At 40.9% G+C, this 144,179-nt stretch overlaps 1 protein-coding gene across 1 annotated transcript; it reads right to left on the bottom strand.

The window, feature by feature from the left end:
• Positions 1-35,028: 35,028 nt before the first annotated feature.
• Positions 35,029-87,985, bottom strand: LOC309547833 (organic solute transporter subunit alpha-like). The gene is made up of 8 exons (XM_082247839.1): positions 87,744-87,985; positions 72,250-72,401; positions 68,624-68,697; positions 68,004-68,162; positions 64,280-64,391; positions 61,680-61,826; positions 49,848-49,953; positions 35,029-35,409 (listed from the first exon to the last, which is right to left on the bottom strand). The coding sequence occupies exons 1-8, from the start codon at positions 87,841-87,843 to the stop codon at positions 35,225-35,227; spliced, it is 1,035 nt and encodes a 344-aa protein (XP_082103965.1). The 5' UTR covers positions 87,844-87,985; the 3' UTR covers positions 35,029-35,224.
• Positions 87,986-144,179: the final 56,194 nt, after the last annotated feature.

Here is a 144,179-nt window from a genome sequence, read left to right as displayed (position 1 = left end):
GTACTTCTTACCAGAAGTATATGACCCCTTAATTACAGGGGGTCATATAGACTTTGAATCCACTCAATATAATGATCCTCAGCTTCTCAGCTCCACTATCCATACTCCTATGGTGAGGTCTCAGATATAACACCGGGATCTCAATGACATATGTGTAAAGCAAAAGAGACTTCTCATGGTGCAGTAAGTTTTAAAACATTTCAGTTTATTGATAAAATATTACACTTACTATAATCTCCATGTCAAAATCGCCTGTATAAAGTATCACATTGGCGGGACGATGAGCACTGCTGGACGCTAGTGTTCCTCCAAACTGGAAGTGGTTACGGTCGCACATTCCCGACGTACGTTTGTACGTGTGACCCGATGTCCGCCGGTCACTCGCGATCGTCCGCTGTGAAGGGAGAAAGGCAGGCGGCTAATGTAAACAAAGCCACCTGTCATTCTTCCCTGTGTAAAAGCACTGATCTAACGGTCCTGCTATGTAGGACCGTTGATCTGTGCTGTTACACACACAGCCACATCCCTGCACAGTTATAAGCACGCCCCTAGGGACACACTTAGCCCCTCCCTCTCCAATAAAGTTAACCCCTTCCCTGCCAGTGTCATTTTTACAGTAACAGTGCATATCTATAGCACTGATTACTGTAGTAATGTCACTGGTAACCCCAAAAGTGTCAAACATTTCAGTCAAGGGTCCAATCTGTCCGCCGCAATGTCGCAGTCCCGCAAAAAAAATCGCAGAGTACGCCGCCATTACTCGTTTAAAAAAAAACAACAAAAATTACAAAAATCTTTCCCTTAGTTAGTAAACGCAATAACTTTTGCGCAAACCAATCAAAATTCGCTTATTGTGATTTTTTTTACCAAACATAGGTAGCAGAAAACAAATTGGCCAAAAATGTAAAAAAAATTTGATTTTTACATTTTTTTGGGGGGGAATTTCATATAAAGAAATTTGAAAAATATTGTTATTTTTGCAAAATTGTCGCTCTTTTTTTTATTATAGCGCATGATCAAAAAATCGCACAGGTGATCAAATACCACCAAAAGAAAGCTCTATTTGTGGGAAAAAAAGGATGTCAAATTCGTTTAGGTACAGCGTCGCATGACCGTGCGATTGTCCGTTAAAGTCACGCAGTGCCGAATCGCAAAATACCAAAATACCCCCTGGTCAGGAAGGGGGTAAAATCTTCCGGGGCTTAAGTGGTTAATTAGCACAATTACCAATGGGTGAAAGACAGGTGGCTTGAGCTGATGAGATTACCATCTGCTATGAGTTTCTCAGTGTTGAGCAGTCATTGCTGGTAATGTGCCATCTAGGGTCATTGCTGGTAATGTGCCATCTAGGCCCTTAACTAGACCCTCCCAGAGTCTGTGTGTTCTGGGGAGACACAAACCCAATCAGAAACAAGACCACTTCAAGTCCCCCAGGCACCCAGCTCCAAAAGAGTAGTGTTCCCTTGAAAGCCAATAGTCAGTAGGCAAGAAGCTAGCTTGCAGTCCCAAGCCTCTGTCCTGGGTGAGTTTGTCACATTAGGATACATCTAAATCTCAGAATAATGAAAAATTTGTCTGAATTTTCGTAACAAAATAAATCGCACATGTCTTGTGTAATCAGGGACAGCTGCAGAAGACTTTGCGTCAGCTCTTATCAAAGACTTGGGACTATATTTAGATACTTATCAATCATCAATTTGCCTATAAAATGTTTTGTCGCACTGCTGGCAGTCTTGTAATTATCTGGCATTTAGTGAGGACAGTCTTACCTTTTTTAGTTTAGAAAAATGCAGCATGTCTGCTTTTTTTCTGCATTGTATCGCACATCACACCAGCATTGCAGTGTGAATAGGGCCATAGAACATAATTGTTTTCTATGTAATTGATCAGGTGCCAAAAAAACCCCCCACTTACTGCCCGTAACATGAATGGGCTCACCAAATGGGGTGGGCAGCACAGTGGTGTAGGGGTTAGCACTTTCGCCTGGCCGCAAAAGGGTTGCTGGTTCGAACCACAACCCTACCTGCCTGGAGTTTGCATGTTCTCCCTGTGCCTGCATGGGTTTCCTCCCACACTTCAAAGACATGCTGGTAGGTTAATTGGCTGCTGTCTAAATTGGCCCTAGTATGTGTATGCATGAATATGAAATAGGGACCTTAGAGGGTAGGGACTGATGTGAATGTACAATGTATATGTAAAGGGCTGCGTAAATTGACGGTGCTAAATAAGTACCTAAAAGAAGGTTGTCAGGAAACCTATATTAGTCACTCTCTGGGTTAGAAGACAAATATATGTCTTCTTTATAAACCTGAATTAAAATGTTAGTACTTTATCAAGTTGGCCAGGCAGAATTCGGTCCTATTGTTAAGTGCACCTTGACACAGGGGAGCAGGGGCCTCGTCATCATGTGACCACAGAGGAGTGGATTGAAAAAAGGTATTTACATAGATCATTTGTTATCAACTTTATTCAGCATAGATAGGAGGAGGATAAAAGTATTGGTTTTACACAAACTTATATGCAGCCTTTACTTTGACTTTAACCACTTGCCGACCGCCGCCAGTACATATACGGACATCCCGCCCCCGCGTGTTCACTGCCATCCCCGCGCGAGTGACCGGCGGCTCCGATGTCCGCCGGCCACTCGCAATATCCTGCTGGAGAGGGAGAAAAGCAGGCGGCTGATGTAAAAAAAGCCGCCTGTCATTCTCCCTGGTGTAACTGCAGAGACTGCACGATCCTGCTATGTAGGATCGTATGTCTCTGTGGTTACATCAAAAGCCACACCCCTTTACAGTTAGAAGCATGCCCCTAAGGACACACTTAACCCCTTGATCACTAATAAAGTTAACCCCTTCCCTGCCAGTGTCATTTTTACAGTAACAGTGCATATGTCGCAAAATAGGCCCTGGTCTTTGAGCAGCCAAATCCTCCGGGGCTTAAGTGGTTAACATCTGATGCTTAGACTTCTTTAAGCAATACAGCTTGGTCCCTAACTCTGTTAATGGTTAGCAAGTAAACATTACCACGCTGATGAGATCATCACTCTGCTTTCTTTTTCCCATCAGGTTGACAGTTGTATGCAATGCAGTAGACTAACTGACTCACACGGCCATCTCACACCCCCTCAGTCTGAATCATAATGTTCAAGGGATTACAGGAAGCTAAAATAAAGACAGTTACTAATGCGAAGTCTATTAACCACTTCTGGACCGGAAGGATTTGCCCCCTTAATGACCAGGCCATATTTTGCGATTCGGCACTGCGTTACTTTAACGGACAATTGCGCGGTCGTGTGACGCTGTACCTAAATAAAATTGATGTCTTTTTTTTCTCCCATAAATAGAGCTTCCTTTTGGTGGTATTTGATCACCTGTGTGATTTTTATTTTTTGTGCTATAAACAAAAAAAGAGCGACAATTCTGAAAAAAAAAACATTCCCCCCCCTCAAAAAAATTAAAAATCAAAATGTTTTTACATTTTAGGTCAATTTGTTTTCTGCCACATATTTTTGGTAAAAAAAAAATCGCAATAAGCATATTTTGATTGGTTTAAGCAAAAGTTATCGCGTGTACTAACTACGGGAAAGATTTATGTAATTTTTATTTTTTTTTTTTTACCAGTAATGGCGGCGATCTGCAATTTTTTGCGGGACTGCGACATTGAGGGGGACAGATCGGACCCCTGACTGACATTTTTGACACTTTTGGGGGGACCAGTGACATTAACCGCCTTAGCGGTATCCCCGAGCGTGACTCGGGGTAGGAATTTTCTGCTATTAGCGGTATCCCCGAGTCACGCTCGGGGGTCAATGGGCAGAGCGTGCAGACAGCGCAGCGGAGCTTCTCTTACCTTATCCTGGCGATCCAGCGATGAGCTCTCATTGCTGTGACCGCCAGCCGAGATCTCCGCCGCTCGTCTGTCGGTAGGAGGACTTCCTAGTTCCGTTCCCTGCAGCAGCAATGCTGCATGGGAGCGGAACTAGGGAGGGAAATTCAAAAAAAAAAAAAAAAAACGTTGCACAAAACACATAACACATTTTATATTATATATATGCATATATATATATGCATATATATATATATATGCATATATATATATATATATATATATATATATATATATATGCATATATATATATATATATATATATATATATATATATATGCAAATATATATATATATATATATATATATATATATATATATATATATATATATGTGTGTGTGTGTATATAGGTATATATATATATATATATGTATAAATGTATATATATATATATGTATATATATATATATATATATATATATATATATATATATATATATATATAATACATATATATATATATACCTATATACACACACACATATATATATATATAAAATTATATTATTGATTCGATTATAATTCATGCGTTATATATATATATATATACACACACACATATATATATATATATATATATATATATATATATATATATCTATATACACACATATATATATATATATACACACATATATATATATAATATATAACGCATGAATTATAATCTAATCAATAATATAATTTTATTATATATATTATATATTAAATAATAAAATAATATTATTGATTCGATTATAATTCACTTGTTTGTGTTTCAAATTTATCACATCTGGGATGTCTACTAGAGACTTGTTTTGGTCAGGTTTAAGTCAGTAATTACTAAGAATTGTAGGCCTATAATACATAACGCCAAATTTCCATGAAAAGAATTGTACCGCTTTTGGAACAGAATTCCTGACAGAATCATACCGCCAGGGAGGTTAATACAGTAATCTGTGCTAAAAATATGCACTGTTACTGTAATAATGACACTGGCAGGGAAGGGGTTAACAGTGGGGGTGATCAAGGGGTAAATGTGTAACTAGGGGTGTGTTTCTAACTGTGGGGGGCGTGGTTTGTGAAATGATCATAGAGACCTGTGAACCTATATAGAAGGATCACAGGGGCTCTGTGATCATTCCAGGGAGAAGAACGGTCAGCTGTTTTTACAACAGCTGACCGTTCTCTCTCAGCGGGGAACGACCGCGGGTGTCAGGTGGCAATCGGAGCTGCCTTCCCCGTACATCGGCTTCCATGCTGACGAGTGGGGGGCTGGAGCAGGGTGGCGGTGGCGCGCGCTCGCCCCCTAGCTGCAGGCACGCGACCGACGTATACCTACGGCTGTTTGCGCAGTATAACTGCGGCGGGCGGTCGAAAAATGGTTAAATAATACATTTAACTATTTTTAACGTACACATGACTGAATTAAATGTTCAGATTTTTTTTTTCCTGCCTGGAATTAAGCTTTAGGCACACCTGTCCACATACCACACTGCTATGTGACACCTCTGGAAACTTCAAACCATAATGCTGGTCACATACTCTTCGATTTTATCTCAGATCTAATATAGATCAACATTTATCAGCAACTACTATTTGTAGTATAAGCCTCCATTCACACCAGAGCAACTTGTCATGCAATTTGACATGTCAAATCGCATGACAAGTCACGCCCTATTGTCAGAAATTATTCAAATCGGTGCGACGCCGACTTTGCGGTTCCACATTGATTTGAAAAAGTCGTTCCTGCTCTACTTTTGCTCATTTCAGGTGCGACTTGGATAGACATCTTCCAAGTTGGACCTGAAGTCACACTGACAAGCGGCATTGAAATTGCGCGCTTTCAGATGAAGTCACACGATTTTAAAGCCACATTCAATGTGAATGAGGGCTAAGAGCCTGTCTAAACAACCGTTTCAATTTATAGGGCTCATTCCCTCGGGTTTAGAGAGTTGTATACTGTGAAAAACAAGTGGATGTCTGCACCCTGGAGTGACAGGTATTTAGGTACAGCCATCAATACAAATCAATGACAGACTGCAATGACAATGCAATGGTAAGCACACAATTACAAGTGTTTGCTTGAATACGGGGATCAGCATGCAGACAGTTTGCATCCAGAGCCACTCATTAGTCGCTGAGATGTATGGTCACCTGCAGCCATTAATAAACACCTATCACTCCAATGCATAGAAATACGCTCATTTTTCATGGTGTAAAGATCTCTACATCCATGTGAATGAGACCATATTCAGTCAGGCCTGACAACTCCCGGCAATCATTTTTATTTTTGATATGTCAAATTTGATTCAAAATTTGAGTGTGTTTGGCCAACATAGCAGTGCAAAGATGTTGGGGATGGAAAAGGATATGAAGATGTCCTATGACAGGTGGATGTCCAGTTGCTCATACTTGAAATGTACCATCATAAACTAGTAAAGAGGTCCAACGGACCCATTGTCAGCAAGCGGTGTCCAGATGATTATGATTTGTCAAAGACAATGGTGTCCTAGGAGGCAGGGAATCTCTCTCTATGGTTACTTGCACCACCCACGGAGGTCAGAAAGCAAGGGGAAGGGATCCCCTACTCTGTGATGGGCTTTGAACTAGAAAGATGTATAAATGACTTCTTTCCTACTTTTAAACATGCTGGGATGAATCAGAATTCCTGCCCAACAGAGTAAACTAGTATCTTCTCTGCTAAATAACATTGGAGCTGATTTCATGATCTGCACTCAATACTGAAAACAGCCATTAAACATACTTCACTCTGGAATAAACTAGCTATGGTGCCACCTTATACAGAAGGATAATGTTCCTAAAGTGTCATTAAACCCAGACTATGAAAAACTCTCACTACATGCTATATAATAGAGTGTGCATACTCACAAAGCCACTAAACCATTCATTTTGTAGCGTGAAATATACCAGATTGATCCTGACTTCAGCTTTCCCTCACATCTTCTTTGTGTACCCATTGCAGTCTGATATTGTGTAGACCAGCTGGTGTCCTCTACGGATCATGCTCCAATTTCAGTTCCCTTCTATGAGCCTAATTTCCTCATTTTTCTTATCTGTGCACAGTGTCGGGACAGGGTCATCTAGAGCCAAGGGTGAACATGCCAAACTGAAACCCCCCCCATTCCTCCAGGTATGTGATCATTCTGTGTCAGCAAACCCCCCCCCCCCCCCACAAAAACACTGAGCAATACTCTGTATGCTTACCCTAAGCATAAATCCTCCCATCTCAGTACAAATTCCCCCCTGCTGAAAGCCACTTAGTACAAATATTTGCCTCCCTATCCCCCAAACCCCCCTAGCTCAAATGCCCCCCCACCCAAAAAAATTCACTCCCTTCTAACACAAATCCTCTACCCCTAAAATGTCCCCTCCTAGTACACATCTCCCCCCCCCCTACACTTTAAATGCCCCCTCCTAGCACAAAATTCTCCACTTTTAGCACAAATCTTCTTTCCCCCATCCCCCCTCCCAACACAAACCCCCCTAAATCACAGCTCTTAGCACTCACTCCCCTAAATTTCCGCTTCTAGAACCCTTCCACCAAAAATACCCCCCCCCCCACACACACACATGATATCACAGTGCCCAGGACAGCTGCCCCTCCTGCCAACCCCTTGTCCCGGCCCTGTCTGTGCAGCCCACGTGGCTACAGAGTCACACATGTGAGTGTATACACAGTGGTAAATGACACTCTCCTCCCTCCCTTCTCCATGTCCTCCTATTGCTAAACACTATGGGGGTGGAATATAATATACTGATTGATTACATTCAATAACAAACCCGCAAAAAGCTTATTTTTAATATAAATCAGTATTTAAAATACATATTGTAATTGCTAATACCTGTAAAGTAAAAAACGCCTTGGATGCTGATGCTGTCTGAACAAAATAAAAGCTAGCGTCAATCATCTTTAACTCCCCCTACAGAATAAGAATGCACAAAAAATACACATTTGATGTTCAATTCAGATTTATTAGGAACTGTAAAACAGCTATTTGATATTTATAATCTAACTTGAATTGCTCTTCTGAAATGGTTTTTGTTTTAAAAAATGTTTTGCTATGTAACTGGCACAGCACCAATCAGGGCTGGCCAGACACAGACTCATACTGTAGAGAGCATACATCAGCAGAGTAATAGAAGCCCCTCCCACAGATCCTTTCCTGCAGATGCCAAAGAACAGGGAAAGATCATGTGACCACACAACAGCACTACAGGAATAAGGTACAAATAAGGTAAAAGAGATAAGGGTTTAACAAAAAACAAAATACAGTGGAATGATTTATATAATTTATGGGAATAAACTATGGCAAGTAACACTCCTCTGTTTAATGCTACTTTAACCACTTGCCGACTGCTCACAGTATATTTACTGCGGCAGTCAGCCCCTCACAGGCAGAGCGGCGTAGGTCTACGTCGCTAGCCTGTGAGGCTCTGGGGAGCGAGCGCGCGCTGCCGGAGGCGCGCTCCCACTCCCGCTCGGTCACGGACCCCCCCGCGCGTGTGACCGGCGGACCCGATGTCCGCCGGTCACTCGGCGATCGTCGGGGGAGAGGGAGAAAGTCAGGCGGGTAGTGTAAACAAGCCGCCTGTCATTCTCCCCAGTGTAGAAACGATGATCACACGGTTCTACTATGTAGGACCGTTGATCATTGCACAGCCAATCACAGTTAGAATCACGCCCCTAGGGACACACACAGCCCCTCCCTCTCAAATAAAGTTAACCCCTTCACTACCAGTGTATTTTTACAGTAACAATGCATATATATAGCACTGATTACTGCAGTATTGTCACTGGTAACCCCAAAAGTGTCAAAAATGTCAGTCAATGGTCCGATCTGTCTGCCGCAATGTCGCAGTACCGCAAAAAAATCGCAGATCGCCGCCATTACGCGTTAAAAAAAAAAACAACAAAAATGACAGAAATCTTTCCCTTTGTTAGTAAACGCGATAACTTATGCGCAAACCAATCAAAATACGCTTTTTGCGATTTTTTTTTACCAAACATATGTAGCATAAAACAAATTGGCCGAAAATGGTAAAAAATTTTGATTTTTACATTTTTTTGGGGGGGAATTTCATATAAAGAAATTTGAAAAATATTGTTATTTTTGCAAAATTGTCGCTCTTTTTTTTATTATAGCGCATGATCAAAAAATCGCACAGGTGATCAGATACCACCAAAAGAAAGCTCTGTTTGTGGGAAAAAAAGGACATCAATTTCATTTATCTACGGCGTCGCATGACCGCGCAATTGTCCGTTAAAGTCACGCAGTGCCGAATCGCAAAATACCCCCTGGTCAGGAAGGGGGTAAAATCTTCCGGGGCTTAAGTGGTTAAATCTAAAGGCTGCCTCTGTATTTTTGCTATAGTTCCTAATCATCGTTACTAAAGAGTTGGCACTATGCAGCCCTGGTTTACTAACTCTTCCAGTACAGAAGTAGCCCAAATTTCCTCTACTTTTAAAATATTTTTTGTAATTTGTGATTTCATCTTGCTCATTATTTCACTTGTGTTACGATTATGTCTGTAATGTGAAGCCTTGCTTCCCCCCATTCCCCCAATTAATTCCCCCAATTAGTTAAACAATATGTTTGATACAACTGACCGGTACCAATTTCTTTATTTTTCTTCTAAAATCACCAAAATAATATGCTGTATGGCAGCTACCTCCTGATATTAGGGATTGATGCTGGTGAGCTTGAGCCTTTACTGCCATCTGGTGGCAGATTGTTATACTACACTAAAGTCAATCAATGAACACTTTACTAAATAGTATTTTACTAGTTTTTCAACAATGTTGTATTCAACTTTTTATAAGAAGGAATGATGAGACCAGTTTGTGGGGTTTTTAATTTAGCATATCCTAGTGCTTTAAAGTATAACTAAAGGCAAAACTTTTTCTTTTTTTCTTAAGTTTTGGATAGAGTGGAGAGGGATTAGGAATTTGCTGTCTGTGCGCCCATTAGGGAGATTTATTCTCTCTAATTGTCCTGAAAAGTAATCTCATTGAAAGTGAAAGTAAAAGAAAATCCCAAACTTTTGGGTTGTCCCCAGCACAGTGGGAGATGGGAAATTTTCCAATGGGGACATTAGATCTGGTGACCCTACTGATCACCAGAGACTCCCTCACTTTAAAGAGATTTCCTCTCACTTCCTGCTTAGGCTATGAGGGAGGAAGTGAATGGAAATCTCCCCAATGGAACGTAGATGGAAAAAAAAAAAAACCTGGCAGGGGTTTTTAACACTACATTATTCTATTCAAAATGAGAAGAAATTTTAGCCTTTAGTTCTATTTTAAGTTTAAAAGAATAATATTAAAAGTTAAGCAATAAATAATTTCCAAATTCACAATTTTTTGATATATGAATACAAGGAGACATTTCACCTCAAGAGTCTTCAAAAAGAAGAAGGGACGGGAAGAAAATGGACTATCTCAGTACCCTGGACAAATTACACATCGAATAAAAAGTATGTATTTTTATTGATACAAAATTGGATAATAACAGGATATCCAGATACAAATTGAGACCTTTAAATTAAAAAATAAAAACATAAAACATATAATGTGACTATACACGTTACACTGATGCTTGATATACTCCAAGATTGGACATAGGCGATATAGCGCTTCCTCAGTGAACAAACATCCTCTACATGTTTTGCAGAAATCTACGGCTTCTTCAGGAGAAACAATACTAAATAAAATCTAGAGTAAGGATAACAAAATATAAATAGTATCAAACAATAACAATAGTGATACATAATATAGACATAAAGTGGAAAAACAGGGGACTAGAAAAATAGAATCTCTCTATTAAATTTCCCATTTAGTATATATCTGAAATATGTGTTTTGCTAATGGCAAACTGCAGATGGCTAAAATAATTGATTACCTGATTTTTATTTTAAGAACATATGACAAATAAAAGGGTATTACATAATATGCATTGTGTGTTATACTTGTAACAAAAATGGACAGAAAAAACATGAGTCGGATTTTTTTTCTACAATATTTCAGATAAAAATACAAAGATCATAAATAATAAAAGGAAGGCATATTGGATACAATAAAATGAAAATGTGAGTTAAGGCAATATTCACATATTGAATTTTTTTTTTTTCTAAAAAAGCATTTAAAACATACAATTCTTTAGTTTAAATAATTATAGTGAATGTCAGACAAGCCCCCCCTTCAGGTACTACCAGTGGAGTTTGAAATATATTTAAAGCAAAGACCTAAAACCTAGATGATGCACAACATACCTATGTTCTTCCAGTCTGAGTGCTGGTTCACACTAGCACGATGACAGACATCACATGTGATTCTGCTGTGTAGATCACATGCGATGTCTGTGCGATTTAAATTCAGCCATACAGTTTGTATGGCTGAATTTGCATCGCATTCGAACCAAAATGGTGCATGACCCTTTTTTTGGTCCGCACTAGAATAAGATCGCTTGGGTGTTCACACCCATGAGATCCGATTCCTGCACCATCATATTCTTCCAGTCTGAGTGCTGGTTCACACTAGCGCGATGACAGACATTGCATGTGATTCTGCTGTGCAGATCACATGCGATGTCTGTGCGATGTGAATTCAGCCATAGAGATTGTATGACTGAATTTGCATCACATTGGAACCAAAATGATGCATGACCCTTTTTTTGGTCCGCAATGGAATCAGATCGCTTGGGTGTTTACACCCATGAGATCTGATTCCTGCACCATTTGACAGTTTGCACTGCGATATGCAAACTGATCTGGGGGTGCCATTAACTTTCTTTTGACAGCCACAGCGGTTCGCATAAGGGCAGTGTGAACTGCCTGCAAGTCCTATGCAATGCGGGAACCGGTACTGTAATCGCCCTGGTTCCCGCATTGTGCTACTGTGAACCGGCACTCAATGCAACAAACTCTGCCACTTGGGCTTCTTTTTTGATCATAATATGATGCAACTTGGTTATAGATAGAGAAGGAGATCTGAGGGTTTAACTATAACTATAGCATGTATTCACAATTCATTTGATTTGTTGTGTGTTATTAAAGCTGAACTCTGGGGAAAATTCAAAACTAGGGTTAAAGGGTTAAATGCTCATTTTGATCTATGGTACCATTTAAAAGAAGTTTTATTATCCTTCTAGTTGCTCTCCCAGGAGCCTGCTCTTTCCTCTTCCCCTCAACACCCTGGGTTGTGGGGGGGCATCCTCATTTACAATGCAGGTCCTGCATTGTACGCAATTACACCAGAGTGCAACCAACAGAAGGAGCACCAAAGAGAAGAAGCTTTGGCGAACTGGTTGCATAGAGAAGAAGAAGCCTGTGGGAGCAGGAGATAAAAAGAACCATTTAACACACTGGGTAGCCCCGTTGCAAGGGTAGAAGGGTCGTTTTTCATTTTTCCTGAAGTTTAACTTTAAAGCCCAACTCCAGCTTATTTTTAAATAAACAAAATATTTTTAACCTTCAAATAAAAGAGAAGTATACCCAAAGCTTTTTTTGGCTGTACTTCTACTATGAATCACAGGAATGCAGTTCGTTCTGCACTCCTGTGATCCGTTTTCAGCCAACAGCGGGCAAAAGCCTGCTGATGGCTGACGTCACATAGCCGGTCCAGGCCCTGAAAAGATCCCGACCATATGATAGGGATCCACCCAGATATCTGAATCGACAGCTGGCTCAGTCTCTCAGCAAGCTGCTGAAAGCCTGAACCTGCCGCTCTCACCCTCTCCACAGCCCAGCTCTCCAGTGAGTGCTGGAGGGGCAGAGCAGTGAGCTGGTGACTGACAGTCACCAGCTCACTGCAGCCTGAAAACTGAGAGCTGAGCAATCAGTGGTATTTCCTCACTCAATTATTGGTCTTAGAGCCAGCGAGGGACCGATGCTACATCCGCCTAAGTGAGTATAACTTTTTTTTACCTATATCCATACTTCTTTTAATTGAAAAAAAAAATAAAAAAATAAAAAAACAATGCGCTACTCATTCACTCCAGCTCTGCTCTCTGTATTCTTTTCAAACAGTAGTCACAACTCCACTTCCAGATTTACTGCGGCAGGCTGGCTCGGCTGCGCAAAACGACGTAGCCCTACAATGATCGCCCGCGTAGTGGTGGTGCTGGGGAACGCACTCCCGCCCCCACTAGGCAGCGGGGATGCCGATCCAGGAGACCAGCAGTTGCGAGTGCCGCCGGGTACCTGCGATTCCTCCCCACTGAGAGAGAAGGGCAGGCTGCTGTTGTAAACACAGCCCACCGTTGTCTCTCTAAAATGATCACAGGTCTCGATGATCATTTCACAAGCCAAACCCCCCCACAGTTAGTAAACACGCCCCTAGGCTCACAATTAACCCTTTGATCACCCCTAGGTTAACCCCTTCCCTGCCAGTGTCATTATTACATTAACAGTGCATATTTTTAGCACTGATTACTGTAGTAATGTCACTGGTCCTCCCAAAAGTGTCAAAAATGTCAGTTAGGGGTCCGATCTGTCCACCGCAATGTCGCAGTCCCGCTAAAAATCACAGATCGCCACCATTACTAGTAAAAAAAAAAAAATTAAATAAATGCCATAAATATTTCCCCTAGTTTGTAGACATGATAACCTTTGTGCAAACCAATCGAAATACGCTTATTGCAATTTTTTTTACCAAAAATATGTAGCAGAATTAAAAATTGGCCTAAAAGGATAAAATATTTTGATTTTTAATTTTCTTTGGGGGAATGTTATATAGCAGAATGTGAAAAATATTGTTTTTTTTTTTTTTTTCAAAATTGTCAATTTTTTTGTTTATAGTGCAAAAAATTTAAATTGCAGAGGTGATCAAATACCACCAACAGAAAGCTCTATTTATGGAAAAAAAAGGACATCAATTTTATTTCTGTACAGTGTCACATGACCGCACAATTTTCAGTTAAAATAATGCAGTGCCAAATCGCAAAAAATGGCCTGGCCATTAAGGGGCAAATCCTTCTGGTCCAGAACTGGTAACATCTATTTTTTTTTCCTTTATTTATATTTGTAAGCTGCAATATAATACATTTTGTTTTAAAATGTAATACTGTTTCAAGGTATATATACTTTAATGTATTAAAATTTGGGGGGCAGGGAGTGGAATGGAAACCTTATGGACGTGGCATTTATGCGGTCATGGTCGCTGAAGTCCTCTGTATATCCAAATATCCTTAAAACGCACATTATGCCATTTATATTGTTCTTCATATTAGATATCGTGATCATTGCTCCTTTCAAGCCTTCGTTCATTTTATAATAGATATGTTTAAGTGATGTTTTCAGGAATTTGCATCTGTGCTATCTTTGTGCCTCATTATCTCAAGGACTTTCTTGAAGCAATGAGCATAATTTCATTACGAATCATTTAGAAACCGCAACTCCTTATATCATTTCAAGGTCACTTAATTATACAAAGCTTCAAATCATAATTATGTATTAAACTATGAAAATGAAATACAATTCTCTTGGGTCTATCTATGTGAATCAGGTGGCCTGGTGACACAAGTATCTTACATTTTTTTTTTCTTGCAGTGGTATTAAAACTTAACTTTGTAAATGCTGCTAATATGCCCCACTTATCAGACTTTATAGTCTTTATATGGCACTCATAAGACAATATTCAATCCGGTGTGCTTGAGATGTACTTTGTGTTTCATAGATATGCTATGAATCATTCCAGGTTGCTTTGTACTGTAATTGTGCAATATATTTATTTTCTTAGTTCTGTTTGTTTTTATAGTAGATACGTTTCTTTGGATTTACTTGTCCTGCATGCAATATACACTGACTCACCTTTTGTAATCCATTTTCCATGGTAGCGGATAAAATGTTGTCTACAAATAAGCTTTACCGCAGCCATTTTTTTTTAGTTTTGTATAGAGTGGTAAAGTTAAAACTCCCATTGGGGAATTATTGGGGAGATATTCCCTCACTTCCTGTCCCTTTGGTACAAGGAATGGAACAGTTGTCGTCGAGGCAGGAAGTCACGGACAGATAATAAAAAAGGTTAAATGTTTCGACCCTTTCCAAATCTACAAAATATGTTTTTGGACTGGGGAAATTTTCCCAATGGAAACACAAAAGATAATAAAAAACCTGACCCTTCCCTGCTCTATCCAAAACAAAATAAAAAGTTAGTCTTTCATATTTGGTTTATTGTTATATAATGGCAGGGTAAGCCACCAACTGCCTTCTTATATATTTTAGGGATTCTACCTGAAATGCTGTGCACCCATTTTCCCACCATGGAATCTTACTCTAGTTCAGTGACGGCCAACCATGGCACCCCCAGATGTTTTGGAACTATATTTCCCATGATGCTCAACTACACTGCAGAGTGCAGGAGCATCATGGGAAATATAGTTCCAAAACATCTGGGGTGCCAAGGTTTGCCATCACTGCTGTAGTTACTCAGGCTAAGGAAATGCTACTTATACAGCTCTCTGTAATGCTATTTAAATGTAAAACCCAATAGGGAGAGAAAAATATCCTGCTACTGGAGTTTGAAAAAAATAGGAAGCCAATGGTCAGTCCAGCATTCTGCATGCATCTGGGTGGACTACTGCTGGGCACCTCTATCTTTGATGTGATATCAGCAGCTCCAGCAGACTCAGAACTGTCAATCAAGTAACACTCTATAGTATTTTACTTTGCTCTTCACCTATAAAAGATGATGTAGGAAGGCAAAGGACAGAGGAGCTGACCCAGTAAGATCAGTAAATAGACTCACCCAGAAGAGTAGAGGGCTATGACATACGAGTGGGGAGGTCCTGTGCAAGAGAATCAACTATGAGGTAGTTCCATTTTTTCAACTGGATAAAACAGTATTAATAGAAAATAAATACATAAATTAGTATTGCAAGCACGCATTAAAAATACTTGTTTTTTTCTGTGCTTGCAACTTTTTGAAGAGATACTTCACTCCCTCAATCAACATTGAATATTTTTAATCCTTATGCTTCTAGCATTAGTAAATAGATAGGAAAGTATATGATATTGGCTAGTTTTTAACTTATTTTATATTTTCTCGGTTACTTCCTGGTTTCCATCCCTAGGCAAATTATTTCATGCATCCCAGGAGCCTTCAGTAGGGGGGGGAGGGTCTTTCTCAGCTAAGCACACCCTCTCCTGCCTGAGCTAAGGGAAGAAGGTTCCAGGAAATAAATGCTTCATGAATCATCTGCCCTTACTCAAGATGGCTGCCTAGCAGAAATGGGTGTTTTTCAAAGTGATTTCTCAACAAAAATAAAGCATGGAGACATGGATGGATGGGGAAGTTTGCTTTAAATTTTAAAAATGAATTAAATAGCATTTTTGGTTTGTGGTGTTTAGATGGAGTGTAGTTCCACTTTAAGTTTGTGATAAGGTCTCTTTATGCAGCTCTTATTGAAGCGGAACTACACTGTATTTGAGCATCACAAACCAAAAACGCAATTTAATTTATTTTTAATATTCAGAGAAAACTTCTCCATCCATGTCTCCATGCTTTATTTTGCAGAGAAATCACTTTGAAAAACACCCCCTAGCATTTCTGGCCGTGGCCATCTTGAGTAAGGGCAGATGATTTATGTAGCATTACTTTCTGGAATCAATCTGCCCTTAGCTCAGGCATGCAGGCAAGAGGGTGTGCTTAGCTGAGAAAGCCCCTCCTCTCTTTCTGAAGACTCCTGGGATGTATGAAATCATTTGCTTAGGCATAGAAACCAGGTAGTAACTGAAGAAATGTAAAAGAAAAAAAGTAAACATGATATACCTTCCTATCTATTTACTAATGCTAGCAGCATAAAGATTATAAATAGTCAATGTTGATGGAGAGCGTGAAGATTTCATTTTTAAATACTCAATAAACTTTATAGATCTTGAATACAAACATCCTTTGATATTGCAATTTGGAGCTACCGTATATACTCGAGTATAAGCGGACCCAAATATAAGCCGAGTCCCCTAATTTTACCACAAAAAACTGGGAAAACTTATTGACTCGAGTATAAGCCTAGGGTGGGAAATGCAGAAGCTACTGCTGCGGGCATGGTACAGGAGATGGTACAGGCATGGTACAGGAGATGGTACAGGAAATGGTAAAGGCATGGTACAGGAGATGGTACAGGCATGGTACAGGAGATGCTACAGGAGATGCTACAGGAAATGGTAAAGGCATGGTACAGGAGATGGTACAGGCATGGTACAGGAGATTGTACAGGCATGGTGCAGTCTTGGTACAGGAGATGGTACAGGCATGGTACAGGCATGGTACAGGAGATGGTACAGGCATGGTACAGGGCTGCAGGCATAATACAGGAGATGCAGTGCATAGTACAGGAGATTCTCCTGTACCATGCCCTCAGCACTGCATCTCCTAAGGAGATGCAGGGGCTACGGAGGAGTCTCACTTACCTTTCGGCGAGGCGCCTTACATTTAAAAATGGGGCCACCCAGCGCCAACATGTCACTGTGCATGTGCTGTCTGCCCGGGAATAGCCAAACGTGTACAGGCTTTCCTGAGCAGCGGCGGCGCATGCGCACTGCACCGGAGAACAGGTAAGGGGGACCCTCACTTCTGTATAAGCTGAGGGGGGCTTTTTCAGCATAAAAAAAGTGCTGAAAAAGTCGGCTTATACTCGAGTATATACAGTAATTGTATCTCTGGAAAACCAGAACTCCCTTGTATAACCTGTATTTCTCCAGCTAACAGCGTGAAAAGGGTCTGATTTACTAAAGTTTATGTGCATGCTTCAGCACATAAACTGGGAACAAACTACCCTTCTCACAGTATTTAGGCCTCATGCACATTGGACGTTTACCTATCTCTCCCAGATACCTTTCATCCTGGCAGCAGTGTTTTGGCAGAAAAAAGACTTTAAGCCTGTAAATGTTTTGGTGTGTCAAGCACATTTGGTGTTAATTTATTTTTTAGCCAGAATAATATTAATTCTGACCATTAAAATGAATAACTGCACAAGCACTGAACGCACCTAGTATTTAGGCGCGTTTAGACTTGTTTACATACGTTTAGGCACGTTTACAGGTGTCAAGTGTGTTTTTTCTGCTTTTAAACTCCTCTAAATGCCTATGTGTGCATGGACACATAGGCTAACATGCAGGGGCCTTTAGAGGCAGGAAAGAAAACCGCCAAGCGCCCCTAGAACCAGCAGAAAAAAAATCCAGTGTGCACAAGGCCTTACTATGCACTTGTGATATGTGCAGATGCGCGTTTACAGACTACATAATATATACATAAAAAAGAAAGAAAAAAACAGTGCTGTATGAATAATAATGATACTCTTTAACAAGTATACAAATATACATAAACAAAACTGAATTTTAAATCAAATCAAATACATCTCAATAAAGTGAATAAAAGCCCATAGGTGTAAATGAAATAGTTCCAGTGTTATTACTCGAGTTTCAGTGAATCACCATCTGTGTGTTGCCTCCACAAAATATAAGAAGTGCACACTCACCAGAACCAGTTGCTGTCTAAGTTATAGGACAGCAAAAGCACATTCGGTATTCAATGGCCTTCCTTATGAAGATATCTCTGATACTCTATGGATGTGGTAGATCTTCCAACCTCACAGATGAAGTCATCAGGGAAACTGCTCAATCTCATAAAGCCAGACAGAAGGATCACCGACACCAGAAAAAATTGCTCATAGTGTAGTATTTATTAAAATATGTAAAAAACAAATTAAAAACACCACCAAGCCACGAACAGCAGGGAATGGCCTTTGGACTCGAAAGGCACGAACGGAGCTCCATCCCCCACACTGCGCCGACCCGACAATGAGACAGTGGGCGTGCGCGTGTGGGTAGGGAATAGGATTGTCCCATTATCGGCTCTGCGCAGTGTGTGCCATGGAGATCGGATGTATGTTTGTTATAAGAGATGCCGCTGCCCGATCCGTTGGTGCGCATGCGCCCGCTCATGCGCAGTAGGACTTTTGCCTCACCCCTTACGATGTTATCAAAATTCCCTACCTATTCCGCGCATGTGCAGTAGGACGTGTGACGCAGCTACAGCTGGTGCATGATGAACCTGCACCGGAAATTACGTAGGTAGGGAAATCTGATGGGGTAGGGTTTTCTGATAGAACACCGGCACCATGATTAAATAGATCAAGGAACAGGAAGTGGTCTGGACGCCATTTTAAAGGAGACCAGGAAGGAAAAAAATACCTGTTTATTTAATAAAATTACATCTACTCACATCCAAGCCACAATAACCGAAATAGGATTGGATAAAAATAGTCCATGAAAGACCATAGAATATGGGATAGAAAACTATAGATTAAAAATATAAACAAGTATATATTCTACAGAAATATTTAAAATAACTAAGTGCATATGGGGAATTTTTTATTTAAATTTTTTTTTTACAAGAATCTGAGATACAAATGTGGGCTAAATATTTACATGCTGCACAAAAGAAACAATTAGAATGCAAAGTCAATTATGCACACAGAACTCACCTAGTGTCAATAAAATAATTGACATCCCACTCAACATTTAATCCCATTGGTGAAAAGCATTTAATTTCATATTCCCACCACATTTCTAATTAAGAAATTTCCCTAGTCTGATGGCAAATCCTCCAATGGGGTTTAAGTTTAGCAATGCCAATAAATTTTAAAAAGCTAGGGTCTCTATTATGGTGTGTCCCGTAATGGGCAGATAAGCTGTGGTGTTTATATCCCTTTTTAGCCACTTTAGCCCAGGAGGATTTGGCTGCTCAATGACAGGCCCTATTTTGCTATTTGGCACTACGTGAGTTTAATGGACAATTGCGCGGTGGTGCAATGGTGTACCCAAACAAAATTGACAGGATTTTTTCCCCCATAAACAGAGCTTTCTTTTGGTGGTATTTGATCACCTGTGCGATTTTTATTTTTTGCGCTATAAACAGAAAAAGAGCGACAATTTTGAAAAAAATAACAATATTTTTCACATTCTTTTATATGAAATTCTCAAAAACAAAATGTAAAAATCAAAATTTTTTAACATTTTAGGCCAATTTGTTTTCAGCTACATATTTTTAGTAAAACAAAATCGCAATAAGCGTATTTTGATTGGTTTGCGCAAAAGTTATTGCATTTACTAACTACGGGAAAGATTTATGTCATTTTTATTGTTTTTTTTTAAACTAGTAATGGCAGCAATCTGCGATTCTTTTTGCGGGACTGCAACATTACGGCGGACAGATCAGACCCCTAACTGACATTTTTGACACTTTTGGGGGTACCAGTGACATTACTACAGTAATCAGTGCTACAAATATGCACTGTTACTGTAAAAATGACACTGGCAGGGAAGGGGTTAACATTACTGGTGATCAAGGGGTAGGATCAACATAGCCTCTGTGATAATCTAAGGGAGAATGACAGACGGCTTTGTTTACATCAGCCGTCTGTCCTTCTCTTTCAGCTGCGGGAGATCGCGAGTGGCCGGCGGCCATCGGAGATGCCGGTCACACGTGCTCCCACCCCCGACTGACAAGCGGGGGCGGGAGCTTGCAGCCAATGGTGCGCGCTCGCCCCCTAGAGTCTACTGAGTGAGCGATGTAGTACTACGTCACTTTGCCCAGGAGCGGCTGCCTTGTTACAATTATGTCTCATACGAAGGAATTGGTCTTTCGGGATGTTTTTCAACCATAGGGGGTGATGACAGCTATCGATGGGGAGGTAGATATTACAGGCTGTGGATTTAAAGAAGGATTTTGTATGAATCTTGTCATCTATTATCCTTAAATTAAGGTCCGAAAAATGTATTTCAACTTTGCTATTGGGAAAAAGACAGCTGGATATTCAGAGTATTATCATTTAGATAGTATATGAAATTCTGTAAAGAAACTTCATCTCCTCTCCATAGCAACAGAATGTCGTCTATGTATCGTTTGTACCAAAGTACAGAATATACATGCTAGAGTCCCCTGAAGACGTGCCCTTGTACGAAATTCGTAGGGGCGGAGATATATGCTAATGCCACACCACTGCTTCCAGTTTTGAGATCGTGGGCAATCTTACTCCATGTGGTGACTGGTGAGCACTCTCCCCATATAGTGCTGAGGTACTGGTTGGTTGCCCCCTGATGGTAAGGAGTGTCATGGCTTGAAGGCATTAGAGGAGTGGTGGAGTTGACTGATTATCTTCCCATATGTGTTGTTTGCTGCTTCATTTTGCAACTTAGAAGTCGGGAAGTGTTTAGTGGTGGGGGTGGGGGTGGGTGACGCACAAGGTGCAACAGAATCCATGTTGGTGGAAGATAAACACAGACATAGTTTTTGACTCAAAGTGGACTTTATTTTCACCATATATGCAAATACTTTGTAATGCACTAATTATATTACTTTGTTTACTTCATTGATTCACAGATGCGTAACAAATCCTGGAAAAGTGTACTATTTAGGTATACATTTTATGTACTCTGTATACATGCTGTGTTTGGTAGAAAGTATGCTTTGTCTTTGTGTGTGTTTCAGTGTTAAGATGGATAGCAGCTGAAAGGTAGCATTCCAAAAAAATAAAAATGTGCATTTTTTTTTGTCAAGCAGCCACTTGTAGGAACAAAATTGCACGAAGGGCATAAAATTATATTAAAAACTGTAAGATCTAATACACAGACATATAAAAATACGTACATAATTCACACTTGGCAGAAAAATCCAGCTTGTTTTTGCACATTTACAGGCGTATGGCATTTAGAAGCTTATGCGCGTAAACTTATTTTATTGGCTGGAATATTTATTTATTCTAGCTACTAGAATTCATTCACATGTTATTCACATGTAGTCACTATTGTTGCCAGTGGTTTAGACATTAATGGCTGTGTGTTGAGTTATTTTGAGGGGACAGCAAATTTACACTGTTATACAAGCTGTACACTCACTACTTTACATTGTAGCAACATGTAATTTCCTCAGTGTTGTCACATGAAAAGATATAATAAAATATTTACAAAAATGTGAGGGGTGTACTCACTTTTGTGAGATACTGTATGTACTCATATCTCATATCTGATGGACCGCTGTAGTAGTCAGCGCTGCCACAAAGCTACCCACAGGGTGTCACTTGCTTGGCCTTGCCTCCATTCATAGATTGACTTGTATTTTTTTAGTGAATGCAGATTAGGCTACATGAAAAAGACAGGCAGCCTATCAGGTATGAGAAATGTATACTTGCATTATGCCAAGCTGGACCAATGTAAGTATGCAATACAAAAATTCCTGGATTTTAGCTTTAAGGGCACATGGCCAATTTTATTGTTCATATGAAAGGGGAGAGGTCCATAAGGTGTGTCATTGTCATTCTCATGTTCGTATTGCATCATAAACTATAAACACAACACTATCTTTGATGCAGCTGAAACAAGTGAACTGCTATAAAATATTGCATTCAGCAGATCTTTTCTGAGATAGAAGATTGAATTAGCGATAAAGGACAGATTCCTAAGTCGTTATCTGCAACAGGTGGGTGTGATGATCCTAAGCTGAGACCTAAAATCTAATTATAGTGCTCTTCAGAATCATCATTACTATGTCACATTATTTCTGTAGGTATCTAAAATATTTGTGGTCACAAGTGTGAACTAGAGCGCATTACTTTTTTTTACATAGAGCCAACAGTTTACACAGCACTTTACACGTTGTAATTCCGCATCATTCCCTTCCATCAAGTAACCTAAAATCGAAGGTCCCTTTCTCACATACACACATTCACATACTAGGGCCCATTTACACAACCAGGGTGAAAAAGAGAATCCGTTACTTTGTTCATTCTCTTGTAATAAGGAATGTTTATCATTAGTGGCGTCTCCAGCTTTTATATTTAGGGGGGGCACATGGGGGGACAGGGACAAAAGTAAGGGGGCCCACTATAAAACGCAATTTTTATAATATGTATATAAAAATAATCTATCTATCTATCTATCTATCTATCTATCTATCTATCTATCTATCTATCTATCTATCTATCTATCTATCTATCTATCTATCTATCTATCTATCTATCTATCTATCTATCTATCTATCTATCTACTCCAGAGGCCTTGTTACAAATTCACTTTTGTTTTATGAAATATTCCTGACAACGGCCATCAAACACATGAACATGAAGTACACCTCACAACGTGCATCAAAAGCATAAACATGAAGTACTCCTGACTAAGGATGCACCGATCCGATACTAGGATCGGTTATCAGCGCAGATACTGCCACAATAGGGGGATCGGTAAAATTAACCAATCCACGGGGCGATCCGGTTTTGCTGAGTCCCAGCTCAGCCATCCCTTACTTGGTGTAGAAGTAGTATGGGATGGGAGCTGCTACTTCCTGTATAGGTCTGGCTCACAGGCGGAGTGATATCAGATGCACTCCGCCTGTAAATGGAGGAGCCATACACATGAAGCAGCGGCTTTGCTCTGTACTGCAGCCGCATGCTTTATGTGTGTAGTTCCGGATCGGTACCGGTATCGGCAGATACAACATGCCAGATATCGGTATCGGGACAAAAAAAGTTGGATCGGTGCACCCCTACTCCTGACAACGGGCATCAAACGCATAACCATTAAATATTCCTGACGATGGACATCCAATGCATAAACATGAAACATTCAAGTCAAATGGTCAGTAATACTTCATGTTTATGCATTTGATGCCCATGGTCAAGAATATTTCATGTTTATGTGTTTGATGGCCAATGTCAGGAATATGTCAGGTTTATGCGTTTGATTTCCAAAATGGAAATCAACACAAACTTGAAATGTTGCTGACAACGTCCATCAAACACATAAACATGAAATATTCCTGACAACGTCCAATAAACGCATTAACATGAAATATTGCTGACAACGTGCATCAAACGCATAAACATGAAGTACTCCTGACAACGGCCGTTAAATGCATAAACATGAAATATTCCTGACAATGGACATCCAATGCATAAACATGAAATATTCAAGCCAAATGGTCAGGAATAAAAAGGGTACAGATATGTTGGTACACCGGCGCTACCACTGTTTTCGAGGATAAAAACCATAAAACCATAAAACCATAGACCTATGCTGTGCCAGATAGTGAATTGTGTTTCGAAACCTAAAATCATATAAGAGCCAATATAATGGTGTAGAATCTTATAAAAGTGCACAGTGCATTAAAGATAATTAAGTGCTGGATTTAAGATACTGGGGGTCAAATTGCTTATACCCAGTTGGATATGGTCCTTGTGGAGCCAGGGGACCAGATCATATGTAAGTGCCAGCGTGCTGGAAAAATCAAAAAATGGTGATGCCTGTATATTGGTATACAGTGGGTACGGAAAGTATTCAGACCCCCTTAAATTTTTCACTCTTTGTTATATTGCAGCCATTTGCTAAAATCATTTAAGTTCATTCTTCTTCCTCATGAATGTACACATAGCACTCCATACTGACAGAAAAACACAGAATTGTTGACATTGTTGCAGATTTATTAAAAAAGAAAAACTGAAATATCACATGGTCCTAAGTATTCAGACCCTTTGCTGTGACACTCATATATTTAACACAGGTGCTTTCCATTTCTTCTGATCATCCTTGAGATGGTTCTACACCTTCATTTGAGTCCAGCTGTGTTTGATTATACTGATTGGACTTGATTAGGAAAGCCACACACCTGTCTACATAAGACCTTCCAGATCACAATGCATGTCAGAGCAAATGAGAATCATGAGGTCAAAGGAACTGCCTGAAGAGCTCAGAGACAGAATTGTGGCAAGACACAGATCTGGCCAAGGTTACAAAAAGATTTCTGCTGCATTTAAGGTTCCTAAGTGGCCTCCATAATCCTCAAATGGAAGACGTTTGGGACGACCAGAACCCTTCCTAGAGCTGGCCGTCTGGCCAAACTGAGCTATCGGGGAGAAGAGCCTTGGTGAGAGAGGTAAAGAAGAACCCAAAGATCACTGTGGCTGAGCTCCAGAGATGCAGTCAGGAGATGGGAGAAAGTTGTAGAAAGTCAACCATCACTGCAGCCCTCCACCAGTTGGGGCTTTATGGCAGAGTGGCCCGACGGAAGCCTCTCCTCAGTGTAAGACCACATGAAAGCCCGCATGGAGTTTGCTAAAAAACACCTGAAGGACTCCAAGATGGTGAGAAATAAGATTCTCTGGTCTGATGAGACCAAAATAGAACTTTTTGGCTTTAATTCTAAGCGGTATGTGTGGAGAAAACCAGGCACTGCTCATCACCTGTCCAATACAGTCCCAACAGTGAAGCATGGTGGTGGCAGCATCATGCTGTGGGGGTGTTTTTCAGCTACAGGGACAGGACGACTGGTTGCAATCGAGGGAAAGATGAATGCGGCCAAGTACAGGGATATCCTGGACAAAAACCTTCTCCAGAGTGCTCTGGACCTCAGACTGGGCCGAAGGTTTACCTTCCAACAAGACAATGACCCTAAGCACACAGCTAAAATAACGAAGGAGTGGCTTCACAACAACTCCGTGACTGTTCTTGAATGGCCCAGCCAGAGCCCTGACTTAAACCCAATTGAGCATCTCTGGAGAGACCTAAAAATGGCTGTCCTCCAACGTTTACCATCCAACCTGACAGAACTGGAGAGGATCTGCAAGGAGGAATGGCAGAGGATCCCCAAATCCAGGTGTGAAAGACTTGTTGCATCTTTCCCAAAAAGACTCCTGGCTGTATTAGATCAAAAGGGGGCTTCTACTAAATACTGAGCAAAGGGTCTGAATACTTAGGACCATGTGATATTTCAGTTTTTTTTTTTTTTAATAAATCTGCAACAATGTCAACAATTCTGTGTTTTTCTGTCAGTATGGGGTGCTATGTGTACATTCATGAGGAAGAAGAATGAACTTAAATGATTTTAGCAAATGGCTGCAATATAACAAAGAGTGAAAAATTTAAGGGGGTCTGAATACTTTCCGTACCCACTGTATAAGTGACTGAAAGTGATAAGTGCTTCAATGTAATAAAACAGTGCTGAGACTGCCTTGAGGAAGAAGGATTTATTTGGGCTTTTGTGTGATATTGTACCAGTGATGCTGTGGGTGGTACATGCTCACAGGCTATAGCGTGCTGGTGAGTGCAAGAGCTAATACCCATGGCTTCCCACTAGGTAAAGCACTTACCGCACGGACAGCCTATGGATCGGAATACACTTCTATTCCGGTTTCCCTCAAGGGGTTCCCAGCTGTGGATCCTCACTGGTGTGTGTTGAGCTTGTAATAAAAGCATAAAATATCTCCCATTGCGTAGTATTGCTAGATAAGTAGAACAAGAATTACATCCACTCACATTTGGGGAAGTTCACCGTCAGCGTGCAGCGTCCGGTCGCCTAAGTGATTCCGCGTTCCACGGTCCAGAACCACTGCTACCGGAAGTGAGGTATGACGTAGTAAGACCTTCCCTGCGCGTTTTGTCACTACAACGTCATCTAGAGCGTCTTGCTACGTCATGCATCACTTCCGGTAGCTGGGCTGGGCTGGCAAATGTGCAGTGGACTCACTGTGAGTCCATTGCACATTTGCATTTCATACCACCCTCACACCCCTGAAAATGACAATGTGGGCTGACATGCTGAGTATGCTGACAGAATTTTACAGCATTATTTACTGTAAAATTCTGTCAGCTCAGCATGTCAACCACATTGACAATTGTTTGGTGTGAGGGTGGTATGATGCATTGAAAATGTGCAGTGAGTGGACTCACTGCTCCAGAGACTTACCTACCAGGCAGGCTGAGGCTGCCCCTCTAAGCCGATACTCCCCGCCTACTCCTCGTGCCCTGGTGGCTGACTCGGCCTCGGCTCCTCAGAGTCCTCCTCACACTCCTCTGTGCTGGCGCTGCTGCTTGGCTTGCTGGCTGGGCTGGCATATGCTTGCTGCCAGTGCCTTGCCTCGCGCCGCCGCCTCACCGTCCAGTCTGGTCCCAGTCCCCGACACACAGTGGACAGACTGCTGACTAAGTATTCAGTCAGTACTGTCCACGTGACGCCACTCCGGCGCACGCTTTAGGCCCGGCCGCCTAGGCTGGGGCAGGCTGGTGCTTGGTGCACGCCGTGCACTCTCTCTATGCTGGCGTGACGTCACACCCACCCGCCGGCCGGCCTGTGTTCGTAGAGGCGCTGCGCCCGGCGCGAGGCGTCTCTCTCAGTTTGTACTACAGAAGATGAGTCCAAACCAATGTTGGCTGTGTGCACATAAATAATTGGGGGGGCCCAGACTAATTTTGGGGGGCCATGGCCCCCTCTGGCCCCCCCAAGTGACGCCACTGTTTATCATATTCTCCTGCAGCTCCATTGTATAGTCTTCAATAAATATCTGGTGCTTCCAGGTATGAAGCCTATGGCCTTCTGCCAAGGTGCAGTGATCAGGCCAGTTGCAAGTCTGAATTCTTTTAACTGACGAGGTGAAGAAAAAAGTAAAGCCTAGTACACACCATGAGTTTTTTTTTTTTTTGTTCAACCCATTGCAATCATGCAGCCCCAGACTCTCACCACCATGCTTGACTGTAGGCAAGACACACTTGACTTTGTACTCCTCACCGGGTTGCCGCCACACACACTTGACACCATCTGAATCAAATAGATTTATCATGGTCTCATCAGACCACAGGACATGGTTCCAGTAATCCATGTCATTAGTCTGCTTGTCTTCAGAAAACTGTTTCTGGGCTTTCTTGTGCAACATATTCAGAAAAGGCTTCCTTCTGGGATGACATCCATGCGGACCAATTTGATACAGTGTGTGACATATGGTTAGAGCACTGGCAGGCTGACCCCCCACTCCTTCAACCTCTGCAGCAATGCTGGCAGCACTCATAAGTATATTTCCCAAAGACAACCCCTGGGTATGACGCTGAGCACATGCATTCAACATCTTTGGTCAACCACAGCAAGGCCTGTTCTGAGTGGAACCTGTCCTGTTAAGCAGCTGTATGGTTTTGGCCACCGTGCTGCAGCTCAGTTTAAGGATTTTGGTAATCTTATTATAGCCTAGGCCATCTTTATGTAGAGCAACAATTCTTTTTTCAGATCCTTAGAAATTTCTTTGCCATGAAGTGCCACATTGAACTTCCAGTGACTAGTATGAGAGAGTGAGAGCGATAACACTAAATTTAACACACCTGCTCCCCATTCACACCTGAGACTTCATAACATGAACGAGTCACATGACACCGGGGAAGGAAAATGGCTAATTGGGCCCAATTTGGAAATTTCGGTTTAGGGGTGTACTCACTTTTGTTGCCAGCGGTTTAGACATTATTGGCTGTGTGTTGAGTTATTTTGAGGGACAGAAAATTTACACTGTTATACAAGCTATACACTCACTACTTTTCATTGTAGCAAAGTATAATTTCTTTAGTGTTGTCACATGAAAAGGTATAATAAAATATTTACAAAAATGTGAGGGGTGTACTCACTTTTGTGAGATACTATATATATTGTATGTATTTTATTTTTATTTTATTTCATGTTTTATTCGCACAAAAAACCTTTTCACATAAGGATTTATAGATTGTTCATTTATTGGTTATAATCAGTGCTGGTCTGTTGATATATTTATATTATGAATCCAGCATTGTTTGGTGTAACTGGCCTCTCCACTGCTACACTCTGGATATGGTGCTGCCACTTTCTATACTTATTACTTCAGTGGGCCATATGTCAATTGTGGGTTCTTGCATCCAGCCCCATGATGATGCATAGCTGCACATGCGCAACGTGCCTTATATTGACTGTGCTGGATATTGCCACAAAGCTTCCAGGGATTGATGATGTGAGTATCCCAAGAGGCTTCAGGAAGGAGGGGGTCATCCCTCCCACCTAAGTGAGAAAGTCGGAAGCTCTTCTGGTTAAATGTGCTTCTATGCTATTTCACTTCTAATCAAATATTCAAAGGCTATTGTTTTAGGCTATTTTTGGTTGACTGTTCTTGAGCTATCATTTAAGACTATTTTCTCATGTGGTCAAGTGTTTTTGAGCTTTTGTTATAGGCTATTTTTGCTTCTGGCTGAATGTTCTTAGGGTATTTTTTTTTAGTATTGAATTGTCTTAGAATATTGCAGAATGTTACAGTCACCCTGCGAAAGACAACTTAAAGTCAAAACCTAACTAAACTTAAATCTACTCCCACCCCCATTCTAAGCCTATTCTGTCTACCCTGTAAAAGTAAAGATGCCTATACTTACCTATTCAGAGGGCTCTCACATGATCGGGTCCCAGTGCTGGGTCCCAGTGCCTGCTTCAGTGTAGAGCAGGGGTGTTAAACTCAACTTCATTGAGGGCCGCATCAGCATTATGATTGCCCTCAAAGGGCCAGTTGTATCTGTAATACTAGATGTCCAGAGTATCCCCATCCCCTTACATTAGATGTCAATAGTCCCCCCCCAACATCAAAGTGCACCCCCTTACCTTGTGTTGCTGCTAGGAGAAAGCTGGGGACAGAGCTGGGAAGTGCAGGGTCTGGAGGATGCCCAAAGGAGGGTTGGAGCTCCAATGCAGCTCTAGTAGAGGTGCAAGGGCCACATAAAATGGCCTGGAGGGCCGAATTCGGCCCTCAGGCCTTGTGTTTGACACATGTGGTGTAGAGGATGGATAGCCCACAACAGATGCCCCATAGTGGTCAGTTGTGTGACTAACCACATAGGCTCTGCAGCCATTGTCAGTGATCTATCCTCTAAATTGAAGCAGGCACTGGAGAGATCATGTGACCGGACCAGGAGCATCTTTCTAGATTGCATAGGCTTAGAATGAGGGTGAGAATAGATTTAACCTTATTTAGATTTGACTGAACTTCCACTTTAATTATTAGAAAATACCATTTCGCACTTATTAAAAATGTTTGTTAGGGTATCATTTGTGGCTTTTGCATGAATACTGATACAATCACACCAAAACATTGTTTGTCTTGGGAACACAATAATAATATCAAGGTGGTGCTTACCTATCATATAGGGTGGGTGTAATCACAGCAATGTTTTTATAAAAATCTAAAATAACAAAAAAGCTTGTACACCTCCAAAAGCTAGCTGCTCATATGTTTAATGATTAAAAAAAACCAGCATCACAAAATATTCCAAATATCTCCCTCCCTCCCCACACATTCCCACAAGACATTCCCCTCTACTCGTAACCCACCACCACATCAAACCTCTAACCCTTCCTCTAAAATCACTCAGTTCTCCCACAAGGAGCTGGGGCAAAGATACCCTAGATACAAATTGGACTCCTCTATTTGTGGAAGTCCCAGTGAAGAGGAGATTTCCCGAATATGCTCCCTGGAGGGCGAAGCCCTTTCTGGGGTTGCAAGTACTTCCTTCTCATTTTCTTCTCCTCTTCACTGGGACTTCCACATACACATCTATATTGGTTATATTTTTAAGTATAGTGGCCAATAATTTGGGAGTTGTGTAGGGGACTTTCTTTCTCCCTTATGCCATTTCAGGATATATCTACAGATACCTGTGTTTTTGAGTTTATTTTTAGTGCGCCCCTCCAGAAGGGCTTTAGGCTCCTTACATTTGAGTACTTTTGGCAATCTGATGGTTGAAAAGTGCCCTAACAGGCCTTGTGTACTATGGAGAGGACTGATACAGTTTGTCCGGATGGTGTCTGGGGGTTAGCGTTTTGGCCTAATTACTTTTTTGATGTAAGTTTGAGATACATGACTGTAAATTACTATGCTATTAATTAATGACTATATATTCAGTAATGGCTATTTATGATTACAGAGGGGTAAACAATCCACGATGAAGGAAAAGTTGAATGTTTGAAACGCGTTGAAATTTTTCCAGCTCTCAATAGCATCCCTTGTGCCTGGATGTGCAAATATGATGTAAAACCAACAACTAGTCAACTTATAGTCAATTCCTCAGACTCAAAAGGAATTGTACGAATGAACTAGATTTCCAAAAAGAAGCGGATGACCTCAACCTCAGACTACAGGAACGAGGATACACTAAGACGTGCCTCAGGAAGGCCTTCAATAAAGTAAAAAAAAGAGATAGACAGGAGATACTTTTCAAAAAAGTTACCACTAAGGACAAAACTCAACAACCAATAAGGATTATTATTCTGTTCTCCAATGAACACGACAGATAAAAAAAATACCACAAAAGAATTGGTCCATACTTACGGAGGACCCTAACATGAAAGAACTAGTAGCGGAAAACCCCCTGGTCACCTATAGAAAAACAAATTCTTTACAACAATTACTGGTTCACAGTGAATTTAAACTCAGAAAAGATCCCTGCCAGGTTAAGGGCACTTTCCCGTGCAGATCTTGTGCACAGTGCCCAGTTATCCAAAAATCAACTCATAAAACACTACCAAACGGAGATCATTTCACCCCAAAACACTATGCTAATTGTAAGACCAAAGGTGTGGTCTACCTTATGGAGTGCGAATGTGGCGGCTTCTATGTTGGTAAGACACGACAGGAGTTCGGCCTTAGAGTAAATCAACACCTACAAAGCATGTCTATAAGCAACTTTTACCTTCCACTAGGCTGACATGTTGCCAACTACCACAAAAACCGGATGCCAAGAGTCAAATTTTCAATACTGGACAGGATACATGTCCCCCTTAGAGGGAGGGACTGGAATAAATCGCTCCTCCAGATGGAGCTGCGATGGATTAAAAAACTAAATGCAGCTCAACCTCCAGGCCTAAATGAAAATGCCAGCTATCGCCCCTTTTTGGAGGGCTTTTCATCAGGGAAAACTGACTGAGACACAAACAGCCACCCCGACCATATGACTAATAATATCCATCTTACCCATTCCTTCCCTTTGAAAAAGAACCAATCTAACAAATAAAGACCATCAAAATAGATCTTAGGGACCCCAACAAATAACCCTTTGAAAAAAAAAAAAAAAATGTAACTATATCACACCTAATCTGCTGCCGGGGTTGAACACTCCATGCCAAACCAAGACTCCCGTTGTTTGCCCCAGTCCCACATGCACATATATGTATCTATTGCTGTTAATAAATCAAGATGTATTGAATTGGAGTATATGTTTAATATATGACCTCCTTAGGAGGCGGGCTCAGGCCGGTCTCCAAAAGGAATAATGTTCACAAACTTTAATTTTATTCAATCTCAATTAACTTTGAAGAATATGCTCTTAGCCTGCTTCTGTCCTTCAAAATCCCCATCCGCCACTGGTAACCCCGGTATAAATCAAACCGGAGGTCTAGGAGGAAAGAAGACAAGTTCCATCTCCTGCTATACGATCCTTAACAGGGATCCTCCCTCCACTTCCTGTGTCGGCGGCCGCTATAAACATACCTCAGTACAATGACAGGATGCGCGCGCACCCGCGACGCGTCATCCACAACCAACCGGAAGCGGTCACCAGGACACGTCATTGGGCATAAACTGCGCATGCGCAAGGGGTATAAGAAGGCCGGGAATCAGAACAGGGCGCCACTTCCCTCAAGCTGAGGGACTGTAAGGACGCCCGGACCCGCTACCTCGGACTCCACTCCTTGGAAACTTTTGGACATCTACTTAACTGTGAGTAACCACAATGCAAACAATATGCATTGATGGTACTTCCCTATCTGGGAAAAACTTAATAAAGCTCTTCCTGTCCATCTATTGTCAGTATGAACGGGACCAGCCTGACCAGCACCCCCTAGTGGAGGCCACTGGAATTTCACAGTATATATCTCCAAAGTAAGTCTACACCAAGGATAAAAATCTATGTAAAAATAAAATAATTGTTCCAAACCTAAATCCAAGTATCTCCTGTCACATATAGATCTGACCAGACCCGGGACGGTACATTTCTTACCCCCCTGGCCCAACGATACTATATGGCTAGTAAGTACTTATCAAACACAAAACTTATATATCAAGAAATATCATTCAAACACTCAATAATACCCATACATTATATATCCCAGTAGCAATGTCCACTTGATTCTTATGGGGACATGAGGACCGGAAGCAGGCTCAGGAACAAAATACTCCTATCTCCAAGTATGTACCTAATTATGTGACCAACATGAAACAAATGTTTCCAACTGGTCTAACATAATATATACTTACACTATTACTTACTATATCCACAGAGATGATTGACATAACTTCCTTGATAAAGGCTCTTTGCCGAAACGCGTAGGAAACCTGAATACTCTCCCTATAAAGATTCAACGCCATACAAGAAGCGTGGACAAATAGAGAGATATTATTGTCACCCTATATCTTTATTATATTCAAACCATGATCCAATGTGTTAGCCCTTTAAAGTCCCATACTTTGACCTGAGGCACAAAACCCTCCTTTACAAACCAACAACTAGTAGCTGGAGTTACCACATTGGGCCAATTGCTACATATGTTTTAATGTTACAACGGTGTCTCTTTCCTTTTATTCTATCATGATTTTGTTTGTATATGTTTCAAGTGTTTATGATGTACACCGCATTTTTGGTTTTTTTTTATAATGTGGTTAAAATACAATACAATACATTTTAAGTAATAATATTACTATTCATGTTTAATGCTTTAATAGTACAACTTAATTGCCCTTCACAATCCCACCAAATAGAGGAGTCCAATTTGTAGATAATATTTTGGATGATGGCAATTACACCTTTGGGCATATGAGCTTCTTTTTGTTAAGATACCCCTAGATAACCCCCAATGTACCCCATGCCACAAGGCACCTGCACGTGCATTTGGATCAGATTGACCCAGAGGGACTGTGGTTTAGAGGGCACTCCACCTTAAAACCACAATGGGTGAATGCTGTGTTCATACCTAAGACAAGCAATTGCCCAAGTGGTCTGCCACATTAAGCTAAACATGTATAAAGCATAGGCTGCAGAGCCATGTCTATGGCAAGGAACAGAGCTGCTTGGAAACTGCAGTTGGTATAACAATCCTACAGCCCTTCGGATGGTAAATACAACTGAGTCGGTGATTGCTGCTTGTCATAAGTCGTCTATAAAGCCATAATCATGAAGTCACATGTGTGCTATAGGTTGCACTCTGAAGTTGATGTTTGGATGGGTGGATGAGCAGCTGCATGCAGTATGTGTGTATGGTGAACAGTTGCCAGATGGATGTGAATATTGTGCCCAGTCCAAGTATATAGACATGCAATGCAATTAGACAGTCAGTGATGCAAAAGGGAGATGCAAGCCACTAGATGTTAAACAATTGCCATGTGGATGTGAGAAATGCCAGTAGTTAGTAAATACAAAGTCAGGTGACTGATATTTCTGTCTTCAATATGGTATGCTGTGACCCAGTATTTGGTGTTGGGACCTGTGTTCGTGGTCCAGCCAGTGCTAATTAATTGGTCACAAACTTTATTGGTGCTTCAACTGCACAGCCGATATGAACTGATACAATCATACAGCAATTTATTTTAAATAAATAGAGTGTTTTATATATTGTATGGTGTTTGTTCTTTAACAGTTTATTTTTTTAATATGCAACAACATGCAACAACATTGTAGTATGTTGTTTTAGACACAATGTTACACTCATTAACAATATTCTACAAGACAAGGGTGTAGATCTGTTCCTTGGTGTGAAAATGCTCAGCAAATTATGGTGTAGATATACACCCCTGGACAATATTCACATGCTTGATGTGCCCTATTGAAGTTTCCAGGAAACAGTTTCACAATAAAGAAGGACTGGCAAGAGGCTGCAGTCAAACCCAGATGAATAATGATAGTTCTCTTTACAAATATGAAAATTATGTACAAGCTTGAAACATATATGTTTGATGGTTTTTGGCAGAGTGGCAATGTTTTTTAAACAACATTAACACTTATCAAATGATTTTACTTGTCTCCTCTAGATGCTTTTTAAATGCATATTGCTTCTTTGAACATCTGTCACTCAGAAATGCTGGAATGGTCTTGTATGGCAATATTTGATTTAGTTAGAGCCAAAAAGGAGAATGAATGATTAGTGGTTAACTGAAAACCAATCAACCTGGCATTCTGCAGGATTAAAAACAGTTCCCTACATCAACATCCTTCTGGCTCACTGCTGCATGTAATAGAAACTGGATTTTACAAGGAACACTGAATACATATGTTTGTTATAGAATTCTATGTATTCTTCGACCATGTGTAGAAAAAAAGGAAAATAATGATTACGCAAAGTATTTTAAGTCTCTCAAGAGATACAACAAAAGTATACATACACATGTAAAACCAAATATTATATACAATAGTATAAGTATATATATAAAATGATGTCTAATAGTCTATTGGAAGATCAATTTTATATTATCTTCCAAATTCTAGTGAATTATTGTTAAATATTCCATGTAGGTTCCATGCTGATTTCTTGCTTTAAACCTTTTCTGGACCATCATCTATCATTTTTCCGTTTAGACAGAGCGTGCTGTTTTGCAGATTTTCTTTGGTGGCTTCATCATCATTATTAGTAGGACTGCCATTGTATGGCCTTCGGTAAATCATTCTGCTAATAACTGCAGTGAGAAACATTTCCATGATCATGAGCTGTTGATTCATATCTGTAACACAAAATATTAAAGAAATGTGCTGTTAGATGTTAATAATAGCCATTGCTAAGAAAAGAAAAAGCAAAAAGAACCCCCAAAAAACTAGACTGTGAAACCAGAGATGAGCAAATTAGATGCACTATGGTTTGATCTGGGATCTTCATGATTGGTGGTGATGCATCTATAAGAATATCATTGATAGCTAAAGTTTAATATATCTGTGGTATTCCAGTACCATTTAAAAGATTTGTCTTGCACAATAAAGTTCGAAAAATGTGCATCTTACCTCCAATACCCTCCGATAAACAACAATGGAACCCTAGTCATGCTGTTGCTTATATTACTAGGCAATATATCCACTCACTAGTGAAATACAAAGTGAAGACATGAAAGGGACTGGCCTGCTTTAGTAACAAACACTGTTTGTTGTTTAGTGCAAGAAGCCTAAGTTCCCTAGTTCGAACACATGTAACAACTGTAAACATCACGCAGCCTCTAAAATCCCACTCCTGCCACCAGATGTTGAGCAATGATGCCCATAGCAACTTTCTAATCAAAGTAGGAAACCTTGTTACCTGGTTCATATGTAGGTATGAACTTCATACCACTAGGGGATCAGTCCCCCGGGTCATCTATTAAATGCAGCGTAGGTTATGTATATATTCAGGCTATATGATTATTATTGTTTGTTTGATGATAATAAGGTTGAACTGTTTAATGTATAGTTTTTATATTGTTGTATATATAGAATGTTGTGACTTATTATTCTCAATGTTTGCTTACAGAGTGATGGAATGGAGCACCATGGAGTTCCGGTTGGGCTGTGCATGTGCCCCCTGTGTAGTAGTGCCACGGTCGAGTGCTGGGTAGATGGGAGCTCCCCGTTTTTTGGTGGGAATGTTCGGGCGCAAAGCCCGGAGAGTGGGAGGTGGCTTCGGCCCCGGACACTTCCAGACCGGCTTTTTGCTGGTTTAAGATGGCGGCACGCCGGACGTGATGACGTCACGCTTGGCGCGCCTTGCCATCAATCAGCACCCACACCGGAAGTGGTTGTTACCGCTTCCGGTGGAGTCTGGTATACATATAGGGGAAGAGGCGCACGGCCATATCAGTGGCTGTTGGCCTCTGCTCCTGTAGCTGATGGCAATTTTGGAGTCATGACTCAGCGGTAACGGCAAGGTAGGATACATGATGGGGATATATTTTTGCTTCTTTTGCGCTTTTTTCTTTATGGGTGGCCATGGCTCCTCTCAACCTGGGATTGCTTCATTGCTATGCCAGTTCCCCTCTCTGCTTCTGAATTAATGGGCTCTTTTGACTAATATCCATCTTGGACAGCAAATATATTTCTCTGCCTTTAATAGTTGGAAGGCATGATATAGTAACATGATTGTGGGATTGGGATGAGGTGACCCTCAGAAGGAAGCTACGTTTTCTAAGCCTTTGGGATTTGGCTTAATATTGCCCCTTTGTTTGTTTTCAGAACCCCACAGTTATACCTGCACATATTTCATATGTGTGGGGTGTATACATCGGGTCCCTTTTTTGGCTCCATTTACGTTTAAACTGGTGGTTACCCTGGGATAGTACCGGACTCAACATCTCACCCTTTTGGGACAGCCCTGATCTCCTTCTTTTGGGCTATGAGCCCCTCTGCTCTGACCCCCCCCGTGGATATTCATGGCGCCATGCGCATGCTCAGTGACCAGGTCTCTTGGTTCTCCATTGCCATCATTCAACATCATCTATAATGTGGTGAGCATATTTCAACTTTTGGAAATCTCATACCCTAATATGAATAGTTATCTATCAGAGTTGGAAATGTTGTTGAGTATAAAAATGAAAATTTATGCATTATTGTAAACTAATGACTTATCTTCACTTTTGTAAAAGTCTACCTGGGACAGAACGTGGTGTTTGAAAAAGCCTGTCTAAGGGCGAAACGCGTTAGACCCGTCCTCCTTTGGTTGAGACTACCATGGATATGTTGTATATTCTATTTTGAGATTCTTTTCTCTTCTTAATCTTTTTTAACTACTCAATAAAGTTATATGTATTTTGTTAATATGTGTTTGGCTATTTAATTCATGCTCACCTGTCAGGAGCCCTCCTCAACAAATCCATTTTCCTTTACCAAGAGGAGCCAGTGTCTTGCCACCCCTTGGTGCCCAGACCTGTGCCCTCTATTTCTATTCATTATCTAATTAGGATTGGAGGTCTCCTGATTGTATTGAATACATCCAATAAGGCACCCTCCCGTGTTATATTATAGGCAATATATCCACTCACTAGTGAAATACAAAGTGAAGACATGAAAGGTACTGGCCTGCTTTAGTAACAAACACTGTTTGTTGTTTAGTACAAGAAGCCTAAGTTCCCTAATTTGAACACATGTAACAACTGTAAACATCACGCAGCCTCTAAAATCCCACTCCTTCCACCAGATGTTGAGCAGTGATGCCCATAGCAACTTTCTAATCAAAGTAGGAAACCTTGTTACCTGGTTCATATGTAGGTATGAACTTCATACCACTAGGGGATCAGTCCCCCGGGTCATCTATTAAATGCAGCGTAGGTTATGTATATATTCAGGCTATATGATTATTATTGTTTGTTTGATGATAATAAGGTTGAACTGTTTAATGTATAGTTTTTCTAATCAAAGTAGGAAACCTTGTTTGATGGATGAGGAATGAGGAGAGATCTTACTTTAGGAAGTTAAAACAAGCTGTGATACAGATATTACTGCTTGCAATACTGTTGTCCACGACTGGATGATGACTTGGCCAAATCTAGCTGGCTGGACACACACAGGTAGATGCAAATCTTGCATAAATCTTGTGCACTCTAAGGACTGTGGGGCAGCCAAGTGATTTCCACACACTTCCAAGAAACAAGCTATCCTGTGAGTTATGACATTAGCACCACCTTTCCCGATGTCTGTTCTATTGGTATGCTGTTGGGTGTACACCAATAGAACAGGCTCCAAATTATTATTTTTTTAACTGCTCAATATATGGTGGTGTGGATGTAGGACAGACTCTAACCATTGGCCACTCACTTGTGGAGGTGTCACCTCACCTACTGTAGTGGAGGTTATTGCCTCCTGAAGTGGCCATAGGTTATATGGACCAGCTGGTTTTGATGACTCAGTTAGGTTAGGATTTCCAACATCAATACATCATCCTAAACACAGCAAGTCCAAACATTGCATGACTGCATGATCCGTAATAACCATTTCATCTGTCTCTAGGGGGGTCTCTGTCCCTAGGGAGTTCTGTACAACTAGGACTTGCTATTTTAAAATGCACATTGTCTATAATGCACACTATCAGAAGGGGTTATTTCCATCTCTTTAGAGATTAATATAGATTTTAATTCAGATGAACATTTCCCTCTGATCTTTAGGAAAATGACAAAAAGTTTGCAGACAGTACTGAGCCCAATGTGTAAAGATCTCTCCCTCTCTGCTTATTTTTAAGTCATCCTGTTTAATTGATTTCTTTGAGTGCTTCTGAGATAATAGTTCTTATACGCTTATCTACAGCCACATGGACACAGGTCCTGTCAGAACAGTTAGCAGCAAGATGTTAGTTCCTCCAATGACCAGGCCTGAGCTATCTTTTCAAATTCAAATTGTGGACATGTGTCTACTATTTGCCAACAAAGCTAAAAACCCTCATTCGACCAGTGGCACAAGAATTCAGAAAATCAACAGTCCTTTAGAGTAGCCTTTTTCAACCAGAGTGCCTAAGCACCCTGGGGTGCCTCTTGGGTTCTTAAGGGGTGCCTTGGCAAAATGCCTAAAGACTGTCCCAAATTGCCCAAAAATTGTGTACAAGCCAGTGGGTGGATTAAGCCTGCAATTTTTTACACAAAGCCTCAGGTTTTCATTGTTTAATGTCACAACCCTAGGCACTATGCAGGCCAGCCTCCAGCATGCTAACAATTGCTAACATCATTGGTTGATAAGGAAGACATTGAGCACCTGTACAGCATCCTTGTCTGACCCCCCCCCCCCCCTCCCATCAGCACTGGGATCAATGTTAGCCGCATGGGGGAGAGAAACTGAGGAAGAAGAAATGCTGGATCACTAGTAAGTACCAGTGTACAAATGTGTATTTGCTTTGAAAGAATAAATCACCTTTACTATTGGGTGTTATATGTGTATATGTGTATGGATGCTGCTTCAATATGTAAAAATATTAGCTTAGTTTTTTTAACATTTTAGAATGGGGTACCTTGAGATTGTACATAAATTAAAAAGGTGTCTTGGCTGGAAAAGGGTTGAAAACACTACTTTAGAGGACTACCACCTTTTTGTGAATCCTGAAAAGGGGGTGTAATTGAGCCCTCCCCCACTAATTAAAATAGGTGCAGGGTGGGGAGTAAGAGAGCTGAAATGTTTTATAATACTTCAACAGCCTCCCATTTAAGGTAATTTTTTTAATTATATCAATATTTTTGGACAACCATTATTTTACAGTCAGGCAACCATTAACGCACAGCAAGATTTCTACATAACATTCTGTAAGTGTTAAAGTATATTTGACATGTCTAGTGCCTACAAGACCTACATTATTCTCTCCCTGTGCAGTTTGTCAAAGCACTCTGCTTTCTCTATCACAGCTAAAGCACATTGTCAATATTGTTGCTGTGGCCTCATCTTTTTATAGTTATAGTGGCTTGTCTTATTCAAAAGTCTTCTTATTGGCCCTTCTAAGCCAGCCAACCCAAATTCAAACGCCAGGGAGTGCAATATGGTTACAAATAATTCACTATGGTAAATGCCTGCATTGGTTTGCCAGGACCACAAACCTTAAATATGCATTTTTTACCATTAACCCAAAGTGGAGGTAACCCCGAACCTCATCCCTAGTTTTTTGTAAGTTATCCTCTCTCTGGACATCTTGAACTATTTTTGTGATACTTGCACTTGCCATAGAATTTTTACTAACATCTATTCTGGTATCTGGGCACCTTTTGTGACTTCCATTAGTACCATCTCTCCCTCACTTGGTGACTTTTATCCTCGGCCATATATTGCTCCTACATTCCTCCCCACCACCCAGTTTTCTTTTTCTTTTTCTTTCTCTTTCCTTCTTAAATTATAGGACTCACTTTGGGAAATGAGGCCTTCTCCATCCTTACTCTTACCTCCTATCTGCTAATCCTCTGATACTGCATATATTTTCATGCTTGACATGTTTTAGGTCAACAGGGATGCAGTGCTGGATACGTCCCAGCACTATATATCTATCGGGGGACACCTCCATTCTACTACTAATTCACAGGTAGTCATTACCAACAATATCTTTTCCTATTTCCCATTTCAATCTTCATTATGGATATACTCCATTTAATTTTCCTTCTACTTTTCCTTTTCATAACCATCTAGATGATCTGTGTGTTTTTGACCTTACCTTGGAGATCCTCGTGGGAATTTCTGATCGTGGAGCTCTCTTCTCACTGTCATTTGCCAAACCACTGTGTGTTTGGCTTATAACCATTCAAATCTCCTTTGGAAGCCCATACAACATTAATAAATTGTTCTGAGCCTATCTTGCATAGACCCAGCCAAAACTGGCGTATACTACTTGCGGCCATAGACAATTGAAGGCCTTTTTCTCATCCACTAAGGCCCATCCCTTTGGTCTCACGTCCTGGATTCCACAGAGGTCTTACATATCTGGTATGTAATCATAGAGGCATTTCTGCCCCCTTTTTCACATCTAAATACGACAAACACTGTGTATAATGAATTATGTGATATATTGTTTCTAACATTGTTTAATACATGTGAAATCTAATTCTATGTTTACCATTTGCATCATACTCATTGTTACCTTTTATGCTCCTAGTCTGAGCTCTGGTGTTCTCTGGACTATCGAGAAAGGCAATTGGACCGAAACGCGTCTAGTCCGATCCAGACACCTCAGACCCTCTTGGTTCCAAGACGTATCTATGACCTTGTTTTTATTATATATTTTATGTGTGATTATGTATGTTTCATCTTTGTAATACGTGTAATAAAATTTATATATTTTCATACTCAAGTCCTGGTTCTTGCCGTTGAAAGTCCCAATCCTCAGGGGATATTTTTTGTTCCATTTCCTCATCCCTAGTTTTAATCCTCCGCTATGCTATCCAAAAGGATAGCATAGATAAACTAGATAAACTAAACTTTAAAGCCATACATGGATCAAAATTTGGCCTAGTTCAGAAGGAACTGGCTGAATTTCAATCCACCTATGGGAACCCTGGTTGTATACAAGTAAATTCATTGATAGACTAGTGTACAACCTGCCTGTCAGGTTTTTCCTGAACGATTTGTGCCGCGGGCTATAAGCCAGAAACACTAAATTGTTCTGCCGGCAGGTAAGGCTCCCCACCAGTAGAACACAATAGCGCTGCAGGATCGATTCCCCCATCAACACTGAATATGTTGATTGGGGAATTGAGCATCTTTCTTTTCTGTGACCCGTGGTAGAAGGAAAGAAAATTGCATAATGTATGGCCTGCTTTACTCCAAGCGATGACTTTGAAAAATCTGAAGTGCTGGTTAACACACAAAGATTTTAAAAGCCCTTTGTTATAGTGTAGAAACATAGATGTGCGCAGTCTGCTGCATTAGGGTGTGCACCCCAAAGCTCAAACTCTCATGTGTGTGTATGTGTGCGTATGTATAAGCGTATATGTATGTGTGTGGGTGTGTATATACTATATACACACCCACACACCCACACATAAATAAATGTAAAAAACATGTTAAAATGCATTAAAACATGGATGGTGTTAGTAGAACAGTGGACATGTCAGTAAGGCAGAGGACGGTGTCAGTAGGACAGAGGATGGTGATGGTGTCAGTCAGTAGAGCAGTGGACATGTCAGTAGAACAGAGGATGATGTTAGTAGAGCAGTGGATGTTGTCAGTAGTTTTTCTTACCTTTTTTACATTTTTTTTTTACAGATTTATTTTTATTTTTTACAATATATTTTTTTTTATAATTTTTAGGTGCCCCATTGGGGAGCTTTGGTGAAATATCAGGGGTCTAAACAGGCCCCTGATAGAGAGACAGAGGGAAGCCTGGCAGCACTGCAGGGGGAGGGCCTGGGTAGCAGGGGGAATTTGTGCAGCATGTGGTGAGTAGGGTATTCCCATGCACACCTGGCACACCCCATGCATACAAAATCTACAGAGAAAAAAGCATTAACAATCTCTTTATTGTGGCGGCGCCACATCTGAATGCTGGCAGAGTCAGAAACAGCAGTGTCAGTCCAAACAAGCATGAGCAGACATTTCAAAGCTTGTCCTTCATGGTGAGACATCTGCCTGTTCAGGGCTAGTCTGTAGCTTTATGCTACAAAAATTCCTGCCAATGCCAGGTACATCTAGATATGTTATCTACTAAGGCTTTCCTAAGAAGAAGTAAACTATAAATATAGCCTCTTCTTTTGTTGTAGAAGATAACCAAACATTGATTACACTACCAGAGTACACAGTAGTCTTGTCTAGCAGAACCTCCCAGCAATATTGTGTGCTGGAATGAGATGATAATAGGGAATGGACAAGAAGTAGCCAGAAAGCCTTGTCTGCGTGACAGCCGATTACGTGTTGTAGTGCTATTGAGGACAGAGTTAAACTATCAACCACTTCTCTAGTTCCTATTATTAGTATTGTTACACAATCAAACATTTTCCAATTCCCTTTGTTACAAAATACAGCATATCCCCAATAACAGGTTAAAATAATGACACCTTTGACTATCATCTGTGGCACAGTCTAGGTGGCATTTTTCATTTATATTGCTATGTAAGTGTTATTTCTTTTCTCTATTTGATTGTTTATATTGTATGTGTTTTGTCTTGAGAGTAAAACGTATCTTTGTTTGGTTAAATATTATTTACACCTTTGTACATTTTATTTATCTATGGCACATACAATAACCCAAGATTACGGTCCGTAATAGTTGTTTGTCTCTGGGCTAAAGCCTGTTATTGAATGGTTAACAGACTGAAAAAAAAAACAAGAAAAAAATAGAAATCAAACCAATTACTGAAGATTCATAGCTTGTTAGTAGTTAAAATTGTTTGTTATCTTCACACTCAGAAGAATGAGGTGAGAAAATCCAGTCTGATCACTAGGGCAGAAACCCAACTATTAAGTTATCAGAAGAACAATCTAAGTATCTAGACCTTCGCCTGTATGTCGCTGTGTGTTTATTTGTACTGTATACTAAAGCTTATCTCTAGGTAGCGATACAACTGAAACCAGTTACACATTTATTTAAAAAGTAATTAAATATAATTTTACATTTACTTATTAAAAGTGCCTGGATCTGTCTTGTTTTTAATCTTTGGTGAACACTTGTACAACAATACTCCTACTGGGAGGGTCAGCACTCTAAAGCATTCAGGAATTTATTTCTGCAGCCCCCTTGTCCTTAACAGGGGCTACTATGTCAGTTTAGTTTTTGGCTGGACTGTAGTAAGCTCAGACTGATTGTATGGTTTTTTCCAAAAGATTAAGTTGGCTTGTGATCACTGTTGCCAGTAGACGTCACTGGTATCACTGGTCATAGTATTCGTGTTTACATACAAACTAAATTATGAATGTTTATATTTTCTTCAGCCATGCTAATTGGAGGTTCATGCCACTGATGCATGCTGGGGAGGATATAAATAACTGGGACAGGCCATGTGCTCACTCTTTTCCCTTGGGCTAAGGCCTAGGGAATTGCTGCTGGATGGAGCTCTGCTGTTAGGCCCAATAGCCTGGTTTGGGGCCTAACATGTCCTGAAGTGGTTCTAAAGTTGCCCTGACTGGTCTGGAGGAAGCTGTGCCAAGGAGGAGAACCAGGGCAGTCCCTTTGCTAGAGAGAACCAGGAAGAAGGCTTATCTCTCAGAAGCGCTTGCTGACTCACTTGGAGGATACACTGAAATTTGGGAACGTGCTTAGAGTTTTGCGGGGTCGGCTTAAAGGTTCTGATCCTGTGAAACTGGACATTGATCTGGATCTGAAGAGTCTGTAAGTGATCTGCTATGATATCTGGGATCCCTAACCCTTATCTCCTTAACCATTCTACACTAAATCTTTAAAATGCCAAAAATAACTGGCACCCATTATCCTTTCTCGATCCCCTCATTTAAGTCATGGACTCAGCCCTGGGGTGAAATGCTAGCCTTCTCCTGTCTTTGGAGGTATATCCAGCCTTTGGGGTGTATGAGGGGTGCTACATTTCTTTGCATACTATGATCAATCTGAAACCCATAGCTCAGAGGGGCAAACGCACAGGCGTAATCTCATTGGTGTGCTGCTAATACTTCATTGCCAGTTACAGGCTGGGATATTGTATTGAAGTGGGTTGAATTACTGAACTGAGGAGTAGTTTGCAGAGAATTCACAGACATTGCTGTGCTATATGGCTTTGGTGAAAACTGTCCAAATCTTTGCTAAAGAAAAAAAAAAGTGGGTGCCAATTGATGAGATAAGATTACTTATAAAGAGCCAAGGTAAAAAAAAAAAAAAGTAATGAAAAAAATTAAAGCATTAGTAAACCTCCAGAAACATAAAAAAACAATTCTCCTCCTGCAGGTTTAAAGTCATAATGTACTAGTATGCACTTCATACTAGCACAATACCACAGACTTACACAGAGCCCTCCAGTGCAGTGCTGTCACGGCTCCCTCTTAACCTGCTCTTCCTTTTGGGTTCACTGGCTCCGGCTGTATAAATGGCCTGGGCCGCGATGACGTCACACGTGCATGTGCGTGGGAGCCCTCAGCTCCGGCATATAGCTCTGAAAGTCTGGAACAGTATGAGAGCACATGCTCAGGTGACGTCACCGGCTACATGTTGTGTGAATATCTCCTAGACAGTGCAAGTTTAGGAGATTTCACTATGCCTTGTAGGTACAAGTTCAAAATGAAGTTTAATTCCACTTTATGACTTTGGCCATTATGTTGAGAAGTCTTTTTTCTTGTTAAAGTATAACTAAAGATAAAAATGTTTTATTTTTTTTAAATTTTGGATAGAGTGGAGAGGGATTAGAACACCTATTATGTTTATATTGCTGTCTGTGTCCCTGTTAGGTAGATTCACCCTCTTAATTTATGCTGTTTAGCATTAACATTGAAAGTAAAAAAAAAAATAATTCGACCTGGGGGGCCTCAAGGGATTTGCAGAGATTTCTGCTTACTTCCCATCTTGGCTAGAGGACAGGAAGAGAAGATAAATATCCCCAATGGGACAAAAATGGAAAAAAAAGAATCTGACAGGGCTTATAACCCTCCCTTACTTTATCCAAAATGAAAAAAAGGTTTTGTATATAGTTCTACTTTAAAGTATTTGATACCCCAAAATGTCATATTTCTGATATGTGCCTGTGGTACCATGTACTTGTACGACAAAGTATCCTGTTCTCTTTGTATTGTTTCCTTTATGTGAAATCCCTGGTGTTACTGCTGGTTCCCCTGCTTTCCTATGGTATTACAGCTTGTGAAAACCCAAAATTCAGTATGTCAGGAAATGAGAATATTACATAAGACCAATTTAACCACTTAAGCCCCGGAGGATTTGGCTGGTAAACGACCAGGGGGTATTGTGCGATTCGGCACTGCATGACTTTAACGGACAATTGCGCGGTCGTGCAACGCTGTACCTAAACTAATTTGACGTCCTTTTTTTCCCACAAACAGAGCTTTCTTTTGATGGTATTTGATCACCTGTGCAATTTTTTGATCACGCGCTATAAACAAAAAAAGAGCGTCAATTTTGCAAAAATAGAAATATTTTTCATATATTTTTATATCAAATTCCCCAAAAAAAAATGTAAAAATCAAAATTTTTTAACATTTTCGGCCAATTTGTTTTATGCTACATATGTTTGGTAAAAATAATCGCAAAAAGCGTATTTTTATTGGTTTGCGCAAAAGTTATCGCGTTTACTAACAAAGGGAAAGATTTATGTCATTTTTGTTGTTTTTTTTTTAACGCGTAATGGCGGCGATCTGCGATTTTTTTTGCGGTACTGCGACATTGCGGCGGACAGATCGGACCCTTGACTGAAATTTTTGACACTTTTGGGGTTACCAGTGACATTTCTACAGTAATCAGTGCTATACATATGCACTGTTACTGTAAAAATACACTGGCAGTGAAGGGGTTAACTTTTTTTGAAAGGGAGGGGCTATGTGTGTCCCTAGGGGCGTGCTTTCTACTGTGATTGGCTGTGGCTTCAGATGTATGAAGAGTGATCAACGGTTCCACATAGTAGAACCGTATGATCATCCTTCATACACAGGGGAGAATGACAGGCAGCTTGTTTACACAAGCCGCCTGACTTTCTCCCTCTCCCCCGCCGATCGCAGAGTGACCGGCGGACATCGGGTCCACCTGTCACACGCGCAGGGGGGTCCGTGACTACGCGGGAGCGGGAGCGCGCCTCCGGCGGCGCTTGCTTGCTCCCTAGACCCTCACAAGCTAGTGACGTAGCCCTACGTTACTTTGCCTGTGAGGGGCTGACCGCCGACATAGATAGTTGTGCAGCGATCGGCAAGTGGTTAAAAAAAAAAAAAAAGGATTTTTGATACAGAAATGTTGGCTTACTGAAAATTATGTTCATGTACAGTAGAGTATGCACTCAATTCTTGGTCAGGGCTCCTTTTGCATGAATTACTGCATCAATGCAGCATGGCTCAGCCTGTGGCACTGTTGAGGTGTTATGGAAGCCCAAGCTGCTTTGATAGTGGTTTTCAGCTCATCTGCATTGCTGGGTCTGGTGTCTCTCATCTTCCTCTTGACAATACCCTACAGATTCTCTATGGGGTTTAGGTAAGGAGAGTTTGCTGGCCAAAAAAAGCACAGTGATACCATGAGCATTAATCCAGGTATTGGTACATTTGGCAGTGTGGGCAGGTGCCAAGTCCCGCTGGAAAATGAAATCAGCATTTCCATAAAGCTGGTCAGCAGAGGGAGGCATTAAGTGCTCTAGAATTCCCTGGTAGAGGGCATGCACTGACTTTGGACTTGATAAAACAGAGTGGACCAACACCAGCAGGTGACTGACTGTGGAAACTTCACACTGGACCTCATGCAACTTGGATTCTGTGCCTCTCCACTCTTCCTCCAGACTCTGGGACCTTGATTTCCAGATGAAATGCAACATTTTCCACAGTCCATGATGATTTGGGGAGCCATGTCATCTGCTGGTGTTGGTCCACTGTGTTTTATCAAAGTCAGTGCAGTCCTCTAGCAGGAAATTCTAGAAAACTTCATGCTTCCCCCTACTGACCAGCTTTATGGAGATGCTGATTTCATTTTCCAGCAGGACTTGGCACCTGCCTACACTGCCAAATGTACCAATACCTGGTTTAATGATCATGGTATCACTGTGCTTGATTGGCCAGCAAACTCTCCTGACCTAAACCCCATAGAGAAACTGTAGAGTATTGTCAAGAGGAAAATCAGATACACCAGACCCAACAATTCAGATGAGCTGAAAGCCGCTATCAAAGCAACCTGGGCTTCTATGACACCACCGGAGTGCCACAGGCTGATCTCATCCATGCCACGCCACATTGATGCAGTAATTTATGCAAAGGGAGCCTTGACCAAGTATTGAGTGCATACTATACTGTACATGGACATACTTTTCAGTAAGTCAACATTTCTGTATTAAATTACTTTTTTTTAGTCTTTTGTAATATTCTAGTTTTCTAAGATACAAAATTTGGGGTTTTCACTAGCTGTAATCCATATTCATCAAAATTAAAAGAAAGAAATGCTTGAATATATCACTCTGTGTGTAATGCATCTATATAAAATATATGAGTTTCACTCTTTGAATTGAATTACTGAAATAAATGAACTATTTGATGATATTCTAATTGTATGAGCTACACCTGTATAAGCCCTTTATAAAGCTGCAACCCAGATCCAGTGTCATACTTTTCTGGTGCATTGATACTACTTACTACTGACCTGTTAGTCATTTTTACCTCCTTTTATTTTTTTTTATCGGTCACCTTACACTCCCTGGCAAGGCTTGTGTATTATCTACTTTACATTCAAATATACTGCACACACAAACACAAAATTGCCATGTCTTTCTACAAATCTAATTGTAGCATTTTTAAAATCTCTGTGTACAATACCGTAATCAGCTTTTCCCTTTATCATAATTAAGAGACATCATGCTGAATTCACATATTACACATTACTTCTGCATAGAGTCTGAAAAGAAATTTTTTTCGCCTAGTGCGCAGATGTCATATTATATTACCAGTAATAACTTGTGAATGGCACTTTAAGGAAGAGTGTGTGACATGGTCCCTAATTGGTGAGTATTCTTCAAGAAGGGGCTAGTGATAGGAAGGCACTGTAGGGAGAGGATAGGAAAAAGGCAGGGAAATGTATTGACTAAGGAAGGGACAGCTCTAACATTATGTAATGCTTATGATCTGTGGTTATGCCTCAATTTAAAGAGAATACCTTTTTTTTTTTTTTTTTTTATTAAAGCGGTTATAAAAAAGCTGGTGCCTTTTTTTTTTTCTGAATTTCAAGGTAAAGCCATAATGTGCTTGTATGCATCGCATACTAGTACATTATGTGAATAATACCTAAAAACAAAGCCTTCCAGTGATGCGCTGTTATCGTTGGAGGGCCCCTTCTATCTTCCTTTGTGTGTGACTGGCCAGAGCCATGGTGACGTCAGTCCCGCACCTGCAGGGGAAGGGGGGGGGGGAGCCGCCATTTATGGTACAAGATTCTAAAGGAACGGCTGATCCTTTAGAGCACATGCACCGATGACGTCATTGGCTGCATATATAGTAAATATCTCCTAAACAGTACATGTTTAGGAAATATTTACATTACCTTACCTACTGTATAGGAACAAGTCAAAAATGTAAGTTTACAACCACTTTAACATGACATCTGATTGTACTGCAGTCAGCAACATCTTGTGATATTAAAGAGGTATTCCAGGCAGAGAGCTTTTGGTCATATCTGTCAGGACCATCATTATGAACCAGCACATGAACCACCATCACCACGAGGTATTTTGTGAATGGACAAGGGAGAGAGGGGGGAAGATAAACAACACTACAGCTTCCCTGTACAAGAGTCCCATCTCTCAAAGCTATGAAAGTACAGGAAGACTATACTATACTATCTGGCATGAATGAAAGAATGAATTTTCAACTAAACAGAAGTGACCCATCAATGACATATACAGTACATCAGCAGAGGTACATGTTTTTTTTCGTCCCAATAGATATAACCAAATGCTCTCTGGTTTGAGTTCAGCTATAACTACAATTAAATCATGGAATTCTATTCTATAAAAAGACAGTTAAAATATTAACATTTAATAATCACACAGTGTTTTGGTATATCATTGAAACGGTTTGCTGTAGTATGGTCCTATATTAAATGAAAGGTACTCACATGATGCTCTGGATGGTCCTGGGAGTGGGGGAACACAGGAAATCACCCCAACATTACCAAGAATAGTAATGGTTGACGTTTGCAGTTGGCTCAAAATAACAATAAACTGTAAAAATAATAAGAATTTTAAACATAATAATTATCAATATGGCTAATGATTAAAAAAGTACCTGAAAATGTCTATGGCAGAAAAACTAGTAAGCAGGCAGACCTTCCTAATTCAAGTTGTATTGTATTGTAAATGTACTGTAGAGATGCTATCCAGGGCATGTTTGTATTGCAGAAAAATTCTGAAAATCCCTCCTATATTGTGAATATATTTTACAATTATATTTTTCTGCAGGTCTGCCTCACCATTCCTGAAACCTTTACTTTCTCCTCTACCTGAAATAATGTATGACATGCGTCCACAATGAAATGATGTATGACATGTGTCCACAATGAAATGATGTATGACATGTGTCCACAATGAAATGATGTATGACATGTGTCCACAGAGTGCGACTTGGTTTAGTCTAGGTTTCTGTGTGAAACAAAGTGTTCCTCTATTGCCTAAGCACAATTTTGCAACTTTGGCATGTGTTACATAGTTACATAGTAGTTGAGGTTGAATAAAGACAACAGTCTATATATATATACCAGTCCATAGCAACTGTATGTATATATATATATATATATATATATATATATATATATATATACATATATATATATATATATATATATATATATATATATATATATATATATATATATATATATATACATATATATATATATATATATATATATATATATATATATATATATATATATATATATATATATATATATATCATCACAACTACTTAGTGTATGCAGGTGGATTATACCTTGCTTTTTTTCAGGACACATTGGGCTTTCTTTTGGTGGTAACTAAGTGGTAATGGATATCTCCTGTTTTTTTTTTGTTTTTATTATTATTATCAAAGGAAAAATGGCCCAAAGTAGTTAGAAAAATTATATATATAAAAAAAATATAGCTGTAATATTCTGCTGCTTCTGACAATTGTAGCAATACCACATATGTGTATGTTAGTTGTTGTTTGTACCCATAGTACAGCCCAGAAACAATGGTGTACATTTTGCATTTTTTATCCTGTCCAAAACACACTGACACTGACACTAACTGACACTGATGCTAATTTAAAAAAAAAAAAAAATGATTCTACGCAAAATATGCTGACCATGACTTTTGACCCCGACCTTGACCTTTTCCCCCCGCTCTTGATCCTAACACTAACCCTGGCAAACCTTGATCTTCTTATTTTTTTCTTTATATTTTCTCTTTTTTTTTATTAGATTTTTTTTTTTTTTTTTTACACACTTAGATTTTTTTTTTTTAATTTTCTCTCCTGCAAGAACAGGAAGATACAATATACTTTTCTCTTCATTCATAAGAGTAAATAAACACATGGACGGGCTTACAGTGACTAATCACTGTCATAGCCAATCAGAGGCTGTCACAGCAATCAGGTGACCCAGAACCAACAGTCCTGAGTCCTGATCGTTAGTATGAGACCTGGGGCTCTCGGTGAGAGCCCAGTGTCTGTGCTGGGAGCGCGTTGTGCAGCGTGCTCCCAGCACAAAGGGGGATACGCATATATGCAGCCCCACGGAAAAAAGCCCACTTCCATGAGGCTACATATATGGGTTACATTGGCATGGAGGGGTTAAGCCGATTCTATCATGTAAAGAAAGATACATTGTCTGCGTGTTTTCCTTTAAATAATTTTATTTCACTCTGTAGCTAGGGCATGCTCAGTGTAGTTAGTAATTTTCCTTCTTCATGTTCAGTCTCCATTTTATGCTTTACATGTACTAATCCAGCTGGAACTATACACACTAAGATCTATCTATCTATCTATCTATCTATCTATCTATCTATCTATCTATCTATCTATCTATCTATCTATCTATCTATCTATCTATCTATCTATCTATCTATCTGTCTGTCTGTCTGTCTGTCTGTCTGTCTGTCTGTCTGTCTGTCTGTCTGTCTGTCTGTCTGTCTGTCTGTCTGTCTGTCTGTCTGTCTATCTATCTATCTATCTATCTATATGTCTGTCTGTCTATCTATCTATCTATCTATCTATCTATCTATCTATCTATCTATCTATCTATCTATCTATCTATCTATCTATCTATCTATCTATCTATCTATCTATCTATCTATCTATCTATCTATCTATCTATCTATCTATCTATCTATCTATCTATCTATCTATCTATCTATCTATCTATCTATCTATCTATCTATCTATCTATCTATCTATCTATCTATCGTCAGTTTGATCAAGTCACTGTCTGCTAATCCTATTGAGGATGCGTGAGTAATACATCTCATACACTGGATAAGTTAGCGATCATGCTTACAGTTCTTAGATTGGAAAGGCAGAACAGTCAAAAATCATTGTTTAGCTCCAAGAAATAAACTTTCAAAGCTTCAGCAAGACAGTTTTAGTTTCAGTGAAGAATCCTGCTATATTTCTGGAATATGCTATTGTAGGGAGGTGGGTAACACTCCCTCCATGTTCCCCTCCTCGTTGGGTTGCCAAGCGTGGGTCACATGGAAGGCCTACCCTGGGGTGGGTTATTTGGGCTACACCAGGCAATGATCAGAGTCACTCATCCTAGCACAGGGGTAACACCTTGACCAAAGGCATTCTCACCAATGCTCAAAACCAGGCGGTCATGTAAAAAGTCAAATATTAAGGTAGTTCCCCAACGTAAGGTGAGCTACTCGTGCGTAGTGTTGTATGAGGAGTCCCTCCGGGAGCTGTTGTCCCTTGTCCTTCACACGTTTACAGGTGTATATCTTGTATTAGGAGGGACACGCAGAGCCTATGCCCACTCCACCAGTCAGTGTACCTCTGTTACCTCACTCCCAGTAACAGAATGGGGTCCTACTGAGCACATAGAGCGTGTTTGCTTTTATTTACCCTTCTATTTCTGTGACCAGTGACAGGCATATATTTCCATAACGCTAGTCCACTTCCAGTGATCCACGGACAGCTTGGGAGGGAGTCCAGCACCAACCCCCTCACTACTAGAGAACCTGCCACCTATCAGATACCACGCCAATGACTGGTTGCTATTTCCTCTTGTGGTTACACACAGCAACTTCCTTGAAGGTTAATCTTTTATTGTAGTGATGTTACACAGACCCCAATGTGCTATTTTAGATCCTGGTTCCTCAGACAAATGCCAGGACCCCACATGCACCCCTTGAATACCTTCAGACCAGGCCTTGAGCAGTTGGAACAACTTTAATGAACTTATGGTAGAACATTTATAGCATGCAATGTCTCAGATTTCTTGTATGGGTGACGTTTCTTAGAGAATAGTCCAAACTTGATGGTGCTATAACTGAGAAGTCCATGTTTATGTTTCTTCCGGAGATTCGGAGTTCCAGGCGGACCATAGGTCCCAGCAAGTCTATAGTGTAGATTCCCCATATGTTCCCTGGAGCCCCCAGGCTTCAGCTTATCTGGATCCAGACTTCCTCCCTTTTATAGACACAGGAGGGAGACTGGACCCAGCAAAAACATTGCAGCCATTGTCATACAAGCCTTCACATGCCTGCAAGCTAATCACAGAAGCCTACAGAAATGAAATAATTCAGCATTTTCTAATAGACTGTTGAACTGTAAAAGTCAGGTGTATATTTTACATCAGGTCGGTGGAAGCTGCCAACATTACTACATGCTATTCTGATGTCTTCCTCAACATGTCTTCCTAAAACCTTCTGAAACAAGTGAGACAAAATGCTTCTCAGTGATTCACAAATAACCTCTAAGCACACAGCTAAGAAACTTATACATTTCTCAGAGACTGCCAGTTAACTCTTTGTTGTCCATATGGTGGCAGAGCAAGACATTATATTTTCTGTGGAGGCTGAAATACCACAAGAACCTGAATCCTGTCCAGATCAGAATTTAAGCAGACAAATTAAATGATTGGTTAAACCAACTTGGAAGGCTCTACAGAGTTATGAAGTTGATAAAGAGGAGCTGCTGTTTAATGTCAATCACTTTTGGACTAAAACAGTTGATTGCATATCATGCCTTTCTTAGTCTTCTCATGAGGTTCTGCAACCAGAGGGCGCTCTCAAACAATTTATTGCTAACTATGAGAATGATAAAAGACTGTGTCCCAGTCTCTTAAAGCGATACAACACTGGAGAGTCACAGGAAGAATTAAAGGGAATTTAATGAGCTTAATCTAAAAGGAGACAGTTTAGTGCTACAAGCAAAGACAAAGACACAGGTGAGAATCGGACAACTTCATGAGTCCAAATCTCATTGCTCTGCATCTTTGAGGCACTCCTCTAGATCTGCCAAGTTTCTACACTCAAGATCTTCCACTCTCAGCCAACAACCTATTAAAGCTTGTGCGGATGCTGAAACTTCTAAAATTCAAGGAGCCTTTTTCCAAAAGAAAGGCGGAGATGGAAGCAGAAGCTGAAAAATCCACATGCAAGAAAGCAGAGACTAAAGCAGAAGTTGCACGCAAGAGAGTAAAAGTGGAAGCAGAGGCCACATGCATTAGAGCAGAGACTGAAGCTTTGGAGAAACAATATGAGTACACCACAGCCATGGCAAGGTTAAAGGTTTTAGAGCAAGCTGCTAGCAAAAGTGAAGGAAGTAACAGCAGCAGACACTCATCATATGCATTATATTCCTCACAGTCTCTCCCAAAACGTCAGCGGCATGTCCCAGCAGCTGTAACTTTCAACCAAGGCAAGTACACTGCACCTACCACCACTCAAGCCAATATGCCTACTCATCCCTCACTACTCCAGGCTTTTGCACCACAGCAAACTGTAGACACCTGTATGTAGATAACCGACAATACATTTTATAAGAAAACTGCTTCATAGCAACAACCCAACACAGCAATCAACTCTAAGCCAGTGTCAGGTATGAATGCCTTTGCACCACCATACCCCCCAAAGGGGCTCAATCTTAGCACACCAGCTAATGTAACTAATATTGATCCGCACAAAGCTGTACATTCAAAGTCTGAAACTCTTACATGTTGCAGTTAGTTAAATACATGCTTTGCAAAGAACTCAACAAGACAGGTCTCACTAAGTTTGATGACAAACCTGAAAATTATAGAGCATGGAATCCACCTTCAAAGCCACCATTAGTGAACTAGATATCACAACTACAGGAGAACTGGAACTGTTTTCAAGTGGACAGGTCCTCAATCTGCTGAACACTAAAAGAATCAAAGCTGTTCACATTAACAGCCCTGCCGTAGGTCTTAACGCTGCTTGGGACAGACTTAAGCATAGCTTCGACAGCCCAGAAGCCATTGAGGATGCTTTATTTAAAAGGTTTCAATTCTTTACAAAAATATCTGGCAGAGACATTCTAAAGTTTCAAGAGTTCAGTGGTCTTCTTTTGAAGCTTCAACTTGCCAAGGCTGATACCCACCTACCCGATCTCAGTTACTTAGGTACCGCTCTTGGTAGTCTCTAAGTTACCTTATGGTATATAGAAAAAATGGCATCACTTGGATCAAGGTACAAGGAAGAAAAAAAGTTTCCTTTCCTTCCTTTTCCTACTTCTGTGAGTTCATTAGGAAAATTGCAGATACTAAGAATGATCCAATTTCCTCTTTTGGTGAGTCCAACCCTATTGGTCTACCTTCTCCAGGACCTGCAAACTGACACATTCCACATAGAGACCGCAGAGGTCCAGTGACAGTGAAAAGGACTGACATTCTGCCTTAACCTTCTCCAGTCTCTGAAAAGACTAATCAGAACAAGAAAATTGATAACCCAAATCGCCAATGTCCCATACATAACAGACCCGGCATGTTTAGGATGTGTGTCAGCTTTAGAAAGAAACCCTTGCAAGAATGCCAATTCTTTTAAAGAAATTTGGGGTTTGACTCAAATGCTGTGCTTCCACAGAACACCTTCTGAGACTGTAAGACCACTATTAAGTGCATAGAATGTAATGAGTAAGGATCATGTGCAATATCTTCATCCATTTCAAGACAGTCCCACTCTGTCTACAGGTAATCCTCCAGAGGAAAATCATGGCAGGTAGAGCACACACTAGACAGTGCCTAATACTCCAGTTTTCTGCGCATGTAGGGTTGTCTGTGGAGAAGGACTCTGAACAATCCTGTGCCAAAATATGCTTAATTTGTGTATACCCCAAGGGTCAACCCGAAAAAGCTGTAAAACTGTATACTATCCTAGATGGTGAGAATAACAGGTCTCTTGAAAGATCAAAGCATTTTGACCTGTTAAACATAACAGGAGATGCCTTACCATATACCCTGGGTAACTGTGTTGGCATCACAGAAGTTTCAAGCAGGAGAGCCAATGGTCTTGTAGTAGCTCAACTGAATGGCAGTGTAGAAATACCATTGTCCACTCTCACCGAGTCCAACTAGATTCCAAACAACAGAGAGGAGATTCCTACTTCTGTAGTTGCCTCTTACGACTCTTACTTGAAAGACATAGCTGACCACATACCAGCTGTGATACTGATATTCTCCTGCTTTAGGCAGAGATATCCCAAGGGTACAAAAGGCTCAACAACAAAAAAGCGGGCCACATGATGCAATGTGCCCTGCACTTGGACCTAGGCTGGGTATATTATAGACATCTGCTTGGGTAATGTCAGGAGGTCTTCCACAGTTTCTTCTTTCAAGACACATGTCCTGCCAAATGGTCACAATTCTGGTTTTGAACAGTACCCACATCACTACCATAACAGAGAAAACATTTGCAGTAAAGGCTACAGTTCTTCACACAAGGTGACAATGTTTGCGCCATGTTGTTTGATGTAATGAGTAAAGATAATGAACTGGCAGCCACAATGAAAGACAAGGAGTTCCTTGAGCAAGAAGTTCTTTCAGGATAATTCCAACAACTGGGTGGCACCACTGCCAATTTGTACCTCTTCAAGAAATAAACTACTAAATAACATTCGGTATGCAGAAGCACGATTTACTTCATTGCAACCAACCTTGAACAGAAACCCTGAGGTGAAAAAAAACTTTGTTGACTTTATGCAGAAGGTGATGGGGGGGAAATCATGCAGAGCCTGCACCACCTCTAAAGGAAGGAGAGTAATGTTGGTACCTCCAATGCTTTGATGTGTATCATCCTCACAAGCCAGATCAGACCAGAGTGGTCTTTGATTTAAGTGAACGATGTGTAGGTGTTTCCCTAACTAATGTTCTTCTCACCGGGCCTTATCTGAACAATAACCTTAAAGGAGCTTTGCTTCGCTGAAGACAAGAACCAGTTGCTGTTATGACTGACACTCAGCAAATGTTCTACTGTTTCATCATTCGAGAAGAGAACAGAAACTTCCTCAGGTTCCAATGGTATCACAATACCGATGTTAATGATGAAGTCAAAGACCACAGAATGAAAGTACATGTTTTTGGTAAGAGCCCTTCTCCTGCTATATCAATTTATTGGCTGTGAAGAACAGCTCAAGAAGGTGAAAAAGAATTCAGATTTGATGCTTGTGAATTTGTGGAAAGGAAATTTTACATAGATGATGGGCTCAAATCTTTGTCTGCAGAAGAAGAAGAAGCAATTAATCTTCTCAAGAGAACTCAGGATATGCTTGCCGCTGCCAACCTCAGACTTCATAAAATTGTCTCTAACAGTGACAAGGTAATGAAAGCCTTTCTTCTTGACCATGCTGTTAGTGTAAAGGGAATACAGCTAGGAATGGATCCTTCCCTTACGCAACGTAGCATCTGATTTCTTTGGGATGTCAGACAAGACACATTCATGTCTCAAGTATCAACTTTTGACAAGCCCTAAAGTCCCGTACACACGTAGCGATTGTCGGCCGTAAATATTCGGCCGCCGAACGATCGGCCAATTGTCGGCTTGTTAGTATGATGCTTCCAACAGCCGACAGCGCATTTTCGGCCGAACAGAATCTGTCGTGCAGGCATTAAAATTTTTGTTGGCGAACACCAGAACGGCCGATTGTTCGCCAGTCAGTACAGAATTCGGCCGACAGACAGCAGATTTGCAAGACTGGACAGAAAAGAAAAAAGACAAGGAAAGTTAACCATCACATGACATCACTTCTGCAGTCAGCTGTTGTTGGCCGACAAAATTCGTGTGCAGTCTTTTGCAGTTTTCAACAGATACGACAGCCCTGGACAAAGGACGGCCGATCGTTCGGCCGACGATCGGTACGTGTGTACGGGGCTTTAGAGAAACAAGGAGTTTTGTCTGTAAACAACATTCATGATCCTCTGGGTTTCATAGCACACTTTACCATTTAGGGTAAGATGCATCTAAGGCAGCCTACTCCTGAAAACACAGATGGGGACACCCCATTACCCAAAGAGAGACAACAAAGATAGCAATAATGGAAAGAGAGATCCATGTTTTCTCTGATGCTTAAATTGAAGCAATAGCTGTGATAGCCTACATCAAATTCTAGATCCAAGAGACAAAGTAAATGTGGGTTTTGTCCTCGGTAAGGCCAAGCAGACCCCAAAACCAGCACATACCATTCTAAGGCTTGACCTCTGTGCAGCTGTTTTAGCCATTGAAATTGCTTATAAAACGTAAAAAAAGTACTCTTTTTTCACTTTTACACAGACAGCAAGATATTGTTTGAAATGGATGAACAACAGGGACAAGTCTTGAGACAACAGAAGACCACTTGTCCCTGTTTTTCATCCATTTCATTTCATTTGCAAACATGGAGGATGACCACCAATATGTCACAGATGGCACACCCACAAAGAACCTTCCCCCCATTGTGGCCATCATTGAATAAGTTCCTTCTTTTGTTAAAGGAAGGGGATTCATCTTCTAAAGCAATGACTTGATCAAGGGGAAGTAGGAAGGACCGGTGCATGATGCTGTCTTCCTTTATGGAGATAGACTCACAAACTGTCTTCAGTACCAGTTTACAGCCATTAGCAGTGACTTTCAAGTTTAAAGCATGTTAATGTTTGTATTGATTTTCTCTTGTTCTGCCCTCTTTTCTTCTTTTCAGGGTTTCCTGGAACAGTTTCCACTTACTATTTGGACTCAATTGTTTAATATTTGAAGTCTTTGATTTTGACGGGGAGTATCATGTTGCACATGCATTGTCTATGTGTTTGCCTTTAAATAGTTTTGTTTCTACTTCACTCTGTAGCTAGGGCATGCTCGGTGTAGTTAGTCCCTCCCTTTTTCATGTCCAGTCTCCATTTAATGCTTCACATGTACTAATCTAGCTGGAGCTATGCACATCATGCTTGTTTGACTTATCTGATATTCATATGTATGATCTTTACATGTTTTAAAGTAAAACTTTCTACAATCTACTGGATGTCATTTGGATCGAGTCACTGCTAATCCTCCTGAGGCAGCGTGAGTAAAACATCTTATACTGGACTAGTTAGAGATCACACTTTCGTCGGGATGACGGTCTTTTCTGGTCCCGACTTGGCGTGAAATCCATTTCCCACTTGTATGTCCGGGGAACCTTTAGGTCCTTTGCGGACATGCAATCTACTTTTGGCCTGCCATCCACAGCTTATTACCGATACTTGCAACTGAGACACACGGCGGCTGCCCAGTTTGGCCTTCGCAATGTCTCGCTTGAACCCACCCCCTTGGAAAGCCTTCTCTCTGACTCCTCGCACGAGAAACTGATCTCTACATATTATACACGACTTCTACATTCTCATTCCAAAAGGTTGGCGGTGGTCGAGTCTCAGTGGCGGGATGATATCCCGGAACTGTCGGAGGAGGTGTGGCGAGACGTCCTTCCGGAACAAATACCTGTTGTTATCTCCTCTAGGGATAGGGTTATCCAATTGAAGCTTCTTTACAGAGCATACTACACCCCAGTATTTTTGCACAAAATAGGTATGTTGCCTTCTCCACTATGCTCCAAATGTACTGTTGCCGAGGGCTCATTTTTTCATATGTTCTGGGAATGTCCCCCTGTCCGTGCCTTCTGGTCGGAGGTCACAGCTTTTGTTGCTGATATCTCTCAATTGTCCAATGTTTGCGGCCCCCTTCGTTGTCTGCTAGGTTATGTGGATGACGAAGACGCCCCTGCTCATACTAAATTGTTTCTCCGCTTAACGTTTTTTTATGCTAGGAAGGCTATAGCTACTAGATGGAAATCTACTGCTCCCCCTGACGTTCCATTATGGATTGCGCTTATTAACCAGGCATTACCTCTGTATAAAATGACGTATGAGGCCAGAGGCTGCCCTAAGAAGTTCCGGAAAATTTGGGCCTTTTGGGTGGACTCTGACCGGACTATTTCTTCGGTTTCTGACTCTACGTAGTCGATGGTTATTACTGCCTCTGGGAGATTTTTTCTTTTCGCTGGGAGGGCTCTTTACTAATGTTGCAGCCGACAGTTGTGTATGTTATTTATGTCATGGTTTTTGATGGAAAATGGAGTCTTGTGTGTGTTTTTTCTTGGCTCCTCAATTGACATGCTACCTTTTATTTTTCTGTTATGTATTGTTTTGTTTGTTCAATAAAATACCTTTAAATAAAAGAGATCACACTTTCAAGCTGGGTTCACACTGGTGCAATCACAGACATGACATGTGATTCACACTGCATTGCTGTGCACATCACAAGCAATGTCTATGTGGTGCAAATCCAGCCATACAAACTGTATGACTGAAATCGCATCGCATTCGCACCAAAATAGTGGCGGACCCTTTTTTTGGTGCGCACTGAAATTGGATCACACCCATACGATCCAATTCCTGTAGTACCATTTCATAGTTCACACTGCGATCTGCGAACCAATTGGGGGTTGCCATTAACTTTACATTGGCACCTCCAGCGATTTGCAGATGTCAGTGTGAACCAGTGTGCGATTTAGGTGCGAGAGGGAGAACAGATTCTAATGAGTTAGGTTTGCCCAAAAGTGAAAAATTCAATTGCCTGGCATTTTAGCACTTCAGTGACACACTCTTTTAATCATTTATTCCTTTTATGCTTTTGTTTACTTACATTTAAAGTGAACATTTCCATGCATAATTTATGCAGCACTCTCCATATTGTACATTTATATCAGCCCCTGCCCTTAAGGAGCTTGCATTCTAAAGTCCGTAGCTCACATGCATATATACACATACACACACACACTAAGGCCAATTTAGACAAAAGCCAACTAATCTACTAGCATTGAGTGTGGGCAGAAAGTGGAGTACCCAATGGAAATTTACGTAATCACAGGGGGGGACATACAAACTCCATGTATGCAGTGTCTGGCTTGGGATTCAAATTGAGGACCCTAGCGCTACAAGACAGTAGTGCCAACCAATAAATAATAACCAATGGTTGCTTCAATAAAAATTGAATGCTGGGGAAGGTGCTCAGAGCATAAATAGGTGTGCTGACATGCTTTCAAACATAAGATGCAAATGTCCAGCCTGGCTGTTGTCAGGTCTATGTGTCTAAGCATGATTGCCAGCTGTTTGTCCAAAAAAAAAAAAAATCAACCTGCTAGTTTAGAAAATCTGTTCAGATAGATATTGTGATAAGCAGTGCCATTTGTCAATGTCTGCACTTCTTTTTTCTTACCTCTTCCTAGAATCCTCCTATTTTTGACAGCTGCCAGGGGTTGGTGGTGCCTGACAGCAGTCAGATAGCACAGACAATTGCTCTTAAAAGTTTATGCACCTTAAAGGCAAGATTAGTGATTCTGCCTATGTGTCTGTCAAAAAAATACTAATTGGTTATCATGCCCACATGTCCAGCCACCCTCTTATAATCATGATTATAAAGTGTTAAGTAACCTTCTTACAATGTCTTACCTCATAAGCAGCAAATTTTGCAATAATATTCTTATCAGCTAAGGCAGGTCGGGTGAGTTCAAACATAACTCCAACTGCCCAAAGTGCAGTGAGCGTGGTAAATGCGAGAAGCACGCCTATATAAATTGTAGCTATGTGTGCACGTGACTGAAAAAGAATATATTAAAGAAGTCATTCTTCTGAAGTTATTTGCACAATGATGTCATAAAAAAGCAAGAATTAGTGATCTATATTCATAACTAAATTTAGAAAATGTCTGATTTATTTTTTTTTTAGTTAACAATTTTTATTAGTTTTTCAAATTGAAAACATAAGACAGGTAACATGCAGTGGACATTTCACAAGGCCAACAATGGCCCGGTACTTATAAAACAAAAAATCAAAAAGGCTAGACATAGCGGTGAAAATTATTTTAAGCACAACAAAATTAAAAACAAGACATTTGCATTCTTCTACCAGGTTTCCCCAAAAATAAACTTGGGTCTTATATTAATTTTGGCACCAAAAGACACAGTAGGGCTTATTTTCGGGGTAAGTCTTATCATGTAATGTGCGGTCTTCTCTCCCTCCCTGTCAGGAATCCCCTGTGTGAACCTACTAAAAGTGTTTTTTTTTTTTAAATCCTAGAATCCACTCTATTACTGTTTTATATAATGTCCAGTGTGTTTCTGTAATCTAATAGTGTGAAATACCTTCAGTACAGCGCTGCTCGGCGCTCAGCTGATCTCCCGCTCTGTTCTCCTTCTCTTCTCATAGCTGTCAGTGTGGGATCTCATCCCCTCCTCTCTGCAGTGCTCAGAGCGGGTCACAGAAGCGCTGAGTAATATATTATAATTGTGTGAAATACCTTCGGTACAGCTCTGCTCAGCGCTCAGCTGATCTCCCGCTCTGCTCTCCTTCTCTTCTCATAGCTGTCAGCAGGGGATCTCATCCCCTCCTCTCTGCAGTGTTGAGAGTGGGTCACAGAAGCGGCGAGTATTATATTATAATTGTGTGAAATACCTTCGGTACAGCGCCGCTCAGAGCTCAGCTGATCTCATGATCTTCTCTTCTCCCCCGCTGACAGCTGAGGGTCACGGAAGCGCAGAGCGGTGTCGTAACGCAGTTATTTCACATTATTATAATATAATACGCTGCGCTTCTGTGACCCGCTCTGAACATTGCAGAGGGGAGGGGCTGAGATCCCCCTCTGAGAGCTATGAGATGAGAAGGAGAGCAGAGCAGGAGATCAGCTGAGCACCGAGTAGCGCTGTACCGAAGGTATTTCACACAATTAGATTACAGAAACACGCAATGGACATTATATAAAACAGTAATAAAGTGGATTCTAGGATTTTACATACACTAAAACAAAGGCTTATTTTCGGGGTAGGGGTTATATTGCAGCCCTCTCCAAAAATAACAGGAGGTCTTATTTTCAGGGTAGGTCTTATTTTCGGGGAAACACAGTACACACTACTTAGGTCCTCAAGCTTTATTCTACATACATTTAAAGGACAGACCAATATGAAATAACATTGAAAATGCTAATTATAAGGGTCTGGGGGTTTACTCTATACTCTGTTATGTTTACTCAATCAAATTTTGAGAAAATCATTGATAATGTAGAACATTTCAGGTATTAGTTTGATACCATCAAATCAGAGAGAAGTGAATTCTTATTGTTTGCGCTGAATTAGTGCAGGATTTCTTATTGAATAATTATGTTTAATACTAAAAATAGAGATATTTAAATATTGAAGACAGAGAACAAAACATTGATTTTGGTAAGATTTGTAGATGACTGAGCAGCCAGGGGAACAACTTAGGGGTCTTTTACACTTAGCCGCTCTACTTTTCAGTTTTTCCAGATCTAAACATTACAGATTGGAGGTAACCTGATTTAAATGGACACAAGTCCATTTACATCCAGTCACCCATAGAGCTATAACGGACAAAAATCTGACATCTGTCCCATTCAACTCCGATTCAGCAGGGGATCTGCTCACGGATCCCTGGCTGAACGGAGCAGAGCGACTCCATGTGAAAGAGTCCTTACAGTGAAAGAGTCCCTCTATATGGAAATTGGCCTGCTCATCTTAGAGCAACTGGAATTTATGAAGATATTCCTAGACTTCTTTGACCGTTTGATAAGACATTTTGTTGATGTTTGTTAAGTAGTATATATATATATATATATATATATATATATTTTTTTTTAGGGGGGGGGGTACAATATTTATTTTGAGGGCTACGCTATGCATAAATAAGCCAAATATTCAATCTTGTTAAGTGTTGGATAAACAGGACTGAGCTGGTGGTGCAAGAAGCTCACTATACTTAGCAAAAGTAATAGTTGGGTAGATAAATACATTTTTATATCAGTCTAAAACTAAAGGAACAGGTCCTCTTTAATTTTAATTAGATGCAGAAGCCAGTCACTTACCTACAAAGCAGCTTTACTAACCACCGGTTTCAATGAGCCCAATGATAAGCATTATTTTAAATCTTTAAAATTAAATTAAATGTTTCCAAACAGAGCTTAACACACAGGAAAACCAGGGTGCCACAAAGCACCATTTTTTGTTTAGCCTTAAAATATCTCCTAGTAAATTACTTACATCACCAAGTATGAAATTTCCATTAGTCCAAAGAACAATTTGCAAAAACATAAGTAATGGCCTTAACAGTGCGTACTGAAAGGTACCCAACTTCAAGACAAATAAGGTAACCCTGTAAAAAAGGGAAACAAAGACAGACTTGCATTTATTATTTTTGGTCTTTTTTTTATTCATAAGGCTAGCATACAAAATAATTTACATTTTTGTACAACTAATACATTTTGAAGCTTTGTTTCCATTTTGTTTTTGAGTAGGAAAGCAGAAAATAAAAAGGTAGAAAGAACAATTAAACAAGAAAACGAGGAAAAAGAATTGTATACCCAGGTATGGTTACATAGTTAGTCAGGTTTAAAAAGTCCTTCTAGCTCAACCAATAGAAAAAAAAAACAATGAAATAGAATAAATAAATAAAAACCTCCATATGCAAAATCCAATTCCCACAGCTGATCCAGGGGAATGCAAAAAATTTAAATTTGCTCAATCAGGGGGAAAAATAAATTCCTTTTTGAAAAGAGAGGTCTGGGCATGTAGGGCCTTTACAAGATAATTTAGAATTTCTTCCTAGGGATAAAGAGAAGGCAAATTTATTAAATACTTTTCTCAGCTTGATGTATAAAAAGGAAAATGGGGAGTTTAAGTCTATAATGGGTATAGAATTAACGTAGCCCACAAAAGAACCCCAATGGCTCTAAACTGGTATGGTCAAGAACCATTTAAAAAAATAAATAAATGTGAATAAAGCACCTGGACCAGATGACTTACACCCACATGTCCTCAAAGAGTTGAGCTCTGTTATTTCAAAGCCATTATTTCTAATTTTTAGAGACTCTAATGATTGACCTGGTACCACTAGATTGGCACAAGACCGATGTGGTGCCTATATTTAAAAGGGGTTCAAAGTCTTTACTTAACCACTTACCGACCACCTCACATATAAGTATGGAGGCAGAATGTCGCTCCTATACTGGATCACGTACCTAGTACATGATCCAGTACCTCCGGGGATTAGTCACAGCACAAGCCGATCAACGGGTGTCGGCGGTCATCCATTGTTCGGCGAGGAGGAAGACAGGACAGAGCTCTGTGTATGTAAACAATACAGAGCTCTGTCCTGTCACCGGGGATGTACTGGTTTTTGTTTCCCTGCAAAGCATGGAATAAAAATCAACAAATTCCTTAGTAAAAACACCTCACAGTAAACACACCAAGCACTGTTAGGCACACATTTAGCAGTTTGATCACCCTAGATGGTAACCTCTTCCCAGCTAGTGTCATGAATACGGTGACAGTGCATATTTTTAGCACTGATCACTATATTAGTGTCACTGGTTCCCATAGTGTCAGACTGCCAGCTGATCGCTGCCATTACTAGTATAAAAAAAAATATAAATACAAATTCCATAGTTTGTATACGCTTTAACGTTAATGCAAACCAATCAATATACAGTTATTGGGATTTTTTTTTCCCAGCATATGTAGCAGAATACATATTGGTCCAAATTCATGAAGAAATTTGATTTTTTACATTTTTTTTATTGAATATGCTTTATAGCAGAAAGTAAAAAAAATATATATTTTTTTTAACTGTCTTTTTTCATTTATAGTGCAAAAAAATAAAAACCCAGCGGTGATCAAATACCACCAAAAGAAAGCTCTATTTGTGGGAAAAAAATGATATAATTTTAATTTGTGTACAGTGTTGCATGACCGTGCAATTGTCAGTTAAAGTAACAAAGTAACACAGTGCCAAAAAGCAAAAAATGGCCTGGTCATGAAGGGGGGTCCATTTTCCAGAAGGCGAGTGGCTAAAAACTACAGCCCAGTTAGTTTAACTTCTATAGTTAGGAAGATTCTTGAGAGTTTGATAAAAGACCACATTGAAGAGTTTTTGCTAGAGAACAATATTTTTAAACAAAAGATTATGGATTATTGAAAGATCAAAGTTGTCAAACAAACCTGCATTCCTTTAAAGAGGAAATAAGTAAAAACTTAGACAAAGGAGTTTCTAAAGAAAACAAATTAACATAGTTAAAGACTCCATAGAGAAAGATATAATATTGCCCTTGTATGAATCATTACTAAGACCTCATTTGGAATATGCAGTTCAGTATTGGGCACCAGTTCTCAAAATTGTTATTAGAGAACTGGAGAAAGTACAGAGGAGGGCAACCAAACTGCTATGAGGCATGGAGGAGCTCAGCTATGAGGAAACATTAGCTCAACTGAATGTATTCTCTCTTAAGAAGAGGTGATTAAGGGGGGATGTGATCATCATGTAAAAAAAAAATTGTTGGTCCATATAATAAACTTGGTGTAGAGTTATTTATACCAGAGGACAAGGCCGCACTCTTTACAATTGGAAGAAAAGAGATTTAATCTCCATATATGGAAAGGCTATGAATATGTGGAATAGAAGCCCTCAAGAATTAGTTCTGGCCAGCTCAGTGGGTATGTTACAAGTTATAAAACATATAGACTGATAAGTAATCAGTCAAATGTATTGCAATTAGAGATAAAGTCAGCAAGATCATATACAGCCTTTGGTTTTGTTTTAGTAAACCAGTCTTTCTTAGTTGAAGGGTTTTGTCAAAAGTTTAACAAATGTAGTTTGTTTTATTTGATGTTAAAATGATTATAGTTTTGCATTTTATTTCTAATCACCAATAGCTAAGCAAGTAAAGTTGTGTTTTGGTGCATTGGGTTTGTGTGTCATGCAGTAACATGCATTGTGTCAAATGAATGCAATTCCAGTGCATCAAGCTTGCAAACATAGATATGCGATAGTAACACAGTAGGTAAGATTAAATAAAGACAATAGCCTTTCCAGTTCAACCTGTGTTGTGTGTCAGTGTCGATAATCATTTCCCATATCCCTGTATATTGTGTTCTTTAAGATGCACGTCCAAGAGTCCTTTAAAAATATCAATACTCTCCGCTGACACCACCAATTGTGGAAGAGAGCTCCACATCCTCAATGCCCTGACAGTGAAAAACCCCCTACGCAGCTTAAGGTTAAACCACTTCTCCTTCAATCTCATTGTGTGGCTCCATGTCTTCTTACACTTCCTTAGACTGAATAGTTTTTTTCCTACGCTGGTATCACCATTGAGGTATTTGTAAATCACTATCAAGTCCCCTCCCAAGCGTCTCTTCTCCAGCGAGAACAAGTTTAGAGCCTGTAGTTGTTCCTCATAATTGAGGTCCTTCAGTCCCCTTATTAATTGTGTTGCCTTTCTCTGGACTCTCTCCAGCTCCAGCACATCCCTTCTGAGGATTCGTGATCAGAACTGGACAGAATACTCCAGATATGGCCTGACCAGAGTTTTCTTGAAACGGTGCACTACCAAGCATGGTAGTGCATTAGCATGAGTTTAATTTCAGGTTGTTGGCAAGGTATGTTTTGGTGCCATTAAAAATGAATGGTATAGCATTACAAATGCATGTTACTGCATCTCAATTGTATGAATAGACCCTAAAACTCCTGCTTTTTGCAGTTTACCTGTAGTTTCAAAGGGAAAAAGTTTTGTACAGCAAAATGCCTGTAAACACATAATACCTGGCTGCAATAATGTGACTTCTGATGTATAAACCTGCACAAAATATTTCCTTCTTTCCGTCCTTCTCATAAAACATTATAAAAGGTTCACTTAAAAATTGCAGATAAATATGCATTTTGGAAAGAAATTGTGAAGAGGCCCTGAGGGAACATACATGTTTATCTCACCTGTTAATATTTGTGTGGGGAAAGCATAGACAACAACAGCAAAGTGGCCCAGTGCTGATTTTAAGTTTTTGTGCCCCGAACCTCTTGAGGAATTCTCTTCTGCCACCACATTCAGTTACCAACATAAGTTGAAACTTGTGTATAACAACAGCGAGAAACCTTTAATAAGAGAGAATAGAACAATTGTTGGGGTGCCATAACTATGTAAAAAAACAAAACAAAAAAACCTATATTAAAAAAGAAAAAAATATATTTAACACCTTGGCCTCTGTTTACTTTTCAAACTGCCCTGATGCTGCACATGTGATTAGTTATGACACCAGTCATTGGATGATTGACAGTTCAGTTGAGAGCACACACAAATGTGAAAGTTACATTTCCAGCATGTGCCGGGAATGAAACTGTTTTTTTTTTTTTTTTTTTAAACTGTTAAATCAATGGGTTTAATTCCACTTTAAGTAAGTTAGCTCTTGTAAGTGAAAATTGAACGTGGAAAAGATGTAATAGAAGGGAATTTCTCTTCAATAATACAATGCGCTCCTGTAACACTGACTGTAGAAAATGCAAGACAATATTACTAAGAATATTCCTGTATATATAAAAGCCCCTCCTATACATACACAGAAGCAGTGAAGTCTGTGAACATAGAACTCCTTGGAATCCACATTCCCACACATGATGTTGTAGCAATTATCTGCAAACACAATGACAAGAGAGTTCATTTTAAATGCATACATGGAAGCAATTAGACATCTTACATTTTATGAAATTTAAAATTAATGTATATGGTTTAATGATCACTGTGGGTATGTGCCTATTAGGGGCATAATATTTCTACTCCAATAGCATGGAATTGCTATTAGCCTAAGGACTAAGACCACATAACACAGAGCGTAGTGTACTTTTTTAACCACTTCCCACTCTACGACGTCATATGACATCATGGACTTTGAGAGGGGATATCTTCTTTTTCAGCTGCCGATTCCCTGCACCTTAAAAACCATCATAGCCGCTGTTCAGCCACTTGATTGTTTTTACAGGCGGCGGGAGGGGACATTCCCCCCACCTCCTGCCCTCCAGTGCTTCTACCGGTTTGCTGGTGCGATCGGCGAGCTGGAGAAGAAATTGACCGGCTGCGGACATTTACCATAGAGCTGACCTTTGGAGGCTGGGCACAATGTGATGACATCACATCCAGCCTTGGAAGTTGTAAACAATGCTGTTACCTTGGCTGGGAAGAAAAAAAAAAATATTATTATTTTTTATTTATTTTAGGCTTTCCAGCCTAGAGGAGACATTTGGGGACTTATAGACTCCAGATTTCTACAAAAAAGGACCTGTCATGCCCTATTCCTATTACAAGGGATGTGTACATTCCTTGTGATAAAAAAAAGTGATTAAAAAAAATAAAATGTAACGGGAAAGTGTCAAAATATAAAAAAAAAAAAAAAATTTAAAGCTCCCCCTTCCCTGCGTGCTCGCAAGCTGAAGCAAACGCATATTTATATCACTCCTGCATATGTACACGGTGTTCAAACTACACATGTGAGGTATCACAACAAACGTTAGAGTTAGCCCTCCTCTTTAACTCCAAAACGATAACCTGTGAACATTTTGAAAGTGTCGCCTATGGAGATTTTTAAGTACCGAAGTTTGGCGCCATACCATGAATGTGCGCAATTTTAAAGAGTGACATGTTAGGTATCTGTTTACTCGGTGCAACATCATCTTTTGCATGGTGCAAAAAATCAGGCTGACTTTACTGTTTTGTTTTTTTTAATTCATAAAACAGTTTTTTCGCACCAAAACATGTTTGAAAAATTGCTGTGCAAATACCATGTGACATAAAAAGTTGCAACAACAACCATTTTATTCCCTAGAGTCGCTGCTAAAAAAAGCATATATATATATATATATATATATATATATATATACATATATATATATATATAATGTTTAGGGATTCTGAGTAATTTTCCAGCAAAAAAATGATGATTTTTACATGTAGGAGAGAAGTGTCAGAAATGGCCTGGGTGGCAAGTGGCTAAATGTCTCAGTGGGTTGGTATATATAGGCCGAACAACCTTCCAATAATGTATTAGAAAAACAAGCCCAAAAATATGGTTTATACATTCCTTTAGAGTAAACAGGAAGATTTTTCTTCCTTGCATGATAAAAAATAGTAACGAGCATTAATCCTAAAGAAAGTTCATTGACATATCATATAAAAAACTTTACAGGAAATGTGAAGATCAGGTCTTTGACCTAGATTGTATGGTTTTGGAGTTCATATATTGAATAGGAATGTATATTGAATATTGAAAATATAAAGAATAAGAATTAGCTTAATTCAAATTGATAGTCATTTTTAAAATTAAAAAATAGAAGTGGCGCCTTAGAGAAGGCACCTTAAAGTCAAGTGCCTATTTTCGACAGAAAGCACCCTACTGTGTGCCTCCTTGACCCTGGTTTCACTGTGTTTCATACTTCTAGACTCTAATGTTAGGACTTACCAGAAAAACCAGTACCTTTCCCATTTCAACAAAAAAATGTTCTTATTGGCCACTGAGATGCTTACCTAGAGGAAAATGGCTTAGTGCCACATTGAAACCAAGGTTAACCAGGCACACAAAGGAGGCTTCCTGGATTTAAAAAAAACCCCTTTAATAACATACATTTTGTTGGATTTTTACATTTAGGCCCATGCCCATGCAGTGTAAAGACACTATGCTGTTCTGGTGTCCCGGATGTCCTAGATCTGCATACAGCCGCCTATAGACATAAATGGTTGAAGGTGGCTGTATGCAGTTATTTGTGTTATTTGGGGGGCAGTATGCAGCTCTACAACATCCTGGAAAATATTTTTGCTGTGCGGGCAAATGCGCTCATGTGCATATAGCCCTCAAGAGTAGCTCCAGACTCCCCCCCTCCAAAAATGTAAAGTCAGCAGCTAGAGTATTTGTAGCTAATATTAGGGCACTTACCTGTCCGGGAATCCACTCACCCGAGCCAATTTTTCAATCAGCTATCAGATGCTTACGTAGCCATCTTGACTAAGGGAAACCGTCAGTGAAGCATTGTGGCTTCACAGCCGGTTTCCTACTACGCATACGTGAAGCGCGCTGTGGGGGAAGGAAGGGGGACCAAACTTCCAACTCAGTTCCCTGTGGCTAAATGAGCCGGAAGTGGGAGCAGGTACCTGTCAAAACCAGGTACCTGCTCCCCCCCCCCCAAAGGTGCCAAATGTGACATCAGAGGGGGGAGGAGGCAGACAAGCTGAGCTTCCCCTTTTGGATGGAGCTCTGCTTTTCTGTTTATGGGTGGCTGTAAGCAGCTCTAGGACATCCAGGACACCAGAAAAAAGAAGTGTCTTTATGATGCCCAAAGTGCACACTTTACAGATTTTAAAACCTAAACGTCTTAACCCTTTGCTGCTTGGCCAATTTTTTTACATTTTTTTTCACACATGTTAAAATGCTAATTTTTGGGCTAAAGGATATTTATAATACCCAACACATGTTATATTTATTAAAGCACAGGAACTGTACAACAAAAAGATGGTAGGTGGGAATTTTTATGTTGGGATTTCCACCCCCCACAGAAGTGATAAGGAAACTTTACAGGCCCCTAATTACGTTTTGATTACAGCACGGAGTCCAGAGATTAATTTAAAATCAATTAAATGACTGCTATTGTTTTTTCCCTTTTGATACCATTACATGTAGGGCAGGTCCTTGGCAGGGTTAAAGTAAAACTCAAGTCAAAACTTTTTTTTATTTTTGGATTCGGTATGGAAGGGTATGAATCTTGCCCTATGCCCTTTTGGGCAAAGTCTCCTCTTTCTGTCACTCAACAGGAAGTGAATAGAGATATCCCCAAAGTGAGTTGAACGCTGAGCAGGTGTCCCATTGGGAAGACATCTCCCTACCTCCTGTTCTGATGACAACCACATATTTTTTTTAATAGTTTTGGATTTTAAATCAATTTCTGTTCGGTAGCTTAGATCACCAGGACAAACCATGAGGATGGATGTAGACAGCAATAAAAACTTTCAAAACTTTTCCACTATGTAAAACAAGAAAAACAAGAGTATGAACTGAAATGACTCAAAATTACATGGCTTATATGCCTTGTTGATCAGACTTGTATCTTCTGGAGAGGGAATGCTTTTTTAACTTTGGTCAACTCTACCTTGTGTGTAACCTTAAAAAAGGGCTTACAGTGTAATGATATCAGTTGTACTTACTGGAGCACCAGCATTGACCCAGATGAGCACAGATTTTTTGGTTCCAGGGATTTTGTTGTACAAATAATATGCTTCTTCTATGAACACTATTACTGCAACTACTGACATAAATGTTAGAATAGCAAACAGCAACTGTCCAGTGAGGTCAAGTCCTAGAACAAAAAAAAAAAAAAAAAGGTTAATAATAACCCATGTAAATATAAGCAATTGTAATAGTTTCTGGTTACACATGTGATTATTTAGGCAAAGTAATCATTTTCTCACAGGCATTAACTTAGAAAAGATTATTTTCTGTAGTAATAATTTTATTACTTTAAAAGCAGGGTGGAGTTACTAGTGAGGTGGTGCATCAGAGTAGCAGAACCATGGAGAGCTCCAGCAGACGGTGGTTAAGTGAGCCACGTGTCTTCCCCTAGCACATGGGTGCTCAACCCGTGGCCCTCCAGCTGTTGCAGAACTACAAGTCCCATCATGCCTCTGCCTTTTGGAGTCATGCTTGTTTAACTGACAGCCTTGCAATGTCTCAAAGGACTTGTAGTTTTGCAACAGCTGGAAGGCCACAGGCTGAACACCCCTGCCCTAGCAGGTGGGCCCTAACTCTTTTAGGAGAATAGTTCTGCGATTGCAGTGCCGGATTATTGAACTGGTGGAAGAGAAGTTAAAATTTGAATATTTTCCCCTTTTTTGGGCCCTTCAATGTCATTTTACCATTCAGTATAGTAAGCAGAAAAAGCAAGTTTTCTGACTGAACATTTCAATAATAGGGAAGTTTGTATGAGTAGGATACAGTGGGATTGCTTTACCAAAACTGGAGAGTGCATAATCAGTTTCCAGTTTTTTTATTTTTTTTATTACCAAAGCCTAATTGAACAAGCTGAAGTTAAACGCTTAGTGGCTACCATGCACAGCTGAACCAGTTTTTGCACTCTCCAGTTTTAGTAAATCAACCCCATTGTATGGTGTGAAGGGTCTATATACCCCTGTGGGATCTTGTGAACAGTGAAGACAGGTGTACTGGTGTATTTTCCGCAGGCCCTCAGGATCTCAGGCAGAGCATGGAGGATTCCACTGCTGATGTAGAGTTAAAGAGATAGGCCGGTGGAAGATTTGGACATGTCTTTCTACAAATGCACATGAACCAAGTAAACCACCCATGGACTATGAGGTTGCCAAGGCTTTGGGACACATTTCTCTACACAACCTGGCAGACCCTGGAGGTCGCAGTATGGTGACAAATACCCCAGCTACAAGGAAGCGGTGACCCAACTGCTCAATCTCATAATTTACAGTAGGCCCCCTGGGGTGGAAACTGGCTTATCAAATGCCACTTGGGGGTGCTTTATGTATAAACATTGGGGTATAAATGTGTGTTTGAGTTGCCTACAGCCCCAAGTAAAAAGTTGCTGTATACTGCACAGATACCTTCTTAAAAATTTAAAGTTTAACTCCACCTTCTGGACAAAATAATAAAAAAATTTGAATTGCGATATGCATTCTTAGAATCAATGGATTTCTTTTTAAAGGATGGTGACCATGCACTTTGTAGCCTGTTATTGATTTAAATGAGGTTGTACAATTACAATGTATTGTGTATAGTCCGTTTAAAGCAACCATAAAAGCTAAATTCTGTTTATATAGCCTCAATTAAACTTAACAAAACTGTGTAAAGCAATGTGCCAGATTTTATTTCTACTAAAATGTATCTAATGGACACCAAGTGTAATACAGAAAGGGTCAATTGCAAACAATTGCAATGCTAAATCATAAATAAGTTCATGTCACAAAGATCATTGCTTTGGTTCCTATTGTGCTGATGCTTTATGTGATAATTGCAGATTTTCTGCACAGAGTAAGCTTTTAGCATTGCCCACTTTCATGGGTTTATGGATTTTTTTTCTAACAGGTTTCTTCTGCATTATGGTTGCTTGTTTTTTATCTGACACCCAAACTAGATTAAGCATTAAGAATCCATTCCCTACCTAGTATTTGTATGATAATATACACGTTGTAGTGTGTAATATAGTATCAACAAATCTTTTTTCATTAGATGTTTTTATGAAAATTCCCTGTTTCTTTATGGCAACCAATCCTCACATACAGTTATCATTATTATTAGTATTAATATTTTATTGTATTTGCTCTGAACTGTTTTATATTGTAGCACATTACAGCATATTATATAGAAAAAACACATGCATTGTAAGAAAAGTAAGTACTCTTTTTACATCTATGGCCTCGTTCACACCTGAGCGATTTTCAGTTTGAAGCTGGTAGCTCTAAACGCTCTCAAACGCCTAACAAGCCAAATCCCATTGATTTCAATGACTCTTGTTCACATATGAGTGTCCTGTCGCCTGAATCAAAAGGTATGCCGCTCAAAATAGTACATGATCTTCTTTTTAGTAGATTACTAGCTTTTTTTGCCTCATATACTTTAATAGAAATGCCTGAAAATAAGTGACTTGAGCATTTTAACAAGCATTTTGTCGCTGGTTTTCTGCTAAAACAGCAGCTCTCCACCCCTAATTCCCTCTCCCTCTCCTCCCTCTAGTGTTTTCTATTGGCTAAACAAAAAGGGGTGAGGTTATTAAACGCTTAAAAAAAGCTGCAAAAACATTTGAAAAGATGCAAAAAACTATTGTAAAAAAAAAGAGAAAAAAAAAAAAAACTTGTTAAAAGCTGCAAAAAATGGTTAAAAAGCCACCTGAAAAACACCAGTAAATTGCTACGCTCAGATGTGAATAGAGCCTATGTGTTTTGGTGCATGGCAGGAATAGTATTTATTTTAGATGCTTTTTATATGCTTTGTCATTTAACCCTATGTACTGTGCATTTTTCAGAAACCTGCACCAAAAACACAACAAACAGGATTTTAATTCAATTCACCACAATGCCCTGTCAAAAGGATTGTAGTTCATGTCAGTACTGCTTCTCTGCCAAATGGAATGCAAAAACAGCTCTAGTCAGGTCCCCTGCAGGTCAGAAGGAAGTTTACTGCAAGCAAGAGCAATGTGCAGCAATTTGAGACGCCTAGGCAAAGATATCAGCTCCAAAATTCAGACTCCCACTTCTGGGAGTGTCAGATTGTAAGACTTCCAGAACGCCCGCCCCAATCTCATGCTCTGCCTGTCAGCACCTATGTCATTGCATATCTCCCAACTTTATGAGATGGGAATGAGGGACACCTATTAGCAAAAGTATGTAGGCATAGGACATATCCCTGCCATGCCCCCCTTAAAGGAGAATTGTACAAAAAAAATGATTGGTTAAACCCACACATGCTTTTTTTACCACTACTATTCTATTATATTGGCATTGGAATTTACAAATGCACCGATTCAGAAATTGGATAAATGGTTTAGCACTGGGAAACACTTTTTGATAGATAAGTAGTGCATTTTATATATGTAGCACCCTCCTAGATAGGTGCTAGAGAGTGAGTATAGTTTTTGGCTCTGTCTGCCTATCAGAGGAGCAGCAGGTAAATTCTATATTCTCTCTGCTTAACAGGGAGCAGGATCTGTGGGTTAGGTCTGCTCAATGTGCTCAGTGTGTGATTCATCTGGTCTGGGGGAGTGTCCCCACTGATCCAATGGGGAAGCACAAAGGATAATGGAGGAAACCTGGCCAATGAGTACACAGGCTTTGATACAGCCCCAGGGATTGACACAGACTGCTGTCTCGGTGCATTGTGGGGGTGTAGTATAAAAAGCTAGGAGCACATGTGTTCAAGGTCTTTGACTGGTGAGCAGAGTCCCGGAAGGAGGGTGGCAGCTGCCTCCTCTTCTGCAGTGGTTGGAGTATGGTCAAAGGCAGTCGGCCTGGTGAGTCAGAAGTGTGGAGCTGAACCCAGAGGTCCAGGAGAGCTAACTGAAGGAGTTGAGGGAATCCCCAGGGATTGGCACAGATTGCTGTCTCAGGGCATTGTGGGGGTGTAGTATAAAAAGCTAGGAGCACATGTGCTTAAGATCTTTGGCGGTGAGCAGAGTCCCAGTAGGAGGGCAGCAGCTGCCTGCTCTTCTGCAGTGGTTAGAGTGTGGTCACAGGCAGTTGGCCTGGTGAGCCAGAAGTGTGGCGCTGAACCCAGAGGTCCAGGAGTGCTGACTGAAGGAGTTGAGGTGCTGGAGAACCTGGAAAGCAGTATCGTGAGTACAGAGGATCATGCCTAAGGGCCTGACCAGGAAGGGGGCCACTCCGGAGTAGAGTAGTCAGTGGACGGGTGTCAGCTGGTGGATAGAAAAGGGGTTACTTGGTGTTCCCTGAAGATAAGTACTAAAGGAACAATACCTCAGATTCATCTAGTGGCAGAATAAAGCTGCGGCCTGGCCGCACTCTCAGTTAGAAGTCCTCAGCATTGATAATAGTTCAAATGATGGAATATCCCACTTATCCCTTCTCCCAGCCCAATATTAAATAAAACAACAACCCCTAGACTGTTCATTGACTGAGCCAAGAAAGTAAAGTTTTAAGATTCTGCATGCAGTTGCTACGGGTAACCCAGGGGAATCTAAAAGTGTGAGAAACCAGCAGCCCTCAAGAGGGCAGTGCTACATTTGGGGGCTCATCCGGGATATCGTCCTTAGTTACCGCAACGGTCGAGAAATCTTGCAAAATAACGTCATGCTTTCTCAAGAAATGTGCTGGAGTGCCAAGGAGGAGGGTGATGCCTGCTTCACAGGGATTAGGAAGAGTGGGATGAAGAATCAAGTTCACAGTGATGGTTGCCAACGGTAACAGATGGACTTTTGTCAAAACTGTATTCTGTTCTTTCAAGAAATGTGCAGGAAAGTTAGAGAGGAATAGATGCATCATACTGTACAAAAGGACTGTGTCTGCTTTACAGTGATCGGTGCAAGTGTGGATGGAGAAAGTGGCGGCCCAGGGCACGCGGATCAGTGTGCCAAGGGCAATGTCTGGACATGTACTATGGAGAAAAATGTTGACTGTGCAGTATTTGTCAGCGGGACAATTTTCATAAATAGTGAGGAGAGTGTTAGTGGAGGAGATGCTGTATAGAAAAGTGTTGACCGTGCAATTTATGACAGCGGGACAATTTTCCAAGACAGTATGGCGAGTGTTGTCTGTACAGGTGCTATCAAGAGAAATGTCGGCCATGCAATGCCTGACAGTGGGACAATTCTCCAAAATAGCAAGGGAGATCAGTTGGCCTGGCGAGATGGAGGCGCAACTGAGGCCCAGGTAAAGACAAGGATGGTGGATGCGTGTGGATTGAGGAGCATGATCTGCTGTACAGTGATCTTCATACTGGCTGAGTTGAGTTGGAGCGGCAGTAAAGAGGTTACTGTACCGTGTGGGAAAGCGCACGCTGAAGAGATCTGCCTAGCAGGAGGAGCCACCGCCAAAGAATAAGCTAATCTGGAGTTGTGGGCGGAGACGCCACCCACAAACAGCAAATCCGGAAGGAGGAAGGAAGCCTACAAATGACTTCTGCTTTTGGGTGTAGCTGAGAGGGAGACACGTGTGTGAAGGAGCAAGATGGCTGGTGCCGGAGTGAACCGGAGCACGGAGGCTATCCCACGTGTTGGCGGAGAACTTGCGGAGCGGACCTGAATGCCGATGTCGACCCTGTGGGACACTGGGGTGCGACTTGTGCCCTACGGACGGCTGGCATTGTGTACCGGAGTGGGCATGGAACATTTGGGCCTGGTACGTAGTCATTGTCTGAATGTTACCATACAGCTGCAAGTGTGTGGCCAGTGCCGGCACTGTGGCAATTTGCTGCTGCGGGCGGAGAAGAGTGATGGTCAGCCCAGAAGATTGAATGTGTTGTGGGAGACTGGGGTCACTCAAATCCTGTCGGTTTCTGAGCCAGGAATCCCTGTGGGCAGAGGAAGAGGAGTGCTCAAGATGTTGCTGGGGCCAGGACCAGTAGCACCTGCTTGTACTACAGTTTGCCAAGTGAGGGAGACCCGCACTACAGAGGCTATGTGCATGCAGGTAGTGAGAGCCGAGGAGCGGCCACTAGATGCATGGAAGACAGCAGTAGCAGACACCACTGTTCAAACAACGGCAGAGGGGAGTCGATGGTGGGAAAGACTGTGTAAGCAGTGAGGTAGAGGACGGGACCATTAACGTGGGGTCTCCTAGCTTTCAACATCACTGTGGATCCTTGAGGGAGGGGATTGATGTCTGTAAGTCAGAGGAGGAGACAGTGTGGGACTGGGGATCAGATGAACGGAGCAGTTCAACCAGTCCTAGCATTCCTAATGAGGAGACGAGGGATTCAGCGGTATGTGCTCAGTGTGCCAAAAATCTGGGGTTCTGCAAGGCCTATGCTACACGGGTCCCAGATCTATCCCTGTCTCGAACCTATGCCCGGGCTCGGGAGAAAAACGAGGCCTATGCCTCCCTCCTCATAACCAAAAAGGAGACCCTGTATTCCCTGCCTGGGAGAGGCAACAGACAAACCCTCCCCAGGTTCTCTAGACTGCAACAACTGATACAGAGAAAGGTGGACCTGGAATATGGATATGAATATCCTTATGCTCCTAGGGTGATAATGCTGGAAATAGAGGCCAGGTGAGAGGCTTGGTGTGACAAGGCTGTGTGGGACTTTCTCTACATCCCGAAACCCCACCGCAACCAGTCTAAGCCTGAACTGTGTAAGATTCTGCATGCAATAGCTACGGGTAATCCAGGGGAATCTAAAAGTGTGAAAAACCAGCAGCCCTCAAGGGGGCAGTGCTACATATACAACCATATAGATCAGGCTTAAATGTGGGACAAATGAGGGGAAAAGAGGGAGAGAGGGTCTTTTCTCAGAATGAGGGACAGTCCCTCAAAATCAGGGACAGTTGGGAGCTATGGTCATTGGAGTGTTTCTGTTGGAAGTAAAAAAAAAAAAAAAACACAAGATAGGTGCTAAAAGCCATTGCATAGTAAAACCCTATGTCATTTTTTACTATTCAACGACTTTCAGTGTTGATCTTGTAGGATTTTTGTACGTCCAGCAAAAACACTCAGATGACAGGTTGAAGGCACTGTAGGCAGCTCAGAGATCTCATGATCTGACACTTGCAGAAGTGTTGTTTTTCCTGTCTGAATTGTGGGGCTAATATCTTTGCTTAGGAGTCCTAAATTGCTGCCGCAAGCAGAACTTCTGTAAGTACACACAATACCTTCCTTTGTTTAATTGGGAGGGTTGAAGGTAGTGACTGACAGGGTCTCTTTAAATGAGGAAAATGCTTACAACTTTATCACAAGTCCTCAGGTTAAAGTTGAAGTTTACATGTGTCAGTCACCTTTAACAATGCCAGAGAGAACCATAAAGATCTAGCAAAGAAGGCGTGGTAGTTTTTGCCTTTATAGTCACAGGCTTTTAACCCTTCTTGCCTTTTTTTTATGCATGCCAAGAAAAGCAGATAAAGTAAATATATAGGAACAAATAGCAGAACAAATGTTACTGCTACTTTATCCTGTAGGGAATAAAAAGTTACAGGGACATTTTTCATCGATCAAAAGTCATTAAAATATGTATCTTTAAACAATCCCTTTGGCAGAAACATTTTTTTTCAAGTGTAGCACTGCCCCCATAGGAGCTGCTTAAAGTGGATTCCCCTGGGTTACCCATAGCAACAGTCTGTAAAATATTCCTCACTTTACAATTGGCTCAGTCAATGAACAGTCTAGGGGATTTGTTTTTTTGTGTTTTTATTTTATAGTGGGATAGGAGAAGGGATGAGTAGGATACTCCAACTAGCAACTATGCACAGATTGAGGACATCTAACTGCAGAGGATGCGGCAAGGCCGCTGCTTCACTTTGCCACTGAGGTGAAGATTTAACTGATGAACTGTACTTTAACTTCTCTTCAGGGTCTAACTTGGCACCCCCTTTCTGACCCACTATGTGTGCTGATTCTTGTCCACTGACTTTTCCTGGATTGGTCCCATTCCTGGGCAGACCCCTGGCAAGCTCCCTGGTACTCACAGACACTGTTTTTCACAGGGACCTCTGCCACTGCTACACCGTCAGTTTCCCCTGGACCTCACAGCTCAGCTCCACACTCTGGTCCACTGGGCCGACTGCCTGTGACCACCTTCCAACCTGATAGGAGGAGAGACAGCCGTCATTCTCCTCCTGGGACCTGGCTTACCGCTCAAAGACGCCCTGCCTCATGTGCTCTACGCTTTTATTTCCAATCCCATCAAGCACCTCTCCAGGTGCCAACCCACTGCGATGGTTACAAAAGCTTGTGCATCATTGGCAAGTTTTCCTCCACTGTCCAACATGCCTCCCTATTGGATGCAGTGGAGACACTCCCTCAGACCAGATGAATGCACACAGAGCACAGAGAGCAGGCTTTACTAAAGATGAGGCTTTCCTGATAAGCAGGTGAAGCAACAAATGCTTTTACCTAGCACCTGTCTAGGAGGGTGCTACACAAGGTACAGCAAAAATTGTACGGTTCCCTTACATACCATACCAGCTGTGTAAATCAGGATGGGCTAACATTTTCACCCTGTTTTGTGCCCTTTGAGCTGGAACTACAAGCCTGTACAACCATGATTTTCCCATGTGGTTTTGGAATTTATGTGCATTTCCCCAGCTTTTTCTTTAACATGTTTTTAGCATTTCCCCAGCTTTTATAGCCCAAACTGATATGCAATATGTGATACTTTTCAGGAATTACAGACACAACTTTTTTCTTTTATAAACAATCATCATTAAAGAACCTAAAACTCTGTTTCCATCTAACAGCTATAGTTGCCCATAGATTTGAGAGTGTGGCCATTTACAAAGTTATCATCTGAATTCTCTCAGGACAAGCTTTTTGTAGAGCGTCTTGCAAAGTCAAGTCTGACAGTCTTATACGTTTTTGTGAATAAAGGGGATAGGGGTAAAGAGCACAAAGGTCCTTGTTAGCTTATCAAGAAAACCTTTGGGACAAAATGTCAAATCCCAATGCTAAATTTTCTAACTGGGGTGAACCCACTGAATTTTGACTGATTGGGTGACTCATGTTATATCTATGGTAGCTTTAGGACACCTAAAGTAAGTGCTAGAAGTTTACTGAGCATACATAAAATCTTAGGTACACAATGTTAATCTAAAGTACCTGTGTAAACTCTGGTTTAATAGCTGTCTGTAAGTATCAATCCTTTTTCTGTAAGTGCAAATTGCAGAGAGTGCTAAGACTGTAATCCCTGTACAAAAATCAATGAATCTCGTAACGTGTTCTGGGAAGTACAATAACAAGGAATAAGGTGTTCCCAATCTCAACAAGGAACCAGTGGATTATGGGGTTCATTAGTCTCCAAAGGACATTTACTATGTCTGCACACATTTTGTTTCCTGTTCAGCACTAAAATCTTTTCTGAATGCTTAGAACATATAGATTGACAATGACAGAAGAAAGATGTTATGGTTAGGACCCTACACGTCATCAGAAATGTCTATAAAGTAGCCTTTCTCATTCTTTTTACCCAAAAGGAACCCTTTAAATAATTTCTCAGGTCTTGTAACCCCCGTTAAAACAACAGTGGTGGATCAATGTGAAGAATGCCCACCTTACAGTGTTGGTCAGACTGCCACCTTTGAAGACTGCTTAAAAGATCATAGGTGTTAAGCAGCTAGCCCTGCTAAGTGGTATTTGCCATGGAACTATGCAGGCATCATTAAATGGCGGGCGATTAGAGACCGCTCAAGAAAACACTAGCAAACTCTGGAGGAACCTTACGGTTTCACAGAACCCTGGTTAAGAATAACTGGCATCCACTCTTATCCTCTTACCACTTGGAAGGCTTTCGTTAACAAAGCTGTTCCCTTTCACAAGCCCAATTATGGATAGTGTTGTACCTTCTAAAGACTAGTGCACACAACTACTTTTTTTTCTGTTCAACCCAATGGGTTGAACAAAATAAAACTGACAGCTCCAGTCGGAGCTGCTGTACTAACAATCTGATGTTAGTACAGCAATATCCCCTGCTGTTCTATTTTGTTCTGACAGGGGGATGCTCCCCCTTCATAACACTCCAGTCAGTGCTCTCAGCCATTGGGAGCTGGTCGGCTGCTGGTTTTCCAGCATGCTCATCTGACGGAAGCCAGCCACTCGGCTTTCTTCTTTCAGACCGGCCGCCATACACATGGCCGAATTTCGGATGGTTTTTATTAGACTGGCTGATGTCGCCCGACATTTGGCTTGTGTGTACTAGGCTTTAGTTTCATTACGTCTTGGGGGTAGGGGGTATGGATTAGTTCTGCATATTATTTGTGTAGTATATTAGTTGAAATTATTTATTTTCATACATTTAGAAATGGTGCTAGACTCTGCTTTAAGACATTCTGAGTTCCCTTTAGACTTATCTTTTTCTATGCAACTGTATATCATATATCCTGTGTTTTAGCTAGGATGAGGAGGATGCTGTACTAGTCGGAGGTTGTCGTTTTCTGTTGTTTTTGTTTTTCTTTCTTTTTACCTGATTACACTGTTTTCGTATGTCTTGTATAAAACGCTTTCAATAGAAAGAAGTTGCCAAAAAAAAAAAAAAAAAAGAAGAATGGCTGCTCTAGGATTAGGCAACTGGTTAGTCAAATCCTTTTGATGAATCCTTAAAACCAATTCATTATTTAGGTAAGGATGAGTTAGAATTGCTGAGAGGCTCACTCTCTGAACACAGCTTCACTGGGTTTTATAGGAAACAAGAATCAGTAACTTTAGAACACATATATTTGTATAACCATTGAACATTGTAGATCTTGGTTGTAAAACAATAGCTGATTTTGGAGAAACAAAAACATAAATACAGTATCTCATAAAAGTGAGTACACCCCTCACATTTTTGTAAATATTTTATTATGACATTATGACAACACTGAAGAAATGACACTTTGCTACAATCTAAAGTAGTGAGTGTACAGCTTGTATAACAGTGTACATTTGCTGTCCCCTCAAAATAACTCAACACACAGCCATTAATGTCTAAACCGCTGGCAACAAAAGTGAGTACACCCCTAAGTGAAAACGTCCAAATTGGGCCCAATTAGCCATTTTCCCTCCCTGATGTCTTGTGACTTGTTAGTGTTACAAGGTCTCAAATGTGAATGGGGAGCAGGCGTGTTAAATTTGGTGTTATCGCTCTCACTCTCTCATACTGGTCACTGGAAGTTTAACATGGCACCTCATGGCAAAGAACTCTCTGAGGATCTGAAAAAAAGAATTGTTGCTCTACATAAAGATGGCCTAGGCTATAAGAAGATTGCCAAGACCCTGAAACTGAGCTGCAGCACGGTGGCCAAGACCATACAGCAGTTTAACAGGACAGGTTCCTCTCAGAACAGGCCTCGCCATGGACAACCAAAGAGGTTGAGTGCACATGCTTAGCATCATATCCAAAGGTTGTCTTTGGGGAATAGATGTATAAGTGCTGCCAGTATTGCTGCAGAGAATGAAGGGGTGGGGGGTCAGCCTGTCAGTGCTCAGACCATATGCTGCACACTGCATCAAATTGGTCTGCATGGCTGTCATCTCAGAAGGAAGTCTCTTCTAAAGATGATGCACAAGAAATCCAACAAACCGTTTGCTAAAGACAAGCAGACTAAGGACATGGATTACTGTTGATGAGACCAAGATAAACTTACTTGGTTCAGATGGTGTCAAGCATGTGTGGCAGCAATCAGGTGAGGAGTACAAAGACAAGTGTGTCTTGCCTACAGTTAAGCATAGTGGTGGGAGTGTCATGGCCTGGGGCTGCATGAGTGCTGCCGGCACTGGGGTGCTACAGTTTATTGAGGGAACCATAAATGCCAACATGTACTGTGACATATTGAAGCAGAGCATGATCCCTTCCCTTCGGGGACTGGGCCGCAGGACAGTATTCCAACATGATAATGACCCCAAACACACCTCCAATAGGACCACTGCCTTGCTAAAGAAGCTGAGGGTAAAGGTGATGGACTGGCTAAGCATGTCTCCAGACCTAAACCCTATTGAGCACCTGTGGGGCATCCTGAAACAGAAGGTGGAGGAGCGCAAGGTCTCTAACATCCACCAGCTCTGTGATGTCGCCATGGAGGAGTCGAAGAGGACTCGAGTGGCAACCTGTGAAGCTCTGGTGAACTACATGCCCAAAATGGTTAAGGCAGTGCTGGAAAATAATGGTGGCCAAACAAAATATTGACACTTTTGGCCCAATGTGGATATTTTCACTTTTGTTGCCAGCGGTTCAGACACCAATGGCTGGGTGTTGAGTTATTTTGAGGGAACAGCAAATTTACACTGTTAGAGCCCATTCACACTAGCGCGACTTGTGAGGCAACTTGTGTTGCCCCAGGTAGCTTGACATAACAAAAGCAATGTTAATCAATCAGTGCCGTCTTAATTGGCACTACTGAAGTTGCTCCGACTTCAGAAAAGGGTCCTGTACTACTTTGAGGCGACCTGTGATCCGACTGTCCCATATACTTCAATGGGAGTCGCCTTCTTATCTTAATTGACACGACTTGTTATCAGACTTTCCAGGAAGAAGAAAGAGATTAGCCAGGCATTCCCCACAGACAAAGTCGCCTGTCTCTTCAAAGTAGTGCACAAGTCTCTTCCAGGTCTCTTCTAAGTCTCTTCCAAGTCTCTTCCAAGTCTCTTCCAAGTCTCTAAACAAGTCTCTTCAAGTCACGGGGCGACTTTCTGGTAGTGGTAGTGTGAACCAGCTCTTATACAAGCTGTACACTCACTACTTTACATTGTAGCAAAGTATCATTTCTACATTGTTGTCACATGAAAAGATAAAATAAAATATTTACAAAAATGGGAGGGGTGTACTCACTTTTGTGAGATACTGTATATAGAAAGTGCCATAAATAGGGAGGGGGCATTTACTTATAAAGAAAAGCTAAGTCATCAAAGAAGGAACATTTGGAACTAGAATGTTCCTGACAATCAGTACATGGATGTGTAGCTAAATGGCTTCAACATTAAAACAACAGGGTTAGGTAAATGTGACTAGCTGTACCATGACCAGACTAAATGTGAACTTTCTAAGACATATTTATCCTGGCAACTTCCAGAATGAAATTATTACAGTAAACGTTTGGATCCACGAAGACTGAACAAACATATTTTTCTGATCAGCGAAATGCTGCATACTAACTTTTGTGGGTAACAAGTTATCTTAACAGACTAAATTGTAAAGAAACCTTTGGTTAGTGGGTCTGCCTGCCAATCACATTGATGGGCCAATAGCAAGGAGCGGGAATGTAATTGCAAACCTCCAACTTCTTGACTGAAGTAGACATGTGCCTAATAGAGCATTGTGGGACTGGGGATCTCCGAGCGCTCTAGAAGACCATAAAGATGCCTCTGTACACCAGGTGGTGCCCATTAGTCTGTTCAGTTTTTTTTAGTGCAATTTTATCAAGGCAAGATTTTGCACAGCTTTACTTTAAAGGGTATATATAGGCAAAATGTTTTTTTTTTTAGCTTTGGATGGAATCAGGAATGTTTAAAACCCTTTTCAACTTCTGTCACTTCCTTTCCTGGAGATACAACAATTAGTAGTAGGGAATTTCCATAAAATGAAATTACCAGCTGTCGCCAGAACATGTGCCTACATTGAAAGATTTACCCTCACTTGTTGTTCTGGTAACAACTGTAAAATCTAGAATTTTACATTATTTATTTATTTCAGGTACTTATATAGCGCTGTCAATTTACGCAGCGCTTTACATATACATTGTACATTCACATCGGTCCCTACCGTCAAGGAGCTTACAATCTAAGGTCTCTAACTCACATACATACACAGTAGGGCCATTTATTTTTTTCATACAGGATACAATTAACCTACCAGCATGTCTTTGGGGTGTGGGAGGAAACCCGCAGAGGCACAGGTAGAACATGTAAACTCCAAGCATGTAGTGTCGTGGTTGGGATTCGAACCAGTGACCCTCTTGCTGCTAGGTGAAAGTGCTAACCACTACACCACTGTGCCACCCTTTTATCATCACCAGGAGAACTAGAGAGGGTGAACTACCCAGTAAGGACACATACAGGTGGTCCCCGGGTTACAAACATCCGATCTGTGATTCCCAAAGGTCCAGCATATCGAAACAGGATACTTACTTCAGAAACAATTGGCTCTGTAAAAGAGTCCACTGGTTCAAGTAAGGATCCCTCTTTACATTGGTGGCGGACCACGTGGTGAATCTGGATTACAGGCGGTCCCCGGGTTCTGAACATCCGACTTACAAACGACTCCTACTTACAAACGGAGGGAGACAACAGGGAAATCTACCCCTAGGAAGGGAAATTCACTCCTGTAAGAGTTTGCATGGGAAAAAGGTGTCTCCACTGAAGCTTTACCACCAATCCTTGTTTCCACAACAACCCACAATTTTCAAAATCCAATTGTCACCGGGACAGAAAGTGAGGTGAGATCTTCTGAACAGAGGCTCAGATAGCAAAACAAATGGTAAAGGGGTGTTAACCCTTCCCTATGCTATCCAAAAAACGTAAAAAATATTATAACTGTTCCCACTTACAAACAAATTCAACTTAAGAACAAACCTATAGACCCTTTCTTGTTCGTAACCTGGGGACCGCCTGTACTACAAAAAAAGCTGACCGAGGTACTAATGTTTCCGTACGCTATCCAAAGCTAAAAAGAAAAAAAGGTTTTAGGGGGACTAAAGCTGACCATACATTATACAATTTTCTTCTTCAATTTCCTTTGGACTTACCTTCAACTATATAGTGCAAGGGCTTGCCTGACTGCATACAAATTGAAAGGGTTTGCCCTCATATATTATATGGTTTTGGTAAATATAAAGGAAAATTGTACAAGGATATTGTATAATGTATGGCCAGCCTTACACAATAGGCTGACATTAGGCTGCATTTCAGCAGAACCTTTGTGCTTTCGGTATCTTCTCACAGAAGGAATACTCTGTCGTTAACAAAGATAAGCTGCCACAGTGACTCATACACGGGGGAATTCATAATTCATAATTTTTGTTGCATAAAAGATAAGAAATATTCTTAAACTATCCTGAAACCATTCTTCTACAGTATACAGTAAACTGTAAGGCATAACCTGCATTTTACACAATATATCTATCTCCTGATTAGTTTGGGTTGGAGAACGTTATTTTTTTATGATAGTGCTGTTTACATGAGAACCATAATTAGCATATACAGAGTAGGGATTTATCTGTTAGCACTCATCACACAAACCCCAATACACATAAATGAACAGAAAATAATTTTATCAGTACAAAAATAACTAAATTCTGTACAAAATGGAATATAGCACCCACAATGTTGTGAATAATGTGGATGCCATATGCCATTTTTCAACAGAAAGGATTTATTTTTGAACTAATAAAATAAATTTTGGGTTTGTGTGATGTGCGCTGACAGATAAATCCCTACTCTCTGTACCATTCCCTTTCCCCTTTTTTTTTTTGCTGATGTGGAAGAAGAACCTGCACAGAAGTTTGATTATGTTTAAAACTTTATATAACTATGAAATGTTTACTTACTTTCTAGGACCTCATAGGAATATGGTGCTTGTCTGCTCCTGCATATAGGATTGAATGGAGTAGGAGTCGCATTAGTTGTAGGAATTTCTGTTACATTCATTTTTTTGTCCACTTGATTGTTTTTTTTCAGGTTTCTTTTACTGTTCCTTGTTGTTTCCAGCCTGATTTTTCTTCTGTCCTATCGTTCAGAGCTCTAGCAGCACAGGATTTAGATTGTCAAACAATACAGTTCTACTTTTTCTCACTCCCCAGAGGCAGCCGGTATAGTTTAAAAACAAGTCAATTCATAATAAAGGAATGAAACGTCTTTTGAAGCCGAGCTGTGTTCTTCCTCTGCTCTTGTAGACTTCTTATAGTCAGCAGCACATGTCTTAAAGTCAGGGCAAGTCCAGCTAAACATCAACCAAAGGATATAAAACAGGTTGTAAATTAGTGATCCATGTTCTCCATAGTGTAAAGGAACAATCTATGCTGACTCCAATTAATATAGCAGATGGGAGGAGACATTTTGCATACAGCCCCAGGAAGACTTTGATTAAAAGTTTACTTTCTTTGCTAATGGTTACAAAATATAAACCTTATATAAAAATATGGAAACATTCATTATCCACTTAAGCCCCGGAAGATTTTACCCCCTTCCTGACCAGGGGATATTTTGCGATTCGGCACTGCGTGACTTTAACGGACAATTGCGCGGTCGTGCGATGCTGTACCTAAACAAATTTGACGTCCTTTTTTTCCCACAAACAGAGCTTTCTTTTGCTGGTATTTGGTCACCTGTACGATTTTTTGATCATGCGCTATAAACAAAAAAATAGCAATATTTCTCACATTTTTTTATATGAAATTCCCCCAAAAAAAATGTAAAAATCTAAATTTTTTAACATTTTCGGTCAATTTGTTTTATGCTACATATGTTTGGTAAAAAAAAATGGCAAAAAGTGTATTTTGATTGGTTTGCGCAAAAGTTATCGTGTTTACTAACAAAGGGAAAGTTTTTTGTCATTTTTGTTGTTTTTTTTTAACGCGTAATGGCGGCGATCTGCAATTTTTTTTGCGGTACTGCGACATTGCGGCGGACAGATCGGACCCTTGACTGACATTTTTGACACTTTTGGGGTTACCAGTGACATTACTGCAGTAATCAGTGCTATACATATGCACTGTTACTGCAAAATGACACTGGTAGTGAAGGGGTTAACTTTATTTGAGAGGGAGGGGCTGTGTGTGTCCCTAGGGGCATGATTCTAACTGTGATTGGCTGTGGCTTGAACTGGAGAAACAGTGATCAACGGCCCTACATAGTAGAACCGTGTGATCACAGTTTCTACACAGGGGAGAATGACAGGCGGCTTGTTTACACTAGCCGCCTGACTTTCTCCCTCTCCCCCGACGATCGCTGAGTGACCGGCGGACATCAGGTCCGCTGGTCACACGCGCAGGGGGGTCCGTGACCACGCGGGAGCGCGCCTCCGGGGGCACGCGCTCGCTCAATAGACCCTCACAGGCTAGTGACGTAGATCTACGTCACTCTGCCTGTGAGGGGCTGACTGCCGCAGTAAATATACTGTGCGCAGTCGGCAAGTGGTTAAATTATTATTATTTTTATTTTTTTAACCACTTCTTGTGTGGAAGATTTTCCCCCTTAATGACCAGGCCACTTTTTTTATTTTATTTATTATTATTATTGTATTTTCAGTATAGAATTATATGCAACCGAATATGGCATCCAGATATACAATCAACTCCTCACTGATAAATCCTTACATTTTTTAATTAATTAAAAGAAATGCTAATGGAGGAACCCCACAAAAAAAAGATGTGTGGAATTTGCACACAATTAATACAAATTCTGATGTGAATTTCAAGGGGGACCAAAAAATATGCAAAAAAATTAAATAAAAAGCGGTGGGAGGTCCCCCAAAAAATCGACAGCAGATCCTTATCCGAGCATGGAGTCTGGCAGGCCAGAGAAGAGGGGGAGGGGGACAGCATGCACCCCCCTCCTGAACCATATAAGGCCACATTCCCTCAACATGGGATTTACCTCCTGCAAAGCACCTTGACCCCATGTTGATGAGGATAAGGGTACGTACCTATACTCATTCCCAAAAAATGTGTAAATAAAAACACAGACAGAATTTTTGACCAAAACAAACAAAAAATATCATCCAGTTATGTAGAACCATATCAATCACAATATCCCCAGACACACATCTGATCCCAAAGACTGCTCACCTTCTAAAATCGGTATAAGGGTTCCCCAATAATTTATACCAGGCCCTGGTTTTAAAGAGGACCCCACAAGGGAAAAAAAACAGCATGAGACCTCCAAATTCTATATCAGACCCTCTGAGTCTGGTATGGATTTTAAGGGGGTACCCCACACAAAAATCAATAAATATAAACCGGAGGTACCCCTTAAAAAGCGATACCAGATCCTCCTCCGAGCATGCACCCAGGCAGGCAGGAAATGGGCAGACAAACATGCAGTTCCCCCCCTCAAAACCATTCCAGACTAAATGCCTTCAACATGGGGGGTGAGTGCCATGTTGATAGGTACAAAGTCCTCTTCCACAAACCCCTGGCTGGGTGGTTGTGGGGATTTGCGGCTGGGGGGCTTATTGCAATCTGGAAGCGCTCTTTAACAGTAAGGGGGCTCTCAGATACTGCCTCCCTTTCCATGTGAATGGGTAAGGGGTTGGAAAAATTTAGGTAATAATGTTATCGCTATCCCTGCCGCTTTTGCTTTGCTTATAGTTTTCCCAGTCATGTAAGTGAAAGAGTTGGTTGACAACAGTGGTTACAGTGGTTAAAGTGGTTCTAAAACCTCAAGATTTTTCTTACCTTAATGCATTCTATGTATTAACACTACTTGCCAACCGCAATACATATATTGCCGTTTGCAAGTCGTTTACCAGGGTTTATGGCTGAAGCTGTCAGCCATTACCCCATTAATATTTTTTTCTGCCGGCATGTGACTTTTTAATAAAAGCGGTCCGAGCAGCTCAGTAGCCCCTGGATTGCTTTCAGAAGCTTGCTAGTGTTTCTCGGGCTTACCATTTTCACCAACGCACCCAAGAAACGATTTGAAGGTGTGGCATCTTTGATCACCTCTATGGCCCTGGATGACTGGAGCACTGTCATGATGTCACTTTTAGTCTAGGGCAGAAGTATACCCATTTTTTTTTTTTTTTAAAGCAAAAGATCCAAATTTTAGTAAAGGAGAGATTCTGGATCTTTTTGAGGACCTGTCATTCCTATTTCTATTACAAGGGATGTTTACAAACCTTGTAATAGGAATAAAAGTGATAAAAGAAAAATTAAAAAACACTGTGTAAAAATAAAAAAATGTAATATAAAAAATAAAAAAAAGTTGAAAGCGCCTCCATCCCTCCGTGTTCGCGCACAGAAGCCAACACATACCTAAGTGGTGCACGCATATGTAAACGCTGTTTGCACCACACATGTGAGGTATCACTGTGAACGTTATAGCGAGAGGAATAATTCTAGCGCTAGGCCTCCTCTGTTAATCTAAACTGGTAAACTATAAAAAATGTTGAAGTGTCGCCTATGGAGATTTTTAACTATGGTAAATTGTCACCATTCCACGAGCGTATGCACAATTTTAAAGCGTGAAATATTAGGTATCTATTTACTCAGCGTAACACCATCTTTTCTATTCTACCAAAAAAGTGGGTTGTATAATGTGTTTTTTTCACATTTAAATTCATTAAAGTGTATTAAACAAAAAATATATACATTTGAAAAACCTCTGCACAAATACCAGGTGGCATTATAAAATTGCAACGACCACCATTTTATTCTCTAGGACCTTTGTTAAAACATATAAAGTATCTCACAAAATTAAATATTTTATTATATCTTTTTATGTGACAACACTGAAGAAATTACACTTTGCTACAATGTAAAGTAGTGAGTGTACAGCTTGTATAACAGTGTAAATTTTCTGTTCCCTCAAAATAACTCAACACACAGCCATTAATGTCTAAAACTGCTGGCAACCAAAAAAGAGTACACCCCCTAAGTAAAAATATCAAAATTGGGCCCAAAGTGTCAATATTTTGTGTGACCACCCTTTTTCCAGCACTGCCTTCACCCTCTTCGGCATGGAGTTCACCAGAGCTTCACAGGTTGCCACTGGAGTCCTCTTCTACTCCTCCATGATGACTTTATGGAGCTGGTGGATGTTAGAGACCTTGCGCTTCCCCACCTTCTGTTTGAGGATGCCCCACAGATGCTCAATAGGGTTTAGGTCTGGAGACATGCTTGGCCAGTCCATCACCTTTACCCTCAGCTTCTTTAGCAAGGCAGTGGTCGTCTTGGAGGTGTATTTGGGGTCATTATCATGTTAGAATACTGTCCTGCAGCCCAGTCCCCAAAGGGAAGGGATCATGCTCTGCTTCAATATGTCACAGTACATGTTGGCATTCATGGTTCCCTCAATGAAGTGTAGCTCCCCAGTGCCGTCAGCACTCATGCAGCCCCAGGCCATGACACTTCCACCACCATGCTTTACTGTAGGCAAGACACTTTTCTTTGTACTTTTGCCACCACACATGCTTGACACCATCTGAACCAAATAAGTTTATCTTGGTCTCATCAGACCACAGGACATGGTTCCAGTAATCCATGTCTTTAGTCTGCTTGTCTTCAGCAAACTGTTTGCAGGCTTTCTTGTGCCTCATCTTTAGAAGAGGCTTCCTTCTGGGATGACAACCATGCAGACCAATTTGATGCAGTGTGCGGCATATGATCAGAGCACTGACAGGCTGACCCCCCCACCCCTTCAACCTCTGCAGCAATGCTGGCAGCACTCATACGTCTATTTCCCAAAGACAACCTCTGGATATGACGCTGAGCACGTGCACTCAACCTCTTTGGTTGACCATGGCAAGGCCTGTTGTGAGTGGAACTTGTCCTGTTAAACCGCTGTATGGTCTTGGCCACCGTGCTGCAGCTCAGTTTCAGGGTTTTGGCAATCTTCTTATAGCCTAGGCCATCTTTATGTAGAGCAGCAATTCCTTTTTTCAGATCCTCAGAGAGTTTTTTGCCAAGAGGTGCCATGTTGAACTTCCAGTGACCAGTATGAGAGAGCGAGAGCAATAACACCAAATTTAACACACCTGCTCCCCATTCACACCTGAGACCTTGTATCACTAACGACTCACATGACATTGGGAAGGTAAAATGGCTAATTGGGCCCAATTTGGACATTTTCACAGGGGTGTATTCACTTTTGTTGCCAGCGGTTTAGACATTAATGACAGTGTGTTGAGTTATTTTGAGGGGACAGCAAATTTACACTGTTATACAAGCTGTACACTCACTACTTTACATTGTAGCAAAGTGTCATTTCTTCAGTGTTGTCATATGAAAAGATATAATAAAATATTTACAAATATGTGAGAGGTGTACTCACTTTTGTGAGATACTGTATATATATAATTTTTGGGGGCTCTAAGTAATTTTCTAGCAAAATAATACTGACTTTTACATTTAGAAGGGAAGTATTAGAATAGGCCTGGTTAATATGAATTTTATGTAATCCATTTTATACGAATTCCTAATCAGGAATATTTTAATACGCCTGTGGGAATGAAGCCTTAAAGTGGTTCTAAAGGCAGAAGGTTTTTTACCTTAATGCATTATATGCAATAGGATAAAAAACCTCCAGTGTGCAGCAGCCCCCCTAATACCAACCTGAGCCCCATCTCGATCCAGCGATGTTGCATGAGGGCCTCAGCTGTCTGGGACTCTCCCTACTGATTGACTGAGACACAGCAGCGAGCGCCATTGGCTCCCGCTGCTGTCAAGCAAAGTCAGTGAGCCAATGAGGAGAGAGAGGGGAAGGGCCGAGAAGCGGCTCAGCGTCTGAATGGACACACAGAGCAGGGGCTCGGCTCCGGTGCCTCCATAGAAAGCTACTTGCTATGGAGGCACTCGACAGGAGGGAGGGGTCTGGAGCGCTAGGGAGGGACCCGACAAAATGAGGTTTCAGGCTGCTCTGTGCAAAACCATTACACAGAGCAGGTAGGTATGACCTGTTTGTTATTTTTAAACAAAAAAAAAAACAAAACCCCAAGACTTTGATATCACTTTAACCACTTCTGGACTGGAAGGTTTTACCCCCTTAATGACCAGGCCATTTTTTGCTATACGGTACTGCGTTATTTTACTTATAATTGCGCAGTCATGCGATGCTGTACCCAAATAAAATTGATGTCTATTTTTTCCCACAAATAGAGCTTCTTTTGGTGGTATTTGAGCACCCCTGTGATTTTTATTTTTTGTGCAAGAAACAAAAAAAGGCAGACAATTTTGAAAAAAAAAATATATATATTTTTTACATTCTGCTATAAAAAATACCCAATAAACAAATGTAAAAAATCGAATTTCTTCATCAATTTAGGCCAATATGTATTCTGCTATATATTTTTGGTAAAATAAATCCCCAAAAGTGTATATACCGATTGGTTTGCACAAAAGTTATTGCGTCTACAAACAATGGGATATTTTTATGGCATTTATATTTATTTATTTTATAGTAATATAGTATTTAATAGTAATTTTTACATAGTTACGGTACATAGTTACATAGTTAGTGAGGTTGAAAAAAGACATCCGTCCATCCAGTTCAACCTATGATGTGTGTGTGTGTTTGCTGTTACAGTACATTGAATACCCCTCTATGTTGTGGTCTTAAGGTGATCATCTAATAGTTTTTTGAAACTATCAATGCTCCCTGCTAATACAACTGCTTGTGGAAGAGAATTCCACATCCTTACTGCTCTTACAGTGAAGAACCCCCTATGTACTTTAAGGTTAAACCGCCTTTCCTCTAGTTTTAGTGAGTGGGCACATGTCTTATTGTATTCCCTTTCTCTGAATAGTTTGTTCCTTATGCTTTTAGTAATGGCGGCGATCAGCGATTTTTAGCGGGACAGCAACATTGCAGTGGACAAATCCGACACCTAACTGACACTTTTGACACTTTTTTGGGAACCAGTGACATTACTACAGTAATCAGTGCTAAAAATATGCACTGTTACTGTACTAATGGTGCTGGCAGGAAAGGGGTGATCAAGGGGTTAAGTGTGTCCCTAGAGGGTGCTTTCTAACTGTGTGGGGGATACACTCACTGGATGAACACAGAGATCCCTGTTACTTCTTAGCAGGAATACAAGATCACTGTGTTCATCCCCGACAAAACCACGGTCTGCCTTGTTTACATCTGCAGACCACCATTCTACCTCTCTGGGGAGTGATTGCAGGTGGCTGGCGGACATGGCATCTGCCAGACGCGCTGATAGGCTCCCCCTGTGGCCAATCAGCGTGCGTGCCCCCCGCTGGCTATTGCACAAAATGACGTACAGGTACGACACTAGTTCTAGTGACCTGGGGGTCCCCAGGGAATGACCTTAATTTGTAGGGATTACATAACAATGTGTTGACAGTGTTCTTCTATTTTCCTTAATAAACCTTTTATATCATGATGCTGCATAGTCTGTTTTATATTCTATAGTCTATTTTAAATGAGCATGCACTAGTTTCACTTTATGTGAGAAACACAACTTGGGTCATAGATTATTTCTCTTTTCTGGTAATTAGTCATTCAGTGAATTGTTCCCAGAATTCCAGGAGAATGGAACCCATGAGATTTCTCACATAGGGAGGAAGAATTGACTGTAAATGTAGAAAGTTGCAGTAACTAAAAACTCTCAAAACAAATTTAGGTGAAGCAGGACTAAGGGGAAAACCACACTGTACCAAGGGATTACTTTAAATCTCGGAAAACAGACATTTGACAATACTAGGATATTCCCTGTATGGCTTTTGTAGCCATTGTCATTTTGAAATCAGGAAAGTATATCTGATTAACAGGATGTTTTAAAGACTCTGTCAGGAAGAGATTTCTCTCTGAACCATTATGGCTACTTATATAAAGCCATAGAGCACTGTCCTTTAGTTATTCTCTGCTATTTTATAAGTAAAAAATATTAGAATACTTTTTCATTTATATGAGTTACGCTAATATTAACCAGTAGGACATTCCGTTTTGAAGTTGGATTGGAATGAAAATGGGCTGCAATCCCAAAAGCCATGCCAATGGTAACTGGGCTCTGCCATACTTCCAGCCTTGAGGTGGAATAAAGATCAGGGTTTTTAATAGAAACTTTAAGGCTGCATGCACACTGGACGTTTATAACGTGGTTGTTAGGGGCGCCTGGCATTTTTTTTCTGCCTCTAAACCCCCCTGCATGTTAGCCTAATAGCCTATGTGCTTATGCACACACCTACTATATTACCAAAAAATGCTTGCCTTTACACACACATGAACTTTAATGGCATCCCAGTCTAATGGGCCATACACACTATAAGATTTTATGAAGACTTTTTAGATTTACCAAAACCATATAATATGAGGTCAAACCTAAACACTTTACATTTGTATGCAATCTGGTAGGCCCTTGCACTACATAGAAAAGGTAAATCTGAAGGAAAAAGTCTTCAGAAAATCTTATAGTCTGTATGGCCCTTTAGTCCGAAGGGTTCAATATGGAGTTGGCCCACCCTTTTCAGCCATGGTTGTCCGCAGAACTTTTTCAGGGGGGGGGGCATCATTTTAACCACTTCAGGACTGTAAGGATTTGCCCCCCTTAACCACTTAAGCCCCGGAGGATTTGGCTGCTAAAGGACCAGGGGTTTTTTTGCGATTTTTTACTGCGTGACTTTAACGGACAATTGCGCGGTCGTGCGACGCTGTACCTAAACGAATTTGACGTCCTTTTTTTCCCACAAACAGAGCTTTCTTTTGGTGGTATTTGATCACCTGTGCGATTTTTTGATCACGCGCTATAAACAAAAAAAGAGCGTAAATTTTGCAAAAATAACAATATTTTTCACATTTTTTTATATGAAATTCCCCAAAAAAAAAAGTAAAAATCAAAATTTTTTAACATTTTTCGGCCAATTTGTTTTATGCTACCTATGTTTGGTAAAAAAAAATCGCAAAAAGCGTATTTTGATTGGTTTGCGCAAAAGTTATCGCGTTTACTAACAAAGAGAAAGATTTTTGTCATTTTTGGTGTTTTTTTTTTTAACGCATAATGGCGGCGATCTGCGATTTTTTTTCGGTACTGCGACATTGCGGCGGACAGATCGGACCCTTGACTGACATTTTTGACACTTTTGGGGTTACCAGTGACATTACTGCAGTAATCAGTGCTATACATATGCACTGTTACTGCAAAAATGACACTGGCAGGGAAGGGGTTAACTTTATTGGACAGGGAGGGGTTAAGTGTGTCCTAGGGGCGTGCTTTCTACTGTGTAGGGACATGGCTATTGGTGTAAAAGCAAAGATCAACCGTTCTACATAGTAGAACGGTCAGATCTTCACTTTTACACAGGGAGAACTGACAGGCAGCTTGTTTACACAAGCTGCTCTGTCTTTCTCCCTTCACAGGAGCGATCGTAGTGTGGCCGGCGGACATCGAGTCCGCCGGTCACACGCACTGACTTGCCTGTGAACGAGCCGCGGCGGGCGCGCGCCTCGGCGGGCGCGCGCCCGCCCGCGATAGGCTCGCAAGTCAGTGACAGGCGAGTGACGTACCGATACGTCACTCTGCCTGGCCGGGGCTGACCGCCGCAGTATATAGTCGTGCGGCGGTCGGCAACCGGTTAATGACCAGCCCATTTTCTGCGATTCGGCACTGCTTTATTTTAACAGACAATTGCTCGGTCGTGCGACGCTGTACCTAAATAAAATTTATGTCCTTTTTTTTCCACAAATAGAGCTTTCTTTTGGTGGTATTTGATCACCTCTACTATTTTCATTTTTTGTGCTATAAACAAAAAAAGAGCGACAATTCAAAAAAAAAAAACCCCAAAAAATATATATATTTTTCACATTCTGCTATATAACATTCCCCAAAAAATAAAAAAAATTTAAAAAATCAAAATTTTTTAACATTATAGGTCAATTTGTTTTCTGCTACATATTTTTGGTAAAAAAATTGCAATAAGCGTATTTTGATTGGTTTGCGCAAAAGTTATTGCGTCTACTAACTACGGGAAAGATTTGTCATTTTTATTGTTTTTTTTACTAGTAATGGCGGTGATCTGCAATTTTATAGTGGAATTGTGACATTGCAGCGGACAGATCGGACACCTAAATGACATTTTTGACACTTTTGGGGGGGACTAGTGACATTACTACAGTAATCAGTGCTAAAAATATGCACTGTTACTGTAATAATGATACTGGCAGGGAAACGGGTTAACACAGTGGGTGATCAAGGGGTTAAACGTAAGCCTAGGGACATGTTTCTAACTGTATAGGGAATGGGTTTTTGAATGATCACAGAGACCTGTGATCCTACATAGAAGGATCACAGGCGCTCTGTGATCATTCCAGAGAGAAGAACGGTCAGCTATGTTTACAATAGCTAACCGTTCTTCCCTCTCAGCGGGGATAAATTGTGGGTGCCCAGCGGAAATCGGAGCCACCAGCCCCGTGCATCGAAGTCCCCGCTGCTGAGTGGGGACGGGAGCGCACTGCTGGTGGCGCACGCTCACCCCCTAGCTGCAGGCGCGCGATCGATGTACAGCTACGTCGTTTCACGCAGGAGGGGCTGCCTGCCGCAGTAAATCGGGCGGTCCTTAAGTGGTTAATAGAAACTTTAAGGCTGCATGCCAACTGGACGTTTATAACGTGGTTGTTAGGGCGCCTGGCATTTATTTTCTGCCTCTAAACCCCCCTGCTTGTTAGCCGATGTGCTTATGCACACATCTACTATATTACCAAAAGTATTGGGACGCCTGCCTTTACAGGCACATGAACTTTAATGGCATCCCAGTCTTAGTCCGTAGTGTTCAATATTGAGTTGGCCCACCCTTTGCAGCCATGGGTGTCTGCAGAACTTTTTCCAGGGGGGGGCATCATTTTAAGGTCACCCATGCTCCGCCCTTTTTCAACAATGTCATAAAGGCCACGTCAGTCACTGCACGAGCCGCGACTCGGAATAATTTATTTTTAAAGGGGAAACGGCAGAATTTATTTTAACAGCACTTGTTAACCTAAAAAAAATATATATATTTATCCCATTCCCCTACCACTTGCCTGTACGTCACTTCACGGGACTGCAAGTCGGGGCATGTGCGTGCGCCCATTCGCTACAGGGGGAGCTGATCTGCGGGCCCTGTGGCCTCGATTGCCGCCGGGCACCCACGATCGTTCCCCCTGGAGACAGAATGGTGGTCTGCCGTTGTAAACATGGCAGACCGCTGTTCTGTCAGCAATGAACACAGGACTTCTGTGTTCCTCTTATTTAGAAACACAGGTCTCTGTGTTCATTCTATAAGCCCATCCCCCACACAGTTAAAAAGCACAGCCTAGGGACACATTTAACCCTTTAATCGCCCCTGGTGTTAACCCCTTCCCTGCCAGTGTCATTAGTACAGTGACAGTGCATATTTTTAGCACTGATTGCTGTAGTAATGTCACTGGTCCCCCCAAAAATTTCAAAAATGTCAGTTAGCTGTCCAATCTGTCCGCCGCAATGTCGCAATCCTGCTAAAAATCACTGATTGCAGCCATTACAAGTTAAAAAAAATGACATAAATCTTTCCCCTAGTTTGTAGATGCGGTCATTTTGCCCAAACCAATCAATATGCACTTATTGGGATTTTTTTTACCAAAAATATGTAGCGGAATACATATTGGCCAAAAATGATGAAAACATTTGTTTTTGAATTTTTAAATTTTTATTTTTTTATTGGGAATGTTATATAGCAGAAAGTAAAAAATATCATTATTTTTTTTTTTTTTTTTTAAGAATGGTCGTTCTTTTTTGTTTATAGCGCAAAAAATAAAAAATCGCACAGGTGATCAAATACCACTAAAAGAAACCTCTATTTGTGGGAAAAAAGGACGTCAATTTACTGCCTGTCTGCTCCTGTGCCAGTGCCGCCCCCTCTCCTCCTGCTGGTGTAGTTTCATTTAAAGTTTCATATCCTGTCTACAGTCTGTTTAATAATCCTGTGTGCCCCTGTGTATGTGTTTTATAAAAATAAGCCATTCTTTACCAGTCTTCAGAGTGCCGATCACCGCTCACGTGACCCGCCGCCTCTCTCCTCCTCTCGGCCTCTCCTCCTCCCCTCCTGACTGACATCAGGGGGAATGCCTGGCCCCAACCACTGTAAGCAGCTGTCAGATGGGGAGAGAAAAAAGCTGGCGGGTCATGTGATCGGCGCTCTGAAAACTGGTAAAGAACAACTTATTTTTTAAAACACACACAGACACGGGCACAGGCACCTTAAAGGGGAAGTTGAGATTCCCGGGAATGCACTTGCCCTCCCTTTGCCAGCCCTTGCGGGCGCCCATGTTTGTAGCTATACCAGCTTCAACTCTTATGGGAAGGCTGTCCACAAGGTTTAGGAGAGTGTCTATGGGAAAGTTTGACCATTCTTCCAGAAGCGCAATTGTGAGGTCAGGCACTGATTTTGGAAGGGAAGGCCTGGCTCGCAGTCTCCGCTCTACTTCATTCCAAAGGTTTTCTATCAGGTTGAGGCAATTTAGTGGCAGAAAAACACACAGCCAGTGGGTCCAGGAGCAGTGAAATTTTGGCAGAAGAAAAGCTTGAAGCATATAAATGTGCATTAACAGTAAGCGTTCAGGGCTTAAACATTAATTCATTTTAAAGACCAGAAAAAAAATATGATTCTTCCCAATGAAAAGTTTCATTTCTTTGACTATATACCATTCATCATAACCATTTCAACTCATCTAGGTAGCTGTCCACAAGGTTTAGGAGTGTGTCTATGGGCATGTTTGACCAGAAGCGCATTTGTGAGATCAAGCACCTACGTTGGACGAGAAGGCCTGCCTCGCAGACTCCACTCTAATTCACCCCAAAGGTGTTTTATCAGGGTGAGGTTAGGACTCTAGTTCTAGGCTAGTCAAGTTCCAACAACCCAAACTCATTGATATCTTTATGGACCTTGCTTTGTGTACTGGTTCAAATCATTTATTGGAGGGTGGATTATGGTGTGGGGTTGTTTTTCAGGGGTTGGGCTTGGCCCCTTAGTTCCAGTGAAGGAAACACTTAAGGCGTCAGCATACCAAGACATTTTGGACAATTTCATGCTGCCAACTTTATGGAACAGTTTGGGAATGGCTCCTTCCTGTTCATACATGACTGTGCTCCAGTGTACAAAGCAAGGTCTATAAAGACATGGATGAGCAAGTTTGGGGTGGAGGAACTTGACTGGCCTGCACAGAGTCTTGACCCCAGCCCGATAAAACATCTTTGGGATGAATTAGAGCAGAGGCTGCAAGTCAGGCCTTCTTGTCCATCATCAGTGCCTGACCTCACAAATGCACTTCTGGAAGAATGGTCAAACATTCCCATAGACACACTCCTAAACATTGTGGACAGCCTTCTCATAAGGGTTGAAGCAGTTATAACTTAGGGTGGGCCAAATCAATATTGAACTCTACAGACTTAAAGCGGAGTTCCACCCTAAATTTATACTTACCTCCATCTTCTCGCTCCGGGTCACCTGAAAAACAAATGGATAATCGCAATTTTTTTTATTTTTTTTTACTTACCTTGTAGAGAAAATATACTCACCTTACTTCCTTCTTCCTCCCCTCGGCGGCCGCGTCGATTCGTCACTTCCTGGCTTTTGCAATGATTCCTGGGAGCTGAACGTCATCGCTCCCAGGAATCATTGCGCCTGCACCAGCCCCGACGTCAGTTCCGGGGCACGCGCGTCATTCCCTTCTAAACAGCTTCTGGGCATGCCCAGAAGCTGTGGAGGGATGACGCGCGCACACCGGAAGTGACGTCGGGGCCGGTGCAGTGCATCGTGGGACCGAAGAAGAAGGAAGAGGACGCGGAAGAGGATCGCGCTGGCTTCAAGCTGCCCACACCAGAGATAGCAGTGCTGGACAAGACATTTTCAAGGTAAGTATTTCTCCCAAAAGGTAAGTGCAACCCGGGACAGATCAGAGGCTAGCCATTGTGGAATGTGCTAGCCCTGACTGTCCCGGGGGTATTTTTATTAAAAAATGTATAACCAGGGTGGAACTCCGCTTTAAGGCCCAGACACACAATAAGAAAACCAGAAGTAAAATTTTGTGCGACGAACGATCTGCCAATTTTCGGTTTATTGGTATAGTGCTTTCGACAGCCAATTAAGAATTTTCGGACGACAAAAACTGAAGGTGCAGGTTATAAAACTTTTATCATATGAGAACACAACATCCGGTTTTTGTTTACTTAGTACAGTTTTCATCTGAAAAGAATCTTAAGAGCAATACTACGGATGCTCGGAAAAACTAAAGAATACATACAAAACAATTCAACACATTACATCACTTCTGAAGTTGTATTCTATCGTGCGAGAATGTTTGTATGAAAGTAACCTCTTCACTCTCTATATGAGACTAGCATGCAACAAAAAATGGATGAAAATTTGTCCGATAATCTGATCGTGTGTACGAGGCTTAAGACTGGAATGCCATTAAAGTTCATGTGTGTGAAAAGGCAGGCGTCCCAATACTTTTGACAATATAGTGTATGTGTCCAGCCAAAACATGTTGGATGGAGTGGAGTAGGAAAGGGTTAGAAACGCTTTCAGGTTTTTACTGTTCTCTGAGGCTCTGGTGGAGAGATTTTTTTTTAATATTTCAAAATTTAACAATACTGTACAGGGTATGTCCACTTCTTAGTGTCTCTGGCCAGCACGGACGGGAAAGCATGTATCGCAATGTGATCTGCATTGTATTACATTCAGTGGAGCACAGGGGAGACATCCACCCTGGACCCTGGATGTCTCAATAAAGAGAACCTGTCACCAAAAAAAATCATCACATAGGAGACTTTTTTATTCCCTATGGGATGAAAAAAAAATTAACATGTTTTTTTTTTAAATTGTGAAAAATTTAAGTTACACTCAAGCACATAAAGTCTCCCCCAAAACATTTTCCAGGCCCCCCCACCCCCACATATACACATGCATGAACAGTAACGCATGCTGGAATGAAAGCAATATTTCCAGTACCAGACCTCCTCCATAATGGCAAACTGATGACCTATAGGGGGCTTTTAATGTGTCACCTATGGAAAAAATAGGGCGACACATTTAACTCATATTAAACTGTTTTATTCTGATAAGTAAACCAGTGTAATGAAGCCATTTCAGCCATAAACGTTTGTTTTGTTTGTGGCCTTATCCATGACAAATCAAATCGCAAGAGTTGTTTAAAAATGACCCTACTATCAGAAGATCTCTTTTCATCAAATTATGCAATATATATTGGAATACAATTCTTAGGAACACCATATGGTCTACCATACCATTTATACACTCTCATGTGTATGTGATAAATTGTTTAACAACAATGATAGAATATAAAATTTACATTGTGTAAATGTAGCAAGATTTCTAGGCCTATGGCCTGATGTGGGTCTGCCATTAGTACCGGAATCCTCCCCAGCCCATGTGAGCTGAGTTCCCAGGTGTGACAACTGAAGCAGTGATAACTCCGGCATCTTTGTTTGTGATTTTGTATTATAAATTAAGGGGATGGGAGAAGGGAATGAGTGGGATACTCCTTTCGGCTTGAACTAATTACAATTGGGACTTTGATCCTGAAAATGCCCGTTGGTGCTTCCTTGATGCCAGCCGGCGCCAGCTAACGCTCACTGACTCTGAGAACACTCTGTATAACAGATGAAGTGTCGAATCCCTGACTTATAGTCCAGTAGATCCAAGACTGAGAATTGTAGTACTCCTGACACTGTGTCACTGTGTAAGTCTCTGAATAATTTACCCCGCCTGGCACGGCTTGAGGTAGTATTTTGTAGAACTCCAAATAGCTATCACTGTAACTGGCACACGCAATACAAATCAGGGCCCAGACTGCAGGTGCCCCCTTTACTCCTTGAACTCTTCAGGGTCCACTGACTATGTACCCCCTTTACAACTTCAGGGTCCTCAACCTAGGTACCCCCTTTACAGCTAGCTGACACTGGATCCCCGAACCTCTTCTGGAGTGGTCCCCTATGACTCTAGGCAGACCCCCAGGGGCAATCTTCAGTACTCACAACCTGTGTAGGCTTTCCTGGGACTGGACCCCTCTCTCTCCGCAGGCTCTCGGCACACCGGATCCCCTCAGCTCACTCAGCACGCTCTGGACTCTCAGACGACACCCCGAGACATCCACCTTCCTCAGACAGGAGGAGAGACAGCCGCACTCTCCTTCCTGGGACTCTGCTCCCACCAAAGACACCGTGCCACGCTTCCCCCCAAACTTATACCCACTCCCAGAATCCCTTGCAGCATAATCTGCCTTGTGGGGTATTTACAAGCTGGGATGTGTCCCATGATTGGGCTTCCCACACTGCCCTATGAGAAGCCTCTCACAGGAGCCAGTGAGGATACTTCTCCCCTCAGCAGGCACATCTGGAAGCCCTGACACCCTGGCTAGATAAATCACAGCCCTGCTGTTAGGCAGACAAGGCCACTATAGTTTTACCTAGCACCTACCTGTAGGGTGCTACATAAAAATATCACCTCCTAGCTATGCAGATTCAAAAATGTTTTTTTTTTTTTCTGAAAATCATATAAATATACCTAATAAATCAAGAAATCAAATGATTAAAAAAAGCATGTATGCATAATCAACATGCACCCCTGTGACCTATATATTGCCCCCCCTCTCCCAAACCATTCATAAAGTGTAAAATCCATGTCATAGAAGGTATTTTAGAATATTTTACATAACTTTGATAGCTGAATATTTGCAGACGATGGCTTATCAAGGTGTTATCGCTCTTGTTATCTAAAAATCTCTATTTCCAAGCTGTAGTACTGTTTAGATCTAATATGAGTAAGTTAAAACAAGATAAGAAGATTAAGGAAGATATGGTAACTATTTGTTGCAACACATTGAAGCATGTCCAAACCCACGGATATAAAATGATTGCAGCTTACCAGTCATAGTTACATAGTTAAATAGATAGTCGGGTTAAAAAAAAGATAAAGGTCCATCTAGTTCAACCAAAAGAAAAAAATAAATAAATAAATAGATAACCTCCATATACAGAGTCCTGTGTCCACAGTTGGGGCAAAAAAAAAAAAAACTCTATAAGGCATGGTTCCAATTTTTTCTTTGCTTTTACTTTGCTTTACCTGGTGATCCTGCCAGGAAGAGCAGCATTGCCACTCTAAGACTACACAGCATTTCTTCTTCTTCTCTAGAACATAGGTGGGAGATGTTTTTCTGTTCACAGAGATAACTGGGAGCAAAGTCATTATTAAGAGTTCAGCTAAGGCAGGGAACACAGAAAGTTATCAGCTCATAAGATTTCTGGCATGATCAATAATACTTATTGGTTTGTTAACATTTATTGAACAGATAGAATTAGGCACCTTCAATGGTGCAGTATATTTAAGGCACCATAAGGGAACAATTAACAAAATTCATTGTTAGGATTTCCATACACTTTAACTGTAGAACCATTAATGGCTATTTCCCCACTTCCTTGAATATTTTCCATAGTTAGTGAGGTTGAAAAAAGACACCAGTCCATCCAGTTCAACCTATGATGAGCGTGTGTATAAGTGTTTATATCAATAGTACATTGTATACCCCTGTATGTTGTGGTCGTAAAGGTGCCCATCTAGTCATTTTTTGAAACTATTGATGCTCCTCACTGATACCACTGCTTGTGGAAGAGAATTCCACATCCTTACTGCTCTGAGGGTATAGAACCCTTTACGCAGTTTAAGGTTAAACCGCTTCTCTTCTAATTTTAGCAAATGGCCGCGAGTCCTTTTATATTCCCTTTCACTGAATAGTTTGTTCCCTATGCTAGGGTCACCAGTATGGTAAGTTCAATGCTTGCAGTCTTTCCTCATAGCTGAGATCCTCCAGTCCCTTTATTAGCTTTGTTGTCCTTTTCTGGACTCACTCCAGTTCCCGCACATCCCTCCTGAGGACCAATGCCCAGAACTGGACAGGTGCATTGGTTGTATTGCCTATTTTATGTCAGTATGGTTATGATAGACAATTTTATGGAATTGTAATAAACATGACTTAAAGCTGAACTCCAACTTTCTTTTCACTAGAACTAAATGGAATGATCAGTCCAAGCTTAGATCATGTAAACAAGAAGGAGAGGCACCTCTAAGTGTAGGATTAAAAACGATTTAATATAAATCATACAATTGGCAACTCAGCATACTTGATGAAGGAGCGCGGCTGCCATAACACTCGCAGGGCGCATGCTTAGAAATGCTTCGCACTCCAGTGACGTCATTGCCCTACACTGCTCAGCCACCTACGCCCCAAGCCTCGGTCTGAGCATCTATTCATTGCACAGCCAGCTTCCCATTCATGGTGACCAGCAAGGTATCCTCTATATGGGGCTGCTAGCGGATGGACTCTAAATTTACTGACGATTCTTGGGATATCTACTCCAAAGATATGCCGTTTTTTATCTTACAACGTGAGTTGCCAGTTGTATGATTTCTAATAAATCGTTTTTAATCCTACACTTAACTCTCCTTCTTGTTTACCTGCAGCTTTGCTGGAATTTGGCTTCTATTCCAATGTTGGTTGCAGCCCTCAGTGATTGGACTTTTTAGTGCATACTGTTTATTTCATGGACCTTTATGGGTTTTACTGATTAACTTATAAGAACTGTAGTGTTTGCGCCTTTCCCTTGTGTTTTTTTTTTTTTCAAGCATAGATCATACCTCTGTACAATGCTGCTCTGTTGTCTACAGATCCCCTGATATTCTGTGTTTAGTTGTGGCTTTGTATCATGTGACACACTGCATATCCTGCTGAAAGACTCTATCCCTTCCACGGCCGCTTCTTACAGCAGCTAGAGCCTGTACACTCCCCTTTGTAGTCTTTCAGACTCTGTAAATGATGTAACTTCCTTCACAGCTTTGATGGCGGGTGGGATGGAATAAATCCGAATTAGCATTCAATACCACCCAGTCACATCTACAGAAAGAGTCCAAACCTCACAAGTCCTGCCTCAGAGATCACAGGATTATTCAAGAAGGAAACTCTTTCATATACACAGCCTGCTGTGAAAGATATCTGTGCTGCTGCTGGGCAGAATTTAATTGGATCACAGTTAAATATGCAGATTAGTGTGAACAGGGAGAGTCCTACCCCTCAGATCCCACCCTCCCAGAGCCCTGCTCCCTGTGAAGTGAATAATTTACATATGAAGGAAACACCTTCATAATAAGCACCCATAACCCTTCCTCTAATAAGCACTTCCTCTGTAATCTTTCAGTAAGCCATTACACTTTGCCATGCTGCAAGACAGGAACGACACAGGAGGAGGTATGATACATTTACGCCTTTCACCATCCACATAAAGGCCCAGAAACATCCAAAGTAACCCTAGGACCCACCCACATCAACTCCTAGAACTTGTACAAGTTACTCCCATAGCCCGCCCTTAAGCTACAGAGGCTCAACGGATCATGGGAGATATAGTATCAGGCCTGGAAAAGGAAGAAAACAAGAAGTCAGAGAACTTTGAATTTCAGTCAGGAGGAGGAGTGACATCACAGACACAGAAACCTGCTGTATTCAGCTAAAGGGGGTAGGTTACACACAGACTGACAGTAGGGTTGTGATTAATTTTACAAGCACAATGCATCTGTTGTTATGGAGAGGAAAAGCTGGAGTTCTCCTTTAATTTTATTTATAAGTGTTGGTGTTTATGTGTGTAAGGAATATACTGGTGTATATACCCCGCGCCACGTGTTAATAAATAAGTGAATTAAATAATATATGTTAGTGATTTTACTTTAGTGAATAAATATATTAAAATTGTGTATATTGGTAGCAGCTGCTATAGTAAACATTTGTGTGCAGGTAAGTAGTCTAAAAGGCTACCTATAGCGCTTGCTTTGAAGGTTATAATAAAAGTGAATATATTAAACTTCATAAAATTAATATATAGCAAATATAATGTATAGAGTAATAAGTTAATAGATCATATTCCATAAAGCATTATTAAATATAAAGTCCAAAATTCAAAAAATGTCCAATATAAATATAAAGTGAATCCTTCGTGCAAACATTTCCAAATAAAAGTTCCAATAAATGTGCAATATAGTGAGTCCTTTGTGCAAACTTTTTAACAAAAGTGCAAGTGCTCAGCGCGATGGTAATCTATCCACTCAGTAGTGATCCTGTGACAAAGGTAAGATTCAATCACTTACCAGACGTTGTGGGTCATGTGTGCCTTATAGCACCATGACCTATCAAGCTTGTATAGCCTTCCAGGATTTTAGCCTTAAAAGATCTTTTTGGCTTGCTTCAGATGGATAAGGTGGTAGAGTCTCCCTCTGTCTCCTCTCCCCTCTCGCCAGAAAAGATATGCAAAAAAAATGGAGCTCCAAATCGTGTGATATCCTTTAAGATTTTTTATTCCCAATTGGGCAAAAAAATATATACAAGAATTCATGCAGGTAGAGTCCAACACAACATAAGGCAAAATAAAAGGCAGATAAAAAGAATCGGGGTAAAATCCTCCCGAATGCAGGCCTGGTATGGCCGCCTGTGATCGTGTGTTTCAGCGCAAGCCGATCAGCGTGGAAGCTAGCGGGAGAACTTCCGGCTTTCGTTCCACCTTTGACACATGTCACCACGCTGTGCGTTCCAAACTGACGCGTTTCGTCACTTCCGGTGACATCTTCGGAGATAGGGACGCACAGTCTTTCCTTCCCTTAAATACTAATCGTAACACCCTTTCGTCCCGCCTCTTCCTTTTCACTCTGGATATGGATAGAAAAACCAGGAGTGTCCCCGCAAGTTACTTTCTAAACTGAGTCATATATTTTATTGCTACTTGGTCTCATAATGATTTTTAATATTAGCGGGTCATAGCACTATATATGGGGTATTTATATCCATGTCCGCGTTGCAATACCATATGATTATATATTCCCTCAAACATTTAAAACCACATTTTATTTAATAAACAATCTAAAATTAAAACCATAGACCCCTATTCAGTTACCACTAAAATTCATCAATAAAATATTAGATTAATAAATATTTTCGGCATTTTACTCATAATAAAATTATAAATATAGCAATATCATCATCACCCCTTTCCTTTATGTCGAACCATACAGTTTAAATATATAAATAAATTGAAAATTATCAGTGAAATATTAGATGAATAAATACTTTCAGCATTCTACTCATAAAAAAGGTATAAATATATAAATAGCAATATCATCACAACCCCTTTCCTTTATATCGAACTATACAGTTAAAATATATAAATAAATTTAAAATCTTATTTCTTATATATTCCCCATATTTGTATTATACTGAACACTAATTTTTAAAATTATATAAAATTATAAAATCAAGAAGAATTTATATGTACTATATATTGAAATGTGTATATTTTGGTGTAAATGTAGGTTTCGTATTTTCTCATAATCATGGATTTGATATAAAACAGTTTACATCCATTTCAATATTCATTCCTCCAGGTTGTAGTGTACATAATTGGTATATCCACCTTGATTCGTTTTGTGACACTGCAATTCTCTTATTTCTCCCCCTCCAGTTATTTTCTATTTTATCAATGCCACAAAATGTGAGCAAACTTGGGTCCCTATTGTGTACCAGTCTGAAGTGATTAGATACACTATGGTATCTAAATCCTTTTTAATGTTAGTGATGTGTTCTCTTAGCCTCACCTTTAATTGTCTTGTTGTTCGCCCTACGTATTGTAATTTGCACGGGCATGACAATAGGTATGTTACGTGGGTACTCTGGCATGTAATGAGATTTTTAATCTTATACGTCCGATTTGTGACATTAGATGAGAAGTTGGTAGTGCGACGTTTCCTATTTTTTACAGTTTTGCATGGTAGACATCTTCCACACGTGTACAAGCCTTTTAAATCAATAAAAGTGCTTAATTTTTTTGGTGGGTCAGGTATGTTTTTAACTTGTTTATCTCTCAAGTTCGGTCCCCTTCGGTATACGAATCGCGGATGTTTCGGTAAAATCTTCTTCAATTTCTCATCTCTTAAAAGTATGGGCCAGTGTTTTCGTACAGTATTTTCTATTCCCTATATCTGGTGTTAAAATTAGTTATAAAAGTTAGGCCATGGTCCTTGGGTTCTTTTAATTTATTTTTCAATAAATCATCTCTATCCATATCTTTAACTTCCTTTCTTACTTTTTCTAATTCACTCATTTTATATCCTTTTTCTTGAAATTTCATCATTAGTGTTTTTGTTTGTTCATTCAGCACTTCTTGATTGTCACAGTTTCGCTTAAGTCGCATCATCTGGCCTTTCGGAATTGCCTTAATCCAATTCGGATGATGTCCACTATGAGTGGGAATATAGCTATTCCTATCAGTGCTTTTAAAATGAGTTTTCGTAGTTAGATCCTTTTAATTCTGTTGTATGGTAAGATCTAGGAAGTTTACTTCTTTCTTATCCCAAGTTCCTGTGAATTTGATATTGTACTCATTAATATTCGTTTCCTCAAGATATTCCTTTAGACTTTCTTCTGTTCCTGTCCATACTATAAAGATGTCATCAATGAATCTTTTATATATCGCAAGTTCCTCTTTTTGGTTTTTAAAAATCTCTTCACTTTCCCACTTACTTAAAAAAAGATTCGCAACACTGGGTGCGTATCTTGCTCCCATCGCAACCCCTTTGTGTTGTCTGTAATAGGAGTGTTGGTGCCTCCCTATCTCCGAAGACATCACCGGAAGTGACGAAACGCGTCAGTTTGGAACGCACAGCGTGGTAACGTGTGTCAAAGGTGGAACGCAAGCCGGAAATTCTCCCGCTAGCTTCCACGCTGATCGGCTTGCGCTGAAACACACAATCACAGGCGGCCATACCAGGTCTGCATTCAGGAGGATTTTTATCTGACTTTTATTTTGCCTTTTGTTGTGTTGGACTCTACCTGCATGAATTCTTGTATATATTTTTCTGCCCAATTGGGAATAAAAAATCTTAAAGGATATCACACTATTTGGAGCTCCATTTTTTTTGCATATCTTTTCTGGCGAGAGGGGAGAGGAGACAGAGGGAGACTCTACCACCTTATCCATCTGAAGCAAGCCAAAAGATCTTTTAGCGTGGAAGGCTATACAAGCTTGATAGGTCATGGTGCTATAAGGCACACATGACCCACAACGTCTGGTAAGTGATTGAATCTTACCTTTGTCACAGAATCACTACTGAGTGGATAGATTAACCATCGCGCTGAGCAGTTGCACTTTTGTTAAGAAGTTTGCACAAAGGGCTCACTATATTGCACATTTATTGGAACTTTTATTTAGAAATTTTTGCACTAAGGATTCACTTTATATTTATATTGGACATTTTTTTGAATTTTGGACTTTATATTTAATAATGCTTTATGGAATATGATCTATTAACTTATTACTCTATACATTATAGTTGGTGTTTATGTGCCTAAAAAGTCCACAATTTGCTCTAATCTTAGGGATGTGGCACTTGTTATTTTCATTGTATCTATAGTACCATCTTGTGGATAAAATCAATTCCTTGAATATTTAAGAGTAGGTTTCATAGCACGTCAAAGACTAAATTACTTTCTTAACCACTCGACCTCCAGAAGATTTACCCCCCTTTATGACCAGGCCTTTTTTTGCAATACAGCACTGCATTAGTTTAACTGATAATTGCATGATTGTGCAACGCTGTACCCAAATAAAAAGTATATGATCACCTCTGCATTTTGTTTTTTGCGCTATAAACAAAAAATGACCGACAATTTAAAATGAAAAAAAAAACAAAACATTTTTTACTGTCTGCTATAAAACATATCTAATAAAAAAAATTAAAAAATGTAATATCTTCATGAATTTAGGCCCATATGTATTCTGCTATGTATTTTTGGTGAAATAAATCCCAATAAGCGTGTATTGATTGGTTTGCACAACAGTTATAACAGATATTTTTATTTATTTTTAATTGATTATTTATTTTTAGTAATGCCGGTGATCATCAACTTTAGTCTCGATTCACACTAGTGCGACTTGTCAGGCGACTTGTCAGCCTGACAAGACGCGCTCCCTCGCGGTCCATTGACCGATACAGGACCCGTTTTAATAGGAGCGACACAAGTCGCTCTGACTTAGAAAAAGGGTCCTGTACTACTTTGGGGCGACCTCGGAGCGACTTGCATAGACTTCCATTATGTGAAGTCCCTGAAAGTCGCTCCGAAGTCGTGGTGCAGTTGTTCAGCGGGCATGAAGACTCCATGCTTGTGTGGTGACAGTTAGTCCCGCTGGAGTTTAAAGGGTAACTCCACTTTCGTGGGAAAAAAAATAGCAAATAAAGAAAAAACAATATAGCGTATACAATTACGACACACATCATATTGTAATTTAATGTTATTAAAAATGACCTTTCCTTTTCAATCTGCAGCTGTTGTAATTTTCTGAAAATGCAATGCAATATGGCTACCTGGAGCTGTTCTGTACACAGAATGTGCACTGACCACACCCCAGAAACATAATTTCCTGCTTGTGTGATTGGCTCACCAATTTCCCCAGAAGTCTGCCTAAGATACAAGTCAGATTTCTGGCATCCCCTGCAACAAAAATGTCATTTTTGGTGAGATACTACCAATAGGAACACGCCTAAAGGGATGCAGGCCCAGTTGATTTCCTCATTAGAGCCCTGCAGCTGTTACAGCTGATAGATAATTATGAAACCACTCCCATTTGACCCACTCAGCACAAAGGCACAGAGGAACAAACACTGATTCCTTCTGAATAACAAAAGGTAGGAATCTACAACAAAGTTTATTAAAATCCTTGTAATGTACAGAGATCACCCAGAGGAGAATGTTTTTTTCCTCAACAAAAGTGGAGTTACGCTTTAAGTACAGGAAACCATCATGTGATTCATCATGTCATATGTCAGACGTCACATGATACAGCCGCAAAACTCTGGGTATACCTTGAAGTGCCCACAGCCGAGGGAGATTGAAGAGGCCCTGGAGCGTGAAAGGTAATTTAATGTCACAGAGTAACATTCCTATGCCCTACATCAGTAAAAAAAACAAAGAGTGCAACAGAAATCATACTACATGGTGCACAGAGCTCACTAATTTAAAATTTAGTGCAACTAGGTATTTTTTCAAACATTTAAATAAAAAATTAGTAATGCTGATTTTACAAAAAAGGTGACATAGAAGTCATAAATTAAAGCAGAACTTCACTGTCTCAATCAACATTTACTATTTTTAATCCTTATGCCGCTAGCATTAGTAAGTATAAAGTTTTAAACTTTTTTTCCCTTTTTTTTTTCAGTTACTTCCTGGTTTCCATGCCTAGGCAAATTATGTCATATATCCCAGGAGTCTTCAGTAGGGCAGTAGGGGAGGAGGGGCTTGCATGCCTGAGCTAAAGGCAGGCAGGTTCCAGGAAGTAAATGCTACATGAATCATCTGCCCTTCTTCAAAATGGCCATGGCCAGAAATGCTAGAGGGTGTTTCTCAAAGTGATTTCGCAACAAAATAAAGCACAAAGACATGGAAGGAAGGGTGAGTTTGCTTTCAATATTAAAAATGTACACAACTTATCATAGAAATCACCAATACAGGGAAACAATGGACACTAGGGTTGTACAGAGAACAATGATACATATGCTGGTGTAAATCTAAATTTCCTTTAAATATTTTCTCTTTCTAAGAGGTTTCGATTTTAGGCCTTAGCATTTTTTTTAGATATTCAAAAGCGTACTAACTATATAGATATGTTGGAATGTAAAGGCTGTTGTTAGAGGTTTTTCAAAGTGTCTTGTATGCATTCTCAGGTGATGTTGTGAAGAATTCTCTGAGCCTCAAATAACAAAGTAGAGAAGAGTGCAGATCATCTATTGAGGTCAGTTGGTTCAAACCCACTATAGATTCCTATTTAATCTGTAATGACATATGGCTTTTACAGTAAAGAGTTCTTATTATTAGTGCAGCATTACTAATTACAGTAACCCAAATCAAAAAATCAGAAAGTCAACCTTGTACTGGTCTGACTTCAGCAGACAGAATTAATTGTAACTTCTAGATATTACCTTTAAAGTACAACTAAAGGCAAAACTTATTTTTTTAGTTTTGGATGGAGTGCAGAGGAGTTAGAACTCCTGTTTTTTATTAGCTCAAGTTTTTATTGCTGTCTGTACCCCCATTAGGGAGATTCATCCTCTCTGTTAGTCCTGTATCCTATTATCTTTGAAAGTGAAAGTATAAGAAAATCCCAAAGTTTGGGTTTACCCCAAAGAAGTAATAGAGAGGAAATCTTGCAATGGGGACACAGATGGCGAAAAAAAATCTGACATGGGTCATCATAACCCTCCCTTGCTCTTGTCAAAATGAAAACGTTTTGCTCATAGTTTAAATTGAATTGTAGAAGGAAAAGGAGAGGATCACATGCTCACTTATAATCAAGAGTTCTTTGTGTTCTGCAGGACTCTGGTTGGTAATTGTAAAAGAGCAGAGACGGTAAGTACGTACAACAGTGGGGCAGGCTATTCGGTGAATATGTTGCTTTGCCCTGAATGGGGGGCTCTAAGGCTCCCTTCACACTTATCAAACACTTTGGACATCAAAGTTGCAGGACAAGTCATTCCCCATGTTTTCCATTGATAACCATTCATTTATGCGCGACATAAATTTGCTTCAACTTCAGAGTAGCTCATACACTACTTTGGTCCGACTTTTATGCAACTTGAGCCTAATGCCTCGTACACACGCAACAATTATCGGCCGACCGATCGTTCGACTTTTGTCCAGAGTGGTGTTTTGTTGGTTGGAATGTGCCTAGACTGCACACAAATTTTCTCGGCCAACAAAATTCTACTTCAGAAGTGATGTCATGTGCTGGTTTACTTTCCGTGTGTTTTTTCTTCTCTGAGTATGCCCAGTCTTGCTCATCAGATTTTTGTCTCCCGAAATCTGTACTGACTGACGGAAAATCGGCCGTTGTGTTTACGGCCAACAAAAATTTTATAGCCTGCACACCAGATTTTTTTCGGCCGAAAAGCCGGAGTCGGTTGTCGGAAGCATAATACTAACAAGCCGAAAATCGGCCAATTGGACGTTGGCCGAAAATTCCCGGCCAATAATCGATGCGTGTGTGCGAGGCTTTAGACTTCAATGTAAACCATCAAAAGTTGCATGGAAATTGAACCTGAATGTTATACAATGCAACAGTTATGCAACAGTTATCCATTATCACTGATCAAAGACAAAGTCGTATCCAAGTTGCTTCCATCCAAAGTTGCATCAATGTTGCACCAAAGTTGCACTCCAAAGTCTGTGCAACTTTGGAGTCGTATAAGTGTGAATGTAGCCTAGAATTTATTTACCTAAATGCAGTCTCTATATTAAGGTGAAAACCTTTTTTTGCATGCAGACCCCCCCCCCCACACTTATACCTACCTAAAGCCCTGTACACGCGGGTGGAATGTCGGGAGACAATAGCCCGTTATTAGCCCGTGTATATGACGGTCTGTCCAACAGAAGCTGGCTGTTTGGCCAGCTTCTGTCACATGTGCATGCTGGACAACCAACATCCGACAGATCCCAATCAGCACTCTCAGAGAGCGCTGATCGTAGTGTTCTGTCAGGGGGCAGCGGGGGAGATTGCTGTACGATCCTGAATGTGCACAAGAACAGAGGCTCTCTCTGCTCACTCCCTCCTCATTGGCTCAGAGACAGCAGTGGAAGCAATTGTCTCCTGCTGCTGTTAATCACAGCCAGTGAGGAGGGAGCGAGCCCAGACAACAAGACTCAGGAGCAAGCCGTACGAGTGCACTCAGAAGAAAGGCGGGGCCAGGAGTGCTGGTGGGGAACCCCAAAAGTAGAGGATTCAGGCTACTCTCTGCAAAACCACAGAGCGGGTAAGTATACTATGTTTGTTATTTTTAATGAAAAATAAAATACATTTAAAATCACTTTAAGTGACAGATTTACTTTAGGAAAAAGCTCCTAAGAAAAAACTCTTAATTAAATAAGGCTCATTGTTTTTTTATGTTTTAATGGTAGCTTTGATGTTGTTCTTGTGTGTGCTTGTCACCACCAGCCCGTAAAATTTTCTTTGGACACACATGTATAAGGAAAGGAATATAGGATTAGCCTTGAACCAGAGGTTGTTGCCATTGAGTCATGTGTTATCTAAGAACAGATCAGAAATTAGATCTTACAAACAAATCTCCATCAGAAGAGTAATCATAATTAAGCTATAAAACAGATAATTGGAAACATCATACTCCTTCTATAATAGCCGTAGAATCCTCATAAAATTAAGACATATTTCTGTTATCTGATTGATCAGAAGAATTTTATAAGTGATTTACAACAGGTTATGAGGTCCTGCAGCATATTTTCCACATCACTTATTCCATGAAAACAAAAAAGCATTCTAGCTGTATACATTTTAAAAATATTTTTAGAATTATGCACAAGTGAAATAAAAAGTCAGCTCTATTACTATGTTTTTTTAACCATTTACCAAACAAAAATGAACCAAACAGCATTGCTTTTGGAAAAAAATGTAGACAACTTTACATTAGCAAGGGGGTTCGGTGGGGCCATTAACAGTTGAAGTGCCCTGCCTTAACCACTTCAGCCCCAGAAGATTTTACCCCCTTAAAGAGGAACTGCAGTCTGCTCACACATTTGTAATAAAAACATCTTTGCTATTCTGAAGCTTCCCTCCAAAGACTTTGCATATTATTTTGTATATACTGTGATTCTGTACTTGCTAAATATGCTGCAGAAATCTCCATCCACTAAGTCTGGCGGAAGCCATTTTAACTGTGGGCAGCTGAAGTTGCTGCCTATTCACTTCCTGAATTTACACAGACACACAGAGGCACACGGACACACATATATACAGACACACATAGACACACACATATACAGAGCATCCAGAAAGTATTCACAGCGCTTTACTTTTTCCACATTTTTGTATGTTACAGCCTTATTTCAAAATGGATTACATTTATTATTTTCTTCAAACTTCTACAAATAATAACCCATAATGACAATGTGGAAGAAGTTTGTTTGAAATCTTTGCAAATTTATTAGAAATAAAAAATGGAAAAAAAAAATCCAAAAAAAAAAAAAAAACACATGTACATAAGTATTTAAAGCCTTTGCCATGACACATAATTGAGCTCAGGAGCATCCTGTTCCCACTGATCATCCTAGAGATGCTTCTACAACTTGATTGAAATCTACCTGTGGTAAATTCAGTTGATTGGACATGATTTGGAAAGGCACACACCTGTCTATATAAGATCCCACAAACCAAGCCATGAAATCCAAGGGATTGTCTGTAGACCCTCGAGACAGGATTATATCAAGGAACAGATCTGGGGATGAGTACAGAAAAATGTCTGCAGCATTGAAAGTTCCAATGAGCACAGTGGCCTCCATCATCCATAAACGGAAGAAGTTTGCATCCCCCAGGACTCCTCCTAAAGCGGGCCGCCCAGCCAAACTGAGCAATCGGGGGAGAAGGGCCTTAGTCAGGGAGGTTTAAAGAAAATAATATTGCTGCGCCAAGTCTTTCATTGAAGATAAATAAATAAATAAATATGTTTGGTGTACAAAATGTTATCACAATAACTCTAAATCAGTCCATCAACTGTGATACTAAAGTGATAAATCAATTTCTGAGCCGTGATTATAAAATCAATAATATTAATAGTCCCAATCCTCAATGAAAATAGTGACTGAAAGAAAATCAAAAAATCTTCATCCACAAACGTGATCAAAAGTGCTGCATGCTTCACTCCAGGTGCTCCTAGTGACTAGTGACAGATTAGCAGCTCACCTTGGGAACAAACTCCTGAGAGTCAATACACACTCTGGGATAATCACTGCAGTCTGGTTTGTCTTCCCATCACCGCCTCCTGATAGTCCCTCCAGGTTTATATGGCATCGGTGTGGAAAAATAAAAGCAAGATCTAGTGCTCTCTGACTTTAAGGCTATTTATTAAATCATAAATGGTGAAATCGCACTTACATTTCAAAGCACTTCAGCAGTGCAGACTTATCATAGCATCAAATGCTGCCTGTGGTCTCCGGGAATCGACGTGATTACGTGCAGGCTCCTCCCCCGTATGCATTGCATTATAGACTTCGCTGACGTCGCAGACTTCGCTGCACGTCATCACGTCGATTCCCGGAGACTGTAATTGTTGCCAAAGGTGCTTCAAGTGTAGCACCCTACAAGGTAGGTGCTAGGTAAAAGCATAGTGGGCCTTGGCTGCCTAACAGCAGGGCCATGATTTGTAGCTGGGCTGTCATGTCTCCCAGGTGTGGCTGCTGAGAGGGGAGGCTCCCCACTGGCTCCATGAGAGGATTCTCATTGGGCAGTGGAGAAAACCCAATCAGTGGCTGCTTCAGGCCTTTATCTACCCCAGAAGGCAGATTCTGCCGCAGAGGATTCTGGGAGTGGGTATAAGTTTGAGGGGAACGCATGACGCAGCGTCTTTGGTGGGAAGCAGAGTCCCAGGAGGGAGGGTACGGCTGTCTCTCCTCCTGTCAGAAGGATCGGGTGTCTCGGGTGGCTGCCTGAGAGTCCAGAGAGAGAGCTGAGCTTAGCTGCAGAGAGGATCCCGAGTGCCAAGGACCAGTGGAGATAGAGGGGTTCAGTTCCAGGAAAGCACGCCAAGTTCGTGAGTACTGTGAATTGCCTCTGAGGGTCTGCCTAAAGTGTAGAGGGGACCACTCCAGTGAAGGTCCCAGGGATCCAGGAGACAGCTAGTGTCAAGGGGGGTGCCTAGTGAGAGGACCCTGAATTGTCAGAGAGGGTGCCTAGTGAGAGGACCCTGAAGTGTCAGAGGGGGTGCCTAGTTAGAGGACCCTGAAGTGTCAGAGGGGGTGCCTTGCGAGAGGACCCTGAAGTGTAAAGGGGGCGCCAGCGGTTAGGCCCTGAAGAGTTAAGTGTACAGTGTTAAGGGTTGCAGCAGCACAAGCAGTTACAAGGAGCTACCTCAGTCAGTGAAGGGATGGAGGGAGCTGTTCACCAGACTTTTGAGCTAAACAGAGTGTCAGAAATCAAATACAGTACTGCATCTTCTGAGTTAACATGAGTATTAAAGTCGAAGTTCCAGCACAGTTCAGCAGAACAGTATCTTCAAGCGCCAGGGAGCGTTGGCCGGACAGCGCTAACAGGCATTTTTCTGTACAGTGTACCAGTTGAACCTAGTTGAGCCAGAGGAGTATCCCACTCATTCCATTCTCCCATCCCCATTACAAAATAAACAAAACAAACCAAAGATGCCGGAGTGGTCATTGTCTCAGCTCTCACACTTGGGTTTTCAACTTAAATGTGTTGGAAGTGTTACTGGTAACAATGGCAGACCCATATCAGGCCAAATGCCTTGCTAAAAAAGTATTGAGCAAAGGCTGTAAATACCTATGTACATGTGTTTTTTTTATATTTTTTATTTTTAATAAATTTGCACATTTTTTAAAAACAAACATTTTTCTTGTTGTCATTATGGGGTATTGTTTGTAGAATTTTGAGGAAAAAAATGAATCGAATCAATTTTAAAATAAGGCTGTAACATAACAAATTGTGGAAAACGTGAAGTACTGTGAATACTTTCTGGATGCACTGTATACAGACAGACACATTAACACCACTGCTTGCCTGCACATTTCTCCTCTCTATATGAATATTAATGGATCTCTGCAGTCTCCTGTTATCCATCCAGCCCCCTCCAGCTCTGCAGCTCCCATTGGCTCTCCTATGACTCATCCCTCCTCCCTTGCTGGCAAACCCTCACAAGAGTTAGAGAGAGAGCTGTGCATGATGCCATTAGCCTAGGCTAATTACCAGACAAGAAAGAAGAAATGGACTGTTTAAGGTATTTACTGGCAGAAAAAAATGTTTTACTGTCCAAAGTTAAAACAACAAGGGCATAAGATTTAATAGATGAAAAGATGAAAAAATGACTGAAGGTTCGCTTTAATGATCAGGCCAGTTTGTGTAATACGGCACTGCGTTGCTTTACCTAAAATTGCACGGTCTAAATTGCACAATTAAAGTTGATGTCCTTTTTTTTCCCACAAATATGGCTTTCTTTTGGTGGTATTTGATCACCTCTGCAGATTTTATTTTTTGTGCTATAAAAAAATAACAACAATAGTTTTTACTTTCTGCTATAAAACATATCCAATAAAAAAAATTTAAAACTTCAAATATCCTCATCAGTTTAGGCCAATTTGAATTCTGCTACAAAATTTTGGTAAAAAAAATCCCAAAAAGCAAATATTGATTGGTTTGTGCAAAAGTTGTAGGGTATACAATCTGTGGGATAGATTTAAGGACTTTTTTTAAAATTGTTTTTTTTAGTAATGGCGGCGATCAGCGATTATTAGCGGGACTGCGGCATTGCTGTGGACAAATCTGACACTAAGTGACACTTTTTGGGGACCAGTGACACCAATACAGTAATCAGTGCAAAAAAAAAAAATGCACTGTCGCTATATAACTGTTACTGGCAGGGAAGGGGCTAACATCAGGGGCAATCAAAGAGTTAGGTGTTCTCCTAGGGAGTGCTTTCTAACTGTGTGGGGGTGGACTGACTGCAGGAAGAGAGAGATCCTAATTAGTAGGAACACAAGAACTCTCTCTTCCTGTCTGACAGGAGGACAGTCTGCCTTGTTTACATTGTGTGTAAAATTCCACTTGAACTACTGAGCTCTGGAAACAATGGTATTGTGTTATCATTTGGGCTTAGAATAGCCTGCAAAAAAAGGGGAAAAGCGGCAGAGAGCACCAGCTGCTGGCTAAAAACAAGAATGCAAAATATGTCACAAACACTTGACAAAAAAGGGGGGTAGTTTTCATTTGTTTTATTGATTGCCGGTGGGTTTTTTTGCATGACAGAAGGGATCTAAACAGCAGGTAAGTGAGGTTTCCTAGAACAGGGTGGGGTGAGTTTGTTCGTTTTTCATTAGAACATGATTTGTTTTTAACTTAAATCTAGTTAAACCCTTCATCCTTCAGCAGCATTCTTGTTGCAAAATGACCACAAAAACTACCAAAAATACACATACATCAAGTAAAGGATTGGGAATCATGTTGTCCAGTATTCACAGCTTCTTATAGATCATATTTGAAAATACATATACAGAATACATATATAGAAGTATTTGAAATACAAGTGAATAAAACAAGTAACTGTTATGCCTTTACCTGACAGGAATAAGTGTTGGTGAAGTTAAAGGGTTTTGGCCAGCAACCTACATCACTCTTCTGCAATCCAAAAAAAGTGCAATATCTGTCAGTGGTTGGATTATTTCCTAACGTTATGAGTGTGTAACTCCATAAACAGTCTCAATCTAGATGGCTGAACATTTTATATTAGAAGAGGTCTACACTTTTTCTACCTCCCATGCTTATAATCATACATTGTAACTTCAGGTCTGTAAGTCTGTAAGGTTCCTAAAACTGTGTACACTAAAACTATTTCTGAACTGTAGGCACCATCTGTAATCATCTCTTGTATTTCTATGAAGCCCCTGGATTCTGGGTCCAATCTTTATGTAGGGCTTATACAGTAAGTCCATCCAAATGGGTATTAACAGGGCCTGCCCAACCATGGGTCCCAATAGGTCCATTGAACCCAGGCAGCACTTGGAGAGGGGCAGCAAATTGACTCCCAAGATTTTTTTTTCAGCAGTTTTGTGTGTCATCAGTTTGCGGCGTATTATGGGCGGCATTTCCCTATCGCATACTGCCGCCCATAGTGCAAACTGATGAGTTTGAGGAGGCGGAGCTTCTCCTCCGGGGAACGTCCCTCACGTGATCCTGGTGTGCGCAATGATGTCAGACATGAGAGAACTCCATCTCGCTGGATCTTCTAGGGCGGTGGGCGCGGCAGACACAGGAGTGACAGGAGGACTGAGGACAGACAGTGGGTGTTTGCTTAACCGGTCCGGTGGTGAGTTATGAAAGAAGATAACAGTATATATAATATTTTCTAAATGTTATATTTATATAAAATAATAGCTGTTGAAGCCTTTTGTTGGGTGTGATTTTTTTTTTTTGGGGGGCGGGGGGCATTTCATTTTTGGTCCCTGGCAGCACAATGTCTTGGGCCAGCTCTGGGTATTATCCCTACTCCCAACCCACTATTCTGCAGTCTATGGCTAGAAACCCATTGGCCAATAGATGCTCTGGCATTGGACAGTTGGATGGTGGGACTGGGCTTAGCACCAATAGGAAGCAGGAATTTGTTTCTCTGATTTAAGCAGCAATCAAGCCTAAGTCTTGTGTTCAGCCTAATCCGGCATAATCGATTAGGAAATGACGTCATCAGCCGCGGCCACGCCCTATCGCGCAAGGGAGAAAAAATCACAAGATCGGCAGCTGATTGGTGGGTTAGTGGCGGGAGCTAAATAAAAAGGCTCCACCCCTCCCCTTCCGTCTCTTTGACCCAGGCCGAGGCGCAGCAAGACATCCCCCGCGTGTATCGGCGTCCCACCTGCGGCCTTGCAGCCAAGAAGCCAGCCAGCCAAGCAAGAAGACAGTCCACACTCCACACACAGGAGCGAGGAGCCCCAAGTGCGTCCCCATCGCAGCCAGCCAGCGCCGCCAGCCTCACCTCACCGTAGCCGACAGGCCCTGAAGGCCCAGCCGCCACGCCACTGCCAGTGACGCCAGCCGCCCGCCACAGAGCCCAGAGAGCAGCACAGCACCTGTCCTCCTCTGCAATGCAGTGCACAACAACCCACACAGTCACACAGCAGGTATGTCCGAACAAATAATTGTGTAATCATTCATGGGGGTCTCGTCTGTATCTCTGGGGGATGTCTGTGATGGGGGGGGGGCCTGGGACAGGGGACGGTCGGTCGGGCCCCGGGGGTACTGTTCTGCTGTGGCAGTCTGGCAGCCAGGGGGCTCTCTCTGAGTGTCAGTGGGGGCCTGGGGGTCTCTGTCAGTGGCTATGGGGGTCTGGGCAAGGGGGGGACTCACTCAGTGTTTGTCAGTGCTGTGGGGGATTGGGGAAGGTGTGGGACATCCAGGTCTCTGTCAGTGTCAGCTGTGGGGGTCTGGGCAAGGGGGGGACTCACTCTCAGTGTTTGTCAGTGCTGTGGGGGATTGGGGAAGGTGTGGGACATCCAGGTCTCTGTCAGTGTCAGCTGTGGGGGTCTGGGCAAGGGGGGGGACTCACTGTCAGTGTTTGTCAGTGCTGTGGGGGATTGGGGAAGGTGTGGGACATTCAGGTCTCTGTCAGTGTGTCAGGCTGCAGTGTCAGCTCAGCTGTGGGGGGAGGGGGGTCTCTGTCAGTGTCACTGTCACTGTCACAGGCAGCTGTGGGGTAAGGGGGGGCCCCGGGGGTTTTGGCTCAGTGCATGCATAAGGGAGTCTGACAGACAGACAGACAGTCATATTTTATGCAGAGTTTGGCAACTTATGTCATCCGTCTCCGTCACATACGTGGTAGTATGGTGGTAATGGCAGAAGGAGACAGATCGAGAGATAAAAAATGCACCTAGCGTTTTAAGAGCAAACATCTGGGCACATTTCGGATTTTACGAACACACAGGGAAGCGTGAGTTGGACAAGACACACGCCGTATGTAAAGCCTGTCACACAAAAATTAAATACCTAGGGAATACTACGAACTTGAGAAACCATGTTAGCCGTTTTCACTCTGAGTTAGTAACACCTGTCGCCACCAGCAGTGCCACCACTGCCAAGGAAAGACTGCTAGACCCAGATCAGCCAAGAATTGATGCCATACTGTCAACTTATCCACCCAACTCAGAAAAAGGGAAGAAACTAACCAAAGCTGTGGCAGCTTTCATCGCCAAGGACCTACGGCCTTACTCAGTTGTGGACAACGCCGGGTTTCGCTACCTTGTGAAGACGCTAGAGCCACGTTATAAGATCCCATCACGCAGGCACTTTACAGAAAACGTTATACCTGCACTCTACCACGACACCAAAGCTCAGGTACTTGCGTCAATGAACCAAGCCAGTCGAGTCGCAATAACGTGTGATTCATGGACTTCAGTCACAACGGAGTCCTATGTTACAATAACAGCACATTACGTTACTAAGGACTGGCAGGTTTTGTCACATGTGTTGCAAACAAGATCCATTTATGAGTCTCACACAGGTGCTCATCTGGCAGAGCTACTGTCTCATGTCGTGGAAGAATGGCAGCTGTCTGATAAATCTGTAGTGCTTGTGACCGACAACGCGGCGAACATGATAGTTGCAGCTCAAGTTGGTAAATTTCCTCATGTTAAATGTTTTGCCCATACACTCAATCTTGCATGTCAGCGGGCACTGAAAGGGGCCACGCTCTCCAGGCTTCTCGCCAGAGTGCGACGAATATCCACATTCTTCCATCGCAGCACTAGAGCAAGCCACTGTCTAAAAGAGAAACAGAAATGTCTGGGCCTGAAGAATCATAAGCTAATAACTGATGTGCCAAAAAGATGGAACAGCGCATATGACATGGTCGAGAGGTTCTTAGAACAACAACCTGCAGTTTGTGCCACCTTGCTGTCTCCAGAAGTCAGAAAAGGAGAGTCTGATCTCTGCACTCTCAATGAAACAGATGTGTCAAATGCAGAGGACGCTGTGAGTGCATTAAAGCCAATGAAGGATGCAACCTTGCTGATGTCAGAAGAGCGCAACCCAACAGTGTCTCTCATTGCCCCTCTAAATGCACAACTGCTCCAGAGCATAACAGACACCATGGGAGACACAGCCATGACCCATGAGATCAAGAATTCCATCAAAACAGATCTCCGGAAGAGGTACAGCAGTGAGGCAGAGAAGAAGATCCTTCATACAGCCTCTGCTCTGTATCCTCGCTTTAAAGGACTGCCTTTTATTCTCACAGAGGAGGAGAGATCGGAGATATACAGAGGAGTGACTGAGGAGGCTACATCTTTGGAGGTAATTAGAATTTCATCATGTTTCCTGCCAGACAGCTAGAAGCTCAGCTACATTGTGTTGTGTAATAACATGCCCTGATTCACTGATGCGGTGTGGGAAGTGGAACTGTATGGTATGGATTACCGTGCAGTTTCCCACACCTCATCAATGAATCACACTCTTAGTCAGTTCAGCTCTTCTTATACTATTATCTTTTGTTCAAACACACAGATTACATCTAATAGAAGGACAAATGTGGATGAAGTGCCTAGGGAAAAAGCAACTGTGGAAGAAGAAACAACACCCATTGAGGAGGACAGCCATTCTCCTCCCAAAAAAAAGGCCACAACATCGCTGCTCATGACTTTGCTGGGGCAGTCTTTCACTGATGGTGCAATAGAACCTAAGACCCCCTATGCCAAGGCAGAAGACGAAATGGAAAAATATTGTAAAGCCCCACCTCTGCCTCTCACTGAGGACCCTTTAAAATGGTGGCGTGAGCATGAGGTCATATTCCCCCTCCTCTCTCAGCTGTCAAAGCACTACTTGTGTATCCCAGGTACAAGTGTATCTGCAGAGCGGGTTTTCTCTACTGCAGGAGATGTTATAACAGTGAAAAGAAGCAGTCTTAAACCTGAGCATGTGGATCATCTAGTGTTCTTACAGAAAAACCTACATGTTCCCAAATGCTAAGCACTGAAATAATTACTAATTCATGTTTTTAATGAATAAGTAATTACTAATTCAGTCTGCCGCCAGTCACCAGTCAGTCACATCACCAGTCTTGTTTTATAGCTTTATAGCACTGATGGTTTGTTTTTGAAGATTGTCCTGTCCAATGTGTCCATTTCCAATCCATAATCCGTTCCGTTGCTTCACACTAAAAGTGTCTAGGCAAGTAGGCAGGGGTTCATTTAACCCTCAACCAAATAAATAATATTAAAGTGTATTTTCTTCTAGACAACTGACTGACACCAAGCCAGCCACGGTGCAGCATTATAGGAAGGAAAATCATTGAGAGAAATAACTTGTACATTTGAAGCTTAACCTCGAGTAAATCTTATCTTATTGGATCACAAATAAATACACCAATTGTGGATTCTTGTGTAATATACTATATTTGTGAGTTTGTGAATGTGACCCCCATAGGATTTCCTCAAGGTTAAGCTTCAGTTTACAATTTATTCTCTCAAGGATTTTCCTTCCTCTAATGGTGGCTTGTTGGCTAGCTTGGCTTCAGTTACAGATGTAATCGACATGGTAGAGTGCTGCTCAGTGCAGTGCAGGTAAAGTTTTCTTTCTGTAACGTGACTGACTGACTGACTGTCGTGACAACTCAAGAGCTTATAACGCAGCTCTAGCATTAACTCAACACACACACACACACACAGTGTGTGTGTGTGTTGAGTTGATGCTGAGGCTGCGTATAAGCTTTTGAGTTGTCACGAGTCACGACACACACACACTGTGTTTAGTTGACTGGCAATGGCAGGGGCAAACACAATCGCAGTGAACCTGGAACATTTTATATTTTTTACAGCTTTTCTGGCACTGGAGAGATGGAGAATGGCTTGTTTTCAAAAATGGTCCATTCACATAAGTGAATTGATAATTATTTAAGCTTAAGCTTATATTTGTATAACTCCCCTCTAGCAGCCATCAACTCACTTCACTTGAGTTGACTGGCAGTTGCAGGGGGAAACAAACATCACGGTGAACATGGAAGTTATGCAGCAGTGCACTATTGCCAGGTTCACCTTTGATATTTGCTACTAGTCAGGAAGTGCTCTGTTTTGTAGAGGACAGGTTATGGCACACACCTGGAATTTATTGCAACGCATGTCTGTCTGCTGGTCTGTTGTACTCTGTAGCAATAGCAAGTGTAGGGGGTTCCCTCAACCAAACAAATACTAAAGGTAAAAGTGTATCTAGACAACTGAAGGCAAGCCAGGCAGCCACGGTACAGGAAAGGACATCCTTGAAAGATTAAATCAATCATACATTAAAGCGTAAAACCTTGATTAAATCTTTACTGGATCACAAATACACACAAACCTGACCTAACCTATATGCCTTGAGTTGTACCAGTGTGGCAATGCCAAACCTTTCTTCAGTTCTCATGATTCTGATGCAGACTGTTGTGTGTTTTTTGTGATCCCATGAAGATTTACTCAAGGTTTAAGCTTCAGTTGATGATTTACTCTGTCAAGGGTTTTCCTTCCTCTAATGGTGGCTTTGGCTTGGCTTCAGTTGGGTTTAATCGTGGTAGAGACAGAGACTGTCTGCAGGACAGGTAACGTTTTCTGTAAAGTAAGTGACATAAAAGTGACATAAGTGAATTGATAAGCTTAAAGCTTATATTTGTAACTCCCCTCTAGCAGCCAATCCATCAACTCACTTGAGTTGACTGGCAGTTGCAGAGGGAAACAAACATCACGGTGAACATGGAAGTTACGCAGCAGTGCACTATTGCCAGGTTCACCCTTGATGTTTGCTACTAGTCAGGAAGTGCTCTGTTTTGTAGAGGACAGGTTATGGCACACCTGGAATTTATTGCAATGCATATTCACATAAAAGGATTTATATATAATGTTTTGTGGGAATTTATGATGACCATTTTCACAAGAATATTAGCTTGGCTGGCTGGCTGGCTGGCTTCTTCTATCTTGGCTTGCCTTTAAAGTACAACTATAGGCCAAACTTTATCCAAAATCCAAAAAGTTTTGCCTTTAGTTGTACTTTAAATGGTGGTAGGCCTGGCTTATATTAATATTTTCTTTTATGAAGCAGTAAACTGCACTACTACAGTTTTTTTTACCAATTTTACTGTTACTTCTAGTAAAATACTAGTGTTGTTGTCTGTCTCTGCTATGCTGTTTGCATTTTCAGACCTTCCTATATGTTTGCAGTGCAAGTGCACTAAAGTATGCAGGGCTTGCAGGCCATGACAGGGTCCAGGAAAGTGTCCTTTGAAGCAAATGAAAATAAAAAGGATTCTTTTATTTGTGACTGCTTGATTGTTTGTTTTTTTTGATAAAGTTTTGAAAACCATTGGGCAGTGGGCTGGGCATGGGCATTGGGCAGTAATCGTGATGCATCGTGATGCTTCGCGGAATCGAATCGTATCGAATCGCAACCCTAATAATCGTAATCGCATCGAATCGTGAGGTAAGTGAAGATGCACAGCCCTACTAATTATGGAATGCAGAAGCTCCACAAAACCCATGGAAATAGATTTGGATATGATCACAGGTACTGTACACAACAGGTGCCTGGACATAAACAGTATAGATAGTTTAGTCAGGCCTTTTTTAGGCCATGAGAAGTTCACTTTAAGTCAGAAGCCAGTCTTTAACAATGTTCGTAGCCTAAACCTAAATAGAATTACTTAAAGGCTATTTTCTATCAGTTGGCTTAAATATGACTTAAAAGATAAATTATGTTTGGTGGATACCTTCTTTCAGTGGACAAATAGCTACTGCAACAGGATAACACAGTAATGGGCTTATATAGTGCATTTTCTATTTTATTTTACAAGCTTTATGTCTGTTATTAAACACCACTAGTGATATAATTGCATAGGTTGCATGAAGAAAGATTAATGATCCCATGTAAGCAGTTTTGGAATTGCTCCTTGAAAGGTGATTGAAGTGTTCTACTGTATCATAAGCAAGCAATTTAAAGGGGAAAATGGCAGTCATTTTGTAAAATATTGATTCTTAAAATGTAAGTGTAGACCCATCTGCTTCTGTGCGTTTTAAAATGTACCATGATTGCCATGTTCAGTAAATGGCAATTCTAACTGAAAAATCTAGTATTTTATTTTTTTTTAAGCTGTAAGAATTAAATCCAAAAAGATACATGCACCACACTCCAATATCCTCCACTCAATGTTTTTTTTAAACATTATTGCAGAAGTCTAAAGTATTCTGGGATTATGTGTGTAAAAATTAAATTACTATATGTGACCAAATGATGTATGTGTTATAAAGATAGCTTAGTACACCACATACAAATTAGTTTCTCTACTGATTTTTTTTTAATTAATATTTTTGGTGTAATTAATACAAAGAAAAACACAAACAAATTGAATGCAAAACTTTAATTTTATTTAATTTATTTAATAATTAACCCTTTTTTTTTTTTTTTTTTTTTTTTTTTTTTTAGTTTAACATGTTGAGCCTGTGCTCAAGTAAACTATTGCTTAAAATTCTTACCCCAGCATTTGCAGTTTACAGCTTTCAATGCTGCTGGCTCCTGCCTTCTCAGTGCTGCTTCCCTGAACTTCCAGTATTTACTAGAAACAGTTAACAGCGGGCACTGCAGTCTTCAATCAGTCTGTCAATTGGGAAAAAGAAGGGGGAGGGGCAGGGGAATGTATTGCCCTCTTAGGCTTCATGTACACTAGCAGCTTCAAAACCTGAGTTTAGGAGCTTTTGGCATTTTTTTGCTAAAGCTCCTAAACTCAACTCCAAAAAAGCCTATTGGGTTTATTTACTAAAATAGGCTGTACACTTTGTAAAGTGCAGTTGCACCCTGCAAGTGCAGCTGCTCCAGAGCTTAGTAAATGAGCAGAAGCTCTGCTGACTTTCATCATCCAATCATGTGCAGGAAAAAATATTTTTTTTAAATTTTCCTTGCACGTGTAAAGGTACTCTTTGCAAAGTGCCACAAGATGATCAGGCGCTGCTTAGGGGAAAACACTTGAAAAAAGAAAGTTAGATGACGGCACTGTAGTTCATAGCAGCTGGAGGAAAAACCCCTGGGGAGGAGTGATACAAAGAAGACAATGACAAATTTTCTCCCAAAATGTTCGAAACCAGGCTGCAAATGTAATAATTATGGAATGCCTCAGTTTAAGCAACGGTTTTCAATCAGATCGTAATACAAATATACAATTTTATTTACCTATGAGACCCATATGAATATTGTAAGTAAAAACTGTATATGATAGCAAATTAGGCTTGACAAGAACTAGATCCACCAACCAGATGAAAAACAACCAGTGACTAAGTCAGCCTACTTGCCCCAAGGTTGAAAAGTCAAGGATGGGTCCTCAGCCGTGACAGAAGGAGCTGCAGAGATGATGCTGTGCTGGGCTCTCGAAAACTGACGATTGGGAGGGACGTGGGCTGTGGTGATGACCACCACTCATGGCGCTCTGATTGAAAGTGGCCGGAGGAACCTGCAGATCTACTCTGTGGAGACACCCCAACTGGAGCGGTGCGGCCGATGATGATGTCACACATCATGCCAGAAGGAGACCGGGCTGAAGTCACTGGGTAGGATGGGGTCCTGGAACACAAGCCTGTGTACGTTTTCCCCATTACTATGATAACGCCTTTTGTGCACATGCACCTTATCGAGTCATGTGATGGAATGGACCAATGAAGACTATTTAAAGAAGGAGCCGGAAATGGGGGTATGGATAGATGTAAATTAGCTTTAAACCCATTCCTAACATCTCCATCTGGGTAATTAACCCTTGTGGCTCAGGGTAAAACATAACTAACATGGATAACTCAATATAAAATAAACATTATAGTCATATATAGATTTGGAATAAACCAATAGTGCATAAAACCTTAAACATGCCAGAGATAACATACAAAACAGTATTGATGAAAATAATAATCAAAAACAAATAATAAAGATAATAAAAACAAGTTATTTACATATATATAGATTTGAAAAAGTATGTATATGTATGTATGTATAATTGAATTGTTGTGTTGTCACAACTCTGTGAATTAATTCAACCAGTACAAGAATTCTGTGTGTAATTTTCAACAAAAAACAATAAAAATCAAAAATAATAATATTGCTAAAGAAAGAGGGAAGGGGAGAGGTTCAGGGATTTTCATAAAAAGCTATGTGTCTCCAACTCCTCATTCAACCCTGTATGGAGACAAAGTATTTAGCTTGAAAATCCCCAAAAAAACTCTCTCTTACAAAGCAGGGCAAATCTTTCATTAACTGTTGATGTTCTATCTGATTTATATTCAATCACCATAACTTCTAGGCATTTTGTATCCTTATTATGATGTAACAAAAAATTTTGAGGCACACTGTGTTGGTCACAACCACCTTTGATGAACCTCCTATGTTTGCCCACACATGTACGTAGTGTGCGCATTATACCAGTCAGTTGTTTCGCTGTTTCATTCAGGATACCTATTCGGATGTTATATATCTTACATGCCTGAAATACATTTTGTAATTTCCCCTTTCTTTTCAGGACTATTCTATGGGAGCTTATGCTGCAGAAAGAATATAGGTCGCAACCTTTAAGTGACAACCTAAGGACAATTAAATAAACAGGAAGCAGAGGATTTAAAGCTTGCTCTGGTGGTTCATGATGGAGTGGAGACTGTCACCTAAATGCTTTGATTAATTAAAGGCGCAGTGTATTGTCTTTCTGGTGAGTGTGTTCATTACCTTAAAGGGACTATGAAGGAGCATGGTGTGAACATCCAATTATAAGTGCATTAAGTGCAGCGGTGAAAGATAGGACATTGTTGGACTATTAGGTTGCTAATGTTCAATCAAAAGTCTCTTTTGTGATAACAAGGAAGTTATATAGCGCTGCTAATTTTTGTCTTTTCCAATTATAAACTTATATGGTTGCATAAGTGTGCACACCCTTAAGCTAATACTTTGTTGAAGCACCTTTTAAATTTAATTCCAGCACTGTCTTTTTGGATATGAGTCCAGCATGGCACATCATGACTTGGCAATATTTGCCCACTCTTCTTTGCAAAAACACGCCAAATCTGTCAGATTGTAAGGGCATCTCCTGTGCAGAGCCCTCTTCAGATCACCCCACAGATTTTCAATTGGATTCAGGTCTAGGCTCTGGCTAGGCCGTTCCAAAACTTTTATCTTCTTCTGGTGAAGCCATTCCTTTGTTGATTTGGATGTATGCTTTGGGTTGTTTTCATGCTGAAAGATGAAGTTCCTCTTCATGTTCAGCTTTCTAGCAGAAGCCTGAAGGTCTTGTGCCAGTATTGACTGGTATTTGGAACTGTTCATAATTTCCTCTACCTTACTGCCACCAACATGCTTCACTGTGGGTATGGTGTTATTTTGGTGATGTGCAGTGTTTTTGCGCCAAACATATCTTTTGGAATTATGGCCAAAAAGTTCAACCTTGGTTTCATTGGACAATAACACATTTTCCCACATAAAGATCTGTGGGTAGCCTCTAAGTGAATAATTCAACTAACCTAAAAATTCACAACTTCAATAGTGATATACAACCAATTAGTGATATTAAAAGAAACATAAAAACCTGTACTGTAAACAGTATAACAAACAAAGTTACAAAATGTGATGGTATAATCAAATGAAAAAGCATATGTGTTAACTATACAATTACAAAACAAAAAATAAAAAAGTCCAATAAAGTTACTATACGAATTCAAAATAAAGTTTCCATGTATTTGTTCCATGCCGGTAGTAATATCTTGCTCATATGTTGATTCATCCAACTTAAATGTGCCTAAATCCACCACCTTCCAAATAACACACTTACCAGAAGGTAGTGTAGTGTGGGCCTGCCTGGTCAGTATATGCGTCTTATAATTCCTTTTGCAGGTCTCTCCTGTGGTCCCAGATGCTTATGGCAATGTTCCACTGGTTCCCAATTCACTCCACCTGAATTCTCTCTCATGCATTCATAGAATTAAATGATAGCCATCATTGCCTAACATTCGTATAAAAATGTATTAAGATACCATAAAAATTGTACATGTGAGGGTGCCTTTGGATCGGCACTAAATCTATCCAGCAATCACTAAGCCCCTACAATCGCATCGCTGCTTCGCGAAAAGGGTTAATTAACCAGATGGATATGTTAGGGATGGGTTTGAAGCTAATTTACTTCTATCTAGCCCCCCTTTTTATCCCAATTTCCCTTCCTTGGAATAGTCTTCATTGGTCGATCCCGTCACATGACATGATAAGGCGAATGTGCACAAAACGCGTTGTCATAGTGAGGGGACCATGTACACAGGCTTGTGTTCCAGGATCCCATCCTCCTCAGTGACTTCAGCCCGGTCTTCTTCCGGTGTGACATGTGATGTCATCATCGGCCGCACCACTCCAGTTGCGTTGTCTCCACAGAGTAATTCTGCAGGTTCCTCCAGCCACTTTCCATCAGAGCGCCGTGAGTGGCGGTCATCACCACAGCCCACATCCCTCCCAATCGGCAGTTTTCGAGAGCTCAGCACAGCATCATCTCTGCAGCTCCGTCTGCCATGGCTGAGGACCCATGCTTGACTTTTCAACCTGGGGGCAAGTAGGCTGATTTAGTCACTGGTTGTTTTTCATCTGGTTGGTGGATCTGGTTCTTGTCAAACCTAATTTGCTATCATATACTGTTTTTACTGACAACATTCCTATGGGTCTAATACGATCTGATTGAAGACTGTTGCTTAAACAAAAGCATTCCATAATTATTACATTCACAGCCTGGTTTCAATGCTTTTGGGAGAAAATTAGTTGTACTCTTTGCAAAGTGAAGCTTTTTTTTATTTACTAAGCTCTGGAGAAACTGTACATGGAGAGTGCAAGTGCGCTTTGCAAAGTGCACAGTCTATTTGCCTTTAGTAAATAAACCCCTAGGTGTCCATGTGCACACAGGCTTTTAGCAGAGGTTAGGAGCTGCCACTCCTGAATGTGGAATAATTGCGTTCAGGATAGGAACGTTTTTACCGCCGCCCGCAGGAAAGCGCGAAACGCGCTTTGCAGTGGTTTGTGTTTTTCACTAGCCTACGCGCTCTGCATTTTGTTTCAGTTAGCAGTAATGTGTAGAAAAGAGGCAATTACTGCTGTGCTCTCTCTTTGGAAAATCTGTAGTGCAGTGGGACATCCTTTGTAATGTATCGAAAACTGTTAAAAAAAAATGTTTTATATATATATATATATATATATATATATATATATATATATATATATATATATATATATTATATAATTAGATTAAAAAATCAGTTGTACACCTGATAAGCTTAAAAAAATGCATGTGTTTTTAAATAGATTTTAAGCATATTTTTAGCCACATTTCCACAGTTTAAAATACAATTACATTTTACATGGTGCAAATAATTTGCATTTGGCAACCATTTACAAACGACCTTGGTTGAAAACACGTGTAAAATATAGTGCATGGAGTACAAAGGATTTGTTTTTACCAAATTGAGGGTATATGCTAAAACAGCATTTTGAATAACAGTACATGAAAACTGTGCATTGAAAATAATGGTACAGAACTTCCTTTTTTTTTTTTTTTTTTTGTTATGCTATGGCCTTATTCGCTATGGAATAAATTCATTATTTTCCTCAAAATTCTACAAACAAAAAATGAATGACAACATGAAAGAAGTTTGTTTGAAATCTTTGCAAATTTTTTTTAAAAATAAAAAAAACGAAAAAAATCACTTGTAAATAAGTGTTCACAGCTTTTGCCATGACACTCAAAATTGAGCTCAGGTGCATCATGTTTCCATTGATCATCCTTGGTATGCTTCTACAATTTGATTGGAGTCCACCTGTGGTAAATTCAGTTGATTGGACATGATGAGGAAGATTTGGAAAGGCATACATCTGTCTATATAAGGTCACGCAGTTAACAGTGAATGTCAGAGAACAAACCAAGCCATGAAGTCCAAGGAATTGTCTGTAGAGCTCTGAGACAGGATTGTATGTAGGCACAGATCTGGGGAAAAGTACAGAAAAGTTTCTGCAGCATTGAAGGTCCCAATTAGAAATGTGCTAATGGTTTGGCCCTAGCATGAGTTCAGGGCCGAACATTGGCTGTTCGCCCATTTCGACGAACACCCGAATTATTGGGGCGTTCGAGCGTTTGTTTGGCGCACCGAATGACCACAATGCACTGCACAGCCGCACAGTGCATTGGAAACCCTGATTGGCTGAAGCAATGAAAGCTTTGCTCAATCAGGGCACATAGCACTGTCAGAGCCATGATTGGAGAACGTAATTATGACTCTATCCAATAATGGCTCATTGCTCTTAGTCCCATCCCACACTATAAAAGTATTCTTTCAATACCTTGTAGTGTGATATCGGCATGAAGAGAGATAGAACAGGGCTCTATTCAGTGCTACTAGAAAGTTAGTGTGCTATAGTGTGCTATTCTGATTGTATTGTAAGTGTAGAATATCAGTTTAGTGTGAATCTAGTGATAGTTCAGTCAGTGTGAGTGTAGTGCGACCATTCAGTTTTACTTTAGTGTCACTTTAGTGTGAATCTAGTTTAGTCAGTGTGAGTGTATTAAACGTTCATTTTTACTTTAGTGTGAATCTAGTTATAGTTCAGTCAGTGTGAGTGTAGTGACCCGACCATTCATTTTTATTTTAGTGTCAGTTTGTTTTGTCAGGGCAGGTTTGCTGCATTATAGTTCATTGCGTTAGTGCACGTTTAACGCAGTATATTTCTGTGCGTTATGTGCCGTTTAACGCAGTATATTTCTGTACGTTAGTGCACATTTAACCCAGTATATTTCAGTGCATTACTGCATGTTTAACGCAGTATATTTCTGTGCGTTATTGCGTGTTTAATGCAGTATATTTTAGTGCGTTACTGCACGTTTAATGCGGTATATTTCTGTGTGTTACTGCACGTTTAATGCAATATCTTTCAGTGCGTTATGTGCCATTTAACACAGTATATTTTAGAGCGTTAGTGCACATTTAACACAGTATATTTCAGTGCGTCACCTGCCGTTTAACGCAGTATATTTCTGTGCGTTAGTACGCGTTTTTTGCAGTATATTTTAGTGTGTTATGTGCTGTTTAGCGCAGTATTTTCTGTGCATTACTGCGCATTTAACGCAGTATATTTCTGTGCATTACATGCCGTTTAATGCAGTATATTTCTGTGCGTTAGTGCACGTTTAACGCAGTATATTTCAGTTCATTATGTGTCGTTTAACACAGTATATTTCAGCGCGTTACTGCATGTTTAACGCAGTATATTAACAGTCAGGTCCATAAATATTGGGACATCGACACAATTCTAATCTTTTTGGCTTTATACACCACCACAATGGATTTGAAATGAAACAATTGGCTGCTCAGCTGTTCCATGGCCAGGTGTTTATTATTCCCTCATTATCCCATTTACAAGGAGCAGATAAAAGGTCCAGAGTTCATTTCAAGTGTGCTATTTGCATTTGGAATCTGTTGCTGTCAACTCTCAATATGAGATCCAAAGAGCTGTCACTATCAGTGAAGCAAGCCATAATTAGGCTAAAAAAACAAAACAAACCTTTTAGAGAAATAGTAAAAACATTAGGTGTGGCCAAATCAACTGTTTGGAACATCCTTAAAAAGAAAGAACACACCGGTGAGCTCAGCAACACTAAAAGACCCGGAAGACCGCGGAAAACAACTGTGGTGGATGACCGAATAATTCTTTCCCTGGTGAAGAAAACACCCTTCACAACAGTTGGCCAGATCAAGAACACTCTCCAGGAGGTAGGCGTATGTGTGTCAAAGTCAACAATCAAGAGAAGACTTCATCAGAGTGAATACAGAGGGTTCACCACAAGATGTAAACCATTGGTGAGCCTCAAAAACAGGAAGGCCAGATTAGAGTTTGCCAAACAACATCTAAAAAAGCCTTCACAGTTCTGAAACAACATCCTATGGACAGATGAGACCAAGATCAACTTGCACCAGCATGATGGGAAGATAAGAGTATGGAGAAGGAAAGGAACTGCTCATGATCCAAAGCATACCACCTCATCAGTGAAGCATGGTGGTGGTAGTGTCATGGTGCGGGCATGTATGGCTGCCAATGGAACTGGTTCTCTTGTATTTATTGATGATGTGACTGCTGACAAAAGCAGCAGGATGAATTCTGAAGTGTTTTGGGCAATATTATCTGCTCATATTCAGCCAAATGCTTCAGAACTCATTGGGCGGCGCTTCACAGTGCAGATGGACAATGACCTGAAGCATACTGCGAAAGCAACCAAAGAGTTTTTTTAAGGGAAAGAAGTGGAATGTTATGCAATGGCCAAGTCAATCACCTGACCTGAATCTGATTGAGCATGCATTTCACTTGCTGAAGACAAAACTGAAGGGAAAATGCCCCAAGAACAAGCAGGAACTGAAGACAGTTGCAGTAGAGGCCTGGCAGAGCATCACCAGGGATGAAATCCAGCGTCAGTTGATGTCTATGCATTCCAGACTTCAGGCTGTAATTGACTGCAAAGGATTTGCAACCCAGTATTAAAAAGTGAAAGTTTGATTTATGATTGTGAATCTGTCCCATTACTTTTGGTCCCTTAAAAAGTGGGAGGCATATATGCAAACTGTTGTAATTCCTACACTGTTCACCTGATTTGGATGTAAATACCCTCAAATTCAAGCTGAAAGTCTGCAGTTAAAGCACATCTTGTTTGTTTTATTTCAAATCCATTGTGGTGGTGTATAGAGCCAAAAATATTAGAATTGTGTCGATGTCCCAATATTTATGGACCTGACTGCATGTGTGGTAAAGTGCACCAAACACCACTTTCCATTGATTAAAGTGCATCCACATACATATTTCCACATCTTTATTACATTTTGTTAATAAGCACCTTCCCATCATGTCTAGGAGGCCAACAAGGAGAGGCAGACATTCCCATGGCACTTATAGGGGGCCAGCAGCGTATGTGTCCACAGGCAAAGGTGGACGTGGTCAGTCCTCAGGCAGGCCATCATTTCCTCTGTTTAGCGATGTTGCCCGTGCTATCCAGCCACAGCATGCAGAGGAGGTGGCTGACTGGCTTATTAAACCATCCTCTTCCTCTTCATCCTCCGTCACCCAAACAGAGACAAGTGCGAAGTCCAATGCAGCTCCCAGATTGGCTAAATCTGCCTCCTTGTCCACAGCTATTCCTGCCATAGCCCCAGCATCAGCCATGGAGGAGTCAGCTAAATTATTTGAACACAGCGACAGCCAGTTGCTTTGTTGCTTACTTGATTCAGATGTTGGTACCACAGCCATTTGGGTACCACATGCTTGACTTGACATTTAACCCCCCACCACTCAGCCCATTGGCAAGAGCACCTGAAAGTTACAAAAAAGGCACCCAATTCTGTTCTTCTTCCTTAGTCACCTAAGTCTACCCCCTCTATATCTAATGACCTCCACTGACAGGGATGATGGTATAGTAAAGGGTGTCCCAGGTCCTTGCAGCAGATCTGCCAGTAGCACACCACCAGCTTTAGACTATAGCCGGCAAATTTCTCTGCCCCATCTGCTGTAGAGGAAAAAAAATACAGTCCCTGCCACATGCCCAGCATCTAAATGCAAGCTTGTCAAAGCAGCTGGCTAAGCAACTTTTACCTTTCCGTCTGGTGGATTGTTCCCCCTTCTGTGAATTTGCAGAATGTGATGTACCACAATGGCAGGGTCCCAGTTGCTATTTCTTTTCACATAAGGCTATTCCAGCTCTGTACCATCACGTGGAAGGCAATGTTGTGGCATCATTGGCCAAGGCAGTCAGCTGCAATGTCCACGTTACTGTTGACGTGGTCCAGCAAGCATGGTCAGGGACGCTATATTTCATTTACAGCACACTGGGTAACTCTGCTTGCAATTTGGAAGGATGCAGGACAGGGCTCAGTGCTGCAGCTTGTTGTGCTGCCACGTTTACATACAGCTAGTGGTGATGATGCGAGATTTGTCAGCTCTTCCCCCTCCTCCTCCTCCTCCTCCATGCCCTCCTCTGCTGAATTGTCCTACAAACCAAAAGTACCCCCTAAGCGTTCAAGGGGCTTTTCAATGAGTTGGGCTAAAAGGTTCCATGCAGTGCTTCAGTTGGATGCGATTAGGGAACAGGTACCACACCGGAGCAGAGATTCTTGCAGCTCTGCAGAGGCAGGACCAGAGGTGGTTCACGCCAAGCCAGCTAGAGCCAGGAATGGTGGTGTACGAGAATGGCACAAACCTCCTGTCCGCCCTTAGACAGGGAAAGTTGGCACATGTCCTCAATTTGGTAGGGCAACGTTTCCTAAATAAGTTCCCAGGTTTGGAAAATCTGCTAAAGTAGGCCAGAAGAGTCTTTAGCGATTTAAGGCGGTCACACACAGCCTGTACTTGGTCGGCTGAAATTCAGTGGGAATTGCACCTCCCTTAAAACTGCGTGATTTTTGACATGCCCACCAGGTGGAACTCAACTTTGACCATGCTGCAGCAGCTGCACATGCAGCAGAGGGCTGTTAACTAGGGATGATCGAACGGTTCGGGTCCACCATCGGTTCGGCCCGAAAATTGGGTGTTCGAGGTTTGGCCGAATTTAGAACTTTTTGCCCAAAAAGTTCGGAATTCGTCAACCAGAACCGACCAAAATGCAATGCTTCAGGAAATGGGCTTTAAAAGCTCGTGATTGGACCAGAACCATTAGCAAAAGCCAATTGAGGGGGCAGGAGAATGCTAGGAATGTGATTGGAGTGACTAGGGGGTCCCTAGACCAATCATTAGTGAATACACCCCCCAGTATATAAGATCGCCCCCGCCATATTCCTAGCATTGTTACACTGGACATGGAAGAGAGTGGAAGCAGTTCTGTTAATTTTACTTTAAAAGTGTCATTTAGCATTTATTAGTGTGAGGAAAGGGATATCTAGTGTAGTTAGAGTGCTCCTTTACACTTAAGTTAGCTTCAAAAATTTAGTTTCTGTATGGGAAGTGTTAAGTGTAAAGGGACCGTAGTGTAGTGTAGGGTTAACTGACAGTGACTGCTATGGAAGGGTGACAAAACCCTTCCATAGCAGGGTGACCGCTATAGAGAAATGATCATTTCTCTGAGTTGCTTCGGGACAGGCATATGGCTTCTCACCAGCCAAGCATTTTTCATGCTGCAGGGGCTGCCACTGCCAGTGCTTTTTTGAGGACATGTTTGATGTCAGACATGACATCTGAACATGTGTATAGGGGGTATATATACACATATATGTCTGTATATATACCCCTAGACATATATAGGTGTGATAGTAGCAGAAATATATGCTTGCGCTAATGAAATCATTTACAGTAATATATTTCTGCTACTATCACACCTATATATGGCTAGGTGTCTATATACATATAATTATGTGTGTATATATACCACTATACACAAGTTCAGATGTTTTGCCTGCCTCAAAAGAACCCCAAAAAATGCCAACAAAAACGCTAGCGTCAAAAAAAAATGCCCAGGTGTGTTTTTGCTGGCATTTTTTTGGGAGTTTTTGGAGGCAGGCAAAACATCAGAACTTGTGCACAGTACCACTATACACAAGTTCAGATGTTTTTCCTGACTGCAAAGAACCCAAAAAAATGCCTGCTTTGAAACCGGCAAGGTGTGAAAACCGAGAAGAGAAGCTAACCCCCTGAGCTGAAAGTGTTCTAATACAAACAATCCTTTTTTTTTATGGTTCTGGACATGCTACAGAGCTGAAACTTCACAGGTACACATTTTAGACCCCCCCCCAGACACAAAATCACACAAAAAAATTTTTGATAAAAAAAAGCCAATTATTGAAAAAAAAAAAAAGAGATTTTTTGATTTTTACTTTGGATTTCAGATCTGGGGGTCTAAAAAGTGTACATGTGAAGTCTCAGCTCTGTAGCATGTCCAGAACTATAAAAAAAAAAGATTGTTTGTATTAGAAAACTTTCAGCACAGGAGTAAAAAATGATTAAAAAAAAGCCAATTATTGAAAAATTGAAAAAAAAAAAAAAAAAAGAGATTTTTTGATTTTTACCCCCAAAAAATGCCAGCAAAAACACACCTGGGCATTTTTTTTTTTTTTTTTTGACGCTAGCGTTTTTTGGGCATTTTTTGGGGTTCTTTTGAGGCAGGCAAAACATCTGAACTTGTGTATAGCGGTGTATATACACACATAATTATATGTATATAGACACCTAGCCATATATAGGTGTGATAGTAGCAGAAATATATTACTGTAAATGATTTCATTAGCGCAAGCATATATTTCTGCTACTGTCACACCTATATATGTCTAGGTGTGTATATAAATATATGTATGTGTGTATATACACCACTATACACAAGTTCAGATGTTTTGCCTGCCTCAAAAGAACCCAAAAAAATGCCAAAAAAACGCTAGCGTAAAAAAAAAATAATGCCCAGGTGTGTTTTTGCTGGCATTTTTTGGGGGTAAAAATCAAAAAATCTCTTTTTTTTTTTTACATTTTTCAATAATTGGCTTTTTTTTAAATCAAAAATGACAATTTTTAAGAACTTTTTTTGTGTGATTTTGTGTCTGGGGGGTCTAAAAGGTGTACCTGTGAAGTTTCAGCTCTGTAGCATGTCCAGAACCATAAAAAAAGATCATATAGGTGTAAAAGGAGGGTCCCACATCCCTGTTCTACTGAAAAATTATCTTTTTTTTTTTTCATGGTTCTGGACATGCTACAGAGCTGAAACTTCACATGTACACTTTTTAGACCCCCCAGATACTATATCCAAACTATATCAAAATCAAAAAATCTCTCTCTTTTTTTTTTTTTTCAATAATTGGCTTTTTATCAAAAATTACAATTTTTAAGAACTTTTTTTTGTGTGATTAATAGTTAATGGGGCATGACCCAGAACCCTAGGCACTTTTTAGGGGCATTTATTGGGTTTTAGGGCTTAAAAATTGTGTTTTTTGATTACCGAAGTTCGGGTCCCATTGATTTCAATGGGGTTCTGAAATCAGGGCCGAACTTTCGGGAAGTTCGGATGTTCTGGCCGAACCGAACTTTTCAAAAGTTCGATCATCCCTACTGTTAACGAGAACCTGTGTGAGTATTGCACAACATCAGCCTCAGGCCGGCTTGGTTTTTTTTCCCCATGCCAATAGGTGCATTCAAGGAGGCCACAAGGATGGTGAGCTGTGACAATGCATGCATTAGTGACACAATCCATGTTGTGTTCCTGCTGAAGTAGACACTGCGTGGCATCATGGATAGGGCATTCGAGGCAGACCAGCAGAAGGAAGAGGAGGACTTTCTTTCCTCTCAAGGCCGTGTTATGCAGACACCATTCCTCCTATGCCACAGAATGCACAAGAGGAGAGGGAGGAGGAGGATTCTGGCGGTTTTGGAGGCATTGAAGCAGAGGAAAACATACGTCAACTCTCAACAGATGGTTTTCCATCCCCAGAACCGTTGGGAGTAGTATGTGGCTGGGAGGAGGCAGTTCCAGATACTGTAATTCTCAGTGGCCCCGAGGAGTCTGCTTCTCATGCCTCCACAAACTTGTGGTGCATGGGCTCCTTCATGCTTCAAAGCCTGCAAAAGGACCCAAGAATACCTGACATCAAGGAGAAGGATCACTATTAGTTGGCAACACTCCTTGACCACTGTTACAAGGGGAAAGTCTCAGAACTCATCCTGTCCCCACAGAGGGTACACTCTGGTAGGATACAGTGTCGTGGAAAACTTAGTTTTAAAGGCTTCTGTTGGTCAAGAGTGGATCGGTGGAAAAGGATGTTTTTTTTAGTCCTTGCCACCAAGGGCTCTCAGCTTCTACATCCCATTGGCAGCATCTGCATCATATGGTGGACGATTATCTAGGGGCAAAAACAGAGATGAAGAGCTTTCCAGTTGACGATCCACTAGGTTACTGGGCCATGAGAATAGACCACTGGGCAGAACTTGCCCAGTATGCAACTAAGCTGCTGGGCTGCCCTGCATCCAGTGTGCTTTCAGATGGCCATTTAGTGCTGCTGGAGGTTTTGTTACTGATAATAGAACACCTCTGTCCACAGACTCCGTGGACCATCTGACATTTATAAAAATTAATCAGTCCTAGATTACCAGCCGCTATGAAGCCCCTGATGCAGATGGTACACCTTTTTTGGGATGTGGAATCTCTGCAAGTCTTCTAGGCTGCCCAATGTTGTGGGTATTGATTTAATCTGGAATAGTTTTTTTTTTTTTTTTGGTGTAGTTTTCATAGGCACAATTAACACCCAAAGACCAATTTTTCAGCACCCGTTTGACAAGTGCATATCATTTCAATTTTTGACAGCAAGGCCAATTCTTGCTATCATCAAGGGTACCTCTATAGGGTTATGGTGTGAAGGCGCCACAGACACCCAAAGACCAATTTTTCTACAACTGTTTGACAGGTGCATATTATTTCAATTTTTGAGAGCAAAGCCAATTCCTGCTATCTTCAGGAGTATCTCTGTAGGGTTATGGTGTAAGGGCGCCACAGACACCCAAAGACCAATTTTTCCACACCTGTTTGACAGGTGCATATCAGTTCAATTTTTGACAGCAAGGCCAATTCTTGCTTTCATTATGAGTACCTCTATGGGGTTACTGTGTAAAGGTGCAACAGACACCCAAATGCCAATTTTTCCTCACCTGTTTGACAGGTGCATATCATTTCAATTTTTCATTCATTATTGCTTTAATGAAGAATACCTTTATAGATTTATGGTGTGAAGGCACCTTCGACACACAAAGACCAATTTTTCTGCACCTGTTACTTCTATCCAAAGTCTGTAGGAGAGACCCCAAAATGTATCCAAAAAATCTCTAACCTTGTTCCCAGTACACTACATTGTGGCCTCATCATGCAGATCTGCTCGCCAAGTCATTGTTTACAAAATAAAGAAAACTTGCAGGGAAAATGTCATTTTTTTGGCTTTATAAATGCAATTATTTTTGCAGCAGATTCTATACACAGCACAAATGTGTCACTTTACAGGTAGACTAAGTGGACCCCCCAGGCACTATATTGAAACTTATTTTTTTATTTTTTTGTTACTTCTCATTTTGATGCTTTCACTTTAAGCATCAGTAAATCACTGCTCATTTAAAAATGACGTTTTTTACAAACCTTTTTTTCATGATACATGTCCCCCAGGGCAGTACCCGGACCCCCATACCCTTTGAATGCCCAATTACTTGCATATATGCCTTTAAAATGGGCACTTTTGATTTTTCCAGTTCGGGTCCCATACACTTCAATGGGGTTCGTTATTTGGTTCTGAACTTTGGGATGTTTTGCGAACAGGGGGTTCTTCGGCCCATCTCTAGTCCCAATGAGCACAGTGGCCTTCATAATCCATAAATGGAAGAAGTTTGGAACCACCAAGACTCTTCCTAGAGTGGGCCGCCCAGCCAAACAGAGCGATCAGGGGAGAAGGACCTTAGTCAGGGGGGTAAGGAAGCGCTCTGAATACTTTCCTGATGCACTGTATGCAGCCATAGGTTGCCATGCATTCAAAGCAGTTTCAAACAGCAGCTGGTAAAAAAAAAAAAGAAAAAAAAAAACACCTGTAAGGCAATTGTATAATGTGCTAGTATGCATCATACATTATGGAATACTTACTTTAGAACGAAGCCCTCCTGCGGCTTACTGTCACCGCTGAGGGAGCTGACATCTTTCCCTGGGTTTGTG

Source organism: Pelophylax lessonae (genome assembly GCF_965119305.1).
Source record: "Pelophylax lessonae genome assembly, chromosome: 2".
In the NCBI taxonomy this organism is placed as follows: domain Eukaryota; kingdom Metazoa; phylum Chordata; class Amphibia; order Anura; family Ranidae; genus Pelophylax; species Pelophylax lessonae.
The sequence above is the reverse complement of the archived record's forward strand: the minus strand, read 5'-3'. Positions and strand labels throughout refer to the sequence as shown.

Excerpts from the sequence above, each read along its gene's own strand:
- LOC309547833 (XM_082247839.1), bottom strand. The coding sequence starts at position 87,843 with ATGAATGTAACAGAAATTCCTACAACTAATGCGACTCCTACTCCATTC. Across the intron at positions 68,698-72,249 it reads GGGTCAATGCTGGTGCTCCA|ATAATTGCTACAACATCATG; the intron begins GTAAGTACAACT and ends TTGTGTTTGCAG. Across the intron at positions 49,954-61,679 it reads CAAAATTTGCTGCTTATGAG|TTTATTGTTATTTTGAGCCA; the intron begins GTAAGACATTGT and ends TTATTTTTACAG.